Source organism: Lissotriton helveticus, chromosome 1_1 (genome assembly GCF_964261635.1).
Source record: "Lissotriton helveticus chromosome 1_1, aLisHel1.1, whole genome shotgun sequence".
Taxonomy (NCBI): Eukaryota; Metazoa; Chordata; class Amphibia; order Caudata; family Salamandridae; genus Lissotriton; species Lissotriton helveticus.
Window position 1 is genome coordinate 101,964,181 of NC_136057.1, and position 141,780 is coordinate 102,105,960.

Below are 141,780 nucleotides of genomic sequence, written 5' to 3' on the forward strand. Positions count from 1 at the left end.
TCTTGGGTTGATTGAGTCCACCAGCAGTCCTTGGGCTAGCCCAGTGGTCTTGGTCCCGAAGGCTGCAGCGCCGGGTGCCACACCCGAACTCCGGTTCTGTGTGGACTACAGAGGACTCAATTCAGTCACCAAGACTGACGCGCACCCCTTCCCCAGAGCTGATGAGCTCATTGATCGGTTAGGGGCTGCCCGGTACCTCAGCACGTTTGATCTAATGTCTGGGTACTGGCAGATCGCCTTGACTGATGGAGCCAAAGAGAGGTCAGCATTCTCCACACCAGATGGGGATTTCCAGTTCCGGGTTATGCCATTTGGGCTGAAGAATGCCCCTGCCACCTTCCAGAGGTTGGTCAACCAGGTGTTGGTTGGGCTGGAGGAATTCAGAGCCGCCTACCTGGATGACATAGCAGTGTTCAGTGTCACATGGGAAGAACATCTGCACCACCTCTGGGAAGCGTTGATGGCACTGCGCAAGTGCCAGATCGGGCAGGGTTCCGTGGTGTACTTGGGACACCAAGTGGGGAGCGGCCAGGTGGTGCCTCTCCAACCCAAGATTGAAACCATCCTGGATTGGGAGCCCCAAAGACCCAGACAGAGGTGAGGGCCTTTCTAGGACTCACTGGGTACTACAGGAGGTTTGTCAAGGGGTATGGCAACATTGTTGCACCCATGACAGAGCTGACTTCTAAGAAGCAGCCCCGGAAAGTGATCTGGACTGACACCTGTCAGAAAGCTTTTGACACCTTGAAGACTGCCATGTGCATGGCGCCCGTGCTCCTGGCTCCTGACTTCTCCAAAGAATTCCTAGTGCAAACAGATGCTTCAGAGCATGGTGTAGGGGCTGTTCTCTCACAGATGACTTAGACCAACCTGTAGCCTTCATCAGTAGGAGGTTACTTCCACAGGAACAGAGGTGGAGTGCAATTGAGCGAGAAGCATTTGCTGTGGTCTGGGCACTGAAGAAGCTAAGACCCTACTTGTTTAGGTCTCACTTCCGGGTTCAGGCAGACCACAGGCCCCTCAGATGGTTGATACAAATGAGGGGTGATAACCCAAAGCTGTTGAGGTGGTCCATTTCCCTACAGGGTATGGACTTCACGGTGGAACATCGCCCTGGCACAGATCACGCCAATGCTGATGGTCTGTCCAGATTTTTCCCCCTTAGTGATGAGGAACTCCCTGGGGTAGGGTAGTTCTCCCCACATTTCATTTGGAGGGTGTAGGAAGGTGGCTACCTGACTATGGTTACCCCAGATTTTTTGCCTGTGTTTAGCTGGTTTTTTGACTTAGTTGACCTGGTTCCCTGCTAATCAGGGCCCCAGGCCATCTGCTCTTTCTGTAAAATGGATTCCATGTACCCTAGGTACATACCACAATTGGAAATGGACTCCTTGTCAGCCCCTGTATAATGCACTATAGGTGCCCTGGGCATAGGGGCCACCAAGGCCTACCAGGGGCTGCAGCATATCTTTTGCCACCCCTGGCTGGTTCTTAAATTGACACAACTGGCTGATCACTCAGCTGGGGTAAGGAGGTGTAATCACCCCTTACTTAGATATAGTATACCTATATCTTAACCTATATCTGGACACATATAAACATGTGAGCCACTCCTATGGAAGGCCTCATCAATCCTGGAGGCAGAGTGCGTGGTTTAATGTGAGATGGAGCTCTAGCATGAGCTGAGCCTGTCTGCAGCTGTCGGGAACAACTCCCTAAGCTGTTTCAGGATAATGCCATACCATATACTCTTAAGTGCCTTATAATCCTCGCGGTTATATAGCAACTTTGGTTTGGCTTTATCAAAACATGTCGTGTAAGGTGTCATACGATTTGGAATACTATCCCCTCGCCAGTTCTGGCGACGGGGATAGCATTCCACCCCTCTAGAGGGGTAAGACATGTTACTTTACTTAAATGCGGTTAATTTCTAAAAGGACCTTAGATCCACAAAATGGATGCCTCTGCCACAGACAAGAGTCTGACCCCCTGAAGCTGACCGAAACTCAGCCAAATGGGGCCTGGACAAAGGGTTTCCTGTCGCAGGGAGGTGTTACCACCCCCCAGACAGGAGATAGTGGATTGTAGCAGGGAGGGTTGAAAGAAACCAGACACTGCATGGGGAGCACAAGGCTGCCCCTTGCATAATCCGGCCAAACCGGTTCTGGGGCACTCCAGCCCTCGTGCCAGGGCGGCCTGGATCAAAGGAAGGGGGTGTATCCACCCACTTCCTGGGTCCCACCCATAGGAGGGGACCTAGCAGGTAATCCAGCCCCCCAGATTCGAATAAGAGTGGGAGCAGTGCCAAGACACTTCAGATTATTCTGATGAAACATAAGAAACGAAACTCTGGACCCTTCGACATCCTACTCAACGTAGAAGCCCGAAGAATCTCCCTTGTGGTCAAGGAGTGACCACCCTGTGCAAACAGGCACCATCCAGCCATCGACGTCTGCTTTGTCGCAGTTCCCGCCGGAACTCGAGCGACAGAGATCAACGAGGTCAAGCTTGCCTGCCTTCTAACAGCCCGATCCACAGTCCCTGCAGAGCTGAGACCCGTGGAGGCGACCGGAAGCGTGGGGCACGCCATCTTGGAAAGACCACGAGACGCTGACCGTGCAGCCCACGAGTGACCCTCGAAGCTGTACACCGGGGTTTGAGAAGCCCCAACCCTGAGCCATACTTGCACCGAAGTTCTGCCCTCCACACTCGACGAGTGCTGCGTGGGGCCCTTCTGCTTCTTTTGGCTCAATGCGTTGGCCCGTTCACTAGCCAGCCGGCTAGTGGCCCCTGTGCCGACGAACTTTGAAATTCGACCTGCGAATCTAGTTGCTCCAGATCTGCACCAGCTCCCCTGAAAAGGAGCCCCCACTCTGACCCTCCTGGTTTGAGTGAGAAGCAATCTCCCGGTTCCGCGTGGATTGCTCTTGCCAAGTGTTGTTTGCTCCAAACTTGAAGCCGACTGCGCCGACGGTGAGAGCCCTTGTGGGACAGATCGTAACCCGCTCCTGGACATCGCAGATGCCCCAGAGCCCACGTGACAGCGGAGAGAAGCTCCTCGACGACCACCTGATTGCGCCCGACATTGCCTGGTTCCGTCCTGGTTCCACCCTGGTCACTGCTGAGTGACCCAGACTCTGTCCCCTCTGCTTTCAGGTACTTTTCGACTCGAGTCCACCCTTGGACTCCACCGGACACTTCTCTTTCACCCCGCCTGCAGCCCTTTCAGCTTCAAGCACCAAGAGCCTGCGTGACGAAACCCGACTCAACTTCGACCCTGTGCACCCGCTTCCTGTGGGTGAGGTAACTTTGCTCCCCCGGTGTTCCCACACTGGTACACATCTCTAGGGTCTGGGTCTTAAGTTTTGTTCCTCTAGGTTCAGCGGAAGTGTCCTTAAACTTTAACTTTACAACTTTTACGCACCATTGGTTAACATTGGTGCATGCGTGCGCTTTCCGCACTGCTCCCGAATCCCGTGGGCCTCTCCCGACTTCAGCATTGCTTGTCCCGACTGCTCCCAGCGATTCAGTCTGATGTCCCTGCCCTGCTCACTGAAAGAAAAGCCAGAGCTGCCCAAAACAAAAAGCTCAGGGCCTGGACTGGATTAGGCAAAGGCCCACCTGGCCTGCAAGAACAAAGGATTTGTGGTATAAATGTAGGAGCCCTGCTCCTAAGAAATCAGATCCTGCTTTGAACCAAGAAGAACCCTCTGCCTGAGGAGAAGGAACCGGGAAAGTTGAAGGAGGAAAACTGTCCCTCTCCTGGGGACTGGCCTGCAGAGATTGCCTTGCTGCCAAAGGAGGAGAAACCCTTTTCAAAAGACTTACTACTTTCTGCTGAAGACTTGTGCTTCAAAGAAAAATGATCTCCAAGGGCTTGGAAGCGAGCTTGCCCCCTGAACTGAGCCCCAGGACCATTGGGCTCATCCTGCCTTCGCTGTCTGCTGCTGGTCTGCTGTGTACCCCACTCACCGGAGCCGTGACCTCCAGTGCGCCTCGCCCCCTCCTTGGGCCATGACGTTTGGTTCCTGGCCACACCTGCCTTGTGAGAGCCCGGCTCGAGTTCGAGCCGCTCTCCATACGCCTCGCTGGGCCGTCCGCACTCCGTTCACCTCGCCCACTTTGGAACGCGCTGTGCGCACCTCACCCCTCCCGCCGAAATCAGTTCAAAGTGCTGACTGAAGCCCCGGACAGCCCATACGTTCGAGACGTACCCGGCCGCCCCGCTCCGCACTCCTGCATCTGAAGGGCCACGCCGCACACTGAAGAGCCTCCGGTACGGTCCGTACTAGGAACCCATGCCGCACCTGCCCGCATCGCACCACAGCCCCCCGCAGCAGACCCGAAGGTACCACTCTAACAACAACACGTACGGAAGAAGTACGCCTCGTACGCCTCGCCCCACGAATGCTGACAGCCCCGGATCGTCCACACCTCTCCCCGCAGTCCCGCTCACACGTCTCGCACCTCGAGGCCGCCTACGAGCTGGACTGCCAGTAGGAAGTCGCCGACCTCGTCCCGGGTACGCCTTCGCCTGTGGCCACATCTGTACGGGACAACCTCTTGCATCCTAAAGGTACTGTGTGACTCAAACTGAGTCTTATAATTCACATCGGACCACAGGGTCCGCAACGTTTGCTTAGTTAATTTAAAACGTACAAACTGCCACGAACGGGTCGCACAGCCAGCGCGAAGCATACAGGACCCAAAATTAAGCATTTTGAACAATCTCTTGAATACCAAAGTACTGTGGCCTTATTTTAAAATCGTTATTGTGGTCTTGTATTTTAAGCCTGCCTAAGAAGTATATATTTACATAAAGTACACGTATTTTTATATAACTACGCCTGGTGACCATTTGTGGTATTGCTATATTACTGTGTGTGGTCATAAATGCTTAACTAACTAAACTCCCTGAAGATTAGCCTGGTCTGCTTGCGCCATACTCCCTAAAGGGTGAGCAGGGGTTGTTTTTAGGAGTAAGTCCCTTGCCCTGACTAGAGGGGAGGGTCCCTGTTTGTCACAAGTGCATACCTGTGCCAACCAGAGACCCCCAAATCTATCAGTACCAATCATCCTCAAATAAAAAATTATTAATAGTCAAAATAAGATTACTCATATCAGCCAACATTTTTGAGTGATGCCGCAAACTTGCACTCCTACTACTCAAAAAGTGATGCAATGCCTCTTCACCCTTATTGTTGTTAATGCAGGTATATAATCCCATCTAGGGTGACTAATAACATCCCTGTTTCCCGTTGGAAGTCCTGTAATTTATTCAAAACGTCCATTGTGTCACGGACATAAGATGGAAGATTCACCACTAGTGGTTTTAAAAAACTGTCCGCAAATTCAGACAAATGTTCCGTGGGGCTTCCAATACTAGAAACTATCGGTCTCCCGGGGGGGTCCAGTTTAGATTTATGTATTTTGGGTAACGTGTAAATAAACAGGGAGGTCGGATGAGTCACATTCAGGTATTTATACTCTGCCTCGTCTATGAAACCTTCCTCTTTCCAACTAAAGAGTCTCTCTTAAATCCGTCTTGTTACATCCTTAATGGGATTCCCCAGTATTTTCACATAGCAACTAGAATCACTTAACTGTCTTTCAATTTCTTGAACATACTTGATCTTATTCAAAACAACAATGTTGCCCCCCTTGTCTGCCTCCTGGATTACTAGTTTTTTGTTGTTCCTCAAATCCTGTAAAGCTACCCGTTCCAAATGAGACAAATTGTCCTTCAAATTCAAAATTTTTGAGTCTTGATCCTCCAACCTATGGAATTCTTCCATGGTTTTCCTGACAAATATATCTATTGCTGCAAATTGGCTACCTTGCGGAATAAATTTAGATTTAGTCCTCAGTCCACTAGTACATGAGTAATCAGTCACAATCCCACATGCATCAGCTACTTCATCCATATTAAGTTCTGCATCTTCTGACAGAGACAATAGTAAATTAACATTCTGTAAATCAGCAACACTCATCTCTGAACCTTTATTCTGCAATTTATTTTGAACATTTTTATCCAACATGGAAAAGAAACTTTTCAATTTGAGATTTCTGGAAAATTTTAATAATTCAATTTCCAAACTAGTATAATCACACACATTAGTGGGGCAAAATGAAAGACCTTTCTTCAGTACAGATAATTCATGTACATTACGATTTCTGTCTGAAAGATTAATAACCTCTAATTCCCCTCTCGACTGTGGGTCTAGATCTACTTTCTGATCTTGTTCTGGCTTCTGGTGCCCATCCTTGAACATCCGATGTTTCCGCCCCCTTCTGGTTCGGTGGGGATTTTTCTGCGTCCTTTCATTATTCTCATCAGTTCCTTGCAAAAAGAAGAGCTTTTTGCAGGAACTCCTCCCACTGCTCCTGGAGCGGTTTGATCTTCTTTCGATAATATACTAGACCTACTAAAATTAGCAGAACTAAGTTCCCCTGGCGGTGCCGCTCCACCTGACTGTCTCTGTTTGGGAAGATCATCATAGCACCTGGCAAAGGTAAAGACCCTTCCCTGATTATAATCACATTCATCACATCGCAGTATGCTGAGTTTTGTATCTTTAATTTGCCGTTGGTTATGGTTAATCACCTCTTTTAAAACCATGTAATTTTTCTCAGTAAGATTTGACAAGTTCATTTCTTTCATTTCTTTTTCCAGATCTAAAATTGGTTGTCTACTTTTCTCCACCTTTCTGTCAGCATTTTTAATCAATATATTCATCATCGTGAACGATGACGCATATAAATTCTCTTCCTATTCTTTCAAATGATCTTCTTCCAGATCATCAAAAGTCGGGAAGATAAGGATTCTTAACCCTCTCTGTATTCTTTTTTGATCCAAATAATTCTTAAGGGTCATGCCATCCCACCGTTTGGAGAGTTCGGCCTTCCGAAGCCTCTCTAACTTGAGAAATGTATCTCGCAAACTTGTCTTGGAGGTGTCCTTGCTTGCTGTTGGGCTAACTGATTTCCCCAACTGAAATACCTCTGCTGCCAATTTAACTCTATCGTCATCCATTTCTAAGCTCCCGTGCTACAATAACCCTAACAAATAAAACTACTTTACGGCTTGAAGATGTGGGGTCTACTGCTATGTGCACTGAGAGTTATTAAATAAAATCTCGTACTGGATACTTTAAAATGAAAAAGTCACCCTCAACTTTCTAAAGGGGCATCGTCAATGACCCCCGTTGCTACTACATGAATAACAATCAAGAAGGAACGTGAAAATACAAAACAGATTCATGTAATTCAAATATCACATTAGCATTAATAGAATCAATTCCATAAACAGTCTTCCAGACGGACGTTGTGTGATTAGTTTTCTTTATTCAAATCATATGCTATTATCAGTCAGCTCTATATTGGTTTTAAGTACAAAGTTAACAGCCGTCGCATTTTGTCCCCATCTGGAACATCATCAGGTCTGTGAACAAGGAAAAGAACATACAATCACTGTATAATAGTGTATTTCAGCAAAATCTAAAACTCAACCTTTTTACAACTAATACCAGTAGCATGCATTCCATTTGATGATATTTAAACAAGAAATATATATACTCTGCCTATTGAACAATCTAACAGAAAATATCAGGATGCCACATACATCATAAATCAAATAATCATGTTACAGCGTGGAGGAATTAGACCAATTGAGGACAGCTCAAGATAAACAATAGATTATACTTTTATACATCATTAATTGAAACGTATCCCTTACTCCTACTTCATCAAATGACCATCTGTTTAAGAAAATATTGTGACCTGTCGCCAATGAAGAAAAAGGCAAAAAGTGTCCTTAGCTCACCTTCCTCAACGATCCCCGTAGATCAAAATCTCAATGCAATCCTTCAATATCCACACAATCTTAGAAGATGATCATAACAGTGAATAACCATCATCATAAGTAAACCCAAATCTCTATAGGGAAAAGGTGAAGATTTTAACTCTAGGGCCCTTTTATGAAAGTTTCCTCAAAATTTACTGTTGATCAGTCTACATAACCTTACTGTTGGTCGAAGACCATTTCCCATCCCCAGGTATTTGGCTGATCCCCCAGTAACATTATATAGTTATGGTTATTGGTCTAGAACACATTCGAAAAATCTAATACTAATAGAATATCCCCAGGTTAACACCCTCCAAGAATAGAAACCCAATTATAAACTGGGTTCACAGTCTTACTCACCTATTTAAATTAACTAATAGTGACCTTCCGGAGTGCAACCACAACGATTATTCACTAAATCTTCAATTCTATTCACAATCCTTTTATCCAGACAATACACCGACTGAAAAAGACAATTCATAAAAGATATTATAAAATCAAGTCAAGAGGGATAAACCCTGTTTACTGTAATCTCCTGCATGGGTCCCCTGATCGCCCAACTAAATCTCTCTTACCCTTTCACGTGTCCATTTCACAAACCAATGATATTTCTTTTTCAATCAAATTAGCTCCAAATACTTTCGCTCCAACAATGACTAGCTACAACGAAACAAAAAGTGAGAAAAAATGCTTAAAATCCCTTCTCCTCAAGTATACAAGACAGTGTATCCCCATCCTTATTCCTTCCATCTCCTACCGGATTCAAGTATTCGAAATCCGCAACGCACTCCTTGCTCCGGGCCCGATAATTCCGGAATGCAAGGAAGACCCATTTCGCTGTCCTTTTAAAGTTCCCGTTCACCAATCATAAGCGTAGCGGCCTCCCGCCAATATGTACCTCCGCCCATTCTCTGTACAAGGCAGGCTTCCCATCACATCCGCCACCTATTCTACAAGCGGCCGGTGACGTGACTTCCTGTTCATAGGTTGAACATCCGGCCGGTGACGTGACTTCCTGTTTATAAGTTTGAACCACAGTTCCCTCTCTGGTCCACGTGTCATACCTCCGCATCATTACTATTATTCACTCGTATTTAGGCCGCGCACTATTATTATTGACCAAATGTCTTTCTAAATCGCATACCTACAGACCCTGTTTGAAAACGTGGTACATACAATATATACGATATTATCCCTCATTAAAGACGACAAAAAAGTCCATGAAATGTGAACGGTCCACCAGGGGCGTAACCTGCTTGGTGTTAAACCTATCAAATGCGCGTAGAACGCCCGTAGTTTATATTGCTTCCATATAAAACTCGACTACTGTAACCTATTCTAGTGACACTCTAATGCGTCCAAACAAACCTTGCAATCTGTACTCTATTAGCCTCTCGGTCCCCCATTTAGGTTCATGAACATAAAGTCGTCTCCCCCACAAGTCAACTAGCACATATAAGTAATACCCGAATTTATACTGAACGGAATCCTTACTCATGATTGGTCATTGCTACCTTAGTCCACCCTCTACTTGGGTCTAAATTCCAATTCATAAAGTAATCATTCAACTGCAAAAGCACTTGAATACAGACCTGAGTCTAATTTGTAACAACCAGCCAACACCAAAAACAGAATGATAGTCTCTTGCACTCATCACAGATGCAATATAATACACTCATATATGTCATCCTGCTACTATAGCACCTGAAGACAACCTGATCCATAAGTCTGACGACCACCTAACACCCAACAATATCTCATTGCCATTTTCAATCATCAGAAAAGAGCCAAGCACTTGTCCATATCATGGCAAAAAATATACATCCACAACAATCAAATAAACTGAAAGGGAAGTAGTCTACTAACATCCCTGTGTGTCCATCCTAACAGAGTTGATTATCCAAACAGAATTACTTACTCCAAACAGATTAAATTAAACTAAAAAATAATGCAATTCTGAATCAGTGTTCAAACCCTTGGTTACCGTCCTACATTTACAAATCCACTTTGCTTCTACTTGACTAATCCTGAGGTCCCAATCTCCACCCCTGATATTTTTGCTCACCTTCTGAATCCCGTGAAATTTGAACTCTTTCTGTGAACTGTGTAGTGTCTCCATATGCACATATAAGGGTGCCCTGATATCTTGATTGGCTACAGGTCTTCTGTGCTCGTTTCAATTAATGATGTATAAAAGTATGATCTATTGTTTATCTTGAGCTGTCGTTTCAATAGTCCTTTCAATTGGTCTAATTTCTCCACGCTGTAACATGATTATTTGATTTATGATGTATGTGGCATCCTGATATTTTCTGTTAGATTGTTCAATAGGCAGAGTATATATATTTATTGTTTAAATATCATCAATAGGAATGCAGGCTACTGGCATTAGTTGTAAAAATGTTGAGTTTTTGATTTTGCTGAAATACATTATTATACAGTGATTGTATGTTCTTTTCCTTGTTCACAGTCCTAATGATGTCCCAGATGGGGACGAAACGTGTCGGCTGTTAACTTTGTACTTAAAACCAATATAGAGCTGACTGATAATAGCATATGATTTGAATAAAGAAAACGAATCACACAACGTCTGCCTGGAAGACTGTTTATGGAATTGATTCTATTAATGCTAATGTGATATTTGAATTACATGAATCTGTTTTGTATTTTCACGTTCTTTCTTGTTTACTTAGTGTAAGAGTTAGCGTTAGATAGTTAGTCTAAGTTAGTGTTAATCAATTAATCAAAAATCAGGGTTTTGTAAAGTGTGCTAATCACCCGCGAGGGTCTCAAGGCGCAGGGAGGGGGTACAGCTCCGGATCAGTCGAAAAGTCAGGTCTTGAGGCTCTTCCTGAAGGTGTGCAGAGTAGGGGATCATCTGATGTTGACTGGGAGCTCGTTCCAGGTCTTTGCAGTTGTGTAGGAGAAGGCTCTTCTACCTACTCGGGTTATGTTGATGCGTGGGGTCACTGTCAGGGCAAGGTTGGCGGAGCGGAGGTTCCTTTTGGGTATGTGGAAGGTGACTCTCTAGTTTGAAGTATTTGGTCCAATGTTGTGGAGGGTAAGTAAGTAAGTAATTTATTTATTTGTACATGATTGATTAAAATCTTTACAAAACAGTAAAAGCAATGCTAAAAGTTGTTAAAAGTTCAGTGTGCGCGGTTTCCTCAATATTACAAATTTGATTAATATCAGTTCATTGTTGTCCATAAAATATTTCAACGGTCTTCAAGTGCTCTTGTGTCTTTTTTCTACTAAATCCAAAAACTTTTCGATCCAACAGTTTAATTTTGTTTTAGTGGGGTTAAAGCACAATTTAACAGCCTGCCTGCATGTCCGGACGCCATGTAATTTGAAGGAGGGTCGTAAAAAATTGTACCTCAAATCTTTTAATTTAGGACAAATACACATCACGTGGACAATGTCTTACTTATCAGCTTTACACAGGCGGGACTGCTGCAAGAAGTTTTGTCTTACCCACGGTGGTAAATGCGTGATTACCGGAATTACGCCGTCCATCACCACCCCCTTTTGTACCGCTTTGGCCACCATAAGTGTGGCAGGGTATGCTCAGACGTGAGTCCCTTGCTCACTTTGCCACTGGATTCAAGCAAGCTGGGCTGAAGACGGCTGTAATGCCAGAAACCGGTCGTCGGAAGCTTGTTTCCGGTCCAGGGAAGGTATGGCTTGGCAGTTCGGGCTGGACTGTTCCCATGAGGCACAGGGTCAGACTGATTTGCATATAGCCATGTCTGAACTGGGGTGGCAGAGTGGCTAAAGAACGGTGATGGATCAAACCCAGATCTTTTGACTGGGTGTGAGTGTTTGATTGGTTCAGATGCTCCGTCCTTCACCACCCCCTTTTGTACCGGAATTACGCCAAGGCATAATTTAAAAAACTTTTCTTTCGTTTTTAGATTCATTCCAATGTTGAGATATGCTTGCGGCTGCATTCTTCCATAGTCACTGAGCGTGATCCAACCATGCCCTCTTTTTGTTAATGCCTCCTTATCCTCAATACAAGAGATGATTCGTGCTGATTTTTTCGCAACTTTTTTGAAAGACAAGAGGTCAGTTGGGGTGCCCCAAAGGTCGGAGAGACCCAGGACTTGGAGTGAATCAAATAGATAATCTCTAGCTGAGGATTTACTATGTCGAAGCAGCTCTTCCCATACGTTGGAGTTTAGAGAACTAACCTCAGCACTGCAAATCTTGTGCCAGCTGGTAACATACGCACTCCGCCTTTCTAGTGTTTAGAAAGAAGAATAGTAATAATACCGAATTCTAACCGGATTTGTGCAGGCGAGACGTATCTTGGCAGGTTAAAGATAGCCCTGTATGAGTTAGCTATTACTATGTCCAATACTGCAGCGTCCTTCCCTTGAAGGGATTCACTCCCATATGTGAGAGTCGGCTGTAGCTTTGCGCGCAGAACCTGAAGAAGAGGGTTGAGCATTAGGTTTCGGAGTTTGGCCTTCAGAGATTTTATGGCCTGGTAAGTCATGGTTCCCTTTCCTCGTAAGGAGTCCAATTGAGGTTTAAACGAGTTCTTGGAGTCCAGAATTACTCCCAAATATTTGTAGGTGGTTACTAGGTCCAACCCTTCTCCATTTATGTGCCAATTGATTTTCCTTTTTTTTGTAATTCACTGCCATGACCTTAGATTTGTTGAAATTTATTTGCAGGGCATTCCTTTCTGAAAAGGAGTGAGCTACATTTAGAAGGTGCTGGAGGCCTATTGGTGTCCGGCTTATCAGCACCAAATTGCCCGCGTACAGCAGATTGGACAGTGGAATTTTCCCTAGTTTCGGTGCGTGGCAGAGGCATTTATCGAGTTCCCCTGGCAGGTCAGCAAGAAAAAGGTTGAATAAACTTGGTGCTAGCACCAACCATTTTAACCCTTTTGTTGTTGGAATGGGTTTAGAGAGGTGTGTGCCTGCTCCTAGTTTAACTTTAATCCAGGTGTTTGAGTGGAGTACTATCAGCACGTCTAGGAGATGTGTAGGTATTCCCCAGTTGTCCAATTTCTGCCAGAGTTTGTTGCGATCCACATGGTCGAATGCAGCAGTGTAATCAATAAAGGAGAGGAATAGGGAATTGTTGGTCTCTTTCGCTGCTTCCATCAGCAGGGTCAGTGCCATGATGTTGGTTGTGGTCCCTCGACCCCTGCAGAACCCTGTTTGGTTGATCGGAATTACTGAGTTTTCAGATGCCCATAACGTCAGCTCCTCCAGTATGGTTCCTGCAAAATACTTAGCCTCCACATCTATGAGGGCAATAAGCTAATAAATATTTGGATGTTTCTTATTGCCATGTTTGAAGATTGGGCTGATCATTGACCCATGCCAGGATTCAGGAAGAGTCTGGGTGTTCTTTATGTTGTTGAATATCGGTGTTAGCGCTATGCTCTAGAATTCCGCGTCTGATTTATACAGCATCAGTGGAATGCCGTTTGGCCCAGGGGCTCCTGACGGTCTGCCCCAGGCTATTTGCCTTTTGAAGTCGGCTGGCGTGGTGGCCGAATGTCCAGACTCAATGTGGCAAGAAGAACTAGGATCAGGCATTGATTTTTCAGTTCGAGGTGGTAGCATGACTCCATTTGTGTGTATTCCTTGGGTTGTGGCCGTTATATAGTGATTGTCTGTTTTTTCCCTCTGAGTTTCTTTGCAGAGCTTTTTTGGCACCGCTTCTTCAAGGCTGTCCTCATTGTTGAAGTGCTTTGCTTAAGTAGGTATTTTGTCCATACTTCCTCTGTTATGTTTGAGTTTAGGCAGAGATGGCGTGGATTCTTTATTCTTTTAATCATTTGCCAGAACCTTGAGCTGTTTTTCCGTTTTACTTCATAGAGAAGTTTTGCCCATAGCTCGTCATTTCTTTGTTTCTGTTTTTCCCATTTCTTCTGTTGTAACATTTTTTTGCGTTCCGTAAGATTGTTTGCAAGTCCTGGTTCTTTGAATCCTTTCGCATCTGTCTCAATGTTCAGTTTATTAACCGTTTTTGCGTTTTCATTTCTGGGGTGAATTCTAATTTGGTTGATGCTCCCTGTCCTTGGCGTAACTTGTTTGGCGGCCCTTTTAACAATTTCACCCTGATGTCTAGAATACATTTTTGCCATACTTCTGTCAACTTTGTGGAGTTGCCGTTTGAGTGAAAAGAGTTTTCGCTGCAAGGATTATGGAGTCAATGCTAGAGGGATTACACCGAAGCCGCCTTAGATTTGAAGTCACTTCAATATCAATGCCTGTGTGTAGTTCAGTATCCAGAAGTGAATTGACTTTTATTGTGGGTTCTTGGGGCAGGTGGTCACTAAGGTCGCTCGTCCATAATTTGAATGCAGTTACCCTGCCAAGCATATTTAGAGATGTAAATGTGTAGTCCAGGTGTTAGGATTGCTTGTCGGAATTAAAAGTTGCGACCAGTTGATCTTCTTCCGCGTAGCGCCCATTCAAGGCTCTTAAATTAAGATGTTCTAGTTCTTGAAGTAGATTTTTTGAGCAATTAGTAGATTTGTTGATTTTTGCAGAGCCCTGTCTTGGGACTCCCCATGCAGCGCTAAGTTCTTGGTTAAGCTCGTCGTCTGAATCCGAACTGATGAGAAACATGTTAAAGTCCCCTACCAGGATGAATAAATCGGAGTCCTCTTCATCCATTATTTTTTCCAAAGCTTTTATCAGTTCGTTGGCAGCTAGTAGTTTCTGTTTAGGGTGGATGTAAGTATTGATTATTATTACATCTTGAGGCTGGTTATGTAACCGGAGTAGGATCTTTGCCACCTGTATTGCGCTTGGAGGGGGTATTTGAGATTCTATTGTCATGGTCTCACCTATTGTTGCTATAAAGGCAAAAATCGTCAGACCCCCTGATCTGCGACCGGAGGTGGAGCTTTTGTTTGCTGGAAGACAAAAAGATGTGAACACTTGCAGCTCAAATGCCTTTTCCTCCCAAGTTTCTTGGAGCAGGAGCAGGTCGAATGAGTTTAAATATTGTAAAAACTCAGGGTCGTTGCTATTGCTAGCTAGGCCATTGATATTCCAAGTGCATAAGCTAATTTGCCTGGTCTTTTCTAAGGGATGAAAAGAGTTCTTACCCCTTTGTCAATTTGTGTGGTTGACTGTGTTGGTGGTGCGTTGGATCGACTTCCAGTTCGGAAGGGTGACCGGCGAAGTGTAACCACCGTGCCTTGGTTCTTGTCCAGAGAAGAATGTTTTTGTGTCATGGGGTTGCGCTCTTGGAGAGGTGCTCCTTGCTCCTTTTAATACTAAGTTGGTATTTTTACGTGCTGGTGACCTGATAGGGGGTAAGAAAGGTGTCGGATAGGGAGGTTGCTTTTCGAATCTCAGATTAATCCCCCATTGTTTGAACGTTGCTTCTTCCTTCAAAATGTTCTTGCCTGTCTCGGTGGAGTTCCAGGTTGCTTTAGTTGTTTCTGAGTGTTGTGGATCATTGCTTCACAGAAACTCTATTTGAAGGAGATCGGAGGCGCTTATGTTTCCTAGGCTTGTAATCAAGTGTAAAAGTCTTAGTATGTTTCCCCTGTTCAGTATGTTGTCCCTACCTCGGGACGTGTAATCTGGAGTGAAGAGGACGATGGTCGGACTGTTCTGGTGGTGCACTGTTGTTGGTTTTGCTGGTGGTCCCTCATGGCCAAGATCACCGGACTGAGGGGGACGGCTTGGGCTGCCTATGACTGGGCAGGTTGGTTGCGCACTTTGATCGCTATCTCTCCCTGGTTCTCTTGTGTTGTTAGTTGAACCTCGGGTTAGTTGCTGGGGTGGCTCCGGGTTACTAGTCTGGGCATTGTCCTGGGTTTCTATTGGTAGAATGTGTTCAGACTTTGTTGGGTCAGTGCTATGTGCAGGTTGGGTAGATTTTGCTTGGGAAAGCCTCCGCTTACTTTAGCTAGGTCGAGGTTTCTGGGTTACAACGCCAGGTGGTTTTATCAGACCTGCTGGGGGGAGGGGGGGGGTTCCCACAGTGGGCGATGCTGGAGGACTTTCTAGACCCTCTTGCAAGGATAGGAGTCGAAGTTGATCCACATCTGTGACTTGTCGGCAACGGGTATTTGCTGCTAAAGATGGAGTTAGTTGCATTTCAATACAAGATCTTGTGTCAGTTAGAAACCTGTTTCTTCCTTTCCTTTTTTTTATTTCCGCAAGTCTTGCAGGAGGCCTGGGCGCTAATGCTGAATCAACTGCAATTGCATTGGGGTTCATAAGTTCAGCTTCCTTGTACTCCGACGGTGATGGTAGAACTTCTCTACCCCCTTGGGATGGATTGCTGGTTGCAGTCTGTTCGGCTGTTGGCTGAGTCTCTAGCGTTGCTGGTATTGCAGGCAGTTCTGTGCTGAAATCTGAAGTTTGTGGAACTGCTGATTTTAGGTCGCATATCAGGTCCCCTAACATGGATGGTAGGGTTGTTAATTTATCTATGATCGATTCACTGGGCATGGTGGTGGTATCGTTTGGACCACGTATGCTGCTTCTTGGCCCCTCTCTATGAGATCGTTTAGTTCTGATATCTTCCAGTCAATCCTGAAATAGAGCTGGCCATTGTCTGTAGGACTGAGAGCTGCAAGTCCATTTTGTGTGATTGAAATTCGAGGGCTGTGGCTGAGTCTTGCACGGTATTTAGGATTGTTGGCCTTACAGATTCCGGGAACGAATTTCCGGTATTGTTACTATTCTCCAATCTTGGGAGATTGTTTGCTTCGTTGGGTGAATTTACATGAGCTGGTTTAAAGTTTTAGGAAGCAACTAGATCTTCCCATTCCTGCGTAGCTATAAAAGTCATGTAGTTCTTCATGGAATGGGAATCATTGTATGGTAGTAAAGTGCGACGCGCAGAGGACGTATGTGCTGCTGGTCTGCTATGTGTTGTTATTTGTTCCCAGGTGTCTACTGGGGTTGTTTGGGGTGTATTAATTTGAGTAGGAAAGCTGGTGGTTGGATGGGAGATTTCATTTTGCATTTTTTCTTCCCTGTATTTCTGTTCTTTAGTCGTTGTTGGTTGTTCTGTCTGTATTACTCGGATTGTCTTAGTTGGAATTGGGGAACTGCTATACAGTTGGGGAAGAAGTGAATCTTATCCTTTTCCGCCATTGTGAATCTGAATCTTGGTTTTGGCTGGTGAATCTAGGTTTTCTAGGTGCGGTATGCTAACTTTGCTTAGATGTGTCAACTCGACTGGCTGAATTCGAGTGGATCGCTATCTCGGCGGACTCAACCGCCTTCGGTGGACTCCGTAAGTTGACGTTGGCGATCCTTTTTCTGGAATGTGGCAGGTCCAAGGTGTCCCTGCTTTGGCTTTTCTGGCTGTTAGCTCCTTTACCTGTTGAGTAGGTGGTTTCAGCCACTTCTCTGGTTCTAGATGATGTTAGTGTTACAGATGTTGCCTCAGCGACGGAGTAGTTGTGAACCCCGGCGGGCCATGATGAATCGGATGGATTGCTGTGGGTAGGGCTGCAATCGGTTTTGCTTGATAGAAGTGGTGTTTGCAGTCCTTTTATGTTCCCAGTCTTGGAATAAATGGCTGTTACAGGGTCTTTTAGGAAGGAAAACTTTGTACATATCTTTGGTTGGTGGGTGCATATCTTTTTCCTCACTGGCATTCCTGCAATGGTTATAAGGTCGTTTGGGTCCTTTGGTGATGGTTTTGGTGTAGAAAGTGATAATGGATGTGGAATTGGCCGTGATGTCTTAGATGAAGTCAGCGGTCTCGAGGACTACTGATGAGCCATTGTTGGACTTGAGGTGGAGGCATTTGTCATCGGTGGTATGTTGTCCTTTTTATTTTCGTTTTCAACTGATGTTACAGTTGGAATTGAAATTGAAGTTGTAGTTGCAGTTGAGGTTGCCGTTATGGGTTCTTCTTTGTGTATGTTATGAATATTAGGATTTACTTCCTGAGGATTGGCTAAATGTGATGACATTGCTGGCTCAAGTTTCCTTTTCCTCGAGTTGGACTTAAAGTTGGATTTTGGTTTAAGTAGCGGTTGCCTAACTCTGCCGGATCTCAGAGCTCCTGTGTATTGTTTTTATGGACGTTTTAAAAAAAAAAATATAATTAAGTTAAGTGTGTTTGATTTGGTGTTTGAGGCTTGAGGAACCTCGCCTCCGTTAGACCCCCCTTGACAGGGTCTAGCTCGGGGCTTCTCCCTTGACAGAGTCTAGCTTGGGGCTTCTTGCTTAGCCCGACTAGAACCCAAATCTTTGGTCCTTTGATATTGGACCTTGAGTATTAATAATGTAATTGGTGTTGATATTGGCAATGTGGTTGCTGTTGGAACCTCAGTGCATCATTTGGAGTTTGTTAAGGTCTTGATCTCGTCCTGATCTGCCCTCTTTGGGAGGCCACTATGAGAAGTTAGCCTGGCATATGATGTCCACTATTCTAGTGGGCACCTTGCACCAGTCTAAACTACCCTTATTGATGGTGGTTGTAAAGTCAACCTTATAGACAAGCTATCCTAGTGGTAACATGGACCAGCAGTCTTAGGCTTAAACTTCAGAGAGCATGTGAAGCAAGCTGTTTTACCATATATAATCCCTTGAATACCAAATGAAAGGACACCACACAAGGTATATATCAAATATATATGTATTTATTTCTAACACAACCCCTCTGAACTCTTTATGAGGTCAGAGATCGAAATACATTACAAGTTACTCATTTAGCATACTTTGAGTTGCACAAATACAATTCTGCGCTAAAGGCCTCACGAACCATATACTAAGTAGGTGGTATAACAGCCATTTCAAGAATAGTGAATAGACCTAGGGCCTAGGGAATCGCTGGGGCTACACTACAGAACCAAAGGTTAGGAAGTAGGAGGCCCACGGGAGATGTGTGCAGTGTGGGAGCACAGTTGCGAGTTACCATTGACTTACAATGGAGAATGAAGAAGTCACAAAGTTACTGATTAAGGGCACTTCCGGGTGGACTACGACAAAACCCCTTTAAACTAGGACACTTGGATAGTCAATACCCACGGGAGCAACGGAGTACTCGAGTTACCTCACCCAGGGAAGCCGGGTGCATAGGTGTCTTTTCGTGTCGGGTTTCGTTGATGCTTTCAATGGAGACCTGCAAAAGAAGTGCTGCAGGCGGCCGAAGGAAGAGTATCCGGGTGGATCCAAGGGTGGATCGAAGAACTGAAGAACCTGAAAGCAGAGGGGACAGAGTCTGGGTCACTAGCCAGTGACCAGGAAGGAACCAGGATGGAACCAGGTGATGTTCCGATGAAAACAGGTCAAGAGGTCAAGCTTGTCTCTGCAGCCACGAGGACCAGGAGGCGTCGACGACAACCAAGAGCTGGATTCAAGCTGTCCCACAAAGGATATAGTTGACTGCGGTGTCGGTATCCAGATAGGACCCAACAAGCCTTGGTAACCGCAACCCATGCAGGAAGTGAAGATTGGCTGGGGGTCAGACCAGCAAGGTCTGAGGGGCTTCTCTTTTGGAGGGAAGCTGGAGCAAGCCTGGAGCAACCAGGAAAGCAAGAAGTTTCCAAAGGTTCGCCTTCAGGGGGCTCACTAGGCAGCGGACTAGCGACTGGGAAGATGCGTCGAGCTGAAATGCAGGACCGGGCCCCACGCGGCACTCGTGGAGTGAGGGGGCTGAGCTCTAGTGAAAATGATGCCCGGGTCTGGGGCTTCTTTTACCCCAATGCCCAACTGCAAAGGTGCCTCGGTCCTTGCACTATTAGCAAAGTCCATGATGTCCAGGGAGTCTGGTCCCATGTCTCTCAGGTCCGCCACGGGTCTCAGCTTTGCTGTGGATGTGGGTCGGAGTCGAAGAAGTCTGGAAGTTCAGTCCTGAGTAGCTGAGTCTTCGGGTTCCGTCGGGAGCGTCGACAAAGCAAACCGGCAAGTTACTGGTGGTGCCTGTTTGAACAGGGTGGTCACTCCTTGACCACAAGGGATATGTCTTCCGTCTTCTAGTCGATATAGAAAGTTGAAGGTCCAAGAGTTTAATTTCAAAGTTTCGTTCTAGGATAATCTAATGTCTCTAGACACAGCTCCTATCTTTATACTAATCTAAGGAGCTGGACTACCTGCTAGGCCCCTCCTATGGATGGACCTGAGAAGGGGGTGGTTACACCCTTTTCTCTTTGTCCAGTTTCGTACCAGAGCTGGGGCTGGAGTGCCCCAGCAACTGGTTTGAACCAGGCTATGCATGGAGCAGCTTGTGTGCCCCAGGCAGTTTCTGGAAAAGCATCTTTCCATTCAAGCCACCCTGCCCCAATACACTACAGGCTGTCTGTAGCACCTCCCTTGACAGGAAACCTATTGTCCAAGCCTCCCTTGCTGGAGTTTCGTCCAGCTGCAGGAGGTCAGACTCGTGTCTGTGGCAGCAGCACCCATTTTTTGATGCTAAGGCTCTGTTTAACTTTAACCGAGTAAAGCAGTAACATACATGTCTTTTCCCTCTAGAAGGGTGGAATGCTACCCCCGCCGCCAGAATTGGCGGGGGGGGGGGAGTTTTCCAAAGCGTTTGACACCTTACACGACATGTTTTGATAAAGCCAAACCAAAGTTAGCATTTAACCGCGAGGATTATAATGCACTTAAGAGTATATGGTATGGCTATATCATAGAACAGCTATAAGGACATGGTTCCGAAAGCTGCAGAGGGGCTCAGCTCATGCCAGAGCACCCTCTCACATAAAACCAAGCACTCAGCCTCCAGGACTGTCGAGGCCTGCCATAGGAGTGACTTATAGGTGCATATGTGTCTATATATAAGGTTAGATATAGGAATACTATATCTAAGTAAGGGGTGATTACACCACCTTACCCAAGCTGAGTGATCAGCCTGTGGTGTCAGTTTGGATGGCCAGCCAGGGGTGGCATAATACATGCTGCAGCCCCTTGTAGGCCTTGGATGCACCTATGCCCTGGGTACCCATGGTACACTATACAGGGGCTCACAAGGGTGACCCAATACCCAATCAGGTATGTACATAAAGTAGATGGTATCAATTTAGAGAGAGTACAGCTGGGCTGTGGGACTGATTAGCAGGCCCACAGCCACATTAAAGTCGAAAAACCAGTAAATCACAGCAAAAAGTGGGGGTGACCATAGGAAGCAGACCCTACTCTCCTACAGCCACTAAGATGAAACAAAGTTTGGAAAAGTTGACAGACTGAGGATATAGGAATTATGACTGGCCACCCCAGTCTGGCGTGGCAGAAACACAGTCTCAGCCTTAATCTCAGTCCGGGGGTACTGGGAGGTGCTGGGATGCACAAAAGGCTCTGGGAGGCACTGGAAGGCAGTGGGGGGTGCTGGAAGGCAGGCACGGTGAGCGGTGTGGTAGCAAGGATGGTTTGAGAGAGCAGGGGCGGGAGGTAGGGCGTGCTGCCAACAGAGCAGCTGTTACAGCGTGCTCGGTTGGCTTTAAGCTCTCGCACTCCCCTGCCCTTTTTACCTCTTGCCTCCAATTTACCGCCTTGACGTGTGCCTCTCTCCAATGCTGACTCCAGTGCTGGCTCCAAAGCTGGCTCCAATGCTCTCTGCGGGTCGAGGGCAACAAGCGCCACCTCTGCGCTATCTCTGTTCCTCAGCTACCTGCTACAATGTATCTTTTGGTGTGAGCGGGGGTAGCTCTTGCTCACTTGCGTCCTTGTCTTTTGTCTTTCTGTCTTTAGTGTGGATCCGCACTCTGCCCTCTGCCTCTGCCGCGTTTTTCCTGGTAATGTTTTTTTATTCTCTGCAATGCTTGCGATACTTGCAGGCAGGTGGGCGGGCAGGTAGGCAGGCAGCGGACCAGCAGGCTCCTGTCGCGGACTGAGCCGTATGTAGGTAGTCCTCAGGTGGTCAGGTGAAGGAGGACTGAGTATAGGATGAGGTTGAGGGGCCAGCCGCTTTTCTGTGTCCCCCGGCCCCCCAGCCCCTGAACTTGGATGATCTGGGCAACTGATGACAGCCACGACGGCATTCTCTGCGGCGTTTTCCGTGCTCAACCTCTCCTCTGCTCTGCTCTGAACTTGCTTCCCGCTCTCTGCTCTCGGCCCTCCGGCTCCTACTCTGCTCGAGCGGGACTTCGAGTCGGGCGCGGGACAATGTAGGCGGGAGCTGGGGCTGCGGCAGGAAAGCGTCTTCCTTCTTGTGGGCCAAGCGCTGACGATACCTCAGGCTGCCGGCACCGAGCGAGGTCCTGGGCGTGGACCTACGACGTTCTTTCCTGGGCTCAGCTCAGCTCCTGCTCCTGCTGGGTGCTGGACGTTGGGCAGTGGATGCAACGAAATCACGAACTGGAGTCATTGCCGGGATAGCAGAACCTGTGAAATCAGTAATGTTGTGGAGGGATTTGTAAGCGTGGGTGAGTAGTTTGAAGGTTACTCTCTTCTCAACGGGGAGCCAGTGAAGGTCTACTGGGTGCTGGGTCATGTACTTGTGTCGAGGGGTTCAGAGGATGAGTCTGGCTGCGGTGTTTTGGATGGTTTGGAGCTTGTGTAGTAGGGTTCTGTTTATTGCAGCGTAGTGGGCATTGCCGTAGTTCAGTCTGCTGGTTACCAGTGCATGGGTGACGGTCTTTCTACTTTCGGGGGAATCCACTTGAAGGTCTTGTGGAGTATGTGGAGGGAGTTGAAGCAGGTGGAGGTGACGGCATTGATCTGGCAGGTCGTGGAGAGGGAGGAGTCTAAGATGATGCAGAGGTTACGGGCATTGTCTGATTGAGTGGGTAGGTTTCAGAGGGCGGGAGGCCACCAGGTGTTGTCCCAGGCGGTGGAGGAGGGTTCAAGGACGAGGCTCTCTGTCTTCTCTGAGCTGAGCTTCAGGCAGTTGTTGTTCATCCAGGCTGTGACTTCCTTCATTCCTTCCTAGAAGCAGAGTCTGGTTTCTTAGGGGTTCTTCATGAGGGAGAGGATGAGCTGGGAGTCAATGGCGGTGAGAGGGGCCATTTAGATGTTGAAGAGCATATAGAGGGGTCATGGAGGAGGGTGGTGCTGAGGTGTTCCTCTGTGATCTTACTCCAGTTCATTCATGGAAGGCACGGGCCGGGTTTGGGTGCAGTGGTGGTGTTGAAGTTTAAGTGCACACAGTGGTGGTCGGCCCGGAGGGGCTGTGTTGCGTGGCTGAAGTGAATGTTTGTCCCTTCTGCGAAGATGGGGTCGAGGATGTGTCTGGCTCTGTGGGTGGGGGTGGTGACGAGCTGTTTCAGTCTAAGGTTGTCAAGGTTGTCAAGGAGAGTGGTGGAATCAAGGTCGCTGCGGTTGTCGAGGTGGAAGTTCAGGTTTCCGATGAGCATGTAGTCCTTGTAGGCAATGGCGTGGGGTGCAACGAGTTCGGCAATGTTGGTGGCGGAAGAGGCACGAGGCCCGGGCGGTATGTAGAAGAGGGTCCCGCGCAGCGTGAGCGCAGTTCTGGCGCTGGTCTGGAAGTGGAGGTGCTCTGTGTTGGAGGGGGGGGCGCTCGTGCTGGAGATGGAGAGTCAGAGGGAGCTCTTGTGCGCGATAGCGAGTCCTCCTCCTGGGCGGTGGGGGAGGTCCTAACTCTGGATTTTGTATCCGTTGGGGATGGCAGTGGCGATGTCAGGGGCAGAGGAGATTTGTAAGATTTGTAAGATTTAGATTTATTGCACAGTTAATAAAAACTCACAATTATTAAACAAACATATAAGACAATCACTAAAAAAAAAAAAAAAATTTTTAAATAACAGGTGAATTAATAAAACGCATTTTGGTTTGTTGCTGTCCATTAGGGCACCTGGATGCTAACAGTTTTTTTGTTGTTTTTTTTTGTTTTTGTTTAAGCAGTGCTTCCAGTTGGCCCCGCCGCTGTTTCTTTTAACCTGTTGGCCACAATGTCAAAGAATTTTGTTGTTCTACAGTTTAACTGGGTTTCTCCTGGGTCAAAGCAGAGCATCACAGCCTGCCTGCAACTTGTTATTCCCTTCTGAATCCATAAGGGCCGAAGCAGGTAGCGTCTTATATCCAGAAGTTTTGTGCAAATGCAGATTATGTGCGTCAGGTCCTCTTTTCCAGTAGAGCAAAGTCGGCAGCAGTTTGCTACGTTTTCTCTTTTCCAGGGTGCTAGATGAGGCATTATGGGTATATTGCCAAGGCGCATGTTGAGGAACTTATTTTATGTTGTCTGTGTAAGGCCTGTTGTTAAATACTGTTGTGGCTTAAGAGCTATGTAGCCTTCCAATACCACCCATCCATGTGCTCTCCTAGCAAGAGTTGCTTTGTCCTCGATGGATGAGACCATCTTGGTGACCTTCAATACCATTTTTTTTAAAAGTCTTTGGGTCAGTTCCTGACTCCCATAAGCTTGTTAGACCTAGGGTCTCCAATGATTCCATTAGATATTTTCTTGCTGGTGAGTTTTCTCTAATGGATAGTTCCGTCCACAGATGGAAGTTTAGGGATCCGTTCTCTGCATCTCTGATTTTCCGCCAGCTTTTGATGTATACGCCTCTTCTCTCCACCGATTGTTTCTGCAGCCCAAATTCAAGGCGGATTTGGGCAGGCGAGGTGTAAGTTGGCAGATGGAATATTGCCCTGTAGGCTCGACTGATGGTGTTGTCTAGCGTCTTTGCGTCTTTGCCACGCATAGATTCGCTGCCGTAGGTGAGCATAGGCTGTAGGCGAGCTCTTATTACCTGTAGGAGGGGGCCCAATGTCCGGTCAGGAAGAGCTTTCTGCAACGGCTTTATCGACAGGTGGAATGTTGTGCCCTTCCGCCGGATAGCCTCTAATTGTTGTTTAAATGAACCTTTGCTGTCCTAAGTATTTGTAGGAGGTTACCTGTTCTAACTACTGTCCATTCAATAGCCATGTAAAATTCCGTTTTCTGTGATGATTAATTGTCATGATTTTTGTTTTATTTAAGTTAATTGTCAATGAATTATTTTTGGAAAACGTGTTAGGTTTGTCCAGCAGATGTTGAAGGCCTATAGGGGACCGGCTAATGAGAACTAAATTGTCTGCATAAAGAAGATTTGACAGTGTGGTGTTGCCCAGCCGTGGACCATGAGATTTGACTGTTTCTAGCTCTCCAGGGAGATCTGCAAGGAAGAGGTTGAACAACATTGGGGCTAGGACGCAACCTTGTTTCAGTCCTTTGCTGGTCCCTATTTCTCTGGAAAGGTGCGTACCCGGCCCCAGTTTTATCCTGACCCAGGTGTTGCTGTATAGCAGTATTAACTGCTGAAGGAGTGGGCCTGGGATTCCCCAGTCGCTCAGTTTCTGCCAGAGTTTGTGACGGTTTACGTGATCGAATGCAGCGCTGTAATCGATGAAGCACAGACAAGTCTTGGTGGCTTTTGCCGCGTCTGCCAGGAGGGTTAGCACCATGATGTTCGTCGTAGTACCCTGACCACTGCGAAATCCAGTTTGGGTTGCTGGGATGATGTTCTTAGCGGTTGCCCAGGCTGTCGGGTCTTCTAGGATGAGGCCCGCGTAGTACTTTGCCTCTGTATCCATCAGGGCTATAAGGCGATAGCTGCTTGGGTCATTCCTGGGGCCCTTTTTGTAAATCGGACTTATTATCGAGCCTCTCCAGGATGTTGATGTTGGTATTGTTGTTGTTTCTCTTATTTTGAGAAAGACCGGTACCGAGGTGCTGCTCCAGTAACCAGCATCATTTTTATATAGTATTGGTGGGATCCCATTTGGGCCTGGGGCCCCCTCAAGTTTGCCTTTTAGGATTTTTTTCTTAATCCTATCTGCTATTTCTAGGTGTGGGTTATTCTCTGTGTCTGCTATTGAGTTGGTGATTGATTTTAGGACTGTGCACGCGTTTGGGTTATGGGGCGAAGAAAATTTCCTTTTGTAGACTGAGGTCTCAGCGTTTATGGGTGTGCCGAGGTGTTCAAGGTTCTGGTCAGCATGGTCTGACCAGTCTCCCCCTCTGGGGCTGGTCGTTTTTGAATCAACTATATTAAAGTGTGCCGATAGGTAATTGGCCCAGTTAGATTCAGATATATTAGAGTCAATGCCCTGGCGACCTGGCTGGTGAAGGGAATGGATTATTTTCCAGAAACTGGAGCTATTCTTCTGTTTTGAGCTATGGATGATTTTTATCCATTGATCTTCACATTGATGTCTTTTTAATTCCCAGGTCATCTTTTCTAGTTGTCTTTTTTGAGTCCGAAGCTCCTTTTGAGTGCCTTCATTGTTCGGTTCGTTTCGGAGCTGTCTCAAGGTCTTTTTTATTTCGCGTTTTATGATATTTATCTCTGGTGTTGTGCTTTTTCCATGTGAAGACTGAGTGGTGATCCCTTTGTGGGTTTTCAGCTCGGTAGCATGTTTGGCTCCCAGTTCTGCTGTAAACCCTTCCCAGGCGTCTAGCGGATTTGTGTTTGAGCAGGATGCCAGGTGCATGATTGTTTTTGCGCTAGTTGATAGTTCCTCAATCCCTGTGGTCTTGCACCTTATTTGTTTGTAATTGGCAGTGTATTCTGTACCAATATCACGTTTGACCATGATTTTGTTCTCACCAGATACGCCTAGTGTGGCTTCTAAAGGCTGGTGGTCACTTGAAGCACTTTCCCCAATCTTGAACGAGCTGACTTTTCCATACAGCGGGAGTGTCAACAGCGTGTAGTCAAGGTGTGAAGTCGTACTCGTGGAGAAGTGTGTAGGTGCTGGTGGAGTATCGTCTTTAAATCGTCCATTAAGGAATCTAAGGTTTAGCTGTTCAAGGTCTTTCAGTAGCTCGATTGAGGTTTTTGTGTGTTTGTTGGGAAACGGGGTTGTTTGGCTTGGGATAGCCCAAACGATATTCATTTCCTTGGTCATTTCAGCTGCTGGTTTGATTTCAAACAGGTGAAGATTAAAATCTCCTGCCACTAATGTGTTCTCCATTTCCCTGTCCACCATGAGTCTTGTCAGTTCTTTGGTAAGTTCTCTGGAGCCCAGACGTCTGTGCTTTGGGTGTATATATACGTCGATGATGTTCAGTTGTTCGGTTGCCTGGTTGTTTGTGATTGTTACTGGTAGCGCCTGTATCATGTTTGGAGGAGTAAGGCTTACTTTTATCATTTCCGTCCCGATTGTTGATGTCGAGGCAAAGATTGCCAAACCTCCTGAGCTGTGGCCATGTTGAGAGCTTCTGATTGCCGGGTACGTTTGAGTTGTGAAACCTTGTAGTGCGATGTCATTTATTTCCCATGTTTCCTGAAGGAGGATCAGATCGAAGGAGCTTAAATAATTTAAGATCTCAGGGTCCTCCAATTTATCTAGGAGGCCGTTGATGTTCCAATTACATATTTTTATTTTGGGGGTGGCTGTAGGATTGACGGTTGAGGCTAGTGTTCTTTGTCAGTTTGTGTCTCCACCGGGTATGGTGCGTGTTAGTAGTTGATTCTGGCTGGGAGAAGCTTAGGTGTCGATGTGGTGGCGGATATTTTGCCGGTCCCGGTGAGTGGCTCCGTGCACCTTTCAAGATTGATTTAGCCGTTTTAGGGTATTCTTGTTTTTTTTCTTCAAGAAGCAGAGTCGGGTAAGCGGGCCTGATTACCACTTCTAACTTTATTCCCCACTGGGAGAATGTAAGTGTTTCCTCCATGATTAATTTTGCAACATCTTGTGTTGCCCATCTGGTCTTTGTTGTTTCGTTTCCACTTGTGTGAGAAGCTGGAAGAAATTAAAGTTCTAGCAGGTCTGTGGTCTGTATATTTTTTAAGTTGTCAATTGAGTTGACCAGCCTTAGTATGTTGCCCCTGTTTAATGTATCCACTCTTCCTCTGGATTTGAATTCAGGAATAAAAAGAATTGTGTCAGGTTCCTCTGTGGGCTGTAGTGTCTGCTGTTGCTGTCTCGCCAGTTCGCTTGGCCCTTTTGAATATTGACTGGTGGGTATTGTAAAGTTGTGATTGAACTTTGCCCACCGGGGTTGGTCTTTAGGCTGGTCGCTTTATGTTTTGGTGATATAGGATATCGTGGGGTCCCCCTTTGTCTCACTGCTGATGGTCTTGATGTTTTTGTAAGTTGTGGTAGTTGGGAGGTCGGTGGTTGTAACTTTAGTTTTAACTTTAACGGGCTCGTCATGGGCCTGTTTTCCGACCGCCCAGGTCCATTGCTTTTTTGCTGCTTGGCTATCACCTTGGCCTATGTGTATTGGTTCTGACGAGTTATTAATTATTGAGTTTTTTGTTTGGCTGAAGGGGAATTCCTCTGTCTGTTTAAGGGTTTTCTCTTTTGTGAATGACGGGGTTCGCATGCCCTCTCCGGCTTGCGTCTGTGCATCTGTGGATTTTTTAGGTTGAAATGAAGCGCTGGTGTGGTGCTTGTTTGCTTCTGGTGGTACACACCCTCCCAGCGTGTTTGGCTGTTGGTTCTCTTCTGTACTTTGGTGCTTATTTGATGTTGGCGGGTCAGGGCTCCCCAATGTAATTAGCTGACGGTTCTCTTCTGTACAAACTGCGTCAACTTGCTTCCTATTCCTGCCCTTCCTTTTTTGTTTGCGTCGGGTACGCGCGTTCATTGGGCTGCCCGATTGCTTGACGTGTTTTCTTGTCGAGATGTTATGGAGAGACTCTTCCGTTGAAGTGTTGGAATTGGGTTGTTGGCTCCGTTGCATTTTGACTTTATTTGGGTTGTTGTCAGTCCCTTGTGGGCTTTTGTTGTGGAGTGGTGTGACGGGCCTATCCTTTGTTGTAAGGAATTTTGAGGTGTTTGATTTTATGTCCTCCAGAAGATTGCCCAACATTGTGGGTAATGATGATAATTTGTCAACAATAGGTGAGCAAACACAATCCGTTCTTACAATCTGGGATAGTTTTACTGACTCTTGTCGTCTTTTTATAAGGCCATTAAGATCTGCAAGTTTTCTATCGATCCCCATTGTGGCCTCTGCCAGCCTTTGCAGCACAATTAATTGTAGATCTAATTTGTCAGATTGATACTGGAGTGCTGTTGAGGATCTGCTTCAACGGCTTCAGGTGGTCCAGAACTCGGCAGCACGGGCAATCTTTGGGCTATCTCGCCGTGCCAGAGTCTCGGGCCTCCTGCAGTCACTGCACTGGCTTCCTGTCCGGAAGCGGATTATTTTTAAGGCCTTGACTCTAGCGCATAAAGCTCTTCATGCCTCAGGGGCGAAATACCTTCAAAAAAGGCTCGTCTTTTACCATCCAGCCAGGCCCTTGAGGTCAGGATCCCTGTTCCTCGCCACGGTTCCTCGCGTAAAGAGGGCTCGTATTGGAGGCCATTCTTTTAGACTGTTGGCCCCCCAGCTGTGGAATACGCTCCCAGTGGCATTGCGTAGTACATCTAACTTATTGGCATTTAGGAAGGGTCTCAAGACCTGGCTTTTTACTTCTTGGTTTACCCCTGGGTTTTTTTTCGGGATCTTCGCTCTTTTTAGTTGTGTGTTTTTAATTGTTATGTTGTGAGATAGGTGTGCAAATCAAAGCGCCGGGACACTCTTTTTGAGTAGCCGTGCGCTGTACAAAACCAAGTATAACATAACATAACATAACAGGACAGTTGGATTGTGTTCAGTAAGGTTACCCAGAAGGTATCAGTAGTATCACTTGCCCCCGCTTTGGGAATAGTTATACTCTCTTTGCTGGTGTTGTTTGTCGGGTCCTTTGTGTTGTATGCTGCCTCCAATTTGATCCATTCTTGATGTTCCAAGAAGGTCATGTCCCTATCTAGGGAGGGTGAGATCTCGTCTGCCCTTATTGGAGAGGAGTTTGCGGGTTCTATTTTCACACCCTGGGTTACATGGACCTTGGCTTTGTCTAAAGGTTTTAGTTCGGCTAGTTGGGTGGCTTCGTTACCTCGAGCCGGTGCTGTTTCTGGATCGTGTTTAACTTCTTCTCCTATCGGCTGGATAAGTGAAGGGGAGAGTATTGGAAGTGACTTACCAATTTCTTCGTTGTTACTTGGGTGACCCTGTGGCTCTATGGGCTCTAGGACTTTCGGTTTTTACTCCAACGGAAGACTAGATTGCCTTATTACCTGATTTTCTTCCTCTATTATTGAGGTATGACTGGCTACGCTTTCTTGTATCGTAAGGTGGCTATAATCTTGTCTCCATTGTTCCCATTGTTCTCCTTCCCCTACTTTGCTTTTGATGTTTGCCATGGTCTCTTTTGGGTTTGATGGCGTGTGTATTACAGTTACTGTGAGATTTGAAGTTTGAGGCGAGGGGTTGTTTGTATCAACTGGTGGCAAGGGAGTTTGAAGGCCTGTGACCGAGTCATTTGACGAGTAAATCACGTTTCCTGGGTTTTTAAGAAAAGCAAATTTTGTGTACATTTTCGGCTGATAATTGTGTTGCGTTTTCGCTGGCTGATCCGCTAGGATGATTAGGTCTTTAGAGTATTTCTTTTTATTATTTTTGTTACTTATGGATTGATCTAAAGGTGAAGTTGATATTGAAGTTGAGGATGGAATGGGAGTGAGAGTGGGAGTATGGGCTGTGTTCGCTTGTAGCCCCACTTTTGTACCACAATTGCTTTCTTTTTTGTTGATGCCCAGTGAATTGGAGGTGCTCGGGGAGTAGCTAGAGTCCTTATTGCTGGCTGGTCGCTTGCTTTCTTCCACTGTCTCTAAGCCCATTGATGTATTGTTCCTTTTCCGTTTTGCCGGTTGCCTAGATAGAGGTCTTCTTTCTTTCCCTGACCTCATAGTAGTCCTCGTATGTCCCTGTCAGGCCTCCCCCGCGTTTGTTGTTAGTCTGCCTCTTCTATCTCTTCTCTCACTCTCTTCTGTCTCCCTTCCAACTTATGCGTGTCGTTGTAGAAAGGGTGAGGCAGGGTGGCCTGGATAAACGGCCTCTTCGGACACTTTCATTAGGATGTTAGATGTGAGATATAAGATGTGAGCGTCCAGTGATAATCCGATCTTTTTGTGCGTCTTGTGTGTGATGCAGAATGGCTTGCTGAATGGCTTGCTGCCTTTCTGTGCCTCTGGGTGCTTTGATACTTCAAAGTAAGGTTGCTGGGAGAAACTAGATTTGCTGAGAGTTATCTGTGTAGCTGTGTAGTTGTGTGGGGACTTTGTCGTTCCTTAGCGTGGCTTTGACTTGGCTTGCGGCTCGCAGCCTTTAGGGGCGCATGCTGCTCTCACCTCTGCTGCTTGATGCAGCTGCTGCTCCACCACCTCCGCCGTTGCCGCCGCCGCTCCCTTGCTAGCAGCTGGCAGCGTGAGTGGAGAGAGAGTGAGGGAGCAAGGAGGCAAGGGTTTACAGCCGGGGCAGCTGGCCGTTGGAAACCGTTAAAACGCCTCTCGCCTCTCCCGGGCCCCGGCTCTCAGCAACCGATGGCCCGTGAGGGCGTGGGCTCCATCGGACTCGGCTCAGCTCACCCCCTTCCTCTCGGCGTTTGACCCGCTTGAACTGCGGCGCGCGGCGTGCAGTTTACACGCCTCGGCAGCAACTGCTCAGCAACTCGACAGCTCAATAGCCCCACCTGCACCCTCTCTCGCAGCAGTGGTCTCGTAGTAGGGGCAGAGGAGGCATTGGTCAATGTTTCCATGAAGAAGGCGACGTCTGGCGAGAGGGTGTTGAGCAGGTCCCAGATCTCTATGGCGTGTCTGTGTATGGAGCGCAGTTAGTGCAAGAGATAGGGTTAGATAGTTAGTGTAAGTTAGTGTTAAATAGGGTAAGCGTTAGGGTTATATAGTTTGTGTAAGAGTTAGTGTTTGAAATGTTCCAAAATGATCATTTAGAACCTGTGAGCAATAATGTGAGGCCCGGGGCTCAGATTATGCTTCTTTTTTTTAACTACATTTTCACAGCTGCCAATTATAATTAGGGCTCCCGATTTTCCGTTTAAACTGATTTTTACATATAAATACAGACAGAAAACAAGTTTTCCTTTATCTGTATTTATATATACATACGGGAAAATACTAGTACGTTTTGCGGCGCTGCCGTGCTCCAGCAGACCAGCCTACAGTAACAATGATTTTGTTGATGCTCCACTTCGCCCCTCGAGTTAGATCTTCATTGACGTCAGTAAAATCACACCCCCAACCATCTGGTGTCTCCCCCTCCTTAGAGGGTTAAGAGGTGTCAGCCTGGGCTGAGACAGCTTCCTGGGCACACACAGCAGCACCCAAGCACTTCACAGGTCTTTGAAGGACCAATTACTTGTTAATAAGGCTTTGTTGTTCTTACGCCCCTTCTTAGAGCCCCTACCTCTTCACTCTACTGATTGCCTGGGAGCACAATGATCGAAAGGAAATTGAGAGACAGAAAGACACCAAAAGATTACCAGTAAAAGAGCAAGACAGACAATAAGCAGGAGACGGAGTTCTGCTTTCATTACTACGGCCAGCCAAGCTTTTCCATCATGTAATTAAAGTTGCTCTCATATATTTCGAGTAATTGATTTTTCTTGTCCAGCCACTTCAATTTTCATTTGATTACGAGAATAAAAATGGATAAATATTAAACCAAAAAAAGTGTTTAGATGCATGAGATGAGGTGACAACACTTCGATGACGTACCTGTACAATTTGATTTATAGCAGACGAGAGACGGGTTCAGAGGTCACCAGATGAACTGTCTTTTTCTGCTATCCAATAAATGCCTTTCTTTTCCAATCTATTAAAAAACAGTTTAACAAGTCGAGCTGTGCCATGGCAGGCTTGAGAAGCTCTTTTTATTTTGCATTTTTAAACTCGTAGTTAGCTTTCCAATTAGTGGCACACCTGAATATATGGGACAACCTCGAATGTTTGGATTGCTTCGGCGATGCAGCTAATTGGTTCCACGCTTTTCTGGTATTAGTTATTCATCCAGGGCAGGTACACAACCTAATGCAAAAAAGAGACTGAGACAGTCATTATGTATGTCTTAGCAGAGCATCATTGCAAAGCACATGAACCATCTCCGCCAGACACTGGTGACAAGAAGTCGAAGCAAAGAGATTGGGAACAGGATTAACAATTCAGTTCCAGTGAGAGATTCCATAAGGACAACAAACTTTCAAGAACTTTAAAATTCATGTCCTCCCAAAACTCTCCTGTGTGCAATAACGAGCCTGGTATGCTGAGCGGAACTTAGAGAAAAGTGTCCCGAGCTGACAGGGGAAAACATGCCAGTTTACTGAAGAATTAGCCCCCCCAAAATGTTTTATTAGCCCCCCCACCCTGAAAATACAACCAATAAATACATAACTTAATAAAGCAAGACAGAGTGGTCGCAAAGTGGCCAGATTGGTTTTATTTACACTCAACACATTAGCACCACCTTACTGAGTTTGCCAGTGAAGCGCTACTTTTCTTTTCATGTCGTTTGCTTTTCAAGCAAAAACACTCATTGATTTCTGAATAATTAGTGTAAAAGCATTAAGTTGTCCTCCCTATGAGTGTTTGCTTTTTCCCAGTATGTTGTTACTTTTTTTTCAGGCAGCATATTACTGTAGTCTATTGCATAATTTGAATTGAATTGCTTCCAGGTGTTTATAGTTGTGCACAATTGGGCTGTAGCTGAAGGCAGTGTAAGTTTCTCTCAGTGGGGCAGTCTGGTGTTCAGTGGGGAAGAGGATGTGGCACCCTGCGGATGACAGAAACTGCAAGGCTCTGAGACAAATGGCTTATCATAGCACTTTCAACCATATTTGGGACATTCTGCAAATGGCAAAGTCTTTAGATGAATGTATAGTGTTGACCAATAACAACCGAGCGCATGTGTGCATTGTCAATTTAAATAAATGTGGAAAAATACTAGCTGTAGCGTCATCTTTTGCTTGTGGCAAAAATAAATGTGGATAAATACAGATAAAAAACCCAAAAAATAAATATGGATAAATACAGATGGAAATGGCAAAAAAATAAATACCATAAAACCGGGAGCCCTAATTATAATGCAGGAATCTCAAAAGCTAGATTTATATACTATATATTAGTAACCACAACCTACCATTCACTGCCCTTTATTCTCCTCAAATATGTCCGGCACCATCTTGACTGCCTCTTTTTTGCTGCTCAGCAGCCAAAATGAATGCTGAAGTATTTGAGTGCAGACGTTAATGTAGGAATGTGCCCCTTTTTGACATGGTCACCCCTACTTTATCTAGTATTTGATGCGATTTTGACTGGAAGTGCATTGGGTTCCTGCTAACCAGGTTTCCATTGCCAGATGTCTTTCCCAAAACTGTTCAATTGTTTCCACAAATGGCAATACCTTTAGCACCCTCTGTAAGTCCTTACTAAATGGTACCCCTGGTACCTAGGGCAAGGAGGATAAAGAGGGTACCTAAGATCTGCAGCATATATTGTGCCACCCTAAGGGAGCCCTCAGCAAAAATATACACACTGCCACTGCAGGCTGGATGTCTTGGTGCAGACAAAAGTGACAACACCACATCGCTCACCTCCCTGTGTGCCATGCCAGAATATAATGCATGCATTGTAGGTAAGTCACCCCTACAGAAGGACTTACAGCCCTAAGGCAGGGAGCACTATGCTACATGTGTGGACATATCTGCATGAGCAGATACGGCGCTGTGTTGATCAGTTCCATTACTGCCAGTAAAAGTGAACAGGGAAGCCGTTTTAAGTGCATGTGCATCACACTGGTGAAAACGAGTTCCTAACTACATGATGGTATCAAACATCTCGTATTAATAAGCCCACGCTGATTCCAGTGGTGATTTATAAATACATGCACCCAGAGGGCACCTTAGCAAACTTACCAACTACTACTGTGCTATGCTGACTGGTCCTAGCCAGCCTGTCACCACAGACCTGGTTCTGGCACCCAAGGGTGAGGGACTTTCTCTCAGAAGGTCCAAAACAAAGCCCGTTCAGGCAGAGGGTGTTTACAACCCCTCCCAGAGGATGACCTGTGAATTAGCATTCCAAGGCAGGGAGCTTCAAAGAGCCCACCGCCTTTGGGAACCTGGCTTCGCTCACAGGAGAGGATGCTGATCCCTCTTGGCCAGGGTCTGCTCAGCGCCTGGACAAGGTGGGAAAATTAGTAGTCAGACAGGTGTGTTCACCTTCAGGATAGTTCCGTCCATAAGATGGGCTACCTGAGTGAAATTGAAATCTCAGAGTCATCTTTGTGATGGCAGAATTCGGAACTCTGGTACAGAGTAATGCCCACTTCCCTCTGGACTCTTTGGCTACTACCCTTCACTCCCCTAAATATAGTATTTAGGGGAGCTCCTGGCACCATGAAATGAGATCCTGATGACCTGAAACAAGAAGACGCTTGTGAAGATTCGCGAGAAGGAACAGAAGACACTAACTGACTTGGTGCCAACCGGATTGCTGTCCTTGACAACTGCGACAAAGACCACTTTTCCTGCAGCTGCCGTGTCTCCAGAAGCCTGAAAGAAGTGCCAGCACTTCACCCACCAACCAGGATCGGCCATGGAGCAGCAGAGCTGCTTCCTTGCATGCTGCAGGCACCCAAACAGGACTGAGAGGACTCCGGACACCAAAAACCCAATACTGTATTGTACAATTGGCGAAGAGGACCAAAGGTGTCCCTGAGCATCATAAGAGCCGAGTCCACCTGCTGATTCATCCTGACTGGCCTCCCAGTCCAAACCCGCAGCCTTTGTTCAACCAGACCGATCCCCAAAGATTAACATTGGGCACCAGATGCTGTATTGCACCACTGCACCCGGCCGCCCTAGTGCCCCTGGGGGTGACCTGTTGATGCTGCCTTGCACCTTGCCCCATACTCACCTAAAGACCAAGAGAGTGATCAGGTGAGTCGCTGTAAAGAACTTGTATGCAGCATTTGTTTTTCCTCCATAGGATAGCATTGACGCTTATGAAAATTGCACTGTTACTTGATCATATTGATTCTGGTGCCTAAATATGTATCAGGATATGTGTTATTTTTATAAATTGGTGTGACTCTCCTTATTGAGTCGTGTGTACCATTTATTGACTCTGTAAGTGTATCGCAGATGTCCGACACTCCTCTCTGATAAGCCTAAGGCTGCTCGACCTCACTACTCCCTAGAAGAGCACCTTGAAGATTGCTAAAGCAAACCCCGTCCACTCATAAGGGAACCCCTGGGGTCTGTGCACAGTATACCTCTTTTTGGTATACTTTATAAAGAGCCAGTTTCCAACAGTTATCATTCATATATCTGGTTGTGGTCAGATCTTCTTATATACGCTTATGTACGGTGTATTTGCTTCTTGATTGATTCTTTTATTTGATTGTTAATGTAATTGAAAGAGAAGCTGCTATACTTGTCTGCCGAGTGATGCAATCAGTGGGTAATTGCCACAGCGTTTCCATATGTGGAGCCGTAGATTTGGGTCAGACTGCACCCTCTCTGATCAGAGGAGCGCAGTCTTCTACTGCCTGCTTTGATGCACGCGCCCTAGTGTGCCCACTCCGCTTTGTACGAGCGATAAGCCCATGGCCGAGCTGTGATAATTAGACTAACAAGACACGTTCAATACCACCTCATACACTGATCGGGGAACACTGGGGGCCTCATTTACCAAGAATTGGCATACAGCAGCATTGCAAGTCTTTTTTGGTGCTCTGCTCTGCGCCAAACGAAAGAGCAGGAATGCACCGTCCAGGACACAGTGCATTACAGGCCTTTGAGGTGCACATTTTGCAGCCGAGCTCCAACACAGACACCCTTGCACCATGGTGCACTGGGGTCTACGTCTGCTGAAGAACGTGGCACACATGGAAAGAGGAATAAAAGAAGAGAAATGAAAACATTTCTCCTCATTATGCCGCTTTGGGGAGGTGTAAGATTTTGGCATTGCCCCAGGTTTACGTGAGTGTCTAAATCTTGGGCAATGTCACAATAAATGCGTGTTTCGTGGGAAAACCCACAGCAACACCCATGGAATGCCTCCTTGATGCAGAGTAAGCCAACGCAGTGCTTTGCGCTACCTAGCTTTACTCCATATCTATGAAGCCTTTTGCGTCGCCTTGTAGATATGATTCAGAGGCCTGCACCACACGAGCTTTAAAAAAAAGTGACGCTCCAGCTGGGCAGGCCTCTTGTAAATGAGGCCAGAGTTTGCACCAGCAAGATCAAAACTATTTCTCTACAGAGAGTAGCTGTCATGTACTAGGGTACTCAGCCCCTGATGCCCTTACCACTGAGAAGGACTACAATAATTCAATTAAGGGGGGACCGCCCAGAGCGAGACCTCCCTCCAAGCGTATTTTTCAGGGTATAGATCATTCCATGTCAAATAACATTTGGGTGGGGGGAAAAGTGAGATTTTTCTTTAACAACTGGGACATGTTGTCTCAAGACACCTGGATACTAGACAAGGTAACAGGCTTCAAATTGGAGCTTTACAGCTCTTCAGCTGAGTGACGTTTATACAACTATTGCAGTGTTCCAGGTTAGACAAAGAAGGTAATCCCTTCTAGGACCGGGATATTGTGGTTGAACTGTTTGAAACTGTGCATACTCAAATACGAGGCAGTAAGATGGTGCTGGCCATACCTGAGCATAATGGGCAGTGATTTGTGGACTGTGGTTACTGACATCATGGTAAATGTCGTTTTTAAGTGTACTGTTGATTGGTTGCTGTGCAAATTCAGTAATAGAAAAAGAAGCATTATTCTCACCAATATGTGCTTAATACAATTTTTAATTCTTGACGTGATAGCTCAAATAAAATTTCTCTCAACACGTACATAGAGATACATAAACATTAGGTCTGGGCGGTGAACTCCGCTCCTTTCGTAGACTTTGTGGAGTTTTTCGCACTCCGCAGAGCACTCGGAGTTCAGAAAAAAATGTCCTTGCTTGTGCTCACCAACTTTAAATTGAAGAGCGTGAGCAAGGAAAATCCAGCGCTAGACCATCTCCCAGCCAACGTGGCTGCCCGGGGATGGGCACTCGCACTCATGTCGAGAAACCTTCCATTCACGTTGAGGAAGCTGCCGCTCTAGTAGAACTTCTACTCAAGCGGCGGAAAGATGCAGCGCCCTCTTGCACTGTACGTGGTGCTGTTCGCACTGATTTTACTGCGCGGGACAAACATCTGGCGCCAAAAAATCACTGTGTTTTAGTAAATGAATTTTGAGTCTAATATGCTAGTAACTTGTACTTTCAGAGCCTATGTAAGCCAAATAAAGTTTTATGTCTGGCTGATATGCCGTAAATGTGCCGATGCAGCTGTAACAATCTTGTGACCCGCTGCCTTGCTCGTGACAATCATCCAGTAGCACAGCTTCAGGTGAGGCCCCCAATTCCTAGTCTCATCATTCACTTAGCACCCAGGGCGTCTCTTCATTGCACACACATACATGCCACCATTGCTACTTAGTTCATTCCTAGCTATCCACACGTCACTGCAGATCCAGGGCTTGCTACCAGCCACAGCAAGCTCCAGCACTTGCCCAAATAGGATAGGATAGGATATATGTTTATAGAGCGCTCGATTGCCGTGGCGTCTTGGCGCTAGTGTATGTAGAATGGAAGTATGGCCTGTGTTACTGGGGGACTATGTGGACGTGAACAGCCATGTTTTCAAGTCCTTCCTAAAGACCTGCTGATTAGATTGAAATGTTATGGCCATAGGCATTTTGATCCATAACTTTGATGCACAACTAGATACAGTCCTGCCATCCCATCTTGCCCGTCTAATTTTAGCAATCTGGATAAGGCCCAAATTAGCAGATCTAAGGGCACTTGGGGGGTATAAGGTAGGAACATTTTTTGGAGATCCTTAGCCCCTCCACCATAAAGTGCTTTGTGCACCAGGCATAAGGCCTTAAATTCCACTCGCTGTTGGATGGGAAGCAAGTGCAGTGACTTAATTCCTGCCGAGGTTGATTGTCCTTTAGGAATGTTTAGAAGTAATCTTGCTGCAGTGTTCTGTAGAGACTGCAGTTTTCTCAGCTGGGTGTTATCAATGCCCAAAATAGGGCATTGCAATAGTCCAGTTTAGACAGGAAGAGCGCCACCGTCTTTTGCAATTCTTGTGAGAGAAAAGGGAAGATTTTTCTCAAGGTTTTTAGTAAAAAGAAGCAGGAGGAAGTGAGACTGTTTACCTGGGCAGAAAAATTAAACTGGTCATCAAAGATGGCTCCGAGGTTCCTGATCTTGGGGACAGGACATGGGCATTACCCGGCCTCAACCGGCCACTAGGAGTCATTCCACAGGCACCAGCCAGGGCCAAACTCTATCACCTCTGTTTTGTCAGTGTTCATTTTGAGGAAGCTATGGTTCATCCAGGTCATGATCTCAGTGAGTCAAGCATGAAACCTGGCGGCTGTGGCCTCAGGCTGATTGGAGATAGAGATAACAAGCTGAGAATCATCAGCATATGAGACCAGGGCAAATCCATGCCTCCTGATAAGTCTGGCCCAAGGAGAGACGTAAATGTTAAACACTGTCGGGGATAGGGGTGGCAACATGGGCACTGGTGTCTGAGTGACCCCAGAGCAGCCTCGCACCAGGCATCTGTCTGTCCCTTGCTTCATGGTCACTGACGACTACGGGTAGATCTTGTGGGGGACACACAACATTCACCAGGATGATTCAAGACTTCATACACTCGTGCTGTTGCTTCGATATAATGGTTTGGAGGCACGCCTTGTGTGCTCACAGATGGCACAGTGTCCTGAGTAATCGGACTATTTTAAGCCAACCAATACGCTCAGTGAAGGAAAAGGTCCAAGGGACAAAGGTGTTCCCAAAGCAATTACACTATTAAACTTCAAAGGTTGTCTTCTGAAACATCAACAGTGCAAACTGTACTTGTAACGCTTGCACTACTCCAATGAACACAGTGATGGAGCGAACTACACCCTGGAATGCCTCAGATCAGAGGGGCTGGTGGTTGGAGGGCTGCAGGGGGCGTAAGTTCCTCCCCACCCTCTTCGTGACAGACTAATCACCAAGATAGAACACAGACAGTCTGAACGTACTGATGAGTTTGAAGTATCTCCCGTCTCACCACCACATGAAACAGGCAGGCAGATTGGTTTATTAGCAAAGTTTTATTGCGTAAAATAAGACATTCTTGGCAAACAGCTCACTGCGGCAGTGTCCTTTGTCTAGTTGTTAATCTCCCCCTCACACTAGAACAGGACACAACTGAACTCACAAAAAACTTCACAGCATGCAATGAAATACTCCTTACAGTGTCTTTATCTGACCATTTCTTTTGTTTTGTATTGTATGTGAACATTAGTTTTTGGGTATTTAATTCTCACCAAAATAGCAACCAAACTCCGGCCGACTTCTACCATATGGTCTGGCTTTGCCCAGGCCTTTACCCCTTTTGGTCCGAGGTGGAATCTGAGCTCACACAGACCTTGGGTCGCCAGGTTCCACACGATCCCTTACGTCTTCTCCTGGGTGTATTTGAAGGTTTGGACGGCTCTAGAGCGGACAAACATTTTCTGGGAACAGCGGTCGCTGTGGCTAAATGAGATATTGCAGTGGCCTGGCCCCAGCCCAACCCCCCTACCCTGCGAAAGTGGCACCAGGGAGTGGATTAGTGCGTGGCCCAGGAGGAACATGGTTGTCCCACGAGGTGCCAAATGGCTAAACCTACTGTTTTAAATTGCCAGCTTTGTCTTTCCCTTCTAACGGGGTGCTGCTTTCCAGCTTGAGTGGCTTGCATAAATACTCCTACCCACACAGTGGGGTTTTTTACTGTCTGTTGGAGATGGAATTGGCTTTACTGTGTAAGATGTATGCGGTTTTTTTTGTGTCTCAAAATGATAATAAAAAAAAGAAAATTCACACCAGAATAAACCATCTCAAAACATTGTGAATTGTGTTACGGTTTTGGCAGTTGAAACTGCAGAATGATATGGTTGGTGCCTCCTTTTCAAGTTGTTAGAATCTGGACAGCCATGAATCCTCTTTTGATCTCTCAGCATGGATGGGTTGTACAGAATATTTACACAGCCGGTCTGAAGATACCTATAGGGAGTAGATGTTACTGCTTTAGTGATGAAAGGAGTTTATATTTTTTATTCTCAAGTGGTTATTGATTCCTATTTCTTCTCCTAGTTTCTTTTTCCCAAGTGCTCAGGGCTTTCAATAATTTTTTGTTGAATCGTAGCAGTTATATCTATCAGGATACGTCCAGGCCAAGGCAGGCAAACTCTATGCGGCATTTGTCGACTTGAGTGCCGCATTCGACTGCGTGAAGCATGATCGACTGTGGAAGGTGTTGGAGGACCTTAAAGTAGAAGAGGCCATTATTTCTTTTTTAAGACAACTTTATGCTGGGGCAAGGGCAAGGGTGAGATATGGAACCATTGGAGAATGCACCAAGCCGTTTCATGTAAAGCGCGGAGTAAGACAAGGGTGCGTACTTGCGCCCCTCCTTTTTAATTTATATACAAATGATTTAGAGGATGTTCTGGTGTCCAAAGTTATTGATTCGCCTAGAATTAATTCCAAGCAAGTGGTGTCATTATTATATGCTGACGACGCCGTCATTATGGCGAGGACAGAGAGAGGTCTGCAGATAGCCCTGGACGCTTATATGACCTTTATGGATTCCAGGGGATTGTCATTAAATGTGAAAAAAAACCTTTGCAATGACGTGCGCCAGGGGCAAGTTCAAAACCTGCAAACTGTTTGCACGTAAGGAAAGAGTGCAGACTACTAAATCTTTCTCTTGTCTAGGAGTAGTCCTTGAGGGTGGGGGACTCTGGGGCTCAGCCATAAGGAGTAGGACCCTGTCGTTCAAAAAAGCAACCGCAGCACTCATGGTCTTTTCACGAAAAATGGGTAAAAGACCCCCTGAAATTGTACTCAAAATTTACAAGGCCAAATGTGTTAGTACAGCCACTTATGGGGCTGGCGTTTGGGGCATCCAAGATACTAGGGAATTACAAGTTGTAGAAAATGCTTTTTTAAGGTATATTTTAGCCGTCTCACCCAGTTTATCTGTGTTTAATTGTGATGCTGAGCTGGGGGTTAGATACATCAGTGACCTGATTGCGATGCAACCTTTGTTACTTTGGCACAGGGTTTGGACTGGAGCAGACTTGGAACTGAATAGAGAGATTCTTCGTGATGTCATGGCTCTTGATAAATCCAATAACATAGTGTGGCTGTCATACATTCAAAAGTTTTGCCGGGACCTGGGGAAGACTGAGTTTTATACTTCACCGGAGGAGCTATCCAGGATCTCGAGGAGAGATCTAAAGAATAGTTGTTGGCTTCATTTAGAATCCTTGCACCTAGGTTCTGAGCTGAATAAGGAAACTGTAGCGCGGCACCAATTGTTGCTCACCTCGGCTAACATGGAACCCTATCTGAACTGGTGCACCAAGGGTTTTGACAGATTTTTACTCACAAGGCACAGATTTAACATCTTTCTTCGCCTAGTGTCATTCCCACAAACTAACGATTGGTCTAAAATGCTCACCAAATGTCCATGTGATGGGAGGGCAGAACAATCAACCCTCCATGTGATTTTCTTTTGTAAATTCTATCATAATGAGAGAGTTCGATGGATCAAACCACTCTTGAAAAGCCATGGAACTTGGTACCAGTGCCGACCAGCCTTATTGTATCTCCAATTACTTAATGATGAACTGTGTGTGGCCACTGTGGTTGGCTTTTTAAAAAGCGTTTTTAGAAAAAGGAAAAGTTTAATATGTTTATAATATTTTTATCTTTATTTTCGTAGCCTGTTCTAAATGCAACGTTATTTCTTTATACATTATGTATCGACTTTTCTTCTGATGTAGCTTTTATGATTTTTTAATTTACAAAAATCGAATAAAGCTTTTCTGCTACTAGTGATGAAAGGAGTTTATATTTTTTGTTCTCAAGTGGTTATTGATTCCTATTTCTTCTCCTAGTTTCTTTTTCCCAAGTGCTCAGGGCTTTCAATAATTTTTTGTTGAATCCTAGAAGTTATGTCTATCAGGATAGTTTATGATCCACACTTGGTAACATGTCCTCAACACTGCACACATTTCATGAGAGTCTGACAGGTTTAATTCGCAGTGAAGCAGCCTTGGTGAAGTTCGTTGCATGGTGAAGTGACGTTAGTGACGTTGAAGAAGCTACATTCTGTTTGGAGACGCTGCGAACGTTACAGTTTGTCCTTTAACTCAAAGCTCTTCAGACGTTCAGAGGAAAGGAAGGATCTCAGCCCGGAAGGATCGTTAGATGTCATGGGAGGTCTAACTTCAGCTGTAGATTCTTAGATGATGTAAAAGATCAGATTTCTTTTTTTAAATGAAGGTTTTTGTGCAGTGCTTTGAGAAGGCTTCCATCTTGTATGTGTTATTTGAGGCTGCTGAGCACCACCTTTTGTTTACAGCAGTTTCCATATCCTGTACGGCGTCATGGCCGTCGCCTGTGTGTTCTTTGATGGCGTACAAGGCTTGCCTTAAGATCAAATCTCTTGCTACACAGTGCAGTGATAAAGCCTCTGGCCTGTGTGTACGCTTTGATGCCGTACAAGGGTCCCCTTCCGAGAAAACCTCTTCTCACACACAGTGCAGTGATAAGGCCGCTCTCCTGTGTGAGTTCTTTGATGCAGCACAAGGTTTGTCTGATGAGCAAACCTCTTGGAACACACAGTGCAGTGATAAGGCCTCTCTCCTGTGTGTATGCTTTGATGCCGTACAAGGGTCGCCTTCTGAGAAAACCTCTTCTCACACACAGTGCAGTTATAAGGCCTCTCTCCTGTGTGTATGCTTTGATGGCGTACAAGGTCTGCCTTAAGAGTAAAGCCCTTGTAACACACAGTGCAGTGATACGGTCTCTCTCCTGTGTGTACGCTTTGATGCTGTACAAGGGTCGCCTTCCTAGAAAACCTCTTGGAACACATAGTGCAGTGAAAAGGCCTCTCTCTGGTGTGTGTTCTTTGATGCAGTACAAGGCTTGCCTTCTGAGAAAAGTGTTTGGAACACTCAATGCAGTGATAAGGCTGCTCTTCGGTGTGTGTTCTTTGATGCCGTACAAGGTTTGCCTTCTGAGAAAAGGGTTTGGCACACACAGTGCAGTGATAAGGCTTCTCTCCTGTGTGTACGCTTTGATGTTGTAGAAGATTTCCCTTCTGAGTAAAACTTTTCGCACAGACATTGCAGTGAAAGGGCCGCTCTCCTTTGTTAGTTTTTTCATGTGTTGCCTTATCAGCAAACCTCATTTCATGCTCAGTGTAGGGATACCGATCTTTGTGTGTTTGTTTGTGCAGTAAAAGATGCCTCTTTCCAGTAAATGTCTTCTTACACTCAGCACAGGCATAAGCTCTTAGGCCGGTGCGTATTCTTTTCTGCCTTGCAAGTATTGTTTTATTGTTAAAATTCTCCCTCCTCGGCATTCCTTGGTGTTTTCTTTCATTCATTTTGTAAGCCAAATTCTTCCTTCCTCCAGAAGCTTTATGTTTCTCTTTCCCATTCATACTTTCTGTCTGCGACTGATGTACTGCAGAATGAAATCAACACTGAAAATTATACATGGGAAATATTTCTTAAAAGAAATGCACGGTTATAATATGAGAAAGGTGGACAGTAATATCTAGGAAGGAAGGAAAATGTTACTACCTGTAAACAATAAGTTGCTGCTTGTAGTTCTAGCGTTCACATGTGGTGATCTCTCATGGGTTGGGTTCTGACTACTAATAATAATTAATTTAAGATTGAGTTTTGATCTGAGAACGACTCGTAATCCCATACCAGAAAGGCATAATGCATCAGCGTGCAGACTCCAATTAAAATCATTGTGTTGTTTTCTCCATCGGAGTACGACTGCTTATATGTGTAAAATAAAAAAAAATAAACTGCTTAATCTGAGCAACCTATATACTTTCCAACCATACAGGAAGTGGGTGATGCATGTGAGCCTGCAACATGACAAACTGATAGTATTTGCAAGTGAGTAAAATTTTCCATTTACAGCAAGCTGTGGCACTTCACAGGTTGTGCCATAACTTAAAAGAATCGGTAAGGTCCAGAACGCCGCAGCCAGGCTCATGCTAGGGACACCTCACCACGAACATATGACCCAAAACCTACGAAGCCTCCACTGGCTCACCGTCGAGAAGAGGATCACCTTCATACTCCTCACCCATGCCTACAAATCCCTCAACAACATCGGACCCACATACCTCAACGACCGAGTATGTCTCCACGTACCCAAGAGGAACCTCTGCTCCACTAACCTCGCCCTGGCAGAGGTCCCCCATATCCGAAGAAACAGAAACGAGCTCTCGTCAACATCAGACGCTCCCCAAGCCTCCACATGTTCAGAAAGGACCTCAAGACCTGGCTTTTCGACTGACCCGGAGCTGCTACCTCCCCCCCAGCCCCCCAGCGCCTTGAGACCCTCGCGGGTGAGTAGCGCGCTCTATAAACCGCTGATTGATTGATTGATTGAAAGGAAAGAATTGCTAATTGAGTTACTAATATGCTTAGAACAATTATACACTTCTGGGTATCTTCCTTGCATTGATGTCACCAGAGAAATACTTTATGAAAGGATGCACAGAACCACATGTTTCTGCTTTACAATTATCTACTAGAGGTATGTTGGGTAGAAAGCCATGGGTGCATCTTTATCACACGTGGATTCAGCCTGTAGTATTTCTATGTGGTGTCTCCGCTAGGCCCGGGCAGTAAATTCAGTTCCACTAGCGGCATTTGTGGAATTTGGGTAATTTCGCATTCCTCTGAGAAAGTGGAATTGCCAAAACGTCCGAGATCCGCGGCTTCCAGAATTTTTTGCTTGTTCACGCTTTCAAAATGTGTGTTCGCGAGATATTTCCCCCGAGCACGCAAACAGCATTCGCGAACGGGAAAAAAGCATTGTGAACGGGCGGAAGAAGCAATTCAGCGTGTTCGCAGAATTCTGTGTACTCACGGACATTTTTTTCGCTGAGCTTTGTGTAACACGACTACGCAAATTCCGCCCACCCCTAGTCTCCGCACGAGTAGAAAACCATATGCCAAATTGTACCGATGCAAAAAACGGTCTTATTTTTCATACATTTTCAATTCTGATAATGTAGAGCATGAGTGCATGTTTAACACTGGATGCATATTTAACTTTGCCTTTGTAAACTTGCAGGAACTGTTCATCTACTGATGGGGCGTGTCGTTTGCTAACTGTTTGAGGAAGTGACTGCTACTAGGTAGACAACTATCTACATTAAGGCTTGCAGTGATGTAGTGGCTTAAAAGGTGGACCTGCTACCCTTGATAAGACAACATTAAAATCTTAACTGGATGCCAGGGGTGCTCTGGTGGGATAACCATTCTCAACTCTCCCATGAACATTTTCACAAGAGTTTTCTCAAAAGTATTCAAACGTTAGTGTAGGCTAGGCCAGCTTCTTTATGTATGTATCTATATGTTATTTCTATACTGCAAACCTAGCCTGAAGCGAGAGCCAAAGATGAGCATAAATTATTTTCAAAGAGGGGAGTCCTCAACTCTTTCCTAAACGGGAGCAATGTCGGGCGGTCCTGATGGATACAGGGATGTTGTTCCAGATCATGAGTTCACAGATGGAAAAGGCCTGCTAACTTGTTTTTTTTGTTACAGTTCTAAGTCTGCAGTCCGATGGAGTTCTCCAACCTCACCTTTCTTGCACTTGAAACTAAGAGCTGAACAACGAGAATGTTGAACAAGTGATAAGAAAGAGGTAAAATGTACAAAAGAGGAAATTTTAAAGGGAAAAGCAAGACTACTGTACTGGAAGAGTCTTAACCTTTGTAAGATGATACGACTAAGTAAGGAGAGCAGTCAAAATTCCATTGACACAAAGAGGACATGAACTTCTGACAGAGGAATCAAGCTCAGAAGGTGACTCAGATGACTCTGCTAGCAACTACCTAGAAAAAAAACTACTTGCCACTTTTTTCGCTGAGTACAAGTTACTGAGAGAAGGACGGACAGTAGAATATTATAAAAAAGGAAAAACAAAAGCAAGAGGCACAAACAGAGGAAGAGAAAGGCAGGAAAGAGCAAATGGAAGACAAAAAGATAACTCACTGCATAGGAAGAGAAAGGTGATAGAGCAAGGCGAGATATGATTATTAACTCATCACAACATTAACTGACAATAGATGAACTAAATATTCAGAACCTGGGCTTATATTTCTGCCCCAGGACGGACTTAGATTACAGTTCATGTAGAATTGACATATTTACGTTTCTAAGATATCAACATAAAGTCAGACCCAAGCCAATGAACATGAGAATAGGGAAGCCCAATACAGAAAACATGAATTGTGTTCAAGAGACGCTGATACTGCATGACATGGCTGGTCTGGATAATGGAAATATATGTGCAACGAAATAGCGGGAAGCATTTCTTGGAAAGGGGGCACAGATAGATCAGGGAAGCCTAACTCACTTCAAAAAGCAAGCTACATTTAACTCCTCCTTGCCTCATGATAATCTGGATGTCTTTAGTGACTTGGTCGCCAAAGACTTGTTCAAATAAATTGTTTACCAGTCAACGCAAGAATCAGATCCAACCTGAGTAATGCCCAAAGGGAGGCCCTTAACACATTACGTAATGACAACACAAGTACCAATGTCATCCGATAAGGGCCAAGAATGTGGTTTTAGTGATTGTTTGCAATTATGAACTAAAGGCTTTTCAATAATTATTAAATACGGATTGTTGTGAAATGGGAATGGCAACATTTTCATTTGTGTAAAACACTACCCTCTACTGTACCATGCTTTTACCTTGTAACAAATGTATGCAAGAACAAGGGGGGCGTATAGTGCCCTCCAACAATAGCTCACTGGAAAGCACAGCCATAAACTAAAACCATTTAATGCTGATTCTTGTGGAGAGCCTCCCATCATATTATATAGAAAGAGAGAATTTTCTACAAAAGATATACACAGGAGACAATCATATTTGACAATTCCCAACCGGGATGGTCGCGTGAGCACAGGGCTCCCGGACCTTCGCCACCTCCGGCATTTATCCTGACTATAATCCTGGTTATGACGACGGATCATTAAAGATGAAACCCAACTGATATGATAGTTGCTTTAAAAAATTGATTTGGTCCAAGGGAACCGATTTTACGACGTTCTGAACTTTCCTGGCCTGCTCCACGGAACTGCCCCAGGCTCGAGTTGATGATCTGCCTGGACGGTAATTGAAAAACAGCGGCTTCCCTGAACCTACTTTCGACCCTGGACTTGGCTTTCGGTTTCGCCTTTGGCCCGGACCCTTCTACGCAGCGGATTTGCCCCGCCGCCCACAGACTGCTTCACTTCGTGGTCCCACTCCAGGGCTGGGCCTGTATATCACCGCACGGTGTGTGACGTGGAACACACTGTCCTTTGGCTGAGCATCTGTGGGTGATTTCGTGTTAGCCATTTTCACCAGATCTCGGGGTCCCCTCGGGGCCGCTGCTTCCAAAATGGCCGGCAAGCCCTAGGTTGAAAAGCGAAAGACCAAGACTGTTCACCATGGGGGCTCCATACAATCTAATGTCATGGACCGATACACCCATCCTAAGGGATCTCCCGGTGGAACAGGCAGGCCTCCGGCGGACAAGGGAGATGACCTTAGACTTGTAGAGCGCCTTATCACCCCGGGGTCTCTAAGCGCTTGACAGGCGAGTGAATACTGGCACGATATCATGGGCGCCATTGCGAGTATGCAGACCTCAATTGGGGTGCAGTATGAAACCCTGACACAAAAACTGGATACAGTGGCGATCGATGTCAACTTGATCAGGGCGGATTTAGCTAAAACGAACGAAAAAGTTAAATCCCTGGACTTGAAGACTTCTAGCCTCACGACGGATGTCTCCGATCTACAAACGGAGGTCCGCGATCTACGGTCCTCTAATGACTCCTTCTCTCGTCGTTTGGAAGATTTTGAAAGTAGTACTAGGCGGAACAACGTCCGTATTGTGGGTGTCTCTGAGAATTCTAACAACTTAAATGTTGACCTCATCGTGGAGGACCTCATTGTCAATCATCTCGCACCCAAAGGCCTGAGTAAATTCTTTGCGGTGGAGCGGGCTCACAGAGTGCCAGGTGGTAAACCTAAGCTCGGTGCCACCCCGCGGCCCATCATCGCCAGGATATTTCATTTCCGTGATCGGGATGGGTGGCCCCACGAAATTTGAGAATACGACGGTGAGTTTCTACCCAGACTTCTCTCAGTTGGTGCAGAAGCAAAGGATGGGGTTTCAGGGAGTGAAGAGACGATTTAGAGACAGGGGCATGAAATATGCAATGCTATTTCCAGCTGGGCTACGTGTGGAACATGGAGATCGGACATTCCTTTTTGATCACCCTGAGGCTGCAAGTGACTGGCTCGACACACTACCCAGGTAGCAGGAACACCCTAATGTAACTTGGTTTGCTGGACTACATATAGATTTTTCGGTATGGTTTGCAGATCCTTTAACTTGCTTTAATTGAGGTGTTTCTCCAGGGGTGGCGGAGGGAGTGAGTCTCTTTCTCCTCTGGGGGTTTCTTTTCGTAGATTAGTTATTTGCTAGGGCGACAGGCACACTGCAAGTTGGGGGGGGTGTCTTTGAGTCTAACGCAGGGGTGCAGGGTGGGGGGTCTCGTTTTGAGGGTAGGTTGGGAGGAAGAGGGGGGGAAGTTGTTTTTGTTTGGTTCACTTCAAGGCACTATATTGATGGACTTTTGGACTTGGCTGTCGCGAATAATGTGGGGTGGATGCTGCGACTACGTTCGGGATGTGGGATAGGGGGCTCAAAATTGCTGTGTTGGAATGCTAACGGGTTGGGGGACAGGATAAAACGTGGTGTGGTGTTACAACTCTTGAGACGTCTCTCCCCTGATGTTGTGCTGTTGCAAGAAACACATCTGATAGGCAATACATGCCAGGCCATGAATCGGAGGGGCTACCATCTCCTGGCACATTCCGGCTTCACCACTGGCTCTAGGGGGGTGGGTATCTTGGTCAGAGTCTCCCTCCCCTTTGAGATCGATACTATCATTCTTGACGACAGGGGGCGGTATGCCGCCATTACTGGACGATGGGAGGGGAAGGTCATCACTTTACTCTCCGTTTATGTTCCGCCTGGCCTTCAGACCACGACCTTTGCTGACTTGGGGAGGGTGGTACTAGGGCTCCCAGAAGGCATCCTTGTGGTGGGCGGCGATTTTAACTCTGTGGTCTCCGGAAATATCGATCGCTACCCACCTAGGGATCTTGGGAGGTCCCAGTCCTGGCTGGGTGGCTTCCTTGACACTCTGGGATTGATAGATTGCTGGAGGCTGCTACACCCTGGACAACTACAATACACTTTTCATTCTGGTGCACACGGTAGTCTCTCAAGACTTGACTATATTCTGATGCCCGCAACACAGGCCCCACTTGTTAAGGAAGTCAGACATTTGGCTAGGGGTATTTCAGATCACTCCCCCTTATGGCTCGTAATGGAAACGGGACCGGGAACTGAGGGCCGTGTAGCCCCGATCAACCCTTGGTATCTCCGTGACCCTAAGATCCGCATGGAATTGATTAAATCACTCGACCATTATTTTGTGGAGAATGTGGGGTCTGTGTCATCTTCTGTCTCGCTATGGGAAGCCTTTAAGACGGTCATCCGCGGCCACGCCTTATCGTTAATTAATAACGCTAAGAAACGTAAGTGCGAGGCAGCGGTCCGACTTGAAACTGAGATATCAGACTTAGAAAGAGAGCTGGAATCTGATGTTACCCAGGACAGGCTGCACCTTCTCAGCCTCAAACAAACTGACTATAGAGCGTTGGTCACTGATGCCGCCAAGGTGATGAATAGAGAGCAGCAGGGTCGTTTGTATGACGTGGGTGATAAGGCCGGAAAGTTGATAGCCTGGTTGGACAAGAAGGAGAGGGCCAGTCGTGTGGTTCCTTCAATTGAGAGAGCGGATGGAGTGAGAGTGACTGACCCGGTTGAGATTGTGGAGTGTTTTTCTGAGTATTTCCAAACCGTGTACTCTCCAGTATCGGACAGACCGGAACAGGATTCGCATCTGCTTCTGAGAGACATTGCTTTGCCCAGCTTGTCGGATCTGGATAGGGAACTGATGGACGCGACACTCTCTGTAGAGGAGGTCGCGACCGCGGTCCGCTCTGTGAGGTCGGGTAAGGCCACGGGTCCGAATGGACTTCCCATCGAACTTTATAAGCTACGCCCAGATAAAATTGCACCACATCTTCGCTCGATGTTTTTAGAATCGCTAGATGCGGGTACCCTCCCATTCGATCAAAGACTTGCGTCTATCGTCGTGATTCACAAGGAAGGGAAGCTGCGGGATTGCTGCGCATCGTACAGGCCCATCTCGCTCTTAAACGCCGAGCCTAAGATCCTCGCTAAAGTGCTCGCGAATCGTTTAATCACTGTTGTCTGCGACCTGATCCATCCGGATCAGTCCGGATTTATTCCGCAACGAAACACGGCACTGAACCTTCGGCGTCTACATGGCGCCCTTGCGAGAGCGTCCTCGTTGCGTGAATCGGCCATTTTGGCTTCTTTAGATGCCACTATGGCGTTTGATACGCTGGAATGGCCATATCTCTGGGCTGCCCTCGCCAAGTTTGGTTTTGGCCCTGTTTTCATCAGTTGGGTGAAACTACTATATCAGGACCCCTTGGCTCCGGTGGTAGTTAATGGTCGTGTTTCTGGGTTATTTTCTCTCGGAATGGGTACTCGCCAGGGGTGCCCGTTGTCTCCGCTTCTTTTTGCCCTCGCTTTGGAACCCTTGGCGGCTTGGCTGAGGTGGGAGCCGTCAATGAAGGGTATACGCTGGACCCCTGATTTTGAGGACCGAGTATCGCTTTACGCTGACGACATCCTGTTATAACTCGCGTCACCTCGGAAGTCGCTCGTAGTGCTATTCGATGTATTGACTTCCTTCGGTAAAAATTCTAGCCTTGTGATCAACTGGTCCAAGTCCTGCGTGTACGTTCGCTCGGGAGACTCTCCTCTCTTGCCGCGTGGGTGCCCAATACAGGTCGTACACGTGGGTTTCAAATACTTGGGGGTGTTTATCACCTTAGATCCTGTGGTTCGTTATGAACGTAACCTGCTGCCCCCGCTTCAGCGCTTGCGGTCCGATGTCGAGGCATGGCGTAGACTTCTGTTGTCCCCGCTCGGATGAGCGGCTCTCTTCAAGATGATGTCATTGCCCCGATTTTTATATGCCCTACAGAATACTTGCGATACCATCCCGGCCAGCTACTTTCGGGAGATTGAAAGCTTGCAGAGACAACTGAGATGGGGTGGGTGGTCCCGCATAGCCCTTGCCAATTTAACACTTCCTTGGTATGACGGTGGAATCGCTCTCCCGGATATTAAGCGCTACTACTGGGCCTCCCAACTGGGGGCGATTAACCACGGCACGTACGATCCCGCGTCGAACCCTGCGTTCGCAATGGACAGATGGTTGCTGCCTGGTGGGGACTACAACAGGGCGCTTTATACGAAATCCGCAGGGAGGATGCTCACTGGCCCTACTAAGATAGCGGTGCAAGTATGGCATTGTGCGCATGATGCCTTGGAATGGAAGAATAGACTTACGCGCGCTACTCCTCTCTATGCTTCCGAGAGGCTGGGCTCCCTATGGAAGACGAAAGGCTTCGATAGGTGGGACGTGATTGGTATATGCAGGGTGAATGATATATGGACTTAGGGTAGGGTCAAAACCTTTGAGGAGTTGAGATTGGAATATGAACTAAGTGACCAGGAGTTTTTTTAGATATGCCCAGGTCCGACACGCGCTGATGGCGGCTTTCCATCCGCGTACTACTGTTCCGGAGGCGTCGCCACTTGAAGATCGGGTGCTGGATGGGCATGTTCAAGACAGTACGATTTTGCTCATTTATAAAAAGTTGATAAACGATAGGACCGATCTCCTACGGCGACTTAGGGAAGCTTGGACTGACGATGGTCTGGAGTTAGATGACGAAGACTGGCAGTCGGCCATATCTTCACCGAAAGAGGTTGCAATTCCTGCCCGCCTCCGGTTTGTACAGCTTAAGATTCTCCACAAGATCTATGTTACCGGTCCACGCTTGGTCAGTATGGGTTATGCTTCGGATGGGCTTTGCAGGCGTGGTTGTGGCCTCCCGGGCACCTTTCTTCACATACTCTGGGAGTGCCCGGTGGTGGTCCATTTCTGGAATCGAGTGCATGCAGTTATGAAAGAGGTCACGGGTGTTGCGTTGCTGCCTGAAGCTAGAAGATGCTTGTTGAATGTTTGGGAACCCAATGATTATGATTTGGCAAAGACTCAGTGGGTGACCCTTGGCAATATGATCGCTATGAGGGATATCGCCCAGTTGTGGGGTTCTCAGAGGCCACCCACAGTTCTGGCATGGAAGGAGAATATGGACTGGTGCATGTTCAGAGAGAAGACGGTGTATGTGGCACGTGGCAGGCCTCGCAAGTGGTGTAAGATTTGGGGTCAATGGAACTCCTACCGGGGAGAAATATGTGCACCTCCCTTCACACACTTGGTGGCGGATCCTCCCTGCCCTTGACCCGACATTCCTGCTATTATGTTGCTCGAACTGTCTCCGGACTTGCTGCATCCCTCAATCCTCCCATCCTGTAATGTCAATGATTGTATTACGTTCTTATGCTTTCCTCCCCGCAGGACGCTTCGCCATTCGATTGATTGTACTGCCTTGATTATTTATTCTTGTTTATGTTGTTAAAAGTTTTAATAAAAAGAAATAAAAAAAATATATATTTGACAATTCCCTAGGATGTGATCGTGATCTTGCTAAATATGCATACAACACACGCAAGGTCTAAGAGCCTACGAACACGCTTTTTGCAATAAACCAATTTCTCCATATGACTATACATGGATGCTTAGGACCATGACTTTTACCTAAATAACAATATTTTCATATTTAAAGATAGATATTACAGATAAATCTCAGGAACAGCAATGGGCACCTGCTCTCCCAACTATGCAAATGTATTTGTGGGCTGGTGGAAGGAACAGGTGTGTCGTGTGGTTCCCACTATTCCGTAGGACCTGCGCGTTTGTTAGACAACATCAACTTTGGATGAGGTGCCTGGACTGGCTCCGGGCACATCCGCAGGATGAGTTGGCCCAGAGACCAGCTAGCTCACAGTGCCACCGTAAGACTCCCTAACCTTACCAGGAAGCAAATGGTTTCTGGCAACCACTGAACGTGTCAACCCTGACCCCTCAGGGATCTTGGACACAGAACAGAACCTTTTGCTCAGTCACTCAAGGTTACTTACTCTCAGAGAAATATACAGAGAATACACAGTGGGACGTTTTCAGTATATTTATTGAACCAACGTTATTCTTGTATAGAATACATAAGCTGAAATAATCAGTAGACCGAAGCAGCTGACAGTGATCAAAAGCACGTAAATAGTGGATATAGTTCTACCATGGTGCTAAAACAGTGTATATATGCAGGCATATAAACAAGGCAGTAATCAGGCGTACTCCTACTATGCACTCCCTACTCTGCGTGTACCTAGAGTGTGTGTGGGTGTGAAGCCAAGAATCCCCACTAAGGGATGATCCCACCCCATTACCTGACAGGAAAGAATGCAGGCCCCGTATTGGTTACAAACTGAACTCCCCCTCACGGAGATGCCAGCCCGCTGCATAGTCAAGTCTCAGCCTGCACGGACCCTGGGTGTCAGCTGTAGCGCCTCCTCTACTAATCTATTGGGATGCTCATTATTTATAATAGAAACCATCTTTGTGATGTACGTATAGATTAGTCTATGTTCTACATATGTAGATAGCCCTGTCACCCTGTGGATGAAGATACGACATTTGAACATAGTGCGTCAAGAGGCCTTGTACATGGTGTTAGAGGCATCGTGATAATGTTGTGCGAACCTAGATGTGTAAACAAAGTAGTCTCAAAGAAACTAATCCAACATTGTCGTGCATGCAAATATGTGCAAAAGGTCACAGCAGAAATGTTACTTTAAAAAATAACACACATAGCACATAACAGGTGGTCTGGACATCACAAAATGAAAACATGACAAACCATGCGCTGATTTGGATCGGGGATACAGATGACCTTTCCCTGCTGTGGGACGGAAGTAGGGAAATGTCTAAAAGATTAATCCAGAGACTAACTGATCTCAACTGAAAAGTCCACAGAAACTGATAGAAAGTATCCCCTATGGTGAAATGCTACTGACCCGTAGAAACTGTGCTAGCCAATAAGTGTATGTGAAGGAAGAAAAAAGTAAGCGGCCAGCAGCCAAGCGGGAACCCAGAACATGAATAAACTACTTTCAAATCAGAGACACCAAAGGAGAGACCTGATATTACCGTAAGGTTCATCACTACATACAATCCAAGGTACACCGCAGCAAGACAAAAACGAAACATTGGAAAATATTTAAAGCTGATCAGGTGATTGGACACGATATTACCTCACATCCCTCCATCACGTATCGTAAAGCCCGATCCAGGACAAACAAGCCCATAGCTATATGGATAGTCCAATGAGAGAAAGGGGCCATCTAACCAAAAAGGTTTCAGAAAATGAGGGAAACGTATGGCTTGCAAATCTGGTGTCAAAATAAAGGAGGTTATTCTACATAAAAGGAAGGAAAAGCAATCAATTTATAACCTGTAGCACAGATTTCTGTGTATATATACGTGAAAGAATGTACCCACAGAAAACAATATGTGGCCAACTTGATGTTCCCCATTAGCAAGTGATGGAGCACATGAGAGGCATCAAACAGGGAGACTTAAATTCACCAGTGTCTGGAGATTTTGTAAAATGCCATGATAGCATTGTAGTCGCGCTCGGTTTCTTTGGCCTTATATCAGAGGAGGTGATCAAGAGAAGTAATTGAAAAGAATCGAATTAAGATATAATACAGAGCTGGGTATCGAGGAAGTCAAGAGCCTGAATAAAGATCAGGAATTACACGGGCACATAGGATGCTTACTGATGTCGAATCTGCAACCTTTCCCACTACTGACACTCTGTGGAACACATGTTAAAAAAAGCCACGATTTCCTTGCAAGATTAAAAATAAAGAATTTCTTTACATTTCTCAGTGCTCTATTTAGGGTAAGGGGGGTATACCTCACAATCATACTAGATTGATAATGCCCACCAAGAAGGCGCAAGAAGTTGGACTTAAAATCAGTGATACTACCGCGATCCCCTGCGGCTACAAAATCACCCGCAAATACAGCGTTGACCGACCAGGAGAAGGCAAAGCCATCATCCACAAGGACACCCACGAACTGACCACTTACTCAAATGACTCAACGACTACCATGGAACACCTCCCCTTCCAAATCCAGAGCAACCCCAACACCACACTCTGTGGCGTCCTAGTCTACAAGACCCCCAGCCCCCACCCTTCAGTGATGCCATCGAAGACCTCATCCCACCCCAGGCTCTAGCATCCACCAATTACATCCTACTTGGAGACCTCAACTTCCACTTGGACAACCCCAGTGACCAAAACACCGACTCCTGACTGGAGAACCTCGCAAATATCGGACTCAAGCAGCTAGTCACCACATCGACCCAGACAACCAGACACACGTTAGTCCTCGTCTTCTCCGTCAGCGGGAACATCACCTACAGCCACACCCCCGAACTCTTCTGGACCAACCTGCACTGTGTGCACGTAGCCATTCCCACCGTTCACCACCACCCAACCCCCACTCTGCCCCATCTGTTGTAGCTGGAACAAGGTCACCGAAGAACGTCTCGTCAACTTTCTCAGCATGACCACACCACCAGCAGACGCCAACACTGCAGCACACAACCGTCACCAATGGATCTCCAACGGAGCCGACACACCAGCAACCCTCAAGAAGACACCAGGCAGGCAAAACTTCAAGAAAGCCATCTGGTTCACTTCAGACCTCCAAAAGTCCAAACGTACCAGCAGACAACTCAAGAAGAGATAGAGGAACAACAAAATCCTAGAAACCCAAGCAACCTTCAAAACCGCTTTCAACGCACACCACCTTCTCCTTAAAACCACGGCCATCAAAGAAAGAATCAACGCCTACGCACACAACAGCACAGAAGTCTTTGCCATCGTCAAGGAGTTCGCTAGGCCCAACAGCTAGACCACAGACGTCTCACCCTCCCTAAGACCTCTGCAACAAACTCAGCACATTCTTCACCACAAGTTCAGGCATAACTACGACAGCTTTGACACCCAAGACCCTGCTACAATGCCTGCCACCACCGCACACAACAAGGCCTTACCCCAAAATATCATGCTCAACTGGACTCCACTCACCACAAATGACACACTCAAGACCATAAAGAGCGTCCACTCCAGAGCCTCACCGGATCCTTTCCCATACCACATCTTACATTGAGCAGCCGCCGCATCATCAGCTGCTCCATCAGAACTGCCACCTTCCCTGCCGCCTGAAAACTCGCCAAGATCAACCCCTGCTGAAGAAGCCGTCTGCCGACCCGACAGACCTCAAGTACCTCAGACCTATCTCCCTAGTCCCCCCCCTTGCCAAGGTCATCGAAAAGGCCATCAATGCCCAACTCTCCAAGTTCATTGAAGCAAACTATGTCCTGAACAACTCCCAATCCGGCTTCCAAAGCAATTATAGCACCGAGACCGGACTCCTCGCCGCCATCGACGACATCCGCTCCCTCCTCGACAGGGGCGAAACCGCCACCCTCATCCTACTGGACCTCTCAGCCATCTTCGACAAACTCTCCCACAGCACCTAATCACAAGATTCCAGGACGCTGGTATCCACGACAAATGCAGAAAGAACAATTGATGGACAGAATGCAGAACAATGTCATACATTCACCCCAGTTCAGAGATCTGGGCCTAAATCCATAGTTTTTTGCTCACCATGCCATTTCAGTATGGACCCAGCCATATGCAAATTAGTCTTGACCCTGCGCCCAATGGGAACAGTCCGGTATCAACAACAAGGCACTGGACTGGATCCACTCCTTCCTGACCGGCCGAACACAGAGTGTCAGACTATCCTGTTCCTCTCAGAACCTACAAAGATCAGCCGTGGAATGCCCCTCAGGGCTCCTCCCTGAGCCCCACCCTCTTCAACGTCTACAAGGCCCCCCTCACGGCCATCTTCAGAAACCACAGACTCAACATCGTCTCCTAAGCCAACAACCAATCCAGCTGATCCTCTCCCTCACCAACGAACCTACAGCCGCCTGATTCAACTTTCATAGCGGAACGAAGGTCGTTGCTACCTTGATGAGAGACAGCTGCCTCAAGCTCAACTCAGACAAGACCAAAGTACTCATATATAGAAAAAAGAAAGGGGATTGAGACTGCTCTGCCCGCACTATAAACAAAAAGTTCCAATTATTTTTATAAGAAAGAAGGTGCTGGTGATCTGGGACACAATCCCCTGAATCCCAATGATGGAAGGACAAAACCTTGTCTCTCCAATATACTGCACAAAGAATAGATCCCGCACCCTTCAAATATCATTTGTAGTATTCAAGCATCAATATCACTTATCAATCATAAAATACATGTAAACATCAAATTGTTCTCCCAAGAATCTTGCGGAATCAGTTTCTTCCAGAAAAGAGTTCCTTTATTCATCAATCATAACAAATTCAATAGCCAACACGTTTCGTCCTTGATCGGACTTCTTCAGGGCTTGTTCAGTTTCTCCTTTAGCCTTAAGGGTAATTGTTCCTCACCTATGTAAGATCTGGTGACCAAAGTACTCATCCTGTGACCCTGCCCCTCAGCCTGGGACGACTCCTGGTGGTCCGTCGCACTAGGAACCAAACCCACCCCTACAGACTGTGTACACAACCTCGGCATCATACTTGATTCCTCACTCACAAAGAACTACCAAATCAATGCTGTATCATCATCCTGCTTCAAAAGGCATTCAGCTGGATCCCCACAGAACCTAGAAACACCTTCACCCATGCACTCATCACCAGCAGACTTGACTACGGTAATGAACTCTACGTAGGCGTCACCTAGAAACAGCTCACGAAACTACAGAACGTCCAAAACGCCACAGCCAGACTGGTCCTAGACATCCCCTGCTGCAGCCACATAACACAGCACCACTGGCTCCCAATCATCAAGACAATCACCTTCAAGCTCCTCACACATGCCTACAAAGCTCTCCAGGACATAGGACCAGCATACCTGAACCACCGTCTAACATTACACATACCCGCCAGATGACTTCACTCCGCCCAACATGCCCTGGCCACCGTCCCACGGATCCACAAGACCAAAGTCAGAGGAAGAGCCTTCTCCTACCTCAGGCAATCCTTGTCGCTGATCCAATTCAGGAAGGACTTCAGGACCCGGCTTCTCAACGGAACCTCCACGCCCAGAGGGATCAGTAGCCCCCCCGCTCAGCACCTTAAGACCCTCTGGGGTGAGTAGCTGCACTATACAAACTCTGGATTAATTGAGCAATGCCTGCTTTTGGGAATAGAGCCCACTGGGTCTGTGAAACTAAATACATCAGAAGATCTGATCCAGTATGAATACTGTGTACATGTGGGCGAATATGTGATTGTAGGAAATCATGTGCCCACTAGGGTTCTCCCTCTGGTATTACCGCAATGACTTGCATTGTATAATTATACCCTCACTGGCAAGTCCCAAGCGATATATTCGTAGATAGGGTTCTACTCTTCTGCAATGGAACAGAGCATCGAATAATACATTGTGATACTTGCCCGCCATAGTTCTAATTTCACCCCCTTCCCTCTAGTTTGCTAAGCTGCTAAGGGCCAGGCTCTATTCCTTGGACTCATTATGATCCACCACAAAAGAATGACATAATCTGATGAACCCACATGCATTTACATAGTAGTAACAAATTGCTGGATGCTATAGAAACAATAATTTAATTATACATTTGTGACAGGTCGAGTTTAAGTCCCATTTCTATGCTAACTAATGTCAGAACCAAAGCGGATACTGAATACCATGAAAATGAATGTAAAGCTCTAAACACTGTATGAATGAACAAAGATGATTATAATGAACCCATTTTCAGTATGGTGCATTGGTGCACAAAACAAATGCATCCTAAAAATGATTGTGATTGATGATGTGAAAAAGAGTAGGCAATGAGTACTGATTGTCTATCGCGGACCAATAGATGCAGATCTATGGAGATTAGGGGGGCAGTTCACTTGGGGTAGACAAAGGCTTGTTGTTAAGCCACAACGCTTCACTAAAACACGTGCTTAACAAAAATTAGGCATCCAGGTGTACTGGCTTGGACCTCTTTTGTGGGGAGTTGAGGAAATACGAGTTACGAGTCTGTACACACACAGCGCAGTGGCAGCAGTTATAGTTAGGTCTGAGTTTCCATAGCAAGAGTGTTTTTGTATCACTAAAAACTCCAGTCCTGTTTGACTTAAGGTTAAAAGTAACATTATAGTTAGGTGTTGAAATATTACAAAAACTAATGTTAAATAACCAAAACAAACACTCATATTTACCTACTATAACCCAAACTAGAACTTGAGCCCCCGCCATGCACTGCTTATAACCTCATATATTACATCACAATAGTGATGACATCACTGATGATACCATACAGACATTGTGATACCGTACTATTGAGTGTGTTGACTTAAAGTAATTCAACATGCTTGACAATTTTCTATTATCAACTTAAAGACTTCGGATGGATCCAAATTTTAAGTCCAGAGGTTGACAAGTATATGTTTGCTTCTGTAGGGCTCCATAGGCCCAACGCTAGGAAGATTAGTAAAATATACTGAACACATCCTGGAGATGGGCATCAAAACTGCAACCTTAGAGTCATGCCTACAGCACTAGAATGAGATAAACCACCTCTAAGTGGGACACCCCTTAATTTTATATTATTCAATAATCTGTAATGCCTGAAAATCTTTAGTTAAGTTCTGGAAATAAATATGCACAGCTTATAAAATGTCTCTGGAACACTGTATCACAACTGCTTAACTTTGGCCAGAAATCCAGGTTGTTAATGAATTGTCAACAGCTACTTTGGCCTTTTTCACAGATTTTCTTTTGAATAGGCTTAAAGCCACAACCTACTTTCAAATATACCTCTGTAACCCACTTCAGGTGCACTCAGCTATTACCTTTTTCAACATGGAGTAATTCATCCATCTGAACTTTAGTGATTTGCAAAGCATGCACAGTATAGTTTTTGAAATGCACATTTACACTTGTCTCTTGGGCTTACACTATTTTCATGCTATTGACTTCTACATGTACATTCAGTCACCTTATGCTGCATATGACAATGATGTCATCAGTGATGTCATCAGTAATGCTGTTTGAAAGGTCAAAAGTGATCTCACAATGATGTAATTTAACATATCATGATTGATGTAATATGTGACGGTAGAAGCAGTGCATGGTGGGGGCACATGTAATGGTTAGCTCAGTAAATTATACCTGGTGAACTTCAGGTTTGTTTTTCATTCCTTTTTACCTTATTTTGACACTTAACTAAGACAGAGAGACAGATAGGTTCGGGGTGATTAGTCAAGCAGGGACCAAGAAAAAGAGGAGTGGGAGCCCCTGAAACATGTCTTCCCCATGCAAATTCCCATAGGATGTTCGACAGGACTACAGCCCAAACCGCTGAACGGAATTACACCACATTTGGCAGAAATCTAGATCTTGGTCCAGAAAGAGTTCTTTGTAATTTAGTGTAAATCTGTTGAGTTGCTTTGGAGTTATTTAAGAAAAAAGATTTATGTATATCTTAGGAGCTGATCCACGTGCCAACAGCAATGCTGTGATTGTCTGGAATCCGAGAGAAAAGTTGCAGCTGCCATTTTGTGAATTTGGACATGGTTTTAGGGGTGGGGCAATAAAGTGTATATAAGATATGTGGGATCAGGATAGAGGTATCCTGACCCCATGGGACTGATGTAGGGGCCTGTGGGGGACCCCTCTTGGGAAGGAAATTGTCCAAAAACATTGTATTTTTGCCGTGGGAGGATCGACCATGCCGGTCAGCGCGCACCCCCGCATGAATCGGTGGCGATCCGCGTATCCAGAGCCCAATTAAAACAAGCGTTCGCACAGACAATAGTCCTTGCTGTTTGGACAATAGGCTTTACTAATGCTGGGCAGCATAGACTAAAAAAGCTATTTAATAAAAATGGATCTTCACATTTCATTTTCTCTTCACTCAACAGGAGAAGTTTTGACACAGCTGTTTTGCGTATTAGAAATCGACCCTCGACCCTCCTGGTACTCATACTTCCCCTCCCTGGCACATATCCTTCACCTCACTGACACTCACCCGTGTCCCTCCTGGCATTCACTATTCGCACCCTTGGCACTCACCCTTTACATCCATGGCACTAGCCCTTCATCCACCTGGCCTGGCAGCTACCCTTCACCCCTTGCACTCACCCTTACCCTCCCTGGCACTCACCTTTGTCCCTCCTGACTTACATCTCATCTCCATGGCACTCAACCTTCATGTCCCTGGTACTCACCCTTCATCCCCCTGACCTGGCACTCAACCTTCACCTCCGTGGCACTAGCCCTTCACCCCCCTGGCCTGGCAGCTACCCCTCACCCCTGGCACTCATACTTCCCCTTCTCGGCACTCACCCTTCCCCTCCATGGCACTCACCCTTGACCCTCCTGACTCTTACATCACATCTCCCTGGCACTCACTCCTCACCTCTCTGGCACTCACCCTTCACCCCCATGGCCTGACAGTCACCCTTGTCCCTCCTGGCATTCACTCCTCACCTCACTACCACTCACCCTTGTCCCTCCTGGCACTAGTCCGGTTTCCCCCAAGAACAAAAAAAAAACAAGCATTGGCATAGCCAATAGGTCTCGCCTTTGGGACCTTAAAAGTGTTTAGCCACGCAACAATTTATGGTGTTGCACCAAGGATATTGTACTGCATACCTAAATACTTATACGGTCCCAAATGCGAGACCTATTGGCCATGTCAATGCTTGTTTAGCTTCTTGTTTAATTGGATAGTGCCATTGTGCAGTTGGTTGTTTTTTTACCTGGATCTTATGATGAGGTGAATCCTCATCCCATCCTACATGATTTTTATATAATGCTGGGGCTTGGGCAACTGCCCATTTCCTGGCATAAGTATATTTCAAATGTACTGGAACATAGTTGGAGAAGGCTGGCATCAAGATGTCTTCGCCATGTGGGCACTCCCTGACAAATTCTGGTGGCCAGTCATGTTCTGACAGAAGTATATCATAACCCTTTGAAAGTCGCTCCCAAAAGAGTGCTTTCACTTTTCTTGGTATGACTCCCTCCATCCCGAGTGTTATTTCATATAACCTACGTGGAGAATTAACCCTGGTGTCCGCAGTTTCAACTTGAATGTCTTCATTCAGGTCCACTGTCTCCAGAAGTCCCTTCAGGTTCTGGCGAGCTATTGTTACTTCTGCTGCACTGTCCAGCATTGTCTGAGCCCATTCTCATTTCTTGAGTTGTGTCCTCAGAATTCTCGGCATGTCTGTTCTTCAGACCTGCTATCTTCTTTTTGGAGAATTGAGGTTTTTGTTTTTCTGAACGTGTTGATCGTCTTTGCACTTTGCGCATTCTTCTTTGTGGTCTGACCATCCACTTCTTTTGGATGTCTGTGACGATATCTGAAAGTTACGAGAGGATCGTGTATCAGTATCTTGATACCTGTCAGGTTTTCTCAAATTATCCCTATTCCTGAGGTTATACCTCTTTTCAGAGGGCTTCTTTTGAGGAAACCTACCCCGGGATTGAGAATGTTTCTCTTTTGAATGTTGTATGCTATTTTCCCACTTCTTTTTAGAAGAGGTAGGATTGTTTTTGTAAAGGCCTTTTCAGGACTTTCGGACAGTTGTGGTTTAACTGGTTTCCCACCCAATGTGTCTCTGCCTAATTCGGCATAGGATTTTTCAATTATTCTGGCTAGTTCTTGTGGTTGCTCTGTTACATCAAATTCCCTTAATTTCTGTAGGATCCCAACTGATGCTGCTTCTCCTTTAATATTAGATAATTATATTGTTGAGACCTGGTTGACATTTTTCAGTAGTTTCATACCTAAATTGAGAGCAGGCTCTGCCAAGTATTCATTTTAGATCTGTTTCAGGACATCAGGTATTACCGCCATAGACGGAACACCATTTGTTTTAGTGTAGATTGCAGCAAAGACTGTGCCCTAAGTGGTACAATCTTCCAGATGTGGTGTGATCCCCATTGGTAAAGAGATCGTTAGGATTTTGTGTTTCTCATAAGGGCTAGTATCAGGAAATACTGCTTTGATTTGAGTAATTTTTGACCTATCCAGAATGGAATTTGTTCACGTTTTGCAGACAATTTACCCATGACTGAGTGTAAAGTCTGTGGAGTGATTTTTAGTGCATACTCCTGGTGAGAGGTTTGTTTTGGAATAACTATTGGAGGTTGGACTGTGAAAGTCTGCATGACATATTGGACCAATTGCCTGTAGATTTTGATTAACTCTGAGTTGAGCAAGTAATTCTACGTCTGTCATGTCTTTGATTTCAGGATTTGCTCCTGGTCTACCTAATGGACTGAGCCTGGTAATGTGATTTAAATGTTTTAGGGCGCCTTTAAACCAGAACTCATGCTCCTGGTATATGAGTGGAATTTTAATATCCTCGAAAGGAAGATCCTCTGGTGGATCATCTTCTTTGTAGAAGTGAAACATACGTGATACTGGATTTGCTTCAGGGAACACTATCCATGAATATAATACCTCTGTCTGATGATATTCATATGCCTCTAACACAAAAACTGCTCTACCACCTCTTGATGATAGGCCTTGTTTTATAAGTTTTATAGTGAGGGCTTCCCTTAAATTTGAAGGAATTATTACAGCATTCTCATCGGTTTCCTGGAAACCTGTTAAGTCATAATCTGCTTCGGCGTGCTCACCTGTAGCTCCACCGGTTTCAGTGTTATTGTCCTTGGACATTGTTTAATGAAAGTTGCAGAGCAAGTTTCAAGGGAACAAAGATAAGGTGCACAATATTTTGGAACACTGTATCCTTCAACGTTGAACAAACCAAAAAGCTAATACATAGAATTTTCCGTTCTACTCAGCTATGGCGGACATTATCTCTTACCCACTCCAGACAACTATTGGAGTGTTATGAGTAGGGGTCTCTTAGAAAAGCACAACTGAGTTGCTTCATTATCTAGCGTTAAATTAGTGCCTTACCAAACCGTTGAGTAAAAAGTTACAGGATTGTGACCCATATACCAAATCGGGACTGGGTAAGGAAGGTGCAACAAAAGAACAATGTCCCAACAGGTAATAGTATTTAGTCAGTTAATTATGTATGCATACAGCATTACTGGCACGGAAATAAGGAGAACACTCGTTGAATTGATTTAAGATTGTTAATCATCTTAAGTTTGTAAAACATTAATTCATGGTCGGACATATACAGTTAAAGGCAGCACTGCATAAAATAAATTTGTGACAACCATAACGCACTTGGTTTCTCAAAAACGTGTCTGTGGTGAACGTGGTGACGCAAGTGAAGGAGTGAACAGCATGGGCGGCGCACAAAGAACAAGGTGCAAATATTGTACAGTGAGTAGCTCAAGTATTGTGACAAAGTGATATCACAATATACTGGATTTTTTCAATTGGTATTGAGCCACATTTCAGTACGCCTGTTAATACGCTGTTAAGTCGACGGCGTTTCGATCCTCAGTGAGTTGGGATCGTCTTCAGGACTAGGTTGTCTGAATAAGGGGGTGCTGCAAGGGAAAGGGAAACAATTTGGGGGGGCAGGGAAGCAGGCTGAAGGAAGCACTGGCTGGAGTGGTGGGCAATTACATGAAATAGGGACTACCCACAGCAGGAGTCTTCTGAGAGTGGACGTCAGGTCTGCACGGGGGCACTGGAATCGAGAAGGGGGAACAATCAGAAACGACTAGTGATAGTTGAGACACTAGAAAAGGAGAAAAAGCATAATGGCGGGAAATACTAACAGGAATTGAGCGTTGAAAGGCTGTCTCCGATCAGCCGTAGGCCAGGCACGGGTCCTGCAGAAAGGGAAGACAGGCAGGGGGCGATCAGAGATGGCCTAGATGGATAGACAGTCAACCAAAACATTCAAGTATGTCCAGGTAGGTAATCAGGATAGACATGCCTTACTAGATCGGCGTGCCGACGAGGGAGTGAATCCGATGGTGTAGTGTCCGCATACACTCACAGAGTAGTGAAGGTTACTTCCGCAAGGGGGCTGGGTCACGTCAAGTGATGGGAAAGCAAGGGGTGTGGACTCAGTGACGTCAGCGTCAAGGGGTGGGGGGTGGGTGGAGATCTGTCAAGTACTATATACGGCTGTAGAAATGTCAGAATCCTCAACAAGGATGTCCTTAAAGATACAGGATAAACCCACTAGGTACGATAAGTATTAATACATAGGCTAGAACATGACATTCGGTACGGTAAGTATTACTACACAGGTTAGCAGTTAGGACAATTAGTTACATGCAAAACGGACAATGTATTAACCTGAAGACATCTCATGGACTGTAATTGAGCAAGTGACCAATGACAAATACCTTTTCGAGAAGGAACAGAGATGGGTGTTTAGTCTCAAAACCAACCTTGTTGGCCTAAACGATGAAATTCCATGGGGACAACTGTAATGATGTCAACATCCTATGCCGCAAAAGCATCATGCAAAATAACATGTTATAAACCCATATTGACACCATGCATATGTCTTCATGGGTGCCCTTTATCTAAAAAGGTAGCCCCGTTAGCCCAGAACTTACAAACATCGCTAATCAGAACGGCCGATCAGAGCAATCTTTTCATTAGCCCCCATTCCTCCACAGCCTCCTCCGTTAATATCCGGATGTACCATTAATCATGTACAATAAGCCTTTTTTTCCATTTGGTCTTCCTGATTCACCACCGATAGGGAGGGACATTCAATAAAGATCACATCTTCCATTATTCACCATTATTGGTACTTTTTTGTGGCTAATATCGCTAACAAACGCGAAATAACTATCTGCAACTATCTGTGGCTTATAAACTCTAAATAACCATCTGCCACCTCAGTGTAACTTACTTTTATTTTTTTCTTTTATTATTTTCAATCGCGATTATTAACAATACAATAGCAGGGCGACTTCAATTTTAACATTAGAACACGTGCATAAATAAAAGAAAGAGAAAAAACACTATCGCTGTAGCACAACCCTAGCCTTTGCCGCTTTCGGTGGCCATCTTTGTTAGCGCACCAGCGCTGGGAGGAAATCATTCTACTTCCGGGTAGACCGGGAGCAATGACTCAACAGATGCCAGCTTTTTCACGCGGCAAATCAAACATAAATAGCGAGGCCCCAGACACCCTAAATATCCCACGGAGCAACACAGGGGCAGAATGAGGAGATTACCTTTTGCGGTTATGTGAGTAAGACTACGGCCAGAAGTCTTTAATAAATGGCCATAGAGAGACGTCCATATGACTGACTTTAGAACGCTCGTTTGTTCCCACAGTGATCGTAAGGACAATCCTCTGAAGCTGGCTCACGGGGCACGATTAGTTTTGACAAATGTATGTATATTTGAACCATTTTTTTCTAGGTTGCACGAATAGCTAACATGACAATAATTGTTCCTTTTTCAAATCACCAACTCTGACAATCAGTGGGATCGCAAACCCCACACGGAGAACAGGTGCTACAAACCCAAAAATCCCTCAATGATTACTAGTGGCAGCACCACTATTTGGCTACCACGATCTACCTCATTTATTTAAACCTTTGTTCCTAAGTAGGTGATAGTGTTTTTTGTGTGTGTGAAATGCTTGGATGCAAATTACAATGATAAACATGATAAATATATCACCAACAACGATGATTTTCGTGAATAACCAAAATGTGGTTTGTACCAAATGGCAAATCCACAGTGTGAAAAGATAAAGAAAGACTATGAGAAAAATATATAAATTTTTTTTCCACAGGTCAAAAATGAAAATCACATGACTGTGTTATGTCTTTTAGAAAGATTGTACAAACTGTTTTTGACTCCATGTGTTTTTCCTGTTTTGTTCTCTTCCTTTTCTTCTAGAGACCAGATTGGGTAATCTTTTTTTTTTTTAAGGGCAAACTCAAGCCCTGGTGCTAAATAGAATAGCCGATTTTTGCTATTCTATTAGATCAAAATAGGCATACTACATTAAGTGAGTTACCTGAGTTTTAGTAGGGATTAATAGAGGTCCTGATGAGTAAAGCAGTAGGAGACTGCTTACGAAACATGTCGACCGAGTAGGGCGCATCAATTAGCCCTACCACAGCCCCTTTTTAACATTTCCAGCAAATAAATCATTTTTTCTACTAGCCAGGAAAATTTTAAACTTTGTTATACACTTAAGTCCCTACTCACCCCATATCACTTATACAACTGTCACATCACACATAGCCTATCTTCAAGAATAAAAAGTGCTGCTGCATAGTCCGTAGGTCGCAGCACGCCCCGCCCCGTAGAGGGACGGGAAGACCCTGATGATGAAGCATGACACTACGGGAATCATAGTGTGTGAGGGGTATTTTAAAAACACATAGTGCTTGTGTTTGTCATCCACAAAGATCAGCTCCACACACTTGACTTCACATTTAGTTTATAATCCACCCTTGGTAACATGTCCTCAACATTGCACACATTTCATGAGAGTCTGACAGGTTTAATTCGCAGTGAAACAGCCTCTGTGAAGTGTGTTGCTTGGTGAAGGGACGTTAGTGACGTTGAAGAACCTACATTCTGTTTGGAGACGCTGCGAACGTTAGAGTTTGTCCTTTAACTCAAAGCTCTTCTGACATTCAGAAGGATTGTTAGATGTCATAGGAGGTCTAACTTTAGCTGTAGATTCTTAGATGATGTAAAAGATCAGATTTCTTTTTTTAAATGAAGGTTTTTTGGCAGAGCTTTGAGAAGGCTTCTATCTTGTATGTGTTATTTGATGCTGCTCAGGAGCACCTTTTGTATACAACAGTTTCCATATCCCGTGCGCTGTCATGGCTGTCGATGTGTGTTCTTTGATGGCGTACAAGGCTTGCCTTCAGAGAAAAGGGTTTGGAACACACAGTGCAGTGATAAGGCCTCTCTCCTGTGTGTACGCTTTGATGGCGTACAAGGGTCGCCTTCCGAGAAAACCTCTTGGAACACACAGTGCAGTGATAAGGCCGCTCTCCTGTGTGGGTTCCTTGATGCAGTACAAGGTGTGCCTTCTGAGAAAAGGGTTTGGAACACACTGTGCAGTGATAAGGCCTCTCTCCTGTGTGAGTTCTTTGATGCTGTACAAGGGTCGCCTTCAGAGAAAAGGGTTTGGAACACACAATGCAGTGATAAGGCCTCTCTCCTGTGTGTACACTTTGATGCCGTACAAGGGTTGCCTTCCGAGAAAAGAGTTTGGAACACACAGTGCAGTGATAAGGTCTCTCTCCTGTGTGTACGCTTTGATGTTGTAGAAGATTTCCCTTCTGAGTAAAACTTTTCTCACAGATATTGTAGTGAAAGGGCCGCTCTCCTTTGTGAGTTTTTTCATGTGTTGCCTTATCAGCAAACCTCATTTCATGCTCAGTGTAGGGATACCGATCTGTGTGTGTTTGTTTGTGAAGTAAAAGATGCGTCTTTCCAGTAAATGTCTTCTTACACTCAGCACAGGCATAAGTTCTTAGGCCGGTGCGTATTCCTTTCTGCCTTGCAAATAGGGTTTTATTGTTAAAATTCTCCCTCCTCTGTATTCCTTGGTGTTTTCTTTCATTCATTTTATAAGCAAAATTATTCCTTCCTCCAGAAGCTTTATGTTTCTCTTTCCCATTCATACTTTCTGTCTGCGACTGCTGTGCTGCAGAATGAAATGAACACTGAAAATTATACATGGGAAAAATTTCTTGAAAGAAATGCATGGTTATAATATGAGATAGGTGGACAGTAATATCTAGGAAGGAAGGACAATGTTACTACCTGTAAACAATCATTTGTTGCTTGTAGTACTACAGTTCACATGTGGTGATCTCTCATGGCGTGGGTTCTGACTACTAAAAAAAATAAAAATTTAAAGATTGAGTTTTGATCTGGAGAACGACTTGTAATCCCATACCAGAAAGGCATAATGCATCAGCGCGCAGACCTCAACTTAAATTATTGTGTTGTTTTCTCCATCGGAGTACGACTGCTTATATGTGTAAAATCAAAAAAATAAACTGCTTAATCTGAGCAACCTATATACTTTCCAACCATACAGCACGTGGGTGATGCATGTGAGCCTGCAACATGACAAGCTGATAGTACTTGCAAGTGAGTAACATTTTCCATTTGCAGTATGCTGTGGCACATCACAGGTTGTGCAATAACTTAAAAGAATCTGTAAGGTCCAGAACGCCGAAGCCAGGCTCATTCTAGGGACACCACGTCACGAATATATGACCCAACACCTACGAAGCCTCTACTGGCTCCCCGTCGAGAAGAGGATCACCTTAAAACTCCTCACCCACGCCTATAAATCCCTCAGCCGCATCGGACCCACATACCTCAACAACCGAGTATGTTGTCCACGTACCCAAGAGGAACCTCTGCTCCACTGACTTTGCCGTGGCAGAGGTTCCCCGCATCCGCAGAAAGAGAACCGGTGGCAGAGCCTTCTCCTACATCGCAGCCAAATCCTGGAACGAGCTCCCGGTCAACATCAGGCGCTCCCCAACACTCCACACTTTCAGGAAGGACCTCAAAACCTGGCTTTTCGACTGACCCGGACCTGCTCCCCCCCCCCAGTGCCTTGAGATCTCACGTGGGTGAGTAGCACACTCTATAAACTGCTGATTGATTGATTAGAAGGAAAGAATGGCTAATTGAGTTACTAATATTACAATTAAGCACATCTGGGCTTCTTCCTTGCATAGATGTCACCAGAGAAATATTTTATGAAAGGATGCACAGAACCACATGTTTCTGCTTTACAAATATCAGAGGTATGTTGGGTAGAAAAGCCAGTGTTGCATCTTTATCACACGTGGACTCAGCATGTGGTATTTCTATGTGGTGTCTCCACTCATCCTGGGCGGTAAATTCAGTTCCGCTGGCGGAATTTGGGTAATTTCATGTTCCGCGGAGAACGCAGAAATACCCAAACTTCCACAATCCGTGGGTTCGTGGAATTTTTTGCTTGTTCACGCTTTCAAAATGCGTGTTGGCGAGATATTTCCCTCCGAGCACGCAAACAGCGTTCGCGAACAGGAAAAAAGCATTGTGAACGGGCGGAATAAGCAATTCTGCATGTTCGCAGATTTCTGCGTGCTCGCAAAGATTTTTTACCATTTCGCTGAGCTTTGCGCAACACGAATACGCAAATTCCGCCCACCCCTAGTCTCTGCACGAGAACAAAACCATATGCCAAATTGTGCCGGTGCAAAAAAAGGTCTCATTTTTCATACCTTTTCAATTCTGATAATGTCGAGCATGAGTGCATGTTTAACACTGGATGCATATTTAACTTTGTCTTTGTAAACTTGCAGGGACTGTTCATCTACTGATGGGTCGTGTAGTTTGCTAACTGTTTGAGGAAGTGACTGCTACGAGGTAGACAACAATCTACATTAAGGCTTGCAGTGATGTATTGGCTTAAAAGGTGGACTTGTTACTCTTGATAAGACAACATTCAAATCTTAAATGGATGCCAGGGGTGCTCTGGTGGGATAACCATTCTCAACACTCCCATGAACATTTTTGCAAGAGTTTTTTCAAAAGTACTCAAACGTTAGTGTATGCTAGGCCAGCTTCTTTATGTATGTATCTATATGTTATTTCTATACTGCAAACCTAGCGTAAAGCTAGAGCCAAAGATGAGCATAAGTTATTTTTAAAGAAGGGAGTCCTCAACTCTTTCCTAAACGGGAGCAATGTCGGGCGGTCCTGATGGATACAGGGATGTTGTTCCAGATCATGAGTTCACAGATGGAAAAGGCCTGCTAACTTGTTTCTTTTCTTTGTTACAGTTCTAAGTCTGCAGTCTGATGGAGTTCTCCAACCTCGCATTTGTTGCACTTGAAACTAAGAGCTGAACTTAAGGACAACGAGAATGACGAACAAGTGATAGGGAAGAGGTAAAGGGTACAAAAGGGGAAATTCTAAAGGGAAAAGCAAGACTACTGTACTGGAAGAGCCTTAAACTTTTTAAGATGATACGAATAAGTAAGGAGAGCAGTCAAAATTACATTGACACGCAGACGACATGAACTTCTGACAGAGGAATCAAGCTCAGAAGGTGACTCAGACAACTCTGCTAGCAACTACCTAGAAAAAAAACCTATGTGACACTTTTTACGCTGAGTACGGGTTACTGAGACAAGGACGGACAAAGGAATATCATAAAAAAGGAAAAACAAAAGCAAGAGGCACAAAGAGAGGAAGAGTAAGACAGGAAAGAGCAACTTTAAGACAAAAAGATAACTCACCCCATAGGAAGAGAAAGGTGATAGAGCAAGGTGAGATATGAATTAATTCTCCATTATTAACTCATCACAACATTAACTGACAATGGATGAACTAAATATTCATAACCTTGGCTGATATTTCTGCCCCAGTAGGGACTTAGATTACAGTTGATATAGAATTGACACATTTCCAGGTGATCGTGGGCTTAGGGCGGACCGGAAAACCAGGCGTGGAGGCCGGATATAGTGTGCTATGGTTTAGCTTTGTTTATTGATTGACACAGTTAGTTCCAAAAATAGCGCTGAAACCAAAGGATAGTGCAGATGAGGAAGGCTCCCTGGGAGTTATCTTGTCGGGCTGGCTGTTGGAGGGCTGCTCTGGATGGGCTTTGCCGCGTTAGTCGTCTCGATGACGGATCTTGGTCTTGGCCGGTCTGGAGGGTGTCCTTGGAGGTATATATAAATGAGAGAAGATAAGGGGCAGTTAGTCCTCGAGAATTGGACTGACCCAGTCTTTCTACCAACACCAGGGGGTGCGGGAGGTTAAAGCGAGTGTGAGGGGAGGTATGGGGGGGGAGCTGGGATACGAAGAGGGGGGGAGACAGAGGGTGTAGGGGTAAAGGGTATGTGGGGGGAATCTTTATACAACAGTGCCCGTGTGAAATAGTTCTGCTATACAATATCTATATACAGTGACAGTGCGACTCCAAAGTGGGGTGTTTCTTATTTACAACTATACACACGCCTTTCAATGTATTAAGGAGACAGGGTACTCACATGCCCCACCGCAACTCTTCCGCGAGTTGCGGCTGCTCTCCAGCCACCTCCTGGGGACTCCACCAGTCCTCGGTTCAGACGTCTTCTTCTTCGCCTCCGGTCTTCCGCTCGAATGCTCCGTCTTCCTCGTCTCCTCTGTTCGCCTTCTCGGGTTCTCCGCTCGCTGTCTCCTGCCACGAGTCCGCCGCATCGAATGCCCTTCTCTCTTTGGGATCGGATTTTCCTGGTTCCGGCATCGGGTAGAGGGAGGGACTTCCGGGGTAATTCGCTTGTTCAGGTCATTCGCTTGTTCCCATTAGTTCCTGTAAGGGAGGACAGGGGGGTGGAGTTCTGGTTGCCAGGGACGCTGTAGGGTCGAGTTCTGATGCCGGGCTTCCTAAGTTACGATGCCGTTTCAACGGGGTAGGGGCCGACGCTTGTTCACATCCCATTTTTAAGATATCAACATAAAATCAGACCCAAGCCAATGAACATGAGAATAGGGGAGCCCACTACAGAAAACATGACTTGTGTTCAAGAGACGCTGATAATTCATGACATTAGCTGGTCTGGATAATAGAAATATATATGCAACTGTTAGATTTGGGGTCTCTAGTTGGCAATGGTTATCACCTTTGTCAAAATAGGGACCCTTACTTCTAAGTCAGGATAAGGGGATTACACTCCTTAATAACCCCTGCTCACCCCCTTGGTAACTTTGCACGAGCAGACAGCCTTATCTCAGAGGCAGTGTGTTAAGCATTTGTGAATATACACAGTAATACAGTGAAAACACTACAGATGGACACACCACAGGTTTTATAAAAATAAGTATTCTTTATATAGACTTAAACACAAGACCATAAACGACAAAAATCCACAATACTACACTTAAGGTTGCTTAACACCTTCAATGCTATAGGAATTCCCCCCTGGTGCTGAACTGTGCAGATCCCCATTGAGCATGACGAGCTCAGCTCGTCATAAGCACACGAGCAGTGTACTGCATGACGAGCTGAGCTCGTCATGAGCATGGAAGGGATTAAAAGATGATTAAAGTCTCTTAATTCAAGTTGTTGGTAAATGCAACAAAGTTCTCAACAAAGTACCTGGATGCGATACGCAAAGTAAATAAAGGACTCGCAAAAGGGGAGATGCGTCGGTTCCGTGATCCGGGGGAATGGTCGCGTCCTTTCTCAATGCTTGCGCAGAGTAGGGGACTCGTCGTGAGCCTTACCGGAGCGAAGGTGATGCGTAGATTCTCGGATTGCCGGTCAGTTGCGGTGCGCAAGATGGCGCCTTGATGCGATGCGCTGACCCAGTTGCGATGCGAGAAGATGGCGCCCTTGATGCGGCGATGCGATGACGCCCTGGCAGCCTCGCGACAACATTGTACTTTGGAGCCACGACAGGCCCTGCGACACGCTTCTCCGGTGATGCGATGGCGACTCTCTCGATGTTGTCACGCTTCTGATGCGACAGCAGGCAGCTTTGATGAACCCACGCTTCCGGGGAGATGCAACGAAGACCTGCTTCTCCGGCATTGAGGCGATTTCTTCTCGATGCGTCGTGCTTCCAGCTGCCAGCGGCACCCAAGTGACTGGAGTCAGAATTCCCAGCAAGGAAATTCAGGAGGTAGCTGGAGGTGAAGTCTTTTATCCCTGAGACTCCTCAGCAGGAGGCAAGCACAGTTCAAGCCCTTGGAGAATATTCTGTAGATGAAAGTCCTTACAAAGTTCCTTCTCCTTTCCCTTGGCAATGAAGCAACCACTGCTGGCCAACCCAGCAAACTGGCAGAGGGGCAGTCCAAACTCCTGCAGCTTCCTTGGTTCTTCTCCTTGTCAGAAACGTTTCTTGTTCCAGAAGTGATATAATCTCTTGGGACCAGGGTCCCAATATTTATACCCCAAAATCCTTTGTTCTCTGAAGGCAGAGATGCCTCTGCCTAGTTCAAACCAGTTCCTGAGCACTTTGTTTACATGACTCTCTTCTTCCTTTCACTGTGCAGGGCAGAGACATCAGACGCCCCACAGGAGGTGGAGCTGGCACAGGGGAGGGAAGATACAGCTCTGGAGCACTCTGTTGACATGATTCCCCTTCCTCTTTCATAGTGCAGGGCAGAGACATCAGACAAGCCACAGGAGGTGGGGCCAGCATTGTAGAGGGAAGGCCCAGCCCTATTCAGGTCGCAGGTGCACACCTCCCTCCCATCTGGGGATAAATCTCTCTATTCACCACTGGGCTGTCCCAGCCTGTCTCCTGGAATTCCCCAGGCTTGTCACTCACAAACCCAGACAAGGAATACACAACTCAGCAGAGGCAGGCTCAAATGGTTAGGCAAGCAAATACCTGCTTTCTAAACGTGGTATTTGCAAGCACAGAATATTAAAATAAACTGTACTAAAAGATGTAGTTTATTATTCTGATTTCAGGAATTCTAAACTCGAATTTCTACTGTGTTCCCTGAGTCAGTTAGGATTGTAAGGCTGTAACAATCTTCCCTGCCCATTCTGGCCTATGAGAACAGGTAGCCTTCAATAGTGAAACACGAAATGGCTGTAATTCACTATTAGAACATGCTACACACATCAGAGCATGTCCTACCTTATACTTACAATGCACCCTGCCCTTGGGCCTACCATAGGGGTGTCTAATATGAAGCAAAGGGAAGGTTTAGGCACTGGCAAGTGGGTGCACTTGGCCAAGTCGACATCGCAGTGCTAGACTGCACACAGGCCTTGCAATGGCAGGCCTGAGACACACTTTACAAGCTGCTTCTGTGGGTGGCATAACCAGTGCTGCAAGTCCACCAGCAGCATTTGATTTACAAGCCCTGGGCACACATGGTGCACTGTACTAGGGGCTGACAGATAAATCAAATAACCCAATCATGGAATCCAATCAGTATATCAATTTTAACATAGGGAGAACTTGCACTGTGGCACTGATTAGCAGTGGCACGGTGCCCAAAGCATAAATCCAGCAAAAGCATATCAAAACAGAGGAGGCAATCCGTCAAAAATGGAAGGGAGACTCACGCCAATGATGCCAGGTCTAACAGCAACGACATAGAGGGACGCGTTACTTGGAAAGGGGGCACAGATAGATCAGGGAAGCCTAACTCGCTACAAAAAGCAAGCTACATATAACTCATCCTTGCCTCATGATAATCTGGATGTCATTAGTGACTTGGTCGCCAAAGACTTGTTCAAATAAATTGTTCACCAGTCAAGGCAAGAAGGGAAGAATCATATCCAACTTGAGTAATGGACAAAGGGAGGACAATAACACACATGGTGGACCATATTGAAGGCCGCAGGGAGGTCCAAAAGGACCAGCGCTGCTCTGCCACCAGCATCGGTTACTGCTCTGATTTCCTCAGTGGCTTTAATTAGCGCTGATTCAGTGCTATGGCTGGCTCTGAAGCCGTTTTGCGATGGATCTAGCGCCTGGGTGGCTGTTAAGAATGCACTAAGTTGGACATTCATCCCCTTTTCTATGATTTTAGCTGGGAGGGGAAGTCTCGCTATGGGGCGGTAGTTGTTGGGGTCCATGATATCCAGATTTGTTTTTTTAATAGAGGCAAGATTGATGCTCGTTTTCAGAAAGTCTTCGGTCGTAAACATGATATTGAACAGAGTAGGGGTCAACTTAATCACAGCTGCCGGGCATGGATCAAAAGGGGAGCCTGCTTTTGTCGCTTGAAGCAGTCCCTTTATCTCCTCAACATTCACTGGAGCGAAACACTCCAATTTTGCCCCTAGGGGATATTCGGCGGTGTCTTCCACTCTGGTCCGCGGGCGGTTCAACATATCTAGACCAGAGAAGGCGTTTAAGATGATCTCTACGTTATCCGAAAAAAAAATTGCTAACTCCTCACACAGCTCAAGGCTAGGGGGCGTAGTTGCGGGTTTGGGGGAAGCCAGACAGGAAACCGTTTTAAACAATTCTTTTGCTGAATTTTTAGCTAAGTTGATGCGATTTGTGAAGAAACCTTGTTTTGCCACTATCACCATTATTTTTATAAACTAGCAGGCTTTCTCTAAATAGCCTTTTGTCAGTTTCCTTGTATTCTTTGCGCCATACCCTTTCCAGTCTTTTACAGCCTAGTTTCTGCTTTCTGAGTTCATCCAAAAACCATGGACTGAGGGCTGCCACCTGGTGGAAAGGCAAAGTTTGGGAGGGGTAAGATTGGCACAGGCCTTTTCAATCCATTTTGTATAGGCCAGGGCCGCCACCTCCACCTCCAGTGGGAGTACCTCTATAGATGAAGTCAGAAGGTCATCCAAAACTGTCCCATCTATTTTATTCCAGGCCCTAAGGGTCTTTGCAGATTTAGGCATTCGATCAGGCCTCTGCGGCATCGCCACCGAGATGGTAAACAGAACGGCGGCATGGTCTGACCAAGGAACCGGTATTAGGTTTGTAAATTCTAAGGCTGGATGGTAAGAGAAGATCCCATCTAAGGTGTGGCCCGCCTTGTGCGAAGGTCCCTTCACCAATTGCTTTAAGTCAGCGCCATCCATCAGATTGATTAGCACTCTAGTGTCCGTGTCCATAAGGTTTTCCAAATGTAAATTAAAATCCCCTAACACCGTGAAGGCCTTGGCACACAAGCTCTCCTCCAATATGCTTCCCACTGAGCTCAGAAAAGTATTTTTAGGACCCGGAGGTCTATATACTAAGCATCCTCTGAAGGAATGACAATTAAAAAGAGTGAAATTAAAAGCCAGCGCTTCACACGTCTCCATAACTAATGGTTGAAAATTGACATTTAGGGAGTTGTGGTATATTACTGCCAATCTTCTGTGGCCTATCTAATGTGAAAGTGAGATAACCTGGCGGGGTGGCTTTAACTAAATCCGGACCAGAGGCCGCATCAGTCCAGGATTCAGTGACAAAAGCAATTTTAATGTCTTCATTCTGCATTAGCTCAGCACAATCCAGGTTGTGTTTCACTATTTTCATGCTATTGACTTCCACATGTACATTCAGTAACTTTATGCTGCATATGACTATGATGTCATCAGTGATGTCATCAGTAATGCTGTTTGAGAGGTCAAAAGTGATCTCATCAATGATGTAATTTAACATATCATGATTGATGTAATATGTGAGGGCATAAGCAGTGCATTATGGGGGCACATGTAATGGTTAGCTCAGTACATTATACCTGGTGAACTTCAGGTTTGTTTTTCGTTCCTTTTTAGGTCGAGCTGACGTTAGCATTCATGCGAAGCATGAATGCTGTCAGCTCGACAACTAATGTGATCCGTTTTTAGGAGAGTGGACACCAAAGTGTTACGAGCGTGTTCAGTGCCGGATTTCACCTCGGGAGCGCGCAGCATTGTCTGCAGTGGCAGTGTCAGTTTCGCTTTTGTATTACTTTCGTTTTTTCCGAGGCTGGCTGAGGGTAGCTTGAAATGAACAGGCTTGCTTTGAACATCATGAGTAATTATTTCTAGCCGTCTTGTAATGAACATGCACGCTGGTATTCTTTTTAAAACACTTCTTTGTAAAGGCACATTTTTAATTATCGGAAGCATCACAGTGAATAAATGGGTCAAGCTGCTGGTTTATTTATTTATTATTTTGGCGTCATATTTACTTTTACATTTAAATGAGTGGCCCCCACCCCTCTGCATGCACGCACGCACACACAGGCGCACACACACACACACACATACACACTGCCGCCCTGCACCCCCTGCATACACACAGACACGCAAGCACGGAGCCCCACTCACCCGGACTTCTACTCGTCCCGCTCCGGGCTGCTCCCTCCGGCGTCAACGGGCACAGGGACACTGGCACTCCGCTCCTTGGCTTCCCGGGCGGACGCCGGCTGCATGCAGGGCTCTCCTCTCTCTGCTCCGGAGCCTTGCGCCAGCCATTGCAGCCTGCCTCCTGGGAAGCTCCGGTCGCGGTCGACTTCCTGCTTCTGGTCAGGCCCCGCCTCTGTCTCGAGGAGGGCTGCCTGACTTCCGCCCAGCCCGGCCTGCTTTCGCTGGAACAGCCGCTGGACGATCAGAGCCATCAGACGAGCACAAGAGGTTTACGGTAAATGTCTTTTAAATTTTTTTTTTTATAAACACTATTACTAGCCTATGCACTGATTCTCTTATCCCATACCCGCATATGCTATCTCTCATCACGCATCTCACTATATGAGTGACATTTTGATAACGTATGAAACTTTTTGAGAGGCACTTCACTGCGAGTAGAAGGCGGCAGTTATGTCGTTGTAATAAAATGAATATAAGAAATAGATTCCTTTGTGCGTTACAGTAGGCACTTAGCTTTGTTCCCATTCAAGCATGGGTTTCCCCGGTCCAACATACAAGTGGCGATGACTAAAAATACAGGACTGCCTGAACAAATAAACTTTCAAACAACACAATGATTTTGGACTTTAAGCAAAAAAAACCTGATAGATTAGTTTTGTATAGCCCACTGTTAAACAGCGCCTTCACTGAGTGAATTTAATTGTCCTGGTGGCAGACACTCACGAAAGCTACACAAATGAAGCCTTTTTTCCTACATATTGCCCCTTTGTTTCTCTCTTCTCTGCTTTATATCAACCGCCTCAATACAATTTCTTTTCCCCTCTGCCTTTCTCTTCAACTCTTCTCTCATCTCCCTGCTCTCGCTCTCCCTCCCTACTTACACCCTCCCCTCTATCCACACCCTGTGATGTCGGCTTACAGGCCCTCTTGCCGCACATGGAATCTACCCGTCTCTCACTGAGAGTGACTATTTTAAGTGAAAGTCGATGACATTATGTAAGCCACTGGTTTTTAAATGCCGCAAACTTTTATCCCCCTCCTGTGATGTGAACCTTCTTTCGGGACGTGGTCGCCTATCGCCACCTGCAGGCCAAAACTGCAGGCCTCACACCCTCACTCACCCTCACTCACCCTCACACCTCCTCACCCTCACACCTCCTCACCCTCACACCTCCTCACCCTCACACCTCCTCACCCTCACACCGCCTCACCCTACCCTCACTCATCCTCACTCATCCTCACTCACACACCCTCACACACCCTCACACACCTTCAGACACCTTCAGACCGTCACACCCCCTCACCCCCCTCACCCTTATCCTCACACACCCTCACTCACCCTCACCCCCTCACTCGCCTTAGCCCCTCACCCACCCTCACTCACACCCTCACCCACCTTCATACCCTCACACACCCTCATCCTCACTCACCCTCACACCTCCTTACCATCACACACCCTCACATCCTCACCCACCAACACACCCTCACCAACACACCCTTACCCTCACTCACACCCTAACACCCCCTCACCCCCTCATCCCCTCATCCCCTCATCCTCATTCACCCTCACACCTCCTCACCATCACACCCCCTCACCCACCCTCACACACCCTCATTCACCCTCACACACCCTCACTCACTTTGACACCCCCCACCCTCACACCCTCACCCCCTCATCCTCACTCACCCTCACACCTCCTCACCATCGCATACCCTCACATCCTCGCACCCTCACCAACCCTCACACACCATCACTCACCTTCACACCCCCTCACCCCCTCATCCTCACACACCCCTCACCCTCACAACCCTCACACCCGCACTCACCCTCACCCCTCACTCACCTTCACACCCTCACACCCCCTCACCCTCACACACCCTCACCCCCTCACCCCCTCATCCTCATACACCATCCCTCACCCTCACACCCTCACTCACCCTTACACCCTCACACACCCTCACTCACCCTCACCCCCCCTCACTCTCCCTCACACCCTCAGCCTCACCCCCCCATCACTCACCCTCACACCCCATCACCCTCACACCCCCACTCACCTTCACACCCCCTCACCTTCACCCCTCACCCCCTCATCCTCCTACACCCGCACTCACCCTCACACACCCGCACTCACCCTCACACACCCGCACTCCCCCTCCCACCCTCACTCACCCTCCCACCCTCACTCACCCTCACACCCTCTCACCTTCACCCCTCACACACCCTCACTCACCCTCACTCACCCTCACCCTCACACCCTCCGCCTCACACACCATCACTCACCCTCGTCACCCTCACACCCTCATTCACCCACCCTCACTCACATCACACCTCCTCACCTTCACACACCCTCACATCCTCACGCCCTCACTCACACCCTCACCCACCCTCTCACCCCTCACCCCCTCATCCTCACCCACCCTCACACCCCTCACCCACCCTCACACCCTCACTCACCTTCACACCCTCACACACACTCACCCTCACACCTCCTCACCATCACACCTTCACATCCTCACCCACCCTCGCACCCTCACCCACCCTCGCACCCTCACCCACCCTCACTCACCTTCACCCCCTCATCCTCACTCACCCTCAAACCCTCATCCTCACTCACCCTCACACCTCACTCACCCTCACACCTCCTCACCCCTCCTCACCCTCACACCTCCTCACCCTCACACCTCCTCACCCTCACACCTCCTCACCCTCACACCTCCTCACCCTCACACCTCCTCACCCTCACACCTCCTCACCCTCACACCTCCTCACCCTCACACCTCCTCACCATCACACCTCCTCACCATCACACCTCCTCACCATCACACCTCCTCACCATCACACCTCCTCACCATCACACACCCTCACATCCTCACACCCTCACTCACACCATCACACCCCCACACACACTCACCTTCACACCCCCTCACACCCTCATCCTCACTCACCCTCACACCTCACCATCACACACCCTCACAGCCTCATCCTCACCCACCCTCACACCTCACCATCACACACCCTCACTCACACCCTCACACACATACAACCACGCACACACACACAACCACGCACACAACCACGCACACAACCACGCACACAACCACGCACACAACCACGCCCAACCACACACCCAACCACACACATACAACCACACACATACAACCACACACATACAACCACACACATACAACCGCACACACACAACCGCACACATACAACCGCACACACACAACCGCACACATCTATCTATCGCCCTGACCCTATCTATCGCCCTGACCCTATCTATCGCCCTGACCCTATCTATCGCCCTGACCCTATCTATCGCCCTGACCCTATCTATCGCCCTCACTCAATCTATGGCACCACCACAGCATCACTCAGGGGCACCACAGCATCACTCAGGGGCACCACAGCATCACTCAGGGGCACCATAACATCACTAAACGCCACACCATCACTCAGCGCCACCACAGTATCAATCTGTGCAACCATTCAACAACAACTGGTTCAAATATGTTCTCTCAATGTTTCAAGCTTTATTACAAATGTCACAAAAAGTTGGTAATATTTCACTTCTGTTCTTGGATTTTCATCACAATAAAATACACTGAACATATTCTTCACAAAAGTTATTTACAAAAGTTTAAGATATTGCCATTATAAGTTACAATAACTTTTATTTAAGTATTAATTATTGAAAAAAATTAAAAGCCATTGTTATTTGTAATATCAATACATCTAAGTCACGTAAATACAAAACATGTTGCATTACAAATGCCTATAGGTGTCACAATTACAAAAGATAAAAGTATTGGCATTGAAAATGACAAAGCTATTAATTTCGCTATTTTGAAAACAAACACATAAATAAAAAATGTGTCATTTACAAGACCAATAGCTCAAACTTTCCTAATGCGAGACCTATTGCATTGCAAATGCTTGTTACCTTATTTCGACACCTAACTAAGACAGAGAGAAAGAGAGAGATAGTTTTGGGGTGAATCGTCAAGCAGGGACCAAGAAAAAGGTGAGATGGGGGGGGGTCCCAAAACACATTTTCCCCATGCAAATTCCCATAGGATTTTTGACAGGACTACAGCACAAAACGCTGAATGGAATTACACCACATTTGGCAAAAATCTAGATCTTGTCCCAGAAAGAGCTCTTTGTAATTTGGTGAAAATCTGTTCAGTAGTTTTGGAGTTCTTTAAGAAAAAAAAAGATTTATGTATATCTTGGGAGCGGATCCACGCGCCAACAGCAAAGCTGTGATTGTCTGGCTGGAATCCGAGAGAAAAGTTGCAGCTGCCATTTTGTGAATTGGGACATGGTTTTCGGGGTGGGGCAATGAAGTGTAAATAGGATATGAGGGGTCAGGATAGAGGTATCCTGACCCCTTGGGACTAATGTAGGGGTCTGTGGGGCGCCCCTCTTGGGAAAGAAATTGTCCAATAACGTAGTACTTTAGCCGCAGGAGGATCCACCACGCCGCTCAGCGCGCACTCCCCACCTGAATCGGTGGAGATCAGCAGGTCCAGAGCCCAAATAAAACAAGCGTTGGCACAGACAATAAGCCTTGCTGTTTGGACCAATAGGCTTTACTAATGCTGGGCAGCATAGACTAAAAAAGCTACTTAAAAAATTGATCTTAACATTTTATTTTCTGCTCGCTCAACAGGAAAAGCTTTGACACAGCTGTTTGGGGTATTAAAAAGAATTCTTTTTCAGGCACCCAAATCAGACTTTTGCACTAAATTGCTACTGTCCTAATTTTTTTCAAAATAAAGTGCCAAATCCACAGACCAAGAATTATAAATAGGCCCGGATTTTGACAACAGGATATTCTTCTCGTTTGGTGGAACTAACCCCAGCGTGTTTTCGTTTGTGCGACGTGAAGTTGTTGCATGGGAGTGCCGTTTAAATGCAAGGAAATATTTCTAAGGTTTGTTTTTGGTTCTGGCAGGCTACGCCACGGCCATAAATGAAAGCTAAAGAGAGGCAAAGAATGGGGCATTGAAAGAGGCAGGCACCATCAGTGGAAGAGAGAGAGTGGAAAAGCAGAAAAGAGGCAGACACAGGCGCAGTGAAAAAGACAGAGATTCTGGGGCACAGAGAGAGGCAGAGGCAAGTTATGGAAAGTTAGAGATGCAAAATTAGTGGAAAAGATAGAGGCAGACAGCAGAAAAGTCCAACAGAGACAGAGAAAGAAAGATGCCATGGAAAACAAAGTTGAGTTTGAGAAGTTTGCACTGTTTCTGCAGTCTGTAATGGCAGACCTGCTAACATCTGATTAGTTGGGTCACTCAGGGTGGCACAAACAGAGCTTCAGGCCATAATGATCCCTTTAATGGCCCTGCCCTGGGTTCCACAGGTACCACATACCAGTGACTTGTACGCGGGTTAAAGTCTTTGCCAACTGGGGTTACCAATTCACATGTAACAGTGTTTGGGTGTGAGCACTGGCACTGGTGTCTGGTTAGCAGGTTTCAGTGCACTTTCAGAGTCAAATCCATCAGCACTGGAAAAAAAAATGTGTGGGTGACCATACAAAAACAGAGCTTTCCCACATCACCCTTTACCCATAATAGGTGAAATGACAATACTTGCTGGAGCAAAAATCTTCTCAAAATTGGATATGGCCTCAGGATATCATCAAGTGCTATTGAGGAAGGAGTCAAGACATATGAGGACATTTGTGGCTCCTGATGGAGTAGATCAGTTTCACACGATGCCATCTGGTCTCGCCTTTGCAGCAGCCATATTCCAAAGGAGGAGGGCAGAGGAGGTGAATGGTCTCGCTGAAGTTTTGGTTTTCCAAAACAATGCTTTGATTTTCGGCAAAGATTTAGATAAGCATATGCGTACACTTAGGATGTCTTGAGAGCCTTCCGGAAAAGAGGATTGAGATTTAAAAAAGTGATAAATGTATGGTTGGTTGAAAATATTGGGCATGAGGTTTCAACTAAAGGGATTTTACTATGGCCAGGCCTGTTGACAGTCATTGAAACACCTGCTCCAAAACACTGTGACCAACAACTTGAGTTTAAGGGAATTGTGGGAGGGATGGGCAGAAATAGAAGCTAGGAGGCTTTAGGTGTTTATCAATTGTTACGGTTTATTTGTAGTTTGTAGAGTTCTTCTTGAGCTGCTGTCCTGGTGGGTGGTCGGAGAGTCTCTTCTGGTGTGATTCCTGATATCCCCTTCGACTGTCCGTCTCCCAGATGGCTTGAAAGGAAAAGAACAAAACAGGACGGTGAGACTCGGGTTCTCGGAAAAGTTCTAGGTCAGGAGATGGGATTGTATCTGTCACCACACCACGTTCTGCATGAAGAGGGGGTTAAAGCCTATTTAATGTGTCCCAGGGCTTAACTGTCCCTTTACCCCCTTTCAGTGTAGGTAATTCAAGCTGAGTCAGTCAGGAGTCAACGGAAGAGAATCATCAGAGACGAGTATTAGCCCAAGACATCGGTAAACGGTGAAAGAAAAATAAAGACAGTAACCAAGGAAATATCCTCATGAAAGAAAAGACAATGGGGCGTGGCTAGGCACGCAATGAGGACGGTAGCACCCGGGTAGAGCTCCGAGCTGAGCCTCCCCTTCCCCGGGCGATTTATCCGTCAATTTCAGCTGTAACCGCCTGAAACTGCATGCGGACCACCAACTAAGCACCTCCGGCGATCTGGCCGATTTTCATTCTCGAGGACCGCCGCCGGAGCACCGGACTTTCCTGCGGCCCCCAAGCGGGACTTGCTGTCACGCGACCGGTGAGGGCGGCCACGAGAGGTCGGGGACTTGGCCGTGCACCAGGGCCCCAAAATCGCGGCCTAGGGTCCGGACTTGCCCGCTTTCACCCACGTTGGAGCCCGGACTTCGGGGGGTCCCCAGGCGACCTGCCCCCTGCACCCCCCTCACCCCATTGCTGGAGCGGAGCCGAGTGCGACATACGGACGTCGCGGGTGAGACCGGGATCCTGCACTACCGGCGACGCGGGCCGGGACTGCGCTCACGGAGCTGTCTGCCCGGGAGTGGGGCGACGGCCTCGCTTGAGGGCCTTTGCTGCGACCGGAGCACCAGGGAAGCCGACGGGGGCCCGAGGCAGAGGCCCATTGACCTGGCTCCGCAACGCGGCTTCGGGGGGCGGCCGGACTTCGGACCCCAGACTCAGCCGTTGCCTGGTCTCCTTGGCGGGCACCCTTCTCCCCCCCCCTCGCCTTGCAGCTGCTGCGGTTGGACTGACCGGCTGGCGCCCGCCTGAGCGCCATGATGCGGATGGCACCCGCCCTTGTGGAGCAGCTGACGCACTGACCGCTGCACTTCAGAAGAGACGGGGCCGGTGACCGGGGAGCGGATCGGAGATGGAGGCGTGTGGGCCTCGCTGACCTGACTGGTAGGCATTGCGGCGACCCCCCGCCCGTTGACACCCCTGCCACGTCAGTGCCCGGGCTGCACGAAGGGTCTGACCCCCAACACGACCAGACCACGCCAGCAGCACATGAGTGGATGCAGCCCTCATACCACGCCTAGCCCTGCACCTCCTCACTACTCGTTGACCGACCTGAGCAGGGGTCAGTGGCTTTCCTGAACTGGAGCTCCCCTGGGGCTGCCCCACGAGACACAGTGCCAGCCGGTGGTGGACTTCCAAGGCGCAACCCACCTTCTCGGGGAGTGAAGCTCTGCGTGGGATGGACGCTGGGGGCCCGGCCCACTTGCCACACTAACTACACTTTGGGGGCCGCAACGGTGCTCCGCTGCGCAGCCGCCAGACGACACGCCAAGACCGTGCTAGATACTCCTGAACCCCCTGGAGATCGCGGACCGCGAACTGATTCCCTCCATTGACCTGGTAGAAGACCCGGAACATCTGCACCTGTGGGCTCGCACCTACCTGGGGACTCGGCTGCCTGCAAGAGGCACGCAACACTGACGTTGACAGCCTGTTGCGACACACCGCTGTACACCTGCGCCCCTCAAGCAGGAAGCACGCTACGGACGGTCCACGCGGCCTCGCGGAAGCAGACGTCGACTGCACCCTCCCCGTGCCCGGACGACATAGCTGAACCTGGGAACGACTGCCACCCCGTCCCCTGGCTTCACCGCTGGTGGAGCTACCTCGCACATGTCCGGAGGGGTGAGGACTCGCACTGGCACCGGAGGAGCCCCGCTGAAAGGAAAATCTGATACGACATCACGCAAAATGGCGGCGGAACAGGTCACTTCACGGTTAGACAACATGCTTGCTGCCATGGAACGCTTGGAACAATCCCTTCAACAAACCAGGACGTCCCTGGAATCTAAGATAGACGGAGTAGCCATAGACCTTACCCACTTGCGAGACGACCACAAGAAACTGGCTGATCGCACTAAAACACTGGAGGGGACAGTGAATGACCTTGGTCCCGCTGTCTCCCAAACTGACAAGCAAGTGCAAGACCTCTTGGCAAGAGTAGAATTCCTAGAAGACCGTGCTGAGGATGCGGAAGGGAGGGCGAGACGCAATAACATCAGGCTCGTCGGTGTCCCGGAGAAATGGGAAGGCACCAGGCCGGCTCAACGCGTGGAGGATTGGATACGTGAGCTGTTACCTGCGGACACGCTCTCACCGCAATTCGTGGTGGAAAGGGCGCATCGAGTACCCACGAGGCCTTATGCCACCGGTTCCAACGCAAGGCCGCTACTCTTTAAGGTCCTGAACTACCGGGACAGGGACACCATTTTGAGGGAAACCAGACGTCTCGGGGAGGTCCGGATTGATAACGTCACGGTGATGTTTTTCCCGGACTACACCATACAGGTCCAACGTCAACGTCATGACTTTCTGGAAGTAAAGCGCCGACTACGGGAGGCAGGCCTCAAGTACTCCCTACTCTTCCCCGCAAAGCTCAGAGTAGTGGCGCGAGACAAAACTTATTTCTTCAACAACCCTGTGGAGGTGAGCGACTGGCTCGACAGCGGAACAGACACGGCGCCGAGAAATGCGCAACATCCTGAGCCGCGGCCCCGGGGCCGCGGACCACGGCGTAGGCGAAGGAACAAAGGCCACGCAACTGACCGCCCGGGCGACGCGACCCACCACTCCCCGCCAATGGACCAAATACTTCAGGAACAACAAGACGCCCTCAGGAGAGTCTCCCAAATCAGCACCTCGCCAACCTCGGAGAACACGCGAGCCACGAGTCCGCCATTGGCACACAGCGATGACGATGAAGCCATCTACGGAATTTCGGATTCTCAACTTTCGGTGGAGCTTCCAGATGTCACGCCACAAACGGCCGACATGCTACATTGACTTATGGCATGTGTGACCGATAGCTGACACCGGGGCGGAGGAGGCGGGACTCATGGGCGAACGTTTGCTGAACTGCTGCGGTCACAGCTGCACATGGAGAAACCCCTCACCGCCCTGGAAACAGACGGAGAGGTCCTGACGCTGTGAGTACTCACCTGAGAGGTATGGACGCTAAAGCAGGCGATTGGAGGGTGGGTTTGCTGCGACCTCCGTTCTTGTCATGTAGCCACACTCCTCTCCCGCATGCTTGGGGAACTTGGCCCGATGTCATTAATGATACGTACACAGTCACCCAGGGGCAGAACAACTGGGCCAGATAAGGCCTAATCGGAGGTTGCAGTAGACTGCGTGGAGGGAACTATTGATGGCCCGGGGAAGGGCAACAGTCCGGTATCACTTGATAGGACTTTGAGAGACTACCTTCTTGATACCTAGCTCAAGCTGCCCCCTAGACTTGAACGCTAAACTTTCGCCTATTGGCGTGTTTGGACGGCAACATGTTCTGTTGCCGACCTCTTGGTATTTTTTACTGTTTTGCACTATTAGTGACCCCAGTTATATTCCTTCTTCCCCACCTCAGAGTACTGCCTATGCCCTTGTTGAACATGTCGATATCTGTGCCTGCAGGGGGTGGAGGGGGGGGGACGAGTGGCCTTGGGGGTCGGTCGCCTGGGGGATGGGCGGCGAAGGAGGCGGAGGCCCCGTACCGAGATAGTGGGTATGGCTGAGATTCAGATCTGTACATGGAATGTGAGAGGTATGCACACACCATCGAGGCGTTACAAATATACTCATACTTGCGCCGCCACAAATTCCATGTAGCCTTATTACAGGAAACACATCTCAATAAGGCTGAGGTACACGCGCTGCGTAGGAGATGGCGCGGACAAATCTACGCTACCGAATATTCCTCCTATGCCCGTGGGGCGCTCATATGGGTAAGGCCGGGCACTCCCTGGGCAGTCATGGACACGCAGATAGATGTGGGAGGCCGGTATGTGATAGTTAGGGGTAGGCTCGATGGACATCCGATAGTACTTGCCTCCATGTACTTCCCTAACACTGAACAAGGCGGTTTCCTCGACAGCCTCTCCACAGCGCTGGCGCCCTGGCATGGGCTTCCATGGATACTCGGCGGCGATTATAACAGCGTCCTGGACGTACACTTAGATAGGTCCACTGCTCCCCCACCTAGCGCACAGGCACACGTCACATCGAAAGCTCTCCTCAACTGGGCCCAACAATGGCGGCTGCAGGATGCATGGAGAACCCGCAACCCCACGACACGCACGTACTCCTACTGGTCGGGTGCGCATGCGCTACATGTCCGCTTAGACAGATACATGGTTTCCCCAGACATCCTTCCACTAGTCCTAGATTCCCAGTATATGGGCCGCACCCACTCTGATCACAACCCTCACACATTGGCCATTGCATGGGACGTCCCACATCCCCCCATTCCCACCTGGCACCTTCAGCCGGACGTTTTACTTGATGCATCGTTCCGGAACTCACTGCTCACACAATCAGCTCAATACTTTGAACTCAATGCTGACTCAGCATCCTCCCCCCAAATCGAATGGGACGCTTTCAAAGTGGTGACACGGGGGTATTGTCTAGGGACACAGGGTCACATGAGACGCCAGCTTGAACGTGATCTGACGCGACTGGAATCGGAACTGCTTGACCTCGAATGCCCTGCGGATGGAGGTGAGAGCGCCCGACTGACTGCAGCTCGCACGGAACATGGCCGCCTGTTGGACCGTTTGAAATGTGTCAACTTTGCGGCACACTCTGCCCGGATACATAGACAAGGTGATAGGCCGGGCAGACTACTGACCTGGCTGATCGCACGGGAAGACCGATCAGCTCCGATATCGAACATACAAACCGGGGATGGCAGGACACTATACTCTCAGCGCCAAATACATGAGGCATTCACGGAACACTACACTGATCTGTACCGCTCCCGCCTCCAAGTCTCCCTGCCCACCATTGTCAACTATCTGTCTGAACTACGGCTACCCACCTTGACTGCGACGCAACAGGGCGAACTGGGGGCACCGCTTGACCCCGAGGAACTCCGAGACACCATATTTAACCTCTCGAACGGAAAAACTCCGGGACCGGATGGCTTACCGGCCGAGTTTTACAAGGCCGCCTCGGTCATCCTGATCCCACAACTGGCGAAGATGTTTTCCGCAGCCACTGACGATTTCGCCCTGCCCCCGACCCTCAATGAGGCGACGCTTATCTCTTTGCCCAAACCTGGAAGGGATAGCACCCAGCTGGGATCCTATCGCCCTCTCGCGCTTTTGAACACGGACTATAAAATCCTTGCCTCCGCGCTTGCCCGCAGGCTGGCCCCCTTCGTGCCTACGTTGGTACATCACGACCAAAACGGATTTGTGCCGACGAGACACACATTACACAATATCCGACGATTATTTCGCCTGCAGGAGTACGCCACGAGAAAATGGCCGAGAGCGGGATGCCTTGTGCTTGACCTGGAGAAGGCTTTTGACTCGGTGGAGTGGCCCTACCTGCGTGCGGCGTTGGAAAAGTTTGAGCTGGGGGATGACTATCTGATGATGGTAGGCCTCCTATACCGCGAGCCCACGGTCCGGGTCCGCACAGGGACATTACTCTCTGACTCCATCCGTGTACAGAGAGGCACTAGGCAAGGTTGTCCGCTGTCACCCCTGCTGTTCTCCCTAGCTGTGGAACCCCTAGCCGAGATGCTCCGGTTGCAAGGAGCCGACTGGGGAATACCGTTGGCGGACGGATTGCATGTAGTATCCTTATACGCTGACGACCTGCTTCTTTACGTCAGGGACCTCACCGATGTCCCGGGATCCCTCACCGACATTTTCGGCACCTTCGAGGAAATGTCGGGACTGCGAGTGAACTGGGCCAAATCGGGGGCCTACTCGTTCGACCCGAACGTTCCCGAATGTGACATACACATCGGGGGGGGGAAGGTTGCAGTGGTATCCCAGCACGTTTAGATATCTGGGGATATACGTCTACCGAGACCCGACAGACATCCTGGAAGGCAACCTGATGAGGGCGATCGCCTCCACCAGAGCGCAGGTGGGGTTCTGGAATACTCTACCACTCAATGTCCCTAGTCGCACTACCTTGGCTAAAATGATAGTACTCCCGCGGCTGTTGTACTATTTCGCGAACATACCAACGTATGTGCCTACCCGGGTGTTCCGGGACATTGAAGTTCTGCTCCGAACCCTGATTTGGAACAAAGGCCGACCCCGGGTAGCGCTGACGAAGCTATACATGCCCACTACGGAGGGCGGACTGGCGGTTCCCAACGCGGAGTTATATTATCTGGCTGCACAAATGCAGTGGGTGTTGTGCTGGCTGGGTGGTAAGAACCTGAGTGACACGGCTACAGACACCGCCGTTTGGTCCCAGCCCCAAATACAAACACTGTTCCACCCGCTGACTCGGACTCCCAAACCATCGCAACTACTGCTCGCAGTGGCGCGCAAATGCTTCCTCCGATGTTTGCGCCTAACACGAGCGACGACGCCCTACGCGCCGATATTGCCACTATTAGGCACCCCGACGACGGCGGGGACCCTGACCGCTGCGCGGTTGAACGGCTGGGTCACCGCGGAGGTGGAGACTTTGGGTGACCTATACTCCGACGGAGCCCTTATACCCTTTGCAACCCTCGCGGAGGACACGTCCCTCCCGGCTGGTCAGTTCCTGACACACGCGTCTCTCGTTCACGCGTTGACCGCCGCCTGGGGAGACATGTCTAGTGAACCACCGACACACCACTTCATACAGTACTTACATGTCATGAGCAACGGCACCCACATCATTCATTGGTTGACACAAGCACTTCTCCTACATACATGCCCGGCGACTGCACGCCTACGGGAAAAGTGGGCGGCGGACAGAGGGCGGGACTGGACGGACAAGGAATGGGCCATGATCCTCGCTGGCCCAGTGAACATCCCCCGCAGCCCCCGTTTTAAAATCATACAATTTTATATCTTACACCGTGCATACCTCACCCCTGATAACATAAATAAATACTTCTCTGTAACTGACACTGCCTGTGGCCGCTGTTCCCTCATAGGCGCGGATCTCCTTCACATGCTATGGCTCTGCCCCGCCCTACAGCAGTATTGGGAAGGTGTGACTAAGATACTCAGACACTGTACTGGGGAACATGTACCGAACACATGGGAAGCCTGTATACTGGGGCTATATAAACGCACTCACCTAAATAGAGTCCAAGCTAGATTCTGGGACCTCGGACTTATCACGGCCAAACGACTGCTCACCAAGAGATGGAAGGCTGCCACACCCCCTCACCTCCGACACTGGTGCTTGTCACTGACTAATTGGGCGCGAGCTGAACACTCTGTTCTACAGCGGGAGGAAACGGCGGGGCTCAGGAAGTTCCCCATTGCACACCAATGGGAGGGCATACTACACTCCTTCCTGCAGAAATGCGTGGAACAGGGAATCACGTGAAGACACATGCACTCCCACTCCACCCTTTCCTGCTACGGCACCACACTGATTACACATGACACTCCATATGACTCCCTATTGCCGTCGGTCTCGGCACACTATCTGACTGCTGTTTTTATGTTTCATACTGCCACCACTCACCCCAATCCCGATGCCACGCCACCACCTGACAACGGCGGCGACGGCCCGGGCAATACGCCGCGACGTCGCACCCTCCGACCGCTCGGAAGACCCCCCCACTAATGGCCTTGCTCCACGGAAGACACGCGCTCCCCTGGGCCCCGGCCCCCCCCCCGCCTGCCTACCCCGCGAGACACGGTTGACATACTAACACGGGCTTCTACCTACCAGACGCTATGGCGAACTCTACACACACCTACCCCTACCCACCTCCCGCGAAACCCTTGTCCCCCCTGTTTTATAGTTGGTTGTTGATCTGAGTTCATCCTCTGTTAGACCATGTCCATACGCACACAACTCCATGCTATATATCATTTCACGTCACAGGACACCCTCAGGTGTAGCGGCCGAGGAATGGACACCCCACATGGGCACTGAGGCGCAGTACATTTCTCCCCGCTGATGCGGATACACATGGAAGTTACACGCCCCATTCACCTTAAGTCGCTAAACACCCTCCATGCTCCTTCACACGATGATACACCCGTCCTACTGCCGACTCTCATAGGAACACTCGCAACCGATAAGCATTGGTAGCGACGGACACGATCATCGTTACAGACACAGATAGGGGTAGTTTCAGCGCACCCACCTAGAACCACTGTATCCATGCTGAAAAACCCATAGACCGCACACATGCTGAACACTAACGATGTACACGTCATGATGTAATGTGAAATGTTGTTATACGCTGCTGGACCCCAGGGTTGCCGGGCTTGAAGCTGTGTTTATTCTCTTTATATGCTCCGAACTCCGCTGACTGCGGCTGGCCCGACTGGGTTGTAAGCAACGCAGATGTGTACACTGTGCATTGGACGAATAAAGGTCTTTCTTAAAAATAAAAAAAAAATAAAAAATGAAAAAAAAAAAAAAAAATGAAAGAAAAGACAATATTTGGCTTACTTTGGTGCAGTACAACACCCCCATGACTGCCTCCCTGTACCTCAATATGCTCTCCCCTTCTAGCTTGGTGCCCTCACTTGGCGCGGTTCACTCACCGTCCTAGCCGCAGCTCTCCTGAGCTGCGGCGGCGTTTTCGCACCTCCTGGGGGAGGTGGGGATCCACCAATCCTCGCTCCGCTCCTCTCCTTCGTCCTGGTTATCATTGCCGTCGTCATCCCGTTTTCTCAACGTCTCTTCCCTCTTCTCTCCTCTGGCATCCAGCTGCTACAACTTGATGCACACTCCTCCTCATCGGGTCTCCCCGCGTCTTCAGTCTTAGCCTTTTCTTTTCTTGTCGGCCTTCCTGATTGGTCCTTTACCGTAAAGCCACCTCCTTCTTCCTACAAGGAGGAGGTCGGGAGCAACAGGTTAACCCTTGCCGCCTCCTGGTTTTCCGTGGTGTCTCTAGTGTCCAGGACAGGTAGGGGGGTTCAGGGCCCTACTCTCGGGGTCCTCCTCATAGGAATGTATGAATTTTATTCAAAATGTACTGAAAATGTTGCGGTGATTGCTGAACCACTTCACAACCTTTTCAATAAGAATGTTTGATTTGTGTTTAGATTGAAGTGAAAACTGCTCAATGCAGCACTTCTGAGTCCATATCTACCAGGCAATAAGTGCTCTACCACTGATGATACTGATAGCATTGGCAATGGCGCTGTAGTGACTCAAGGTAAAGGAAATGAGGAATGTGCAATGGCATCACACACACTACGACCACATGAACGTTGTCATGAATTCCTCCCCTCGTCATGCCTTCGCCGTTCTAGCGCGCCGCTATCAGAGCGGACTACAAATCCCAGAAAGCCTAGCGCGGAGGAATTACGCAACACCTGTGATACGGGTTGCATAACATGAAAGGACCGCCTATATAGGCAGAAAGGGAATGGACGCCGTGTCGGATATTCAGACACCAACGCCGACGTACCCTGAAGCAGAGTGCTCCGTGAACTAAGACTGTTGAGGCTATCGTGGATCTTAAAGAGAACGGAGGTAGGAAGGAGCTTCCGCTCTTAGCCCCGTGTCTCTGTTTAATTCTTGACGGTGGTCTGCAGCGCGCAAGGCGTCCTCTGACTCGGACGAGTCAGCGAGGCTCGGCTCAGGGTCCTGAGTTGCGGCTGGTAGGAGCGGCTGCTCCCAGCCCGGTCCAAGGGTCTTAGCAAAGGCCAGGAAAATGGAGGTTGGTGTGAGCCGTAGCTCCCAGCCCCCGTCCTTGTGCTAGTCCGGGATTACGTGTTGAGACGCACTCCGGGAGGAGTTTGCGGCGTCTCCGCGGTCCTAGCAAAGGGGTAGGTCAGATCGAGCGGCTGCTCTCGACCACCTCTCTTTTTCGAGTTCTTGTTGGGCACTGTAGACGCACACCGGGAGGTGTTGCCGCGTCACAGTCCCCTGGGGAATAGCAGCGAGAACAGCTTAAGGGATACCAGTAGAGCGGCTGCTCCCCGTATCCCCTAAGGAAGGAGTGGTAGAGAACCTGGCTGGGCGACTCCCACCTTCCTCACGCCTGCTGCCCTACGCCAGAGAGTAAAGACCCCTCACAGCTATCGAACGGCATTGTCGGCCGCTTTTAGCACAGTGCCCTCCGTTGGCGTGCAACGGGACCGTTGTACTTGCGGAGGACGGTAATAGGAACAAGGGTACTCCGTATTTTGTTTGTGGTCAAGAGGTGGGAGTAACAAATAGTACAAAAACACAGGGAATAACCTCTTATTGTGACCTAAATATCATTCAACATTTTTGGCAGTTACGTCAGTTATTTATACATGGGATGCATCTCATGACACAATAGACTTACCACATATTTGTTATTTTTTATCAATTTATTCATCATTATACAAAAATATATACTAGATTATATATATAAATATATAGACTCCTCGTAGTGTAGTTTGTTTGTCATATTCGAGGGTCTTTGTATGCGTACAAAGACCCTCGAATATGACAAATTGAAAGATCATAAGAACTAAATTGGAAAAGAAATCCAAATCAAGATTACAACAAGAATATATAGATTGTTTCACGATTTAAGACAGACTGAAACTACACTACGAGGAGTCTTGCATTGGACATTGATAATATATCACCACAAAGTTTGCAATAATTTATGTATTTTGTCACTGTTGTTTGTATGTGAGTAAGTGTGAGTATGTATGCTGGGATGAATGCTCATATCTGCACATAAAAGAAAAATGAGGGGTTCTATCCAGAACAACAACTTCAGTTAATATGTTGCACCTCAACAAAACGCACGTTAATTGGTATTTAGCTGTATTTATTATGTTTTTTATGTAAAAGATAACTGCAGAAAATTCAAATATGTATATATTTTTGTATAATGATGAATAAATTGATAATAAATAACAAATATGTGGTAAGTCTATTGTGTCATGAGATGCATCCCATGTATAAATAACTGACGTAACTGCCAAAAATGTTGAATGATATTTAGGTCACAATAAGAGGTTATTCCCTGTGTTTTTGTACTACTTGCGGAGGACGGTGCAATACACCAGCGCTGTGAATGGGGTAACGTATTAAGACCTGGTGACTTCAGAAAAACATTCTATATGTTTACTTCCCTTTACCCTGTACATTAACAATAAATCCTTAGCACATATAATTTGGTAATGTGTTCTGTGGGTGTCTGTCCCCGATCCCGGGAACGCCAGGTCATTACAGAATATCCGACCCGCTTCTCATAACTATCCCCCGGTCGGGTGACAGACATGGCCACATTGGAGGAGGTATTGGCAGCGTTGGCTACCATACAGATCGAACTAACAGCGTCTCGGCAGGAATCTGCAGACGTAATGGCACGGCTGGACACTATGCAGAGAGACCCCTTGATGCCTGGTCCTGCCTCCGCAACCGTAGCCCCTGCGGTTGTAGTTGAGATGCCTATCTCAGTGCCGCTGGCTACACCAGAGAGGTACAGCGGAGACCCCAAAACGGTACAGGTGTTCCTCACGCAAGTAGCGCTGCATCTATCCTGCAAACCAAAGGCCTTCCCTACAAGCCAAGCCAGGGTGGCTTTTCTCTGGTCTTATTTGGCTGGTGATGCGGCGCAATGGGCGGTCCCATTGGTGAGCAGGGACGACCCTCTATTGTGTGACTGGGGAGCGTTCCGCGAGGAATTCCTTTGAGTCTTCGACCGTAGGGCAGACTCGTACACCGCAGACCGCGAAATGCTAGAACTAAGACAGGGCAATAACGACTTGTTGCAATACCTCAATGCGTTTCGCCGGCTGGTGGCTGAAACAAAGTGGCCTGTTGCCAAACAAACAGCGTTGTTTCACCAGGGACTGTGCGACGAGCTCAAGGACGTCGTGGCTCAAATAGATCCCCAACCCAGGACTTGTGAAGGTCTCATCAGTCTGGTTCTGCGTTTGAACCACTGGCTGGGCGAGAGAAGAGGTGACCATAAGAAGAAAGGAAAGGCTTTGCCTTCTCACCTCGCGGTGGGGAGCCCCGAAACCAGCTCCGCCGCCAAGACCGAGCCCGTGGACATCGGAGCCATAAGAGCCAGCCTTACTACAGCAGAGAAGGAGTCACGTCGGAAACAGGGTCTTTGCCTGTATTGCGGCAAGAAAGGACACTACGTCCGTGAGTGTCCTGCCAAGCCTAAGAGCAGTCGATACCGGACAACCAGGCCAGTGACGGCTGTAGTAGACGTACAGGCGGAAAACTGATGGACTCCAGGAAAACGGAAGGGGCCTCTTGGAGTCACACCTACATCCCTTCCATGTCTAGTTCCAACCAACGAGGAAGACAGCATTTGTTCATCCCGGTACTCGTCGGGGTCCAGGATCAATGGCTCCTTGTGGTGGCCATGGTGGATTCGGGGGCCACAGGCCTCTTCATGGATTACAACGAGGCACAGAGACTGGGGATCACTCTCCTTCCCAAAGGAAGACCCGAAGACGTCTATGCAGTGGACGGGAGACGTCTGGTGACCGGACCCATCGGACATCATACGGGAGGGATGCCGGTGAGGTTCGGCAGAAGGCATGCTGAAACAATCGATTTCAGTATCATCAGAGCACCGCAGTACGGAGTCATATTGGGACTGCCATGGCTACAAAAGCACAACCTGTCGGTGGATTGGACCACGCATCACATCGAAATGTCTTCACCGTATTGCAAACAAAGATGCGGTATGCATCAGGAACCGCAAGACACCCCACAGACCGGAAGACATACAGTGGCCACCGCAGCCGAGAAAGTCGTTACGCTTCCTAGCGTATATCACGGATACGAAGACGTCTTTGATGAAGTGAAGGCGGAGGTGCTCCCGCCCCACAGGATTTACGATTGTCAGATCGACTTGGTACCAGGAGCAAGCGTTCCCAGCGGTAGACTGTATGCCCTCACTGAGCCCGAAAACCTGCATCTGCGTTCTTATCTAGCCAAGCTCCTGGAGTTAGGATTCATCAGACCATCCAAGTCACCGGCCGCATCGCCCCTCTTTTTTATTCCGAAGGCCAACGGTGAATTGAGGGCGTGCGTGGACTTCAGGGCCTTGAACGCGATTACCATTAAGAACAGATATCCCCTTCCCCTCATCAGCGTTCTCCTGGAACAGGTACAAAGGGCTAGGGTGTACACCAAGCTGGATCTCAAGGGGGCTTACCATCTAGTGCACATGAGGGACGGCGACGAGTGGAAAACGGCCTTCAAGACCCAGTTCGGCCTTTTTGAGTACCTCGTCATGCCGTTCGGGCTCTGCAACGCCCCTGCGGCCTTCCAGTTCTTCCTGAATGAGGTGTTCCGGGATGTGTTGGATGTATACGTCGTCGTATACATCGATGATATCCTCATATACTCGGACACGAAAGAGGATCACGTGCCACACGTCTCATCCGTTCTACAGAAGCTAAGGGAGAACATGCTATACTGTAAACTCAGTAAATGTGACTTTCATTTCACTTCCGTTGAATTCCTTGGGGTGATGCTGAGTCCAGGAGGACAGGAAATGGCAGAGCGAAAGATCAGAGCAGTGGAGGAATGGCCGGTACCACGGGGGGTTAAGGACATCCAGAGCTTCAGAGGCTTCGCCAACTTCTACAGGCGGTTCATCGAGGGGTTTTCCGGATTGGTAGCCCCAATCACTCAGCTACTAAGGAAATCCCAGGAGTTCGAGTGGAACAGAGAGGCGCAGAACACCTTTGAGGCACTGAAGAAGGCCTTCGGTACAGCCCCGGTGTTGGCTCACCATGATCCGGAACTTCCCTACGTGGTGGAGGCGGACGCATCAGACGTGGCACTGGGTGCCATACTGTCACAACGTAATCCAGGAACGGGGTTGCTCCACCCCGTGGCGTACATGTCACGAAAACTAAACGACACAGAGCGCAACTATCATATTGCGGAGAAAGAACTCCTGGCGATCAAGGATGCGTTAGCGGAGTGGAGGCATCTGTTGATGGGGGCTAGACACGTCGTCACTGTGTATACGGACCACAGGAACTTGCAGTTTATGACAGCAACCCAACATCTTTCTCCCCGTCAGCTGCGATGGATGATCTTTTTCTCCGGATTCCACTTCCACATCACCTACAGGCCTGGAACCGAAAACAGGAAAGCGGACGCGCTGTCAAGGCAATCGGACACCAAGGAACCCAAACCTGTCACAGAACACTCTATCATACCCCCACATGTGGTCTTAGGGGTTATCCAGCCTGATACGTTCCTCAGAGGCATCCGGAGGGGGATTCGCACCTTCGCGTGGAGGAGGTGGCTCCTCAGTCACATAGAATGGAGGGTGTCTGATGGCATACCCGTGAGAGTCTGCTGTTACCCACTCCTCGGCTCCAAAGACAGGCCTACGAGTGGTGCCATGTATCCCCGTGTGCGGGTCATCTGGGATTCGAGAAAACTGAGGCGAATGTGGGAAGGCAATTCTGGTGGCCAGCCATGAGAGCAGATGTGCGGAAGTGGGGTGCGGCATGTTCCGTTTGTGCTGCCATGAAAGCCGACCACAGACGAACACAAGGGCTTCTCCAACCCCTACCCACACCCACCAGACCGTGGGATAACATCTCTCTCGATTTCATAGTAGGACTACCTTTGGATCGAGGGAATACGGCGATATTGGTGGTGGTGGACTACCTCACCAAAATGGGGCACTTCATTGCATGCAAACAAGTCCCTTCGGCTGGCGAACTGGCATTGTTGTTGCTAAAGAACATTGTCAGGCTACATGGCCTGCCCAGGGTGATTGTGTCCGACAGGGGTTCGCAGTTCACCGCCCAGTTCTGGAAGACCTGGTGTTCAGCGTTGCACGTCCGGTCGGCCCTATCTACGAGCTATCACGCCCAGAAGGACGGCCAAACGGAACGCCTGAACCAGTCCCTCAAGCAATACTTGCGCTGTTTTGTCGACCAGGGGAAGGAGGAATGGGTGGACATGCTATGGATTGCGGAGATCGCCTACAACAACGCCACGCATTGTTCCACTAAAACCTCTCCCTTCTACGGCAACTACGGGCATCACCCACGGTTCTTGCCCTTTGTCCATCAGATCAGGGAGAGCAACCCACCAGCAACGGCCGAAAGGGTGGCACACATCAAGCACACGTTGATGCGATCTCGTGCGTTCCTGGAAGAGGCAAAGGTGAGGTACAAAGCTTCGGCGGATCGAAGGAGACGACCTGGGCCGGTACACAGGGTGGGAGACTACGTCTGGATCTCTACAAGGAACATCCGATTCCGGAAGCGTAGCATGTTCCATCCCAAATTCATGGGCCCCTATCGAATCAGCAAGTGCCTCGGCCCTGTGAACATGAGGGTGTGCTTACCCCAGATCTTGCGGATCCATCCGGTGTTCCACGTTTCATTGTTGAAGCCCTGGTCCTCGCCCAAACGGGTGTCGCCGGCGCCTGTGATGGTGGCTTCGGAGGTTGAGTACGAGGTAGCGGGCATCCTGGATTCCAAATGGCGTCGGGGCAAATTGTGGTACCTAGTGGATTGGAAAGGGTATGGCCCGGAAGAGCAGTCGTGGGAGCCGGCTGCGGGGGTTCACGCACCCCCCTTGGTGTCTGCTTTTCATCGCCGATACCCTTTATGTGCTGGCCCTGTTGGGTGGTGAGATGGAAGGGGGATGTACTGTCATGAATTCCTCCCCTCGTCATGCCTTTGCCGTTCTAGCGCGCCGCTATCAGAGCGGACTACAAATCCCAGAAAGCCTAGCGCGGAGGAATTACGCAACACCTGTGATACGGGTTGCATAACATGAAAGGACCGCCTATATAGGCGGAAAGGGAATGGACACCGTGTCGGATATTCAGACACCAACGCCGACGTACCCTGAAGCAGAGCGCTCCGTGAACTAAGACTGTTTTTTTTTTTTTTTTGGTTAAAAACTTTTATTAAGCAGCAGAAATTATGCTCACAAACACAGGCCTACAACCGCATGGGCTGGCCGCAAACAATCAAGGCATGACATGGTACAAAATCAGTGGTCAAAACCCCAGCGGTCCGGCAGAAACAGGATACAAAATGCCGCACACAGTGTAGAACAGGATAGAAAATTTTTCTGATTTTAGAACAAATCAAAAAGAAACAAACACGGACACAAAGGCGAATAGCGTTACGAACAGAGTCAGCCCTAGAGGGGGGAGAAGCTCACTAATCAGGAATACAAAGTTGCAATCAACAGGACGAGTCAGGGTGGGGGGGACAGAGGGGAGGTCAAGTGAGCTATATGTTTAATGTACGAACTTACGGGAATGCCAAATTAAGGGGACAAGGGAACATCAGGGGTCTCCACCAGGGGAGGAGTATAAATGTTTCCGCGATAGGCGTTCCACTGACACCAGATCTTTGTCCACGCCCTTGGTCTGCCCCTAGCTGTCTATACCGTCTTTTCGCGGAACATGGACCAGTCCATATTTTCTTCCCACACAGACACGGTGGGGGGTCTTTGCGAGCCCCAAAGCTGCGCTATGTCTCGCTTCGCAACCATATACCCCAAGGTCGCCCATCTCGTCTGGGCCACTGTGTAATCGGTTGGTTCCCACACGTTCAGCAAGCACCTCCGGGCCTCGGGCACCAGGGCAATTCCAGTCACATCAGTCATCACCGCAAGTACCTTAGTCCAATAATCAGCCACCCTCGGGCACTCCCAAACAATATGAAGAAACGTAGCACTCATCCCGCACCCACGCTTGCACAGCCCATCCGGGGAAAAACCCATCGCAACCAAACGAGGACCAGTGACATACACCCGGTGTAAGATCTTAAGCTGGACGAGACGGAGACGGGCGGGAATGGCGACCTCTTTCGGGGAAGATAGAGCCGATTGCCAGTCTTCGTCGTCCAATTCCAGCCCGTCCCTGGCCCACACCTCTCTAAGTCGGCCGAGCAGGTCCGCTCGATTGTTGATCAACTTCTTATAGATCAAAGAGATAGTGCTGTCAGGGAGATGACCGTCCAGGATACGGTCCTCAAGGGGGGAGGATTCAGGGATGGCGGCACCAGAGACCAGAACCGAGGTCAGGGCATGACGGACCTGCAAATATCTAAAAAAACTCTCGATCGCTCAATTCATATTCATTCCGAAGGGTCTCGAAGGACTTCACCGCTCCTTTCACCAACTCTACAGATTCCAATCATGTCCCAGCGTTCAAACCCCTTCGTAGTCCAGAGACATCCCAGACGCTCAGACGCATAAAGTGGAGTCGCCAGCGTAACTCGATCATCCCAGCCCATGCTCACATTCGCAGCGCGCCACACACTAACAGCAATCCTAGTCGGTCCCGTAAGTTGTTGCCCAGCAGTCCTGGAATAAAGCACTCTATTAAAGTCTCCACCCGGCAGCTGGAATTTGTCCATTTCAAAAGCTGGATTCGGGCCGGGTGAGTATATCGAATGGTTAATGGCGGACAACTGGGAGGCCCAATAATATCTTCTGATGTCAGGAAGGGCCATGCCCCCATCATACCAAGGGATGGTGAGCTTCGCAAGGGCAATACGTGGACGCCCGTCCCAAATCAGCTGCCTCTGCAAACCTTCTACCTCCCGGAAGTAAGTAGCAGGGATGTCATCATAAGAGTTCTGGAGAGCGTAAAGAAATCGCGGTAGGGACATCATCTTGAAAAGGGCGGACCTGCCCAGCGGCGATAAAGGTAATTTACACCATCGGGCCACGACCAGCCTTCATCTATGAAGTGGGGGAAGAAGATTGCGTTCGAAGCGAAGCGAAGGGTCTAGTGTAACAAAAATCCCCAAATATTTGAAGCCCAATTGAGTAACCTGAATGGGAAATCTATTCGGCAGCGGAGGCAAACCGCCGGAAATAACGTACACACAGGATTTAGCCCACTTTATAGTCAAGCCAGAATTCTTGCCTAACGAGGTAAGGACGTCAAAAGGGACGTTTAGGGATTTGCGCGGGGGAGTAAGATAAAGAAGAATGTCATCAGCGTAAAGCGAAACACGGTCCTCAAAGTCGGGGGACCACCGTATACCTTTGATAGACGGCTCCCATCGGAGCCACGCGGCTAGCGGCTCCAATGCGAGAGCAAAAAGTAGCGGAGACAAGGGACATCCCTGTCTGGTCCCCCTACCAAGGGAGAAGGGTACCGACACTCGACCGTTAACAACGACCTGCGCCAGGGGGTCGGTATATAACAGTTTCACCCATCCGATGAATTCCGGGCCGAAACCAAACTTCACGAGGGCGGCCCAAAGGTAGGGCCACTCGATCGTGTCGAAGGCCATCGAGGCGTCCAATGAAGCCAAAATGGCCGGCTCCGTCAGAGACCCCGCCCTCGCGAGGACTCCATGAAGGCGCCGCAGATTAAGGGCTGTGTTCCGGTGCGGGATAAATCCGGACTGGTCCGGATGAATCAAGTCACTGATGACTGTTAGGAGACAAGTAGCCAGGACCTTGGCTAGAACCTTAGGCTCAGCGTTTAACAGGGAGATGGGTCTATATGACGCACAAAGGTCTCGGGGCTTACCTTCTTTAGGAATAACCACTATCGTGGCCAGGCGCTGGTCGTAAGGGAGAGTACCTAGATCACGGGATTCCTGGAACATTGCTCGAAGATAGGGCGCAATCTTATCAGGCCGCAGTTTGTATAGCTCAATCGGCAAACCGTTCGGGCCCATAGCCTTGCCCGAACGGAGAGATCGAATTGGGGCCGCTATTTCGTCCGTAGAGAACGGGGCCTCCATAGAAACCCGCTCCACCTCGGAGAGGCAAGGAAGGTCCAAGTCACGTAGCAAAAGGTGGGAGTCCGCTTCATCCCTTTCCGACACCGGGGAGTAAACCATACGGAAATAGTCCGCAAAACATTCCACTATCTCAACCGGGTCAGTCACTCTCACACCATTCAAAGTCTGAAGTACAGGTACAACACGATTCGCTCTTTCCTTCTTGTCCAACCAGGCAAGCAATTTACCCGCCTCATCCCCAACATCATAAAGCCGGCCCTGTTGCTCCCTGTACATCATCTTGGCAGCGTCTGTAACCAGGGACTTGTAGTCAAATTGCTTCAGACCAAGGGCATGGAGTTTGTCACGAGTGACCCCCGACTCCAGGTCAGCCTCCAACCCAAGTATTTCCGTCTCCAGATCCACCACTTCCCGGTTCCTTACATTCTTAGTGTCAGCGATGAGAGATAGGGCCTGCCCACGAATCACGGTCTTAAAGGCCTCCCATAGGGACACTGCAGAGGAGACCGACCCTTTGTTGTCCAGAAAGTAGTGGTCCAGGGACTTGATTAATTGACCACGGGTCCCAGGGGAGCTCAAGTACCAAGGATTGATAGGAGCCACCCGTCCCACCGCCTCCACACCCATTTCAAAACAGAGCCAGAGCGGAGAGTGGTCAGAAATGCCCCGGGCAAGGTGTCTGATCTCCCTGACAGCGGATAACTGCGCGGCCGGCATGAGGAAGTAGTCCAGTCTGGACAAACTCCCGTGAGCCCCGGAATGGAAAGTATATTGGAGCTGGGAGGGATGCATAAGTCTCCAGCAGTCCACCAAACCAAAGGTATCCAGAAAACCACCCAGCCACGCTTGGGCCGAAGGAGTATCCCTGGGGGGGTAACGATCAAGCAAACCCGAGAGAACAGAATTGAAGTCACCAGCCATGAAAAGAGCACCATCAGGGAGTCCCAACAGCACTCGGCCCACATCAGAAAAGGTAGAGGTCTGCAGGCCGGGGGGCACATAAACGGTAAACAGGGAAAGGGTCTTGCCCTCGTATCGTCCCACGAGGACGGCATAGCGCCCCTATCATCCAGGAGTACCTCATCTATCTCAAGGGGAAGGGAAGACCGTACAAGGATGCCCACCCCCCTGGAACCCGTAGTAAACCCCGAGTGTGCAACAAGACGATAGCCCCACCTAATCATCGCATGACAAGTATTACCCACTAGGTGCGTCTCCTGCAAAAACACAATATCAGGAGACAGTCGTCGCAGGTATCGTAACACCACCCCCCGCTTTATACGATCCCCCAAACCATTGACAATCCACGAAACAAACCTCAACCCATTACCCCCCATCCCAAGATGTGACGCAGGAGCCACCCCACAATGAGCTAGACACTGAAAACAAAATTGCAGATATTGCATCGCCTTGGAAAGAACAAAACACAACCACAAATACCCCAACTACCCACCCCCCAACACCCAAGGTAACACCCCCCACCCTGCACCCCTGCAGTAGACTAAGAAGCCACCCCAATATGCAGTGTGCCTGTCGCCCAAACAACCCCATTCTACAGAAAGACCCCGGAGGAGGAAAGGGCCCTGTCCCACCCGCCACCCCGACAGAGGGAAAAGGGAAAAGGGGGGGAAAAATACACATAAAAACCATAAGCGACATAATTACGGAATCCCGGCAGAAAATGTCTTATTACGGAGGCAGGGGCAGAGATATCGCTTTCAGCTCTCCACGCTACCCTCGGCACCACCCGGGTGCTCGTGGGATCAGTCAGGTTAGTCCGGTCCAGTAAAGAGTCCAGCCAATCACTTACGGCCTCAGGTCGATCAAAGAAAAATGTTCGCTCATTGTACTCAATTCGCAGCCTAGTAGGAAAAAGCATGGCGTATTTCAGACCCAAGTCTCGAAGACGCTTCTTGACTCCACGGAAGCCCATTCGCTGTCTCTGCACAAGCTGAGAAAAGTCCGGGTAGAAATTCACAGTGGCATTCTCAAAGGCCACCGGGCCCTTAACTCTCGAGGCCTGCAGGATAGCGTCTGGATCCCTATAATGGAAGAGCTTGGCCACGATGGGCCTCGGCTGGGCGCCCGGCTTGCACTTTCCACCCGGAACACGATGGGCACGCTCCACCGCAAAAAATGTGCTCAACCCAGACGGAGAAAGGTAGTTCTGAACCAGGTCCTCGACCAGGAGATCAACGGAGTGAGGATCAGGATTTTCCGGAACGCCAATCACACGCACGTTACAGCGTCGTGCCCGATTTTCAAAATCATCCAGACGATGGGACATGGAATCGTTCACAGATCTGAGATTGCCAATCTCCGTTTGAAGCTCCGAGACGTCGGTCGTGAGACTAGCCGTCTTGAGATCCAATGACTTCACTTTCTCATTGGTTTTAGACAGATCGGCCCGAATCAAGTTCACATCAATGGCCACGGTGTCAATTTTGTGGGCCAGAGATTCGTACTGTTGGCCGATAGTTTCCTTCATGTTAGAGATGGCGCCCATTATGTCCTGTAGGGATAGCTCCGCCGAAGCCGCCAACGGGTCTCCCATTGCACTCGGGCTAGGTAAAGCGGCACCCGGGGACACCTTAGACTGCGTATACCGGTCTGTCTGTCAGTTCAGAAGCATCTCATCGTAACCGGCTTACTTACAAGCCTCAATGATGGGTCAAGCGGATTTGCTTGCCCGTCTGTGACCGACCGTATACTGAACGGCGGCACTGTTTGAAGGAGCACCTCCTTCTCGTACACGTGAACATTACTTAACCACACCCGATTAGGACCGGGTTGGAATTATCACCGGTCCGACGATACTGACCTCAGCTCAACCGTAACAGCCCTGAAGAGTCACGGGTCAACCCCGTTTTTGACGAAACACGTGTCGGCTGGTTTTCATATATACAAGTACCATTATGTGAATCAATAAATAAGGAAAGGAACAAATACAAAAAAAGAAAAGTCTGGTCTTGTCCTTCCATCAAAGAACACATCACTAACTATCGAATAAACTTAGGTTGTGTGCGCCTGACACTGTACATAGACTTATAGAAGGCAGAGCTCCTCTCTCCCTTCTCTCGCAGAGAATAGGGTTATCTCTGATCAAGCTGCACCAACAATTAACAATCATAACAACTACCCCGAACCTACTAGCTGTTGAGCGCCGTGCTATTTCTGAACAACAACCCTACGCCGAACTTTGAATCAATAAAATGTGTTTTTAAAAAAATGACAGAAGTGGGTTTTCCTGTGGGGCAATGAATGTAATGATTTTTTAGGTCTGTTTCAGATGCTTCCTGTGCATCAGAAATTTGCCATTGTGCTTGTGGACTACATGTCAAATTGGTTGAAAGTATGAAATGTACATGGAAGTGAGGGTTTTCTGTGTGAATTGGTATCGGATAATGGTGTACAATTTGTCTTGCGGGAGATGAAGCAGTATTTGGACGGAACTTGATTCAAGATAAATGTGCTAGTCGTTATTAGCCACAGAGTAATGGCCAAGCAGAGAGGATGAACAGATTGGTCAATCAGGGTTTTTTCATGGCCGGTATCAAAGTGGAAGATGCTTCAAGGGCTATGATTTCAACTTATCGCAACACACTGCATGGCACCATTTTGTGCAGAGAGGCAGAAATTTGCATGATTTGGTCCTAGTAATGTGCACTGAAATGTCTAAAGAGGGGCTGAGACACATAGCTATATAAAGAAGGAAGAAAGATGAATTGGGCTTCAAAAGATACATATGATATTGTAAAGCTATTGTTTGCACAGACATGATAACAGAGCCAATAATCTTATGCAATCATAGTACTCTGGAATTACTGAGGAAATCAGATGCCAAATCTCCACAGTAATTCCACATATCTCAGAGCAATCACAATTTACTTCACCCACCCTCCAGCAGAGTTTCTTTAAATGCTGATATTGCTGACTTAGAGGGAGGAAAAAGTGAGGGAAATGTAATAGGAGACATTATGGAGACACAGCTGAGGCCTTATAATGGGGCCCATATTAGATAAAATAAACATAAGAAAATATATCACCCAATCCTGTATACTGTAATACAACTAACTCAGCTTGATATTCAGACCACCTTGTACTGTGCACCTAACCCTACAGACAACCCTTAATCTTGAAACTCCCTTGACCTTGTACAATGTTGCACATGATGTAGTATGTTACAATACAGCCAGCCCTCTCTGACCTGCAGGCCCCCCAGTTCTATGTACATGTACCTACACACTTCAGAAAAATGACCACTTCTTACTAAAGGCTCTGGGTGCCGCGCACCTTACCCCACCCGTCCCACCACTACAGACCTGACTTACAGATCATTTGTCTTCTTCACACTGCCTTCCTCGCCTCCTAAGTGGCAGACCCTGACTGACCCAGAAATCCTCTTATATTCTGTGCACTCAAACATCAAAGACCCAGTTCCATCTCTAATGTGCTTTTGTGTGCACTAGCAACAAAAAAGGGCAATGTTACTCTTGGTGAATAACACCTCACTTACATCTCACACTTAGGGGATGGTGAGTATCGCGGTGCTTGGATTGAAATCACAGATTCTGCCACATAATTCCTCAGAGGTACTTAGCCCGGAATGGGGCGTCTCATGCGCGGACTAGAATTCAGGTCATTTTTCATGTGCAGAGTCCCAATTCTTAGCCTATCACTGAACGGGAAGGAGAAACTCCTTTGCAAAAAATAAAGGCGATACCAGGTACATGACAGCTTCTGGTGTACTCAAGGCCCCGCCCCCAAAGATACCAGTCCACACAACTCAGATTTGGTCCCCTGCAGGCCTCACTAAAAATCTGAAAAGATCCACTTTGGAGATATTTTAAGTTACATTCCCTCAGAACTGTCATGTATTCCTATAGGTTCTGAATCGATCCCCCTATTCCTGACCCTATTCTGGTTAAACTAACTATCAAGTTAACTAACAGTCAGCCCATGAGGCAAGAACAGCCCCCATGATGCAGATACCGTTATCTGACGCAGTCACACTACGGCACAGGAACGTGTTATCTGATTAGGTCATAACGCTTGAGATCTAATTAGACAAGCGACATTCCTCCAGCCCCTGATAAGGCATACGACGTTCTCATAACAAATCAAACCTATGACAACCTGGAAAATCCGTGCGGCCATTGTTTTGATTTCACAGAGAACTTTAGTAAAGAATGTGCTAACGAGCAAGTCGTATGACATCTTTATTGACGTATCTATGTCCATCCTTACGTCAATCTCGGCACCTTTAAGGTATAAATATTGCCGATCTTGCCCTATGCAAACACACGCGTGGTGACAAGACGGAGCAGCCACACTTGCCGAAGCCGAGAGCAGAAGCAGACCCCGCTGGCAGCAGCCCCGCCTTCCTGACGCGCTGAGAGACGCGCTGCTATCTCAAGCCGAGAGACCCAGCACCGGCGCTTCTGGGCAGCCCTCGCAGGCAGCCTGGAATATCGAGAGCAGAGAAAGAGATACCATTCCTCATTCATCCTAACTTCCAGGTACAGAACTGAATAACCCCTCACAGAGAATTCTTTAGTTATTCACTTGGCAAAAACAAACTTAACTTAAACTGTAACTTTCTATTCCCGCCCACGCATTAGACTTAGGTCAGGTACACGGGGTAGGCGTATTTAGAAACACCAGTTGAGTACGTTTAGTCAAATGTATATATGTATGTAAATATATTTTAATCATTTCAAACATCATATGGCTCAGAAACCATATCAATGTTTTTACAGTATTATTTTATACTATTGCTTTTAATGTATGCACTTTACTTAACTATAAGTATTGCAATAATATCGATCCATTTCTCTTGTACGAGAAAAGAGACTGATCAATAAATAACACCTTTTTATTGAACATGCCCGTCTCTTCCTTTTCTCTACAATCTGATGTGACTAAGAATGCACGTACTGACTGAGTAAAATAATTGCCTTGTGCTCACACGACTCTCGAGATTGACTCTTGATTAGGGGAGAGCAAAGTTGTCATGTTCTATGGTTGTCAGAAACTAAATCCCTTCTTGTCTAATCAGGGAAGTTAATTCCTCCTTGAACATTCGAGAAAGTTTCTAGCGAACTCTGAGCTACGCTGGCAAACCCAAAAATTAAGTCTAGTATCGACAGTAGTAGACCTAGTTAACGTCTGGCCTTTACTGCTGTAGGTATTATTCCAATGCGCAGAGCCTATTGGGAAAATAGGAGCTACACTACATGGCGCCCAACGTGTTTGGAAAGGGCGATAAAACGAACGTAAGACATTTAGAGTAACTCAGTCGTGCTTTCTCAATCAGACCCCTTTTCCCATTATACTCCAAAGACGTCTGGAGTGGGTGAAAGGTTATATCCTCCAAAACCTCGCAGGAGGGAACTCCTATGTATGGTTCTTGGTTTAGTCAACGTTGAAGGATACACTGTTCCAAAATATTGTGCATCTAATCTCTGTTTCCATAAGAAACCTGATCTGCAAACAAACATAATACCATCCTGTCTGTAAAATGTCAGAAAGTGATGAAGAAATGGAGGCAGTTAGATTAGCAACTGAACTCGCAGATGCTGATGCTACCATGCAAGCAGCAGACCCGAATATAACACTCATTCCGGTCATTAAAAGGAGATCTATAACCTTAAAACTTATAGAAAATGGACTGACACCTAGAGGTGGCACAGTCATATTCGTAATCGAGGCACACGAATATCGGCAGACAGAGGTATACTATTCATGGATACATTTTCCAGCAGCTAATGCTGTAACAAAGTACTTCCACTATTACAAAGTAGAGGAACCTCCTGAAACGTACACTCCTTTCGAGGAGGTGGAAGTACCACTCAAATTCCAAGAGCATTTGCTCTTATTTGATGGCGCCCTAATACATAACAATCACATTACAAGGCTCGGTCCTTTAGGAAGACCAGGAGCAACGTGGCCGGTCTTAGCCGGATACACACCACATCCAGACATCGAAAGAATGCCTGCAGCAGAGCTGTTAATACAGCTAAAACAACTACTAAAAATTCATAGACAGTTAGTTCAGTATGTAATGCGGACTTCAACAATTCAGCCAGCGATTAAACTTCCACAGCTGACCCCTCACCAGGGGAACACAAATAAAATCACACCACAGAACATCCAATCCTGCCTAGGTAAAGTTCCGGCTAAACGGGAACAGATACCATTCTGGTTGGCACAGAAAATCACCCAAATAGAGGCGGTGTTTCCTGACACCACCCCATTAGAAAAACACAGGATTCTGACTATATGTCTCCCAATGGGAATCGCACCACACATTGAGGACTGTGACACTTGGGGTACAGTCTTTGCTTCCATCTACACAAAAACGCACGGTGTTCCATCCATTTCGGTAATACCAGATGTGCTAAAACAAATTCAAGATGAATACGGTCCAGAACCTGCTTTAACTCTTGGTATGAAATTACTAAAAGACTTCAAGCAGGTCTCGGCTAGATTATTAGCCAACATAAAAGGTGAAGCAGCAAACGTGGCGATCCGCCAGAGGTTAAAAGAGACAGATATAGCAGACCAACCAGCTGAAATTGCCAGAATCATAGAAAAATCCTATGAAGAACTAGGCAGAGATAGTCTAGGTGGAATACCAGTAAAACCGCAACTGACTACAAGTCCAGAAAAAATATTTTTTAATAATAATTCACCAAAAAAGAACTGGGATGGAAACAAACAATCCAATCCTAAAGAAAAGAAAAGAAATTCCAGTCCCGAGGGAGGTCTCCCAGGCGAAGAGAGAAATCTCCAAACCAAAGACAGAGGTCACCGCAGAGTGACCCCTCTGGGAATAGATATAACCTTAGAAATAGGGATAATATTAAAAAACCTGATAGATATCAAGACATTGATACACGTCCCTCTCAATCTTTTCAGACTTCCTCGCAGAAATCGGAAAGAAGAGGACGATCAGAAGAGCACGCCAAGTCCAAAGACAAGGAACCTGCTCAGCTAAAAAAGAAATTACAATTTCCAAAAAAGAAGGTAGCCAGTATCAAGGTAGTTAACAATGCCGAGAATACTGAGGACACAACTGAAAAACGGAGAGTGGGCTCAGACAATGCTAGACAGCGCAGCAGAGGTGAGCATAGCTCGCAAAGTCCTTATGAATCATCTGGAGACAGTGGACACGAATGAATATCTTCAAGTGGAAACTGCAGACACCAGAGTTAGCAAACCCCACAAGATATACGAGATAACATTACGTATAGAGGGAGATAAGACTAGGAAAATAAGGGGACTATTTTGGGATAATCTCTCCAAGGGCTATGATATCCTTCTAGCTGAAAAAGACTGGCCACCAGAGTTTGTCAGGGAGTGCCCTCATGGCGAAGAAGTAATTATGCCTGCCTTCTCGAATCAAATCCCGATTCATAAAAAATACACACTTGCTAGAAAGTGGGCAGTGGCCTTAGCACCTGCTTTATATAAAAATCATGTAGGATGGGATGAGGATTCTCCTCCTCACAAAATACAGTTAAAATCACAACCTACTGCACAAAGGCAGTACCCAATTAAGCAAGAAGCTAAAAAACAAGTAAATGAAATACTAGATCAGCTAGAATACCAGGGGGTGATTGAAACTTGCACCTCACAAATGAACAATCCTTTGTTTCCGGTCTCCAAACCAGACAATTCATATCGTCTAGTTTTGGATTACCGACACCTTAACACATGTTGCAAAACCTTTGCAGTGCAAAACTCACACAGTGCTGCACTAATGAATAACATAGTGCGCAAAAAATACAAAACAACCTTGGACATGTCCAATGGATTCTTTTGTCAAAACATAGCACCAGAGAGCAGATATTTAACTGCATTCTCAGTAAATGGCACTCAAAAACAATTCTGTCGGTTAGCCCAGGGGTACAAGAACAGCCCGGGGGTATTCTCAGCGAGAGTAACAGAATTACTACAACTATATGATGATGAAGCATTATCCTATGTCGATGACATTTACTTAACAGATGATGACTTGGAGACTCACTTGAAAAGGGTGAACACCATAATACTTGGGTTCGCTGCAGAGGGTTACAAATTCAACTTTAAAAAGTCCAGAATTGCCCATCTGACAGTCTTGTACGTAGGATATGAATTATCAAGCATAGCATGGTTGACAATTTTCTAAAAATCTAAAATATGAAAAGACGTATCCCCTGCCAATCGACATTCTGCCTCTAGATCACTACGGCTGTATAATATATACAGACGGATCAGCACAACCCGCAGTAGGGGGTAAACAAGCCTACAGTGCTGCGTGCGCGATTGTTAAAGGTCGTTGGCACGAAGGGAAATTTAAACCAACCCTCACTAAAACACAATCCCTAGGAGATTGTACAGCTCAGCGAGCTGAACTACTAGCATTCAAGATGGCGCTTGAAAATACCGATCGAGAATTCCCCACACTCATAGTGTGCGATTCGTATTATTGCGTTCAGTCTTATAATGAATACTTGCAGATCTGGCTTCAGAACGGTTTCAAGGATGCGAAAGGTGGCACAATCAAGCATAAAATGCTCTGGGAACAAGTAGTTCTTTTACAAAAAGAACTACCAAAGACTCACGTGATACATACACTGAGTCATCAACGTGATGGCGTTCACGTTGCAGGGAATTCATTGGCTGATGAGGCCGCGAAGGCAGCTGTGCAAACGGCTTCCGTAGCTGCCGTCACCCGGTCAAAAACAAAAATAGACAGCGAAATATTACAGGCTGTCAGCGCTACAGAAAAGGATTCGATAGAACCACTCCCTAAAGGCTTTCCAGTAAAATACTCATACATAACTGATGCAAACAATGTTCCTTTTGCTCGAATCCCTGGAGTGGGGAATAGGGCAATTCCAAACATGGAACATAGGTTAGGACTAATAATAGCGGCACACAAAGGGCTTGCTTCTATTCATGCTGGCGTCTCAGCCACAGTATCATTATTAAAACAGAGATACTGGTGGCCACAAATGAGAAGACAAACAAGGAACTATGTTCTGGCATGTGAAATATGTCAAAAAATGAAAGTATCAACGGTGAGACGTCCAGCACAGACGCCCCTTCTAATCTCGGATAAACCATTAGCCTGTGTTTATCTAGACCACTGCGGTCCCTTACAAAGGGATGGTAACTACAAATATATCTTGGTCGCAGTGGACTCATGCACGAGATTCATATGGATGTGGCCCCAGCGAACGGCTGACGCCAGAACTGTTATAAAAGATTTGCGAGTCTTTATCGGCACATACGCAATTGGCATGCTGCATTCGGACAATGGTCCTGCTTTTAGCTCTCGGGCTTATAAGGAGGCCATGGTCAGCATGGGCGTGCAATTGCGGTACTCTTGTCCATTTCACCCTGAGGGGAACGGAATTGTTGAAAGAAAAAACCGTGACATAAAGCAATCTATAACGGCAAAGGTATTAGGTTCGGGAGCTGGGTGGGTCAAACATCTAATAAGTGTCCAACGTAGTCTAAATAACTTGCCAAGAAATTCTCTGAAGGGATTCAGTCCGTACGAATTATTATTTGGAACTAGAATGATTATCTCTGACCTTGATAGTCAGACTTCAGTGGTGAAAGAAAAAACCTTTGATGTCAAAGACCGTTTGGCTATTTTGCAGGACTTAAACAAAACAAGAAAAGACCTGAGCAACATACAGTTGAAACAACAGCCAACAACCACTGAAGAATCACCACCTGTCCCAGCAAGACCTGTCTGGATTCCAATAGTCGGGGATCTAGTCAGGGAGAAGATCGCGGTAAAGAAGGAATTTGGGCCTTCTTACAGAAAAGCAGTTCCTGTCTTGTCTGTCAACGGGACAAGATCATTTGTACTACCGCCACTTGCTGGAAAAAAGGAGAACCGAGTTGTATCCATCGACCTGGTAAAACCACAACATGTGGCCGATAACAAACGGTAGGCCATGTGGACTCCCAATAAGTAGCAGAACACCAAGGTTTGCTACCAGTACAGAGGTCCTAACAAAAAGGCTCATCACATTCGAAACGCCTACAGAAGAACAACAAGGACTATGCAACAATGCAATAGAACTAAGACCTCTGAAAACCCAAATAAAAACATTTAGCAGAGACACACCAATCTACAATGAAGTACAGAGTGACAATGCAAAAAACAAAAATCCTGAACCAATTGGAACAATTGACAGAACTGCATCCGGGTACTTCATCAACTTCGATGATTCCTCTGAAGGCTTCAGTGAATCAAAGACACAGCCATCATCAAAATCCTTTAAAGACAAAGCGAAGGAACTTTTGAAACAACTGAAAGAAACATATCTGATTTCTCCATGGATTGAATTTTGGGTGGGTTTTGGTGCATTTATCCTCATACTTTGGCTCATCATGGTATTTACTTTGGGACGCTTCATTGAGGGAAAATATGCTAAAATGGACACAGCAAGTCAGAACATCAACTTGGTCCTCAAACCACACACATCTTCACACGTCGAGAAAAGAGAACTTTCTTCAGCCAACTTCACAGCCAATCCTATACCTGGTGGGGTAGCCTGGGACAACACTGACTATGAAATTTATGGTCCGGTCGAGATCCTGAAATATCCACACCAAATCAAGATCTCCTTGAGTGACTTTGCAAAACCAAACTCATTTGCTGATGATTGGGACTTTGAAAGCATTAATAATATGATGTCTGATTTAGTAATGTCTGCTAAATTTACAAAACATGATTATTTGCAAGGTTCTACAAATTATGATAGTATGTATTGCTATAACCATTATGGTAACCATTTTTTACATAAATCTGCACAACCTAGAAATGTTTTGAATTATAATCAATGGGAACATTGTGCTACACCTCCAAAAGGGAGCTCGAGAACCGTGTATGACAAATATTCATATTTTTCAGGTTTTAACACAAGTAATGCTGAAACATTTTATTTTAAATTGTCAAACAAGACAGGGATGAAAACTATGATAACCAACACAAAATTGATATATTCAGATTCATTCTTTGAAAAAATGAATACTTTTGGATTTGATTATTGGGACAATAATGTTGATTTGAAAAGTGTTTGGGGTACAAAAGAATGGCAAGTACAGGGTTTAGAAGCTTTGTTTAGAGCCTGCATGATCCCAGAACAAATGATATTTTTAAATGACACTGTTCAACAAACCACCTGTCTTGGCTTAGCCAAAATCAAAGATTTAAATAAACCGTCTATTCCAAAACCAATAATGTTTAGCAATAGCTCTGATACAGATGAAGAGATAGACGTAAACCATATATTAAACCAAAACAGAACACATCCTGATTGGAGACAATGGTTGATCTGGCCCACAGATACAAATAACTGTCAAGATAGATTCCTGAATAAAACACAGGGTTTCAAAATGACCAGGCCAGACCCTAGATATCCCCAAAGACATCACCCAGGGATAATAACAACGTACAGTGTGGGCAAATTATGCCTTCAATGGCTACAAACTTCCACACTGCCTGAAATTAAGCAACACCTAACTTTACTTACTGATGGTGCTGACTTGCGTGATTTCATTCTGGGACCACGCAAACAGCGTCAAAAGCGTTTCATAGCAGCCTCTGTATATGCAGCATACAATGAGGCCTGGAAGGTTACTCAAATTGAAACAGCAGAAAGAATACGGGAAATTGACCGTATCAATTTGGAAAAATCACTTTCTGTAGTGGACAATGGGTTAATGACTCTGTCCTCCAGAATTTTTTCATTGGACAGCATTGTGTCTTCAGCAATCGATATATTATCGCAAGACTTACTGTTATTACAACATGGTCAGTCACAATTGCGTTCTATTGTACAGCTTGGCTGGACGTTACAAAATCTGCGTTCAGGCTATGTGCCTTGGCGTTTAATCAACACAACGTCACTATTCCAAATCTTTAACCTTACTGATAGACAAATCGGTATGGCGCAAAAGGGTGCTGATTATACAATCTTGAGCATTGAAAAACTAGAAAGATTACCAATGACAATGTCAGAACGACCTGTCAGTGAATGGATAATACACGGAATCATAAATATTCCAATCTCAACCTTCAGGTTTCAATACTGCCAAAAATATATACAGGCTGGCATGTACGAGAAATTGGGAAAGGGGTACCTTAAAACAACTTGGAACCTGCCCTATTCACATGCATGTGTCAGTAATAAAGGACAGAAAGTGTTTCTTAGTGGCAACAATTGTGCTATGTCACTAAGCGGCACGCTTCTGTGTAACGGTATTAGTTTGCACGGAGCCTGTGAAGGGAATTCATACAACCTTTCATGTCACCAGCAAGGCGCACCTGCAACTGAAATAGAACCATTCTTTCAAAGACTCTATAATGGGAGTTACATTCTTATTGTAGACCGCAGATGTTGTAATCTTAGGCCCGGGACTCCTTATCTAGTCACTACGACGGCGAAGGTCAAGTGCTGTGGACGTTCTTTGTTCCCCAGCTCCTTTCCAGACAGGGAGGCAAGGGCATGGCCCAATTTGAAAATTACTTCTATTCGAATAGATACTTTAAGCAGAATGAAAACAGTGCTTCTTCAGACGCCTACAAGGCTCTCGTCATCAAAAGAAACGTATGATCTACAAGTCGCAAGGACGACTGCAGAGATACATACATTATTATCAACTAATTCCCCCGTACATTTCACGGAAATCCTGAGCGAAATCTTAAATATTTCTGATACCAATGGGATCTCAGGGGTATTTAAGACAGTATTTTCGATGGCATTAACACCATTCAAAGCCATACTGGGTATTTTTCCAGATTTCATCCATTCGATTTTTGGCGGACTTCCCCTGATCCTGGGACTAATTGCAGGAATCCTATTCTTAGTCCTTATTTTTCGTTATGGCAACCCATGTCACAGATCAAACTCTCGCGACAATGGAAGAGACGATCCTAGTCATTGGATACCGGGACCGGATATCAAAAATCCTGGGACTCTCCCGGCTTAGATACCTGAACATGACTTGGTTTCTATCATTTCGACCAATGTGGCAAAGGTGTGTTTTACCTGTACTAAGGTGTCTGCTATGCGGAGAAGAATGCGTGTTAGACACCTGTCTGACGCTACAATCGGATGCGCCAGTGGATGCAGATACACTGTTGGTTCCTACCAAGGTTCACGCTTTGTGCTGCCCTCAAAGGCTGCCAATCCTGATGACGGCATTCCTGGAATCTTCACCACTACGATTGAAGAGTAGTGAAGTTCAAGATGAAAGCAGCATCGAACAGGTACGACCTTCTGTCAGTGATGCAAATCAGAATGTCAATGGAGACAATCATGCGCATGAATGCATGGTTACACCTATTCCCGACTTAGTGGAACTTTCCCATGAAGCTGTTGACAGTTTTTTCGAAAGCCTGAATGATATGATGTTCTCTCCAGAACAGAAATAGAGACTTTTGAGTAAACTCGCACACGGCGTTCCCTGAATTCGGCCTTCAACTTTAAAAATAAAGTCACATGAACAATTACAATCCAGTTCACGGACAGCAATTTTCAGCAACCCCCTAAAATATTTTCCCATATTTTTTCCGGGACACTGATCTTCTGCTTAAAGTAAGAAACTATTCCTAGAGAACTAAGATTTCTATTTTTAGATACTTTATAAACTTTAGTTGCCCGCTGGGATGTTCACAAATATTTTATTATGTGATGAAATGGTCTCGAACTTCCTTTCTGTATAGCCATATTAAGAGCCATTTCATGTGTATTTCTCATATACCAATAAGCAATAATGCATATAAATGCGTGTTTACTTTTGCATTTAATTCATAGCTTAAGTGCATACAATATATATGACTGCAATTTTTCAGTATATTTGAAAATTTCGAAATGCATTTATGTATTTTGGGGTGGTAAGGTATACACTATACTCTATAGTATGTTGTACTATGTTATACTATGCATAGATTAGTAAATATGACCATAGTTAGCGTGGAGTGGGTGTCATGTATTCCTATAGGTTCTGAATCGATCCCCCTATTCCTGACCCTATTCTGGTTAAACTAACTATCAAGTTAACTAACAGTCAGCCCATGAGGCAAGAACAGCCCCCATGATGCAGATACCGTTATCTGACGCAGTCACACTACGGCACAGGAACGTGTTATCTGATTAGGTCATAACGCTTGAGATCTAATTAGACAAGCGACATTCCTCCAGCCCCTGATAAGGCATACGACGTTCTCATAACAAATCAAACCTATGACAACCTGGAAAATCCGTGCGGCCATTGTTTTGATTTCACAGAGAACTTTAGTAAAGAATGTGCTAACGAGCAAGTCGTATGACATCTTTATTGACGTATCTATGTCCATCCTTACGTCAATCTCGGCACCTTTAAGGTATAAATATTGCCGATCTTGCCCTATGCAAACACACGCGTGGTGACAAGACGGAGCAGCCACACTTGCCGAAGCCGAGAGCAGAAGCAGACCCCGCTGGCAGCAGCCCCGCCTTCCTGACGCGCTGAGAGACGCGCTGCTATCTCAAGCCGAGAGACCCAGCACCGGCGCTTCTGGGCAGCCCTCGCAGGCAGCCTGGAATATCGAGAGCAGAGAAAGAGATACCATTCCTCATTCATCCTAACTTCCAGGTACAGAACTGAATAACCCCTCACAGAGAATTCTTTAGTTATTCACTTGGCAAAAACAAACTTAACTTAAACTGTAACTTTCTATTCCCGCCCACGCATTAGACTTAGGTCAGGTACACGGGGTAGGCGTATTTAGAAACACCAGTTGAGTACGTTTAGTCAAATGTATATATGTATGTAAATATATTTTAATCATTTCAAACATCATATGGCTCAGAAACCATATCAATGTTTTTACAGTATTATTTTATACTATTGCTTTTAATGTATGCACTTTACTTAACTATAAGTATTGCAATAATATCGATCCATTTCTCTTGTACGAGAAAAGAGACTGATCAATAAATAACACCTTTTTATTGAACACGCCCGTCTCTTTCTTTTCTCTACAATCTGATGTGACTAAGAATGCACGTACTGACTGAGTAAAATAATTGCCTTGTGCTCACACGACTCTCGAGATTGACTCTTGATTAGGGGAGAGCAAAGTTGTCATGTTCTATGGTTGTCAGAAACTAAATCCCTTCTTGTCTAATCAGGGAAGTTAATTCCTCCTTGAACATTCGAGAAAGTTTCTAGCGAACTCTGAGCTACGCTGGCAAACCCAAAAATTAAGTCTAGTATCGACAGTAGTAGACCTAGTTAACGTCTGGCCTAGGCCTTTACTGCTGTAGGTATTATTCCAATGCGCAGAGCCTATTGGGAAAATAGGAGCTACACTACAGAACTGTACAGGTTACTCGCCATTCTGCATGTTAATTCAGTACGAAACAAATACCTGGGATGGCTTTGAGCAGCAATCCATCTGCGTCTGTATTTCCTCTCTCCAGTGGGTTCCTAGCGATAGCTCCATCAGTATCAGCAGCATTCTGTGGCAGGAAGGATGAGGATCCAGATGGGTCCTGCGCATCAGCACATGTTGGTTGTAGGTCAGAGTTCTCATCTCGGTTCTCAGGGCCCAGTGGATCTTGCTTGTAGTCCTGATCGCAGTCCTCAGGACTCGGTGGTTCTAGCTTATAGCCGCGATCTGGACTGAGTGTCTCAAGGTGCATTGGTTCGGTCTTGCAGTTCTGATGCAATTCATGTGCATCAGAAAGAACCTGCAGGCATGTGTTGAGCTGCAGACTCTGGTCTTCTTGAAATGCTGGTTGTCTGTAGACGTTTTGCCGTTGACCCTCACCATCAAACCACAACAACTCTTGCTTTAGGAGTTCACTTGTTCCCTCCCCATCTGGGAGAATTGGTTGTGTGCAGTGGATTTGCTGTTGCTCATGTCCCTCGTGAAACAGTGGCTGCAGGTAGACGTTCTGTTGTGGGCCCCAACTATCTGCATACAGTGGTTCTTTCTTCACGTGCTCCTCTTGTTCCTGTTCAACTGGGAAAACTAGTTGTATGCACTGGTCCTGCTGTGGTTCCTGTCCATCATCAAACACTGGTGGAAGACGAAGGCTTGGCTCACCTGGGATGACTTGAACATCCGGAGGAGGGCAGCTGGAGACAGTACCATCCTGCCATGGTCCAGGGCCAGCCGGAGACAGAGGTTGGGGGCACTGGCTCTGCTTTGGTTCATGCCCATGCGGAGACAGAGGTTGGGGGTACTGGCTCTGCTTTGGTTCATGCCCATGAGGAGACGTAGGATGAAGACACTGATTCGGCTGTGGATCATGACCAGGTGGAGATGTAGATTGAAGGCATTGGTTCACCTCCTCGGCCCTGACTGAAAGATTGATTGGAGGGGACCTGCTGAGAGGACACTCTTTAACCACCACCGGACTGACCCTCTCCAAAGACACTGCCCCATTTTCAAGGTAATCCAGACCCTTTGCTATCCAAATTTTCTCCATGAGCCCAGCGACTCTTGACGGCACGTCCTCTAGGGTATTCTGCAAGTCATCCAGTTTGGCTTCCAACTGCTCCAACATAGATACAAGGATCATGTTAGGCAGGTTCCCTGATTGCGCTTCCATCTCACAGTCCCTCTGAGCATCAGTTTGGGATCTTGAAGAAGGCCCATTATGGATAGGAGAAGATGGGAGTGTGAATCTTACGGGTTCAGATGAACACTGCACTTCTCCTTTTTGTCTTGGAACCTGCCTTTTCTCCATTCTGAAATTCTGATGTTCAAGTCCTCAGGTGTCTGTGAAGGGGAATAAAATAGAAAAGACAACACATTATCACAGGACAATTAGGTCAAAATACTCCTTCCTGTCTCACCACACTTTGTTTAAGCTTTAAGTAAAAATTATTCAGTCCAGCTAATGGCTCGAAAGAACTAAATTGTCTCAAGAGCTGACGAGAATATACCCTGCTCAAGTTCAGGCTGTCCCCGAGGACATCAGGAGTTACTAGGGAATCTTCCACACTAACATCCCTTGATTTTTTATTGGGTAACCTAGATACTAGAGCGAACTATGTCATCATATCAGGTGACTTCAATTGTAACTACGAACCTATTGTGGGGCTCAGCGACATCTTTACAGAAGAAGATGAGGCCAATGGGATCCCTGCTTTAGAAAGCATAAAAACAGTAAAATGTTCTTCGATGGCCCTTCAACTGACTAGATTATGTACAGAACACTGTATAAGAGCGTGTAATGGACGGCTACCATCAGACATCATGAGGAAGCCCACATTCTACAGAGGGAACTATAAAAGTAATATAGATTTCATTATGGCCTCTGTGTCTTCATGGGAATTCCTTCTAGACATGGAGGTAACGGAAAGACTAGAGAGCGACCATTTTCCTCTGGCCCTTCATGTCAAGGACTCCCTATTAGGAGATACAGTGTCTCCATTAATGGGAGACGGAAATAGTGGTGACCAAATTGAGTTACACATCAGTAACAACAGACGTTCTCTCAAATGGCCACTAATATTGGGCGATGGCGAAGTCATAAGTGAAATTTATGGGCTGTTTGCTAGTATCTTTGGAGCATACCCAAATGTCATCCCAAATGAAGGCCATGACAGCCAATTTATGGAACTACACCATAAATTTTTTAACGCTTTAAAGCCCCTAGTCACCAAGATGCCGAAAAAAAGTCAGCAGAAGACAAACAACCTATCCCATAGCAAACCCTGGTACAACAAGGACTGTAGGGAGTCCAAGAGGGCACTACTGACAGCAATTAAGTCTAATATCCAAACAAATGTTATATTAGCAAGGAACAATTATAAAATGGTCCAAAAAGCATGTAGAGTAGCATGGGAAGAAGCAAAATGGGCCGATTTGTTACAAGCAGCAAAAATAAGAGATAGTGTAGCCTTCTGGAGGCTGATAGCAAACGGAAATCACCAAGGTAGAGTGGTTAAGGATGTCTATCTAGATGAACAGACTTGGGTAAACCATTTTTCTGAACTTTATAAGGAATATGAGGAACCCAGTACTGATAGAACTCCCAGCCATGTTATTCCGGGGGAAACCCTGGAGTTCACCCTAGGAGAGACAGAATTGGCAATAAACCAGATTAAATCTGGCAAAGCCCCTGGGTTAGACAAGATTCCGGGAGACTTGTATAAACACGAACTAAAAATTTGGGTCCCATACATTAACCATTTGTGTAACGAGTTATCCCGAACTCTAGACTTCCCAGAAAGCTGGAAGGGGGCTGAAATTGTTTTAATCTACAAGAAAGGTGACAGGATGGACCCCTCAAATTATCGTCCGATAAGTTTAATGGACATACTGCAAAAGATCTACACAAGACACATTTTATTCCGTGTCAATGATTGGCTGGACGAGAAGGCAATTCTGTCAAAATATCAAGCGGGTTTCAGATCCAAAGTAAGTACAATTGATCAAATTTTCCGCTTTTGTTGCCTTTATTGGAAATACATTAAGATTAAAAAGGGACAACTTCATGTTGCGTTCGTCGACCTAAGGGCGGCGTTTGATTTAGTTCCACGCAATTTACTGTGGGAAACACTAAGTTCAGTAGGGATGTCACCAATCCTGATAGCGCAAATAAAAGAGCTACATAGAGGGAACTTCGCCAGAGTACGGTGGGGCCCAAAAGGCGAATTAACCCCTAAAATACCAATTGCACGTGGAGTGCGCCAGGGGTGTGTACTGGCCCCTACATTGTTTTCGCTATTCGTGAATGACATTCCATCATACTTGGAAGAATGCAATAATGATTCTCCCAAGTTAAATGGTGAAAAAGTTACTTCCCTGTTGTTTGCGGATGACACCATACTAATTTCCCAGACTAAAAAAGGCCTTCAGTCTCTTTTAAATTCCTTTTATGATTATTGTAATAAGAAAGGACTGGAGATAAACGGGAAAAAGACAAAGTGTATGGTCCTAAATCCAACAAAGAGCGACAAGGGCCCTCTAACTTTAAATGGAATAAAATTGGAATCAGTCCCGCACTTTGGTTACTTAGGAGTAATACTTGACTCCACCTTTTCATGGAAAGCCCAACTAGAAAAATGCAAGATGCTCTTTAGTCAGAACACTAAACCCATTATCAGAGAACAAGGTCTAAGTACCAGCAAAGCCGTGTCTCCTGCAGTTGAACTCTTTAAATATAAGGTTCAATCTGCAGTATTGTACGGCTCGGAAATTTGGGGCCCAGGATCCAAAGATGTCTTTAGGGTCATGGACAACAACTTCCTGAGAAGTCTGGTTAGAGTCCCCAGGAGTACTCCTCTGGTTCCGCTCCAGCTTGACCTAAATTTTCGTAGAACGGACCACCACATTATTCTACGTCCCTTATTGTTATGGATCAGGCTGTGGCGTGTACCGGAGTTGCAGGCTTACAAAAATGGCCTAATAGAAATCATGGAGCTTGACAGCTTTAATGTGATACTCTGGTTTAAACATGTTAAATTCTGGTTTACCTCAATAGGATTGTCACATTATTGGGAACAACCAGATATACTTCCACCAAATTCAAAAATCATGGTAAAAAAGTGCTTTTGGTCGTACATTTTAGGTATGATCACAAACGCTTCTTGTAATGGGTCGCTTGTACAAAGATTCCTTAATTTTAAAGGTGATCCATTCTTTGAGTCATTTCTGGATGAAATAGAACCACCGCTAGCAAAGACACTATTTCTGAAATTCAGATATGGAAACCTTCAAATTGGTTCAACACTGGTCCGTTGGTCTGGTGGTGTTAACTCAGTGAATCATGCAGAGGGTGAATTATGCACCATGTGTGGTGGTAACCAACAAGAAAATGAGCTACATATCCTCTTCTTCTGCCCAATATATGTTAAAGCGAGGAGGAGATGGATCAAGCCCATATGTCAAACACTAGGTGTAAGAACATGCTCTCAGGCCCTAAGGATCCTTTTGACTGATAGCAGCCAGCCTATCTTATTTAGTGTTAGTAGATTTTTGCACAGCATCTTTTTCCAAAGGAAAAAATTGGGTTACAAACTGTAAACCGTTAAGTACCTAAAATGTCGTTAACATGTTATAATTGTTTCTGTATTATTTGAGGGGCAATTGACGAATTCCTATCTCTGTCGCCTGCACTTGATGTACCTATTTCTGTCACCAACATCTGTTCCTATTGAATTAGAACAACTACTATGTTTTTTAGATTTTTTAATCTTTGATCTTAGATTCGACATGAAAACTAAATGAATTTTATAGTATGTTATGTATTTTAAAGGAATGTTTTATTGTTATAATGTATTGTTCTTTTATGGTATTCATGCCGAAATAAAGATACATTGAATTGACATCAGGAGTTACCCCGCTACACATTTAAACCCGCTCAGTGCTGCCCTTAGGTGATATGGTGAGATTTCATGCAGGTCCACTCTGCCCGCCCAGAGAGGACTCCCTATCCAGAGCTGATCTGTTAAGCTTCAAAATGTATCAGAATGACCTCATCAAACCTAACCCTATAATTTAACGGACTTATTATGTTTTTGTAATTCTTAAATTTTTTTAAAATGAAAATTCGGTAAGCATTACCATAATTGATATTTCCTAAGAAGTTGAGTATTGGGGAATAATAGATTTTAATAAACAGAAAAAAATAAAATTTGCTGGTAAGGAATTGAGCTACGTAGGTCACGTAATCTCTGCTGATGGGGTCTGCCCCAAAGATGAATCAATTAAAGCCACACAGGATATACCTAGACCCATAAAGAAAGAAGAGACACACACGTTTTTGGTGAGAAACATTCTATTCTCAGTTTGTACCTAATTTACTTGTGCCTGGTCAACCTGCTGAGGAAGGGTGCAGACTACGTGTGGAGTAGGGAATATGAGAAGAATTTGCAGATGTTAAGGAGAGTCTTGTGAATGCTCACAGTCTACAATTTTTTTGCCCCATTGCTTTGTTACGGATGTCAGAGACAAGGGCCCAGGAGTGGAACTGAAACAGCGGCTTGATCGGAAAGCAAGTCATTATTGCCTTTGCATCTAGGGCTTTGCCGGAGCCTGTATGTAGACATTCCACTACTGAGAAGGAGGCATTGTCCATGTTTTGGGCTCTCAAAATAAACATTCTTGTGGAGTGTAGGAAACTGTAAGTAGAGATTGTTCGACTAGTCCAAACTGGACCCAATCTATGCTGCTGCTACAAGGTTCCTGCTTTCTAGTGTCAAATAAGGGGCCATCTCTTTCTGGCGTTTAATATGATACATGCACAATGACCCGACTCACAGATCTTGCCAGACCGAAAAAGAACAGTTGATCTTTACTTTCAAGCTCTACACATTTTGAGCAAAGAGTGGAAGAGTGCCCATCTCCGAAGGCTATTAGGCAACAAGCCATAAGTCATTATGACAATTAATAAGCAGAACTTCGGTCTTCTCAGCATTTCACTTCAGTTTATTGCAACCCCGCCACTGCCATAGGACAGGCATTGTTTCTTGGAATGTGAGGAGAGCGGAGGGTTAACTGTCTAAACACAGCAAGATCTGGGTGTCGTCAGAACACATAAATGCTCTAAAACCTTTCTCAAGTAAAGCTTCAGCAAGCGGCATTACATAGCTGGTGAACAAATGGGGCGAGATTGAGGACCCACGAGTCACTCTGGAATTGCATGCAATGTGTTGGATGGAAAGTTTCCCAATCTGGTTATACGTGTTCAGCCTGTAAAGAATGATATGAACCTCTTTAGCGCCTAGCACCCGATGCCCAAAGCCTCAACAAGATTCACCAAGTTGGAGATCTCAACTGTGCGAAGACAGCATAGAGATCTAATGAGAACAAATCGTTGGCTTCTGCTCCCATTTCAGCTCATCCATTATATGGAGAAGCACTGTCTCTGTATTGTGTGATGGCCAAAATCATGCCCTAGTGCCCTTGAGAAAGTGGTTTTGCTACAAACCTTTCTACCAGCTAAAAGCAAAAGAAATGAACGATATCGGTAATAACTTTTTTAAAACCAAGGAATCTGCTCCAGGGATTAGCTGTGGTGTCTTTAAGAGCGGCAGGAACCATACCATTAACAACTAAGTGGGGAGTAATGGCATAGGTACTGGTCCAACTTAGAGATTCAGTTGTTTGAAATGTATTACAGGATTGACGTTGTTCAGCTAACCAGATCTAGTCATCCCAAAAGGAGGTTGCAGAAGTCTCAGGGAAGAAAGTGGAGAACTCCCTGTGTCAAATAATACTAGGTGCTGAAGTGGTCTCTACCAGGGGGAAGGTACGTATATCAATCACCTCCATTAAGGTTTTAATTTTGTTATGTCACACAGTTGGTGCAACAGTGTGAGAGTGAATTATAAATTGAAAGTTTCTGTGAAGCTGACATACAAAGGGACACGGATGAGTTGGATGACAAGATGAAGTCATTGTAGGAGGCGACAAAGAAACAGATTCTCTGAGCTAGAGCAATAACCCTGCCACATAACTTAGTTGGGGGAAAAAAATATAATATTTCAGTAAAGGATGAGGACTTGGAGAAGAGGTCCTGAAGGAATAACATCAGGATCGAGGAGTAAATATGCGTGAAGAAGGAGAAGACACATGAAAACATGTTAGAGAAATGTTGCATACAATCCTCGACTAGAGATGAAAAGTCCTGGGAATGACCAAGCTATGACATTATGAACGGCTGGAGACAACTGCTTATCATCATGGGGAAAGGCCCTTTTAACGGAACCCTAATAGAAAGAGCTGAGATTTCTTAGCTATTGTGCATAAAGGTTTCTATCCTATTAAGGACACAGATGTAAGGAGTACGCATTTCTCTCTTCGTATTATCCAATGAGTCCCAAGCTCAGAAAAAACAGCCCTTGCTTTCCACGTAAAACAGGCACAAGGCGAAGCACTTCCTCTTTATTTGTGCAAAATGCCCTCGCCTTTGTCATTCCTCCACTGGTAATAATGTTTCTGGTCAGAGCTTGAAAGGAAAAGCCCTTGTGAGTCACGCCATTCGTTGACCCTGTGCCACCGTAGAATCATCTACATTGCTCAAAGTATTTCTTACAATCATCAAATCGAATGGGAGCAGATTGGTCAAGATCTTTCAATACTAAAAAAGGCCTATCCTCAACGAGCTTCCATTCTCCTTCTTGAGTGGGTGCAGTATTAGTTGTACCTAGGGTGGAAAAATCCTCACCTCAGTGACATTAATAGAGTTTAATTTTCTTTCATGAAAACTCGTTAAGTTACCACAACTTGTAAAGTGCAACAGCTGCCCCAGCGAAGGGGCATCCCGCCGTTGACAGCAGAGCAACTGACATGTATGGGTGGAACTGAGGTAAGGACTATGGTGCCGGGAAGAGGTGAGTTTTAATGGCCTTCCTGAATTCTAGATAGTTGGTAAGGCCAGGGATGTGAGCTGGAAGTGCATTGCAGAGGAGGGCCGCTCTGCTGCGAAAAGAGCGGCCTCCAGCGCAGACTTTCTCTGTTCGGGTGATCACTACAAGGTCTTGACTCTGTGAGCAACGATGGCGTGAGGGAACATAAGGCAAGAGGAGGCTGGCCAAGATATTAGGGGAAGACAGTTTCAAGGCTTTGAAGGCAATGCATAAAGCCTTGAATTTAATTCGCCTGGCTACAGGCAACCAGTGAAGGCGCCAGTTGGCGTTGGAAACCGGGCAGGACCTGCGCAGACCTAGCAGGGTCCCTGCTGCCGTGTTCTGTGCCCTATGTAGCCTCAGAATTTCAGCCTTATTGGACCCTAGATGCAGAGAGCAGGCATAGGCCAGTCTTGACATTACAGATACCTGAATGATGATCCGTCGTGTGGGTGCATCGAAGAAACCCAATAGATGTCAAAGCCCCAGAAGTAGTCCAAAGCAGGCACCTGCCACTTTTTTGGTTTGGGCTCGGAAGTTGAGAGATGAGTCTATCCACACCCCTAGATTTTTCACAACCTGCTTGGTGGTGGGGGGGGGGGGCACTATGAAGGCTTGTGGGCTACCAGCGTTCACTCGACTGACCATGGTCCTTGCCCACCAGCAGTACTTCCGACTTGCTGGCATTCGGCTGGAGCCAGTTGGTGGTAATCCATTCAGCAACTGCTGCTAGGTCGTCCTGAAACTTGAGGGCATCCCGCTCGGTGTTATCCGAGAGCGCCACCACCAACTGTGTATCGTCAGCATAGGAGACCATGGTCAGTCCTCTGCTCTTAGCTACTGTGGCCAGGGGTTGGAAGTAAAGATTGCTGGTGAACAAATGGGGCGAGATTGAGGACCCACGAGTCACTCTGGAATTGCATGCAATGTGTTGGATGGAAAGTTTCCCAATCTGGCGATACGTGTTCAGCCTGTAAAGAATGATATGAAGCTCTTTAAGGCCTGGCACCCGATGCCCAAAGCCTCAACAAGGTTCACCAAGTTGGAGATCTCAACTGTGCGAAGACAGCATAGAGATCTAATGAGAACAAATCGTTGGATTCTGCTCCCATTTCGGCTCATCCATTATATGGAGAAGCACTGTCTCTGTATTGTGTGATGGCCAAAATCATGCCCTAGTGTCCTTGAGAAAGGACCAGCTAAAAGCAAAAGAAATGAACGATATCGGTAATAACTTTTTTAAAACCAAGGAATCTGCTCCAGGGATTTGCTGTGGTGTCTTTAAGAGCGGCAGGAACCATACCATTAACAACTAAGTGGGGAGTAATGGCAGAGGTACTGGTCCAACTTAGAGATTCAGTTGTTTGAAATTTATTACAGGATTGACGTTGTTCAGCTAACCAGATCTAGTCATCCCAAAAGGAGGTTGCAGAAGTCTCAGGGAAGAAAGTGGAGAACTCCCTGTGTCAAATAATACTAGGTGCTGAAGTGGTCTCTACCAGGGGGAAGGTACGTATATCAATCACCTCCATTAAGGTTTTCATTTTGTTATGTCACACAGTTGGTGCAACAGTGTGAGAGTGAATTATAAATTGAAAGTTTCTGTGAAGCTGACATACAAAGGGACACGGATGAGTTGGATGACAAGATGAAGTCATTGTTTGAGGCGACAAAGAAACAGATTCTCTGAGCTAGAGCAATAACCCTGCCACATAACTTAGTTGGGGAAAAAAAATATAATATTTCAGTAAAGGATGAGGACTTGGAGAAGAGGTCCTGAAGGAATAACACCAGGATCGAGGAGTAAATATGCGTGAAGAAGGAGAAGACACATGAAAACATGTTAGAGAAATGTTGCATACAATCCTCGACTAGAGCTGAAAAGTACTGGGAATGACCAAGCTATGACATTATGAACGGCTGGAGACAACTGCTTATCATCATGGGGAAAGGCCCTTTTAATGGAACCCTAATAGAAAGAGCTGAGATTTCTTAGCTATTGTGCATAAAGGTTTCTATCCTATTAAGGACACAGATGTAAGGAGTACGCATTTCTCTCTTCGTATTATCCAATGAGTCCCAAGCTCAGAAAAAAACAGCTCTTGCTTTCCACGTAAAACAGGCACAAGGCGAAGCACTTCCTCTTTATTTGTGCAAAATGCCCTCGCCTTTGTCATTCCTCCACTGGTAATAATGTTTCTGGTCAGAGCTTGAAAGGAAAAGCCCTTGTGAGTCACGCCAGTCGTTGACCCTGTGCCACCGTAGAATCATCTACATTGCTCAAAGTATTTTTTACAATCATCAAATCGAATGGGAGCAGATTTGTCAAGATCTTTCAATACTAAAAAAGGCCTATCCTCAACGAGCTTCCATTCTCCTTCTTGAGTGGGTGCAGTATTAGTTGTACCTAGGGTGGAAAAATCCTCACCTCAGTGACATTAATAGAGTTTAATTTTCTTTCATGACAGCTCAGAAAGTTACCACAACTTGTAAAGTGCAACAGCTGGCCCAGCGAAGGGGCATCCCGCCGTTGACAGCAGAGCAACTGACATGTATGGGTGGAACTGAGGTAAGGACTATGGTGCCGGGAAAAGGTGAGTTTTAATGGCCTTCCTGAATTCTAGATAGTTGGTAAGGCCACGGATGTGAGCTGGAAGTGCATTCCAGAGGAGGGCCGCTCTGCTGCGAAAAGAGCGGCCTCCAGCGCAGACTTTCTCTGTTCGGGGGATCACTACAAGGTGTTGACTCTGTGAGCAACGATGGCGTGAGGGAACATAAGGCAAGAGGAGGCTGGACAAGATATTAGGGGAAGACAGTTTCAAGGCTTTGAAGGAAATGCATAAAGCCTTGAATTTAATTCGCCTGGCTACAGGCAACCAGTGAAGGTTGGCGTTGGAAACCGGGCAGGACCTGCGCAGACCTAGCAGGGTCCCTGCTGCCGTGTTCTGTGCCCTATGTAGCCTCAGAATTTCAGCCTTATTGGACCCTAGATGCAGAGAGCAGGCATAGGCCAGTCTTGACATTACAGACGCCTGAATGATGATCTGTCGTGTGGGTGCATCGAAGAAACCCAATAGGGGTCAAAGCCCCAGAAGTAGTCCAAAGCAGGCACCTGCCACTTTTTTGGTTTGGGCTCGGAAGTTGAGAGATGAGTCTATCCACACCCCTAGATTTTTCACAACCTGCTTGGTGGTGGGGGGTACACTATGAAGGCTTGTGGGCTACCAGCGTTCACTCGACTGACCATGGTCCTTGCCCACCAGCAGTACTTCCGACTTGCTGGCATTCGGCTGGAGCCAGTTGGTGGTCATCCATTCAGCAACTGCTGCTAGGTCGTCCTGAAACTTGAGGGCATCCCGCTCGGTGTTATCCGAGAGCGCCACCACCAACTGTGTATCGTCGTTATAGGAGACCATGGTCAGTCCTCTGCTCTTAGCTACTGTGGCCAGGGGTTGGAAGTAAAGATTGAATAGCAGGAGGCTGAGGGAGGAACCCTGTGGCATCCCTTGTTTGATGGGGTGTTCACCTGAGGCATATGGAGGGACTGTTACCACAAACGACCTCTCATGAGGAAAAGAGGCAAGCCACTCCAGTGCCGGACCAGTGATTCCTGCCTCCTCCAGGCGGTGCAGCAGTATGGCATGGGACACCATGTCAAACGCGGCGCTCAGATCCAGCAGGAACAGCGCCGACGTTTGACCAGCGTCTAGTGCAGACCAGAGATGTTCTGTCACAGCCAGCAGAGGAGACTCCATGCTCTGACCTGGTCGGACACACAAGTAAAACAAGGGAACCCTACTCACTGCGGAACCAGGGTGCATACTATATATCAGAAACAATGGTTCCAGTGGAGCATTTAATGTATGATTGATAATCACTACAACAATGTTAGTCAATAACACTTATAGGGATTTATGGGGATGTCAGAGGGAAAAACAATACTCTTCACGCTTATATTTCAACCATCATTTGTATTGTATTTCATCAGCAGTTGATAAACATTTCATACATGTAGTGTTCCAAGGAAAAGTGCAAATAGTGTCCCAAGTGTAAAGTAAGAACAAAGAAGTACATAAGAATATAGCAACGTGACAACAAGTGCAATATACACGGTTTCTTCAAGGAATATTGTACAAGGGAAAGAAAACGACCATTGAGACGGTAATAATGACAGCAATAAATGTCACAGTGACTATCTAAAATCATAGGCACTGTTTGTAAGGTACGTTTTCAGGGGGGCGTTGACAGCGTTTTGACCCTGGGAAGGATGTGGGGCCTCGTCAGGACTGGGGGAATGTGGGACATCTGTGAAATGGAGAACATAGAGTGAGGTTTATGGACACTAGTTGTATTGAATATAGTATTAGGAGAAGGCGAAGTGTTTTTATATCCGTTATTCACGCATGGCGGGCACTTGTAATGAGTGATTGAGCTCATCTACATTTAGGTAATCAATCCTGTCCTTTGCCTTCTCCTAATACTATATTGGCAGGGTCGAGGAAAGGTTTTTAAAACAGGGGTAGCACTTTGGCCTGTTTCCATGCCCTGGGAACAGTGGTCGTGGCAAGTGACCCGTTTATCACCTGACCCACGGAGGATAAGATAGTAGTAAGCACTTTCATGAATTGGTCTGGTTTGAGCTGATTTTCTGGAGATCCAGACTTGACTTTATTACACAGTGTTCGCAGCTGGTCGGCAGGGATAGGCAGAAAGATGTCTAAGGTATTTGCCTTTTTAGGGCCCCGTGCCGCTTGCTCGCTACTATGTGTTGTTGGGAAGGACCTACAGATGTTATCCACATTCCTAACGAAGAAGGAGAGAAGGTCCTCACACTGCTCATTGGACTTGATGATTGGCCCAGCGGCAGTCTGTTGGGATTGAAGGCCAGAGAGTATGGAGAACACGCTCTTTGCAGGGTTATCACTTTTGCGGATTTTATTTTTTAAAATGCCGCTCGGGCCAATTGAGGCCTTGTGGTACCTCTTAATCGCCGTTCGGTAAATGCCCTTCGCGGCGGGATTGAAATCCCTTCTCCATATACGCTCCAGCCGCTTGCAGCTCTTGCGCATATTGGCCAAGTCGCCTTTGTACCATGGTCTAGTTTTAGTTTTGCGGTTAATATACCATTTCTCAGGGATTAGACTGTCTAACGGAGAATACCCTGTATGCCTTGTTGGCGTCAACCGGCAGCCTTGGGCAGGTAACCTAGAGATATGCGTCGAATTGTTCCCAGTTCAATTTGTGCCATGGACATTTGAGGGAGACCGAACGATCCGTACTCCGTACCGGGGTTATACCCTGGAGTGACATATGGACTAGGTAGTGGTCTGACCATCCCATGGGGATGGGGTGTGCACTGTAAGTGAGGGTATGTTCGTGAAGACTGGGTCTAACAGGTGGCGGGCAATGTGCGTTGGACCGATACCAATTGCACAAGCTAACAAGATGCCAGATCAGCTACAAAGTTAGCTATGTCTATGTCATCATAATTATCCAGATGGAGGTTCAAATCCCCAGTGACGGTAAAGTTAGCGGCGTTAACTGCTAATACACTAACCGTCTCCATGAGGGTAGTCCTAAAGTCAGTGGATGGCCCAGGGGGCCGGTATTCCAGGAGCCCTGACATCGTGTAGTTGGGGCTCAGTGAGATCTTAAAGTGTGCACATTCGCATCCGGCGACGACCTTTTTTACAAAAGTACACGTGTAGCAAGATTTAAAAATTATCGCGATGCCTCCACCTCTGGACTCCCTATTTAAAGTAAGGATGAAGTAGCCAGAAGGGAGCGCAAGGCCTGGCTCGGCTATCATGGCATCAGAGAGCCACTTCTCGGTAAGGAAGGGCACGTCAGGGGAGGTGTCCTCTAATAGGTCATGGACATCAGTGAAGTGTTTGGCTAAGGAGCGACAGTTCCGATTGAGGATGCTAGGATGCTTACTGGGATAGGGAAGGTAGCAGCGCCAGAACGGGGCTAGTACAGTACTGAAGCCGCACTGTATACAGCAGAAAGGGCCCTCAATGGCATCCCCATAGGACTGTCTACAATTGCTCACGAGTTCCTGATTTTTAGGAGGTCATTCTGAGCGTAGAAGAGCCTATCTCTAGTGGGGGAGGCAGCATGTCTGGCGTCGAGCTGGCATGGACGTGCGCAGACAGCCTTGCCTTTGGCATGCCTTTGGGGCACCTGCTGTGTGCTTCTGCGCCATCGGCCCCTTTTTACTGGGCTGGTGCCGAGTTTTGAGCAACTAGACTGTCTCCTCACCCAAAATGGTGGAGGAGTGCTGCACACCAGAAGTGGGTATCCGCCACACTCAACTCACTCCACACACACAGCCCGCTAATGGCTGGTGGTGGACCGGGGGGTATTGGTGGATTTTAAGTCCCAGATACGGTGAGTGCAGATAAAGAGTAACCAGCGAGTAATTTGTGCAATTTGCGTAAGTTTTTAAAAGACAGATTATGGCAGCGAGAAAAAAAAGGTCAAGCACAGACTCTGATGCCAAAGATTTAATAAGCGCTCAAGGTCACGCACACACACACACACAAGTTAAAACAGCACAGCTTCCTGCAACCGGGCAGTCCTGCACGTCAGTTACATGCTGCGAGCAATAATTACATTCCTTGTTAGTACCGTAGACTCTGATTATGCAAGTTTAACACTTATTAACCACCAGTGGTGCCACCACCATCACTGGTTTGAAGCAGAATTCCTTTAAGGTGGAGTCCAAGGAACAGGCTGCCGCCCTCAAACTATCCTCAAGAGGGTTACCCAAGGTATAGGCCTTTGATGACATCGAACCCCTCACCGAGTGCAACCAAAATATGGAGACACCGATTCCATCCTTGGCCATAATCCACCAAAACCATTGTGCATTTGTTGCTGGGGGACCGGCTTAAATGGTTTCTTGATTGCAGTGAGCAGCTGTTTTGTCCCAGGGAGTCTCACCTCCAGTGTTATGGTCTCATAACCTCGTAAACAACTTACTATGCACAAGTTACACACAATTTAGGATTGCCTGGCAATGCCAGATATTAAACTATCCTAGTGTGCAATTTGGAATTTATTGACACTGTGAAGGTAAGCACTTCCAGTGTGCACACTCTGAAAGAAATATCCAGGGCTCTGACATCAGAGACCCATGTACCTAATGTAAGACATGACAAACTAGCTATTTTACTCACCAATTCCTTTCTGGAAATAAATTGTTTGTCCTGCCAAGATTACAAGAAGTGCAGAGCCACATTCATGTCCTACAATTGTGAATATCTAGGTTAAGGGAGGTAGTGAAAGTCTGATTTCTCTGAGAAGTCTGCATAATTGAGCGCCTGTTTACAGTCTTGACAGAACACATCAGTTGCCTCTGCTAAAGGGTCCGGTCTGCAGCTTAAAAACCAAGGAACAGGTGATCCAGTCTCGATGTAAACAGGCCTATGTGGCATGGTCTCCACCTGGTCATTATCAAGTGATCGAAAAACAAAAGGGGCCTCGATCAACAACGGGTGCAGCGGCCTCACCGGGTCCTGGCTGTGCCGCGATCTAACGTTGGCCCAAATCTATTGGAGCCCCTTTACAGTAGGAGCAAATAAGAGAACTGTGAGAGTGGAGTGCACCCCGGGCTCTGGCCCTCTCCGCTCAGGTACCAGGTGGGCAGACCGAACTTGAACAAGAATGCAGACCCGATCCCTAGAGGCCTGGGCTAGCCCTGGAGTCTGACTACCAGTGGGCCCTGAACAAGAAAGGAGTGCCACTCATCACCTGCCTCTCATCAGACCCCCGATAAGCAGTGAGTGCAGCGTGTCTGTAAGGGTGTGTATTGCGCTGGGAGCCCATACCTCGAATTGCATCTGCCCAATAAAATACGGGTACAAATAAAAGGAACCCCTTGGGCATACACCACAGAATTGGCACCAGCACACTCCAAAAGTAGTGGTGACTCGTGAGTAAGGCTCCACCACCCTATAGAGACCTTGTTGCTTTTTTCTGGGGACTATCCGGCAAGTTAAATCACACTGCTTGCAAGGTGCAAAGACGCTGAGAATTACATGTGAAAGAAGGTGACACTGACCTAAAAGATAATCACCTTTTCAATTAAGCCCTTGCATAACCAAAGATGGGCCGTACAGGGGGAAACAACCAGACCCACTCTGATCGGGGAAGCAGAACATAACGAGCAAGACGGCGCAGTCCAAGTACCTGCTCCAGACTGCCTTCCGCCAACAGCCACCGAAGACCCTGAAGATAAACTAGATATTATCCTACCGCTTTCCCTCTTTCATTCTTTGTCTACTTCCCCATCTCTTATCCCCTTTCCACTTAATCTCTCCCCATGCCTACTACGCCGCCTAGCCCCCGTCCCTTGTGCCCTTTAACTAAGCACTCCTTCTCCCCTTGTTGGAGAAAGATCCAATTACTTATACTCTGGAGTCTCAGTGACCCCTCTGAGAGAGTCCACAGAGCCAAGGGAGCCACTCACAGTTGAGGTATGGTATGGCGCCCCTTGCCAAAGCACTCCCTCTCCCCTTTTCGGGGAAAGATCCAGTAGATAGGCCTTGGAGTCTCAGAGACCCCTCTGAGATAGTCCACTGTGTTAAGGGAGCCTCTCACAACGGAGTTGGGGGAATGATACCACATCCCCTGGGATCACAGCTTACTGGACTTTGGACGTAACTATTACTCGTCTACGGGTTTGTGCCCCATCACCCTTCCCCTCTACTTTCATGCTGTGTCTCTCACCCTCCACCTCCTCTTTCCCTCCAACATTTGCTGTCTACTTCCCCTGCTCCTAACCCCTCTCCCCTGAATCTTTCCCCTTGCCTGCTTTTTCCCTTACGCATATGTCCTTATTGTTTGTCTCGACCTAACATGAAACTATATAGCTATGCTCTAATAACTGTGTAACCTTTGCAACGATGTAACCTGCAACTATGATCTGATACTCATGTAAAGCACTCTGATACCTCCGGGTCAAGCCAGCGCTATATATAACCTTTCAAATAAAATAAGGAAGGTGATTGAGCAACAAATGAGAACACTAACAGGCTTCACGCTCCCAATGGCCGATCATGACAAAACAGCTACGACTGTGAAAAACAATAAAATGTTCCTCACTGAAATGGGACTTATGATAGCGTCATCCCAGTCGGGGATGACGTCCCCAGATGCACACTGTATAGAAAAATTTCCTTTGTACACTTAATGCTTTCAGAATAAAGTTTTATTGAAACATTCAGTTTCTCAAGTTGTGATCCTTATTTTTTCACGTAATTCATAAACCAAAATTATATTTGGCCCAATGCATTTCGGGCAGTAATGCCCTTCATCAGGAGAATTGCTTCTCTGTTAAGGAAAAATGAAACACAACTGTCATCTATTCGTTCTCTTGTACATGTTAATTCTGATGGTTTCATAGTTCTAATCACATCATTTAAATCTGTACACTAATAGTAGAGTGAAAGTGCCATAAAGGATATACGAGCATTTACCAGCATTTATATATAAAAAAATAAAGTTGGTAATATGAAACAACCTGTACACTTGTGGTCAATGTTGTGGTTTAACACATGCATGTTTGGCGTCTGATGTACAACACTCCCGACCCGGAAGTAATGTACACGTTTTTTACACCTCGTTTCACATTTCATACTGAATTTGCGACTAATCTCAACATTCTCCCTAGAGAAACTACACACCGTCCGTTTTTTATGTCATAGGCATCAGGCGCATTACTTCCGGGTCGGGAGTGTTATACATCCGACGCCAGTGAAAACACTGCCAAACGTCACTTCGAACGTATGGCAGGACCAGTTAACCGCCCGCCGAAATTCCAGAAATTAGGTGAGTGTCTTAATCTCCAAGATGCTACCATTTCACCGGTGCAGTCGTCTAATTTTTATTCGAACGTCATTCAAAGTAGACACTGAACCTGTCGGGTTCTTCTTTTTTCAGAAAACGGTCTGTGAACCGCTATTGACTCCGTCCACGTTTCAAGCCTGATGGAGGCGCTTTAAATTTTTCAGGTACGAACGCCCGCCATAACCAATGTCTTTTCCAGATTACACGCAACCAACATGCACTACATTGAAAACGTTCTCATTCATTTCAGGTTAACGCTCATACGCATTGAATCTACTTAAAACATATTCTTTGAAAAAAACTTCCGACAGTTTGGAAGGTATGTGCCTGTTTTCGTCCATTCATTTTTGTTTACGCTGTGTACTAGACATGCATGTGTTAAACCACAACATTGACCACAAGTGTACAGGTCGTTTCATATTACCAACTTAATTTTTTTATATATAAATGCTGGTAAATGCTCGTATATCCTTTATGGCACTTTCACTCTACTATTAGTGTACAGATTTAAATGATGTGATTAGAACTATGACTGGGATGACGCTATCATAAGTATCATTTCACCCTCCAAGGCTCAGAAGGAGGTACTCAGGCAGCACCTAACCACTTTCAGTACCGTCTCACTTGAACAAATAATCCTGAGTGCAAGAAGGTTCAGTTCCAATTCATAGTCCTCACTGAAATGGTACCACAACACAAAGCCCGCGCAGAACAGATAGAACAACTGCGGTGCCAGGTGTCCAGCCTGCAAGATAGGGTGAACGACGCCAAAGGCCGTTCACGGGAGAATAATGTGAGAATAGTGGGGCTTCCAGAACGAAGCAAAGGAACAAACCCAATGCAATTCGTGGAACAGTGGCTACAAAACACAATTGCCTGGAGCGACTAAACGAATCCTTCAGCGTGGAAAGGGCACACAGAATCACCAAGAGACCACCGATAGCCGGGGCACCACCCAGGCCAATAATTGTGTGAATACTTAATTATAAAAATCGGGACACTTTACTTAGAGCTGCCAGGGAGAAGGCCTCAATTCAATTTGAGAACAAACAAATCTCGCTATATCCAGACTTTACTTTGGCAGTTCAGCACCAAAGAGCCTCCTTCAAGGAGGTCAAAAAGACGCTCAGAGCTCACAATCTCAAATATGCCCTCCTTTTCCCGACCTGACTAAAAGTGATATACGAACAGAATTCTTATTTCTTTGAAAACCCAGAGGAGGCTGTGGAATGGACGTAGGTCACATTGGCTCCCGACACATTGCAGAGGTTGGCACAGTCCCCCAAACAGAAATCAAAAAAGTCGCATAAATCACGTTAAGAAAGATCAGGCCGCAGAAAACCATTTCATTTCATACAGACAATAGCCAAGCCAATCTCCAGAACAAGTAATAGAAAGCCTAAAATCAGCACTAATAGCAGCACTTGACGTCCAAGATACTCTCTCCCTGGCTGAGTCAATCGAATCATCTGAAGATACTAACCTGCATTCAGACTCTGAGAACAGTATGGCTCTTTTCCCATCCATCACCCCACAATTAGTAAACGATTACCTTGGATGAATACCTTGCCTTGAGGTCAATCAGGCCTAAGAAAAATACCCTAAGGTAGACAAGACGCTGAGCTATATGCCCTCTTGGCCTTGCAATATATTCACAACATTACAAAAGGCCTGCGCCCAGCCAGCTGTATGGCAGCTGAGAGAACTCCGCCCATAGAAACATGGCAGACTATGGAACCCATCTCCCCCATTATGACTGCACCAAAGTTCAAGTTGAATTATAGTCACCCTTGTTTTGTAGTTTGGTCTACCATAGTTCATCGGTAATGTTAAGGGTACTCATACAGTTGACTCACTCCTAGGTAAATCCACCGTGTATACAAGCTGTCAACGAATGACAAGTCATAAGACAAAAACCATACACAAACGTATGGCTATGTTAGGAAAGTACACAATAACAACCTGGAATGTTAGATGAAAGGGATCTGTGCATAAGCCACCACACACTACAAACACGCTTCCACGATGCCGGAATCCAAGAGAAGGCCCTGGACTGGACCACCTCCTTCCTCTCCGGCAGAACACAAAGCGTCCGCCTCCCCCCCTTCCGCTCTGAAGCCACCGAGATCATCTGTGGCGTACCCCAAGGCTCATCCCTCAGCCCAACACTGTTTAACGTCTATATGGCACCACTCGCCCACGTCGCACGACGGCACAACCTCAACATCATCTCCTATGCCGACGACTCCCAGCTGATCCTCTCCCTCACCCAAGACCCCCAGACCGCCAAAACCAACCTCCATGAAGGAATGAAGGCCGTCGCCGACTGGATGAGAAACAGCCGACTGAAGCTGAACTCAGACAAGATGGAGGTCCTCATCCTCGGATCCACCCTCTCGACTCCGGGTGGCAGACTGCACTAGGAGCAACCCCCACACCCACCAACCACGCATGCAACCTAGGGGTCATCCTCGACTCCACCCTCTCCATGACTAAACAGGTCAACGCCGTCTCCTCCTCCAGCTTCAACACCCTCCGCATGCTCCACAGGATCTTCAAGTGGATCCCCACCGAAACTAGAAGGACGTTCATCCAGGCCCTCGTCAGCAGTAGACTGTACTACGGCAACACACTACGCAGGAGCCCCGGCCAAACTCCTGAAACGGCTCCAAAGCATCCAGAATGACTCCGCACGCCTGATCCTCAACATCCCAGCCACATCACACCCCACCTGAGAGACCTGCACTGGCTCCCCATCAGCAAAAGGATAACCTTCAGACTCCTCACCCATGCACACAAGGCACTCCACAGCACCGGACCAGCGTACCTCAACAGCTGACTCAGCCTCTACACCCCAACCCGCCAGCTCCACTCCGCAGACTGCTCCCTCGCCACCATCCCCTGCATCTGAAGAGTGACCACCGGCAGCAGATCATTCTCCCACCTTGCTGCCAAGACATGGAACACCCTCCCCACCCGCCTGCGGCAGACCAAAGACCTCCTATCCTTCAGGAGACTCCTCAAGACCTGGCTCTTCGAACAGTAGCAATGCCCCTCCCCCCCGCACCTTGAGATCCCCACAGGTATGTAGTGTGCTTTATAAATGCCATGATTGATTGATTGATTGATTAAGCGTCACAGAATATATGCCCAATTGAATAGGTGGAAGTCACATATTGTTTTAATGCAGGAGACACACCTCACTAACTTAGAGGCCACCAAGCTACAGAGAAAATGGAGGGGTCAAATATACCATACAACATACTCTGCCTTTGCAAGGAGAGCTGCTGTATGGATCAGAAACGGCACTCCCTTTGTTGCATTAGACCAAAGAGTGGATGTGAACGGTAGATATGTATTGATCCACGGTACACTAGACAATATGCATATAGTGATTGGCAGCATATGCACCCCAAATACAGAGCAGGATACATTCTTAGGTACCCGTAACAATATCCTAGCTGATTGGGTAGAATCCCCCTGGCTTCTGGGAGGGGATTACAATGCAGTCCATGATATAGACCTCGATCGCTCTCACCGTCCATTGCAGGGAACAGGCGCCAAGAAACAAGCAGCCTCTCTGCATAAATGGGTGAAGGGATGGGCACTAACGGATGCTTGGCGCCCTAAAAATCAGAGCGGCTGGGAGTATTCATTTTACTCTCCCCACATATGTTACATACACAAATAGATAGGATATTTTGCTCTTTGCCCCTGGTTGCATAAATTGCCCAAACTGCATACTTCGGGAAAACTCTATTGGACCACAACCCCCTAGATATAACATTTTCCTGGGGGGAAATTCCTACTCCAATCCCAACATGG

At 46.8% G+C, this 141,780-nt stretch overlaps 1 protein-coding gene across 1 annotated transcript; it reads right to left on the reverse strand.

Moving 5' to 3' along the window:
• Positions 1-41,590: 41,590 nt before the first annotated feature.
• Positions 41,591-121,517, reverse strand: LOC144759127 (uncharacterized). The gene is made up of 3 exons (XM_078646472.1): positions 120,164-121,517; positions 68,728-69,518; positions 41,591-43,749 (listed from the first exon to the last, which is right to left on the reverse strand). Exons 1-3 carry the CDS (start codon positions 121,488-121,490, stop codon positions 43,099-43,101), a joined length of 2,769 nt encoding a protein of 922 aa, XP_078502598.1. The 5' UTR covers positions 121,491-121,517; the 3' UTR covers positions 41,591-43,098.
• Between the last annotated feature and the right edge of the window lie 20,263 nt (positions 121,518-141,780).

Excerpts from the sequence above, each read along its gene's own strand:
- LOC144759127 (XM_078646472.1), bottom strand. The coding sequence starts at position 121,490 with ATGGAGAAAAGGCAGGTTCCAAGACAAAAAGGAGAAGTGCAGTGTTCA. Across the intron at positions 69,519-120,163 it reads GCTGCTCAAAGCCATCCCAG|CACAGCAGTCGCAGACAGAA; the intron begins GTATTTGTTTCG and ends TTCATTCTGCAG. Across the intron at positions 43,750-68,727 it reads CCAAACCCTTTTCTCTGAAG|GGAAATCTTCTACAACATCA; the intron begins GCAAGCCTTGTA and ends TTTACTCAGAAG.